Here is a 116,824-nt window from a genome sequence, read left to right as displayed (position 1 = left end):
AGCTGACGGCATAAATATAGGGTCTGACCCACTCTGCACCTCAGGGACAAAGGCAGGTAGCAGGACGTGGTGGCTCTGCACCCTTCTCGGGCGCCCGGCCCACAGTGCGGGGGCTCAGCCGCCTAGCGCTGTGAGACCACAGAAGGCTACCAACCGCAGCTGAGCCTTGCTTGCTACTTTTGTAAAAGTGAGCATCACTGCACTTCCCTCATAGAGTTGCTGTGAGGATAAAGCCAATCCATCTTTATAAAGTGCGTAGGACACAGCCCTTTGGTGTTTAATAAAGTACAGTCTAATAAAAATGCTGTCAGTTGGCACCATACTCCCAGCCAAGGGGGGGCGTCTCCCCCCACCCCCGTTCTAGTCCACGTGACCCCAGCTGAAGTCTGTTGTCGGTAACCAACATTTGAGAACTTACCACGTGCCCCGCATGCACTGCGCTAAGCACTTTATAGCCATTACTTCATGTCACCTTTAACGCTGGCTTCGACGATGAGGAAATTGAGGCTCTGAGAAGTAAAAGATCGTGCACAAAGTCACAGAGCTAGTCAGTGGATTGGAGGGGCTCAACCCAGGCAGTCCGAATCCAGCTTTCCTCGACTTGTTCCTAAAACAGATTTCCTCAGCTGTGCAGAATGTTACAAGTAATACAAAAGAGGGAAAAAATCAAAATGGAAGGTTCTCCTCCGGCGATTCTAAAACAAGATTTCCCAACTAAACCAAAAATGGGCAGGAGGAAAGGACTGCAGGGGGAGCGCGAGGAGGTAAGATGTTTAACAGCCCTTCCACCTGGACCTCACTGTGCACCACATGAATACAGCCTACTCCTACCTAATTACAACAGTACTTCTAAAAGCAATGACTCACGTTTTTAAAAAACTGAAGACCCAAGTCAAGCAAGGGTAGAATGTTCCATGTGACATTCTACACATGCTCTATTAATGCTACTTTGGCTTAAAACTTTCAGAACCAAGGCGTCTGCCTTTGGCTCAGGTCACGATCCCAGGGTCCTGGGATCGAGCCCCACGTTGGCCTCTCTGCTCAGCAGGGAGTCTGCTTCTCCCTCTCCCTCTGCCTGCCGCTCTGCCTACTTGTGCTGTCAAATGAATAAAAAATCTTTAAAAAAACACCTTTCTATTAATATAATTGGCACTTGGATAAAAGTTTTCAGAACCTATTTGGAGTGTCCTCAGAGTGGACTCTGAGAGAATTAAGTCTCCCTTTACAGTCACCTTATGTTAGATACAGACATGCACGTACATCCATTACCCACCATATGTACCTGCTTGGCTCCAGATGATGCCTTTGGCCGTTTCCAAAAAGTTTAATTCATCGAAGAACGAGCATTCACTCCCACACAGGACAATCTAAAGAATGTGCCAGAGGGATGTTGCCAAAACCAGCTTCACCTTAGCCTTCTGTTTTATTGTGGGAAAAGATACATTCTGCACAGATTCCCTCTCAGTTAAAACTGTGGGAGAAACACTCCAATCAGAGGCCTACTTTGCCAATAAAATATTGCAACCTTTATTTAAAATAAAACACAAGTTGGCAAGCCTTGTGAGACAACAGGCAGACAGCATTCCCCTTTCAAGGGCCTCATTTATTTACATCAAGTTTAACACTGTTAGCAGTTCACAGTCAGACAACAGGGTGAGAGAATTAAATTAGAAAAACAAAACACCTGAAAATATATTACAAGAACAAATACCTGACAACACTGGTAGTGTGACCCATGATTGATGTGTTTCCAGTGAAATCCCGTACTGTCTCCCTGTGTCCCCTCAGCGATGCACAGTGCCAGGCCCTCCAGGCCTCACCCCCGTGCATCCACCACGCATACACCTGCGGAGCGTGACCTTTGGTATAAACGTTAAACGAGTTTTAAAGACTGAATCATAGGCTGTAGGACAAAGTTCCGTCAACCACCATGAAATGTTCAAACTTCTTTTTGACAAACAAGCATAAAACTGGGTTTCTCCACTGATAGTCATTTCAGAATCAGATTGCAAGAAGTAAAAGTGTGGGGTCTACCCAGGAGATGGGGCGTTCTGAGGATGCATACACAGTTCAGTCAGCCTGCTCGTGGCCAACACACCAAACCAGGGCACAGCTTCTCTTCACCACAGGGAAAGATCTGAGTAACTCCTCTTTCACCGACTCCCCTCCTTTCTCAGCCCAATGGTGTAGGTACAGAATGTGGACAGAAGACAGACCCTCTATATAGATCTGAGAGCTGAGAGTTTTCAAACATATGCCCTAAAGAACTCTAAGAAGAGTACCTCATTGTCCTTTCTAGTTTCTGAATACTAATTTCTCTGAAGGATAATCACCCTAATCAAGGTGATTTCTCAAGATCTCAGAAAATTTCTCTCATAACGGAATCCCAAGAACAGTGGCCACAGTGAAAAACAGCTTGTCCATATGGAGGCAGGCTGGCTTACCTGGCCTTCACCTACAAGAAACATCTCGGTCTCTTGGCAGGCCTGCCAACTCTCAACACATGGTATGGTACTTCTGAATTGTGCAGAACAGTATTTGGGATTCACCAGTGAGGATACTAAAGCCCTACAGGATCCTGCAATATCTTCTGAATCAAGAATAAATTTATTAGGCATACCTGTGTTACTGTTGGGTTACAACCGATGAAAACTATCCTTACATGTGAAAATTTTATTAACTAGAAGTCCCATTCTCCAATTGAAGTTTACGGTGCTTAATTACATGATTTGAAACTTCTATCCTGAGGCTCAGAAGCAAACCTAATAAGCAAGCTTCAATGAGACGAACTATTTCCTTTCTTGAAGGCCACCAGCATTGGACCACTCACCTCCACCATGTCCTAAAGAATTGACTAGAATGCTCCCAGACCTCAAGCCCTGCATGTAGAGCTCAGCAGCTTGGAGTGACATGCAGGACCCAGAAACTTGCTCCTCTGAGTAAAATGATGAACAAAGGATTTCACAGAACAGACACAGAGGGCACGAATTGGGTGTGGTCTGAGGACAAAGTGGAGCCTAAGCTTTTGACTTAAAGGAGACACCCTTTCCTTCAGATGGTCTGCAGGTTAGATCTGTTCACACGCCATCTGTGACCCTGGGCTGTTACCAGGGCCTTGTTACTGTGCTCACTATGTATACTTAACAATGGGAAAGTTAAAGGATGTAATTTTTCTAAGAGACGTAAACAGTTTCAAATTCCTAACTGAAAACAAAAGCAAAGAAGTTCACCTGGAGGGAGGGAAGGGTCTAGTTAGAGCAGCCTTCCCCCAGCTCCCCAAGCGGGCTGGAGAAAAGTGCAGTCTGTCACATCAGCGCCCTGTATGGGGGGAACATCTCAAGCAGGGACTCTCACTGACTGGGGCATTGAGCCCCCGCCACCCACCTAACCAGTTCTAGCTCACGAAGTGTGCACCATCAACCCAGCTTCCAAGTCTCTCCTCCGCAAAACGCACAAAACCCATCTTTGAAGGCACAATCCTCAGAGTGACTTCTACCACTCCAAGTCATCCTGGAATCAAGACGACCTGCCTAGGCCTCCTCACCCAGGGAGCAGCATGCGCTCTTCCTACCCCATCCTGCTCTTGGGATCTAGGGTGCAGAGGCAGAAATGAAGGAAATAGCGCCTTACACATGTGTTATCTTCAAGATGAACCCTTTCAGCTCCGGTATGGCATGGGAAAGCAGCCCCAGAGCAGGAAAACCCCTCCTATGGGGACGCTGCAGTAAACGTCAAGCCAGACAGACTTGGAGGCTGTCTTAGTCACCTGTGTAGACACTCTGCACAGGTGGCGCGCTGCACAGCCCGGAAATCCAGCCACACTTCCCGGCGATACAGGAGGGCAGGGAATGGCCCTAAAGTTCTGGCAGTAACAGGGCAGGTAACAACAATCATCGTCACTCCAGGTGCTTGCCCAGAAAAGCAAGCCTTGCATTTGAATTTTCAAAATTCTGACAGTTGGAAAACTGGAATTCTATCCAAAAGAATTAACTATCCTGACTGTTATGAGTGGGACAAGCTTTAGAACCAGCCCCAGGCCTCTCCTCTCTGACTAGTGAGGCCAGCAGCAATTTCCTGGGTTGTTGCACGGATGGGACAGGCATCTGTGGGGCTGCCTTGCCCTGCCTCTGTCAGAAGGATAGAGGCTCCCTCCAGGCTGCCTTTCCCGCTCTCTTTCCCACTCCCACACATCCCAAACCAAAACAGACATTTACAGAAGAACTGAGCTACTGGCTTGACAGAGATACAGACAGCTGGGGGTCTATTAATTCATAAGAAACTTACATCCAGAGACCCATCTACATAAGAAAACTGGTCATAACAAATGCTTAGGGCACAGAGATGGACCCAAATCCAGATAAAACAAATTAATGCCAAGCAAGATGACAAAACCCAAAAATCGTGATGAACGAAAACGTTGACAACCCTGTCAGCCCAATGTGAACTCCTGTGGGAGCATAGCCTGACAGTACGATGACATCCATAACAAACATTGGAAGGCAGAGGTCAGAGTGCGATGATGCTCGAACTCAAAAGTGGCCACCAATGCGATTTACTCTGGGGCATTTTATAATCTAATAGGCAAATCGTGCTTAGCTACTCATTTTAGAAACACACACACACACACACACACACACACACAATGAATGTCAAGATCACTTCTAACTGGTAGGAAATCCTAGAAAATTCCCAAAGTGCACTGGTTCTACGGCCATCCAATCCCACACCTCCGCTCCCCTCCAAGAAACCCCAACAAAACCACGCTGGACATCCGTTAAAAAAGACACCACCAACATCAACAGGTACGAGTCTGCGCCCACCATGTCAGGATGCTAACTGGCTGAACACGTAACCTAAAAGGTTACGTAGGATAACGCAGGATAAAAGGGCCTCAATTCTTCCTGAGTCAAGGTCCCTGGAAGAGCCTCTTTATTCTGGTACACATTACTACTTTTTAATGATTATAATTAAACCAGAAAGTTGGTCCGTAGTTTTCTGAAGTTATTCGGCTGAGCTACAATTTTACCAAAACACTTACTATGCCTGCACATATTCATTTAGCGGTTTCATATTTACAAATGTGATAAGTCACAGGGGTGATTATTTATATATTTGCATTTTCTGGTCTCCCACAGGTAAAAGTGTATTAAGTCAATCAGCATCTAACCAACTGTTTGATCTTCTAAACAGACAGTAATAACACAACCTTATAGTTAAATTATATTTGATACTTTTCTCAAAGTGCTTTCATATACATTACCTCATAGTCATTAAAATGATACGATAAAATTGTTTTGTTTTGAAGAAAAAGGAATGTAGGACTAGGTTTTTTAAAACTCGAGTTAGTATTTCTTTATTACAAAGTGCACAGACTACTGCTGTGTTGCCGGGGTCTGTCCAAAAGAATGGCCCCCCCATTTTTCTAAATTACTGAGCTCTACTGCATGCCTGCTTCGCCAGTGTTGCCATTACTCAGTACGCAAGCCCCTTACAGTCAGAGCGTGCCAGAAGCGTGTGCTTTAGAAAGTGTGCAGCACTGTGCAGACTGATTGTCTATCTGAGCCACTTTTTTTTTTTTTTTGCAGTGTCTCACAAGGCAGCAGGAAGGGTGGAAAGACCCCACAACCAGAAAGTCATGAGACCTGAACCCTATAGCCTTGGCTCTGCCACTAATTAACTGAGATAATGGGCAAGTAACTTCACCATCCTCTCTTCCAACTTCTGAAGCTATGAAGGAAAGGGTTGGGGTCCTGATAGTGTTCAGACAGTGCTGGGTATCTAAAACACCTGGAGGGATTCTCGGCTGAGACCTCACCCCACTGGGAAGTCTAATCTGGGGTGAGCCAATGCATCAGACTGTTTTTTTTTTTAATTCCAGGGATTTTGTTGCCCATCCCTGGCGAAGACCCACTAGACTAAGTGGTAATAACAGCAGGAGCAGTGACCATTTATGGAGTGCTCATTATGCGCCAGGCACTCAAGCTAAGTATCTTACATACATTATCTCATTTAATCCTTACAACAACCCTGAGGTAGTTACTATTATTATCCCTGTTTTCCAACGTGGAAACTAAGGCTCAGGAAGGTTAAATGACTTGCCTTCTGGACTGGCTTCAGAGTCTCAACTCTTAATCACTATCTATACTGTATCCTTTAAAACTCAAAAGCTCCAGGACTTTAGTTAAATAAACACGGCCTGTACCTTAGCTAAGTCAGCATGTTTTATTAACTGGGTATGATTTTACTAGCCAATTTTCAATTGAATTGTAAGAAAATTCTAATTTAAACCCCAAAAATGCAACTGGCAAAGGATCTCTACTCTAATGATATCAGTGAATAGGGGTTCATTTGGAAAAACACTGAATGAATTTCTTAGGGCCAATCTTTTTTAAGGCTATATCTCTGAAAATCACAATGGAAGTCTGTAGGAAAATATACATACACACTTTAATTTTACACAAAGCCTTTTAAGAAAATACTTCATGTAGAACACAATCAAGATGTATTCCACACAAAACACTGCATTTTAAGGTAAGAAATATAAGCTGAAATTATATTGTCTGTACGTGAAAGGACTCAAGTGGTGCCAGCCCGAAGGTTATGTATACCAACCACTTTAGAGAGTTGTCAACACCTTGTAGAAGGCCTCTTGCTCCTGGCTTTGCTTTTAAACTAGAGAGACTATGTTTTTAGTTTCGAGAAGCAGTTTTCTCTGCTTTGAGTTCAAACTTTTGAATTTACATAAGGTTATTTTAAAAATCTGGTCCTTTTCAATTAGAAAAAGGAGCAGTCAAGTGATACTTTTCTAGTAAGTTGACAGTGCCTCTTTCACCTGACCCCTGGAGTCCCACACAGTTCAAGCATCATGTGGATGGGCTGTGCTACAATCGTTCATGCTGCTTGACAGTGTTGAGAAAAAGCAATTCATTTCATGAACTTCTTGAGCACCTACTGTAGGCAAGACAGAGCCAGGTGCTGCCCCTGAGTAAGACACAGTCCCCGCCCTCAAGACTGTTCTGCGGTGAGAAAACCAGGGAGCTTACACACACTCAGTAGTGTTCCTCCAAGGCTTATTTTCAGAGCTCTCAAGGAAAGATCCCTTGCTTAAAAAAAAAAAAAAAAAAAAAAAAATCCCCTAAAAAACACAATTATAATTAACCCCTCAACTTGCATCCCACAATGACAGATAAACTTAAAAAGCAGCATAATATTCTAAAGTTTTAGCTTTCCCTGTCCCACCCTTAAAAGGCTAATGGCTAAAACGATTTCAAGTTCATGGAAATGACTGCTGACGGGGAGCAGCAGAGAGGAAGGTGGGATGACCGTGGGCCTCCATCCATGTTGAAAGGAACTCTGCCTTCTCGTCCAACCACCACGGAAAGCCCGGCTGGATGGCTAGCCGCCTGTGCTGCACCTGACCGTGACCTACGGATGCAGCTCACCCATGCCCTGCCAGCGAGGCCCGGGACTTTCTCCCCCCGCTCCTGGCCTGGGCCTCCTTTGGTGCAGTCACAATAAGATTTTCTTTCTAATGAAAACTAAATTTCCTTCTTGGTCAAAGATGACAAACTGTCCAAAACATAGCTTTTCCTCCTTAGTATTCTAGCCCAGTTAGCATCATCTCAGCAGTTCAACATTTCCATTATCTGCTCCTGAGCGAAAAACAATGGAAATCTTTCAACGTAACAACGCTGCACTGAAGTGGCTCTCAAAGGGACAGCTATACACTCATTTGCAAAAGACCCCTGAGAAGATGTAGCATTACCTTCATTTAACAGATTAAGAGATGGGGCTGTGGCTTGACAGTGGATCGATGACAGAGCCAGGAAAAAAACTCACAGGTCATCAATGTTCACTTCCTATCTTCCTAAGTTAATGTTCCTTTGGGAGGAAAAAAATAGTGTATTTATTCTTTTGTATCAGGTTCTCCTTGGGCGGGTGGGGAGTGGTGGTCGTAAAGCTTTAAAAAGAGAATGAAGTGTTAATTAAAATTAGACCTGATATCAAGAATATGAGTAGTATCTAACCGATTAGGTTCAGTTCCATATGATCCTAATTAGTTTCCATAATAATAACTGAATAGGAAAGGAAAAGGCCCATTTTTCAACAGCAAAACATATTTGGGGGTTAAGTCATTAGGTCTCTAGGATTTAATCAGTGTTTCCTGGAAATGACCTGCCCCTTCAATTATGCATTCTTCTAAGAGAGGTGAAATGACAAAATAAATATCAAAGCGTATTCCCAATAGGATATTTACAGACAAGCACAGCAACGGGGGGGGGGGGGGGATATGTGAAAGGAGAAAAGCATATAAGAATAATTTGGGGTGATTCATTTGAAATCCACAGAGAGTGAGAGAATGTTTCTCCTTGCTCTCTACCTAGCCTGGGTCTAAGGTGATAAGGGAGGAGAAAGGTACAGAGAAATGGCCATTGGGACCGAGTCAGCTTCTCGAAAACTCTCAGTCACAGACCTCTGGACCTGGCCACTGGATTCCAAGAAGAGACCTCCCTCTCTGGTAGTTTAGCTGATAAAGAAATATAGAGCTGCTCAATTCCTTGGCCAGTATGTCAGTATGCAGGGGCACCGTATCAGAAAAGGATTCCTGAGAGAACCTGTACATGACCACTATTTTCAAAATCAACGTTGGTCAATGCCCTGAATACTGCCAGAGATAAAGGAGGACAGCCTGCCCAGCAAAGAGCAGAGAGGAACCACTAAGGAAACCCCTATGCCTATGATTTATAGACGGGCACCAGCAAGCAGAAAGCCAATCCTGGTCCACTAGGAGATAACCTATGAGACGGGGAGAAATGACTTTTGCTCATCAGTGGAGAAGATGTGAGGAGGAAGTTTCAATCTCCCTGACGACTTCCTGCACCAGCTAGCACCCCCATGGGCAAGAGGGCAGGAGCACACCCTAGCAATCTGATCCGCAGTTCTTACTGCAGCAGGGAGCCCTGTGGAAACAGCTGCATTCAACAGCCTCAAAGGAAAGGTCCCTCGGTACATTCCCAGCTTTCCCCTCCTCTGTCCCACCCGATTCATTCGGCGAGGTGGCGCGTCATCACCGATCGTAACCCCCTGGAGCCCCAAGCCAACACCCCAGTGTGTGGTGTGGAATGAGTGCCACCACCAGTCCCCGGGCAGGCACAGGCCTGCGGCCTTGCCGAGAGCAGCCCCGTGTCACCAGCGCATGGCATTCCGGGTAGGAGCAGGCTGGACTGGGTTCTTCGTGGCCTGACACACACACGTTCCCTGATGTTCCGGTGCACCTTCCAATCCTGTCTGCGACTGCTCCACCCCCATCTCATTTCCCTGTCCTATGTGTTTTGCTTTTTGTCGTTTTTGAGATGAACCTGTAAACGTGAGAACTCAGAGATCTGAGGTACTTCACATAAACACACTCAAGTATCAGTCTTTCATTTTTTGAAAACAAGAACACAGGAAAACAAGCCCCTCTCCCTCTCCCCTCAGAGCTGTGAGCGTCTTCCCACGAGGCTCACAGTGGCTACCTCTGTACCACGTCGCTGATCTCCTGTACACATGACAATAAGTTATTAAGGACAGGGTTGGCCCCGGGCACGCCGGCAGCCGCTGAAGACACCTGCAGCTCCTGCAGGCTGAGTTCCAGTTTGCTCACAGCCTCTCGGAAAGCAAATTTGTTGCGTGTTTGAGGGATGCAGTCCACATAGCCTGAGCAGTAGTCGAGGAGCTGGTGGCCAGTGTCCACGAGCTGGCTGTTCGGCACAGGCTCCGTGATGGCACTGGACAGTAGGTCAGCACATTCCAGCAGGGCCTCTTTGCTGATTTTGTCTGCTGAGATTTTCTCAGCCACCTGTTTGGTTTTTCTCAGAGCCACTTTAGTACCTGCTGTGCCATTAGCCATTTTGGCTGGCGAGATGGAAGATGTGGGCAGAGGCACTTGAGGGGGAGGCATCACTGGCCTCCCGGCTTTCCCACCGCCGGGCACTGCCCCCGGAGCGGCCTTTTTCCCTCCTTCCTGTGTTTCTGCCATGGGCTGTCCTGCAGTTGAGGCGGTCGGCTCTTCCATGGGGTCTGCGCACATGGACGGATGCTGCAGTAGTCTCATCACTGGGGGTGGGGGTGGGGCACACTTTGGTTTTACCCGTCGGGGTCGGTCCTTGTCTCCAGAGGATGTGACCTGATGCTCAGATAAGAGTTTGAATTTATTGCCCTGAGAGTCTGTGCCAATGAGCTGCACGTCAGCTGGAGTGTGCTTCAGAGTGGGTGAGATAAGGACTGGCACTTTGTGGTTGTGAGTGGTTGGGAGGGCTGCTGCAGCCTTGGCCGGAGAAGACCAGCCTGTCTGCTCGCCATCCTCTGGGACTCCAGCCATGCCAAGTCGCGCCCCACCATTCCTCTCCTTGCTCTTTGGGGCGGCTGCCACTCCAGCCACCCCCGCCCCTGGAGAGTCCTTCTCTGTAATGGCTGGATCCCCAGAGGGGGTTCTGAGAGGAAGAGCCGTGGCTCCTCTGGGCAAAAGTTTGGCTTTTGGTCTCTCCCTACTTGGAGCAGCACCTTCCTCTGATTTTTTTGGAAGCATGTCATTGGCCCTGTCCACATTCTCTTCTGGCTGAGAAGAGGTGGACACTGTCCTTTCCAGCTGGAGTTTGGACCTCTGGCAGTTCCTGGGAAGGGTCATTGCCATCCTATCCTGCTCTGGAAGCCCTGAGGACATGGAAGATGTAGAGTTTGACCTTGGAAAAGGCTTGGAAGTGTCATCACTGGCTGTGGGTTTCCCCGCTCGTAAGCCCAGTGTCTTTTTGATTAAGCGTGGTGTAAAGAAGCCTGTGATGCCAGACCACCCGCCCCCAGCAGTGCCACTGCCCCCGCCCCCACCACCATCGTCATTACAGAGGTTCCTCTGTGCAAAGCTCCCCCCAAAGCACTTGGGTGGCACCAGATTCGCCTCTTGCTGGGCAGGAGTGAAAGAGAACCCATCAGCATGCTGTAGAGAAGCAACAGATGAGAAGTTACCCGTGAGTTCATATTTCTTGTGGGGTTGATTCTCCATTTCTCGGAAGGAGCTGCTGCGTTTGGGGGGTGTGGGAGCATTTCTCTTTTTCATGAAGGAGCTGAAGAAGCCTCCCTTCCTATCCCTGGTGAAGCATGTCTCTTTGGCATCTTCCAAGAGGCTGCTGGGTGACTTGTCTCTTTGTTTTCGAGGCAATGCTGGGGACCCACTAGGGGCCTGTGCACCTCTAAGGAACCCTGATGAGAAATGGCCAATCAGTAATGTGAAAGACAAACAGTGACTCCATTACACTTGAGTAACTAAGGCTTCACTGTAAGTTTTGTCAGGATCTCTTAAATGTCAGGTATTAGCAGGACTCAGAGGAAACTAATAAATATGTTATTTCACACCGATGAGTTCCAAATACAACATGGGATATAAATGCGAAGAAACAACCTGCTGGTTTTCACCTCGACATCTGTCTTTTCTCTAAAAACCACAGCACACCCTGGCCTCATCTATCAGGCTCAAAGAAGCAGTTTTTGCCAGAACTGTAAAGACGCTAAGCGTCTGGGACTTGGGAGCTGAGGAAAGAGAGCGGGAGGCCGAGCTGTGGGGCGGACGGAGAGAGCGGGACTACCGCTGGCACTGCGGGGCCGGGCACAAGAGCGGGAGCTGTTTCAACGCCAGCCGGTCCCTCCTCAGGGAAGACGGACAGAAAGGGGAGATCGAGCATCATACCCCAAGGTTCTTGGAATGAGACGTTTCATTCTACTCGCCTAGTGACCCATACCTGGTGCTGAACTAGAAGCAGAATTTTCTGTGGCGTCCTGTGCCCCTTCGATATTCTCCTTGTTCTCCCCCTGCTTCTTGAGTGTCCGCATCTTGGAAGGAAGTACCGGCAGTCGGGGCAGGTATGGGACAACAGATGAGGCGGCGGCAGCTCGCCCAAGCTCCTCAGCTACCTCTGTGAGGAAGAAGGGACTGATCAGACCAGTGTCATGACACAGAAAAGGTTTTCTTTTCAGAAAAGATATACAACTGAGAAAAAAAACTGGAGAAAAGAGCACCAAAATATGTAATGGAATCACAGAGTATGGACTCTTTTATGTCTGGCTTCTTTGGCTCAACACCATGACTGCAGATCCCTCTGCGCTGTTGCACGTGGCAGGGGCTTTCATGCGTACTGTCCAAACGTGTGAATCTACCAAAATCAGGCCGTTCCTCTTTTGATGGATATTTACATTATTTCTGGTTTGGGGCTATTGTGAATATGCCGCTAGGAACACCCGGCTACGTGTCCTTTGCTTCAGAATCGTACGTACGTCGGCTGGGTACATACCCAGAAGCAGGACCGGTGGGTTACAGGGTGCACATAATTCAGCTTCGCTGGGTCCTGCCAAACTGTCTCCCAAAATGGCTGTATACTCCCACTAGCACTGTATAAAAGTTCTGGTTACTCTGCATGCTTGCCAGAGTTTGATATTATGAGGTTTTTGGGTTCGATTTTAATTTTAGCCATTCTGGTGCTAGGATACAGTGCTATCTCATTGTTCCATTTTGGACTTCTCTGATGAGGAGTAATGTTAAGAAGCATGGTTTCATAGGCTTTCATATCATTTGACTAGACTTGTTTACTGAGTGCTTGTTCAGAGGCTGAACAAAGCGGATAGATTTCTGGAGTTACTTTTATTTTGAGGTTGTACCTTACACCAAGAAGGAGGATGGATACATTTCATTTCATTTCATGCAAATGAAGCAAATGAGGCTCCTGAAAAAGTGTTCACCCTTTTGAACAGGGTTATGTGTTTTGTGGCTTCTACTAGGGCAAAGGCATGCTTTGCTATTCATTCCTGAACAAAAATGAAGCAAGTGAGATCAACTAAATTGTGATATATTGTGATTTTTCTTACATTTTTGGGCAACTATTTTAAAAATTGACTCCCCCACAAGAATGGGTACATGGCATATAACCCAAGCCAGGCCAGCGAGACTCCTTTCCTACGCTGCTATATACAGCATCTGGGAGACAGACGTAAGCATGAAGATATGACCTCAAGGATGCTAGCAACTGTGCCCCATGCCTCTTCGAAGATTCTGAGGATGAGATCAACGTAGAGGCAAAAGTAAAGTGATACTGGGTGGGAGTGGCTGGGGAAGGAGTAAGTCCCGAAGCTACTTGAGTCTGTGGCTTCTACTGACTCTGAACCACACAAGGGTCTGGTTATGAGCCAATAAATCCTCCTTCTATTGCTTTGGAAAGCTTGAGTTAGGTTTCTTCCACTCACAACTAACCAATAAATACATCTTTTTAAGGTAGGAACTATGTCTTATCTCTGTGTCTTCAGTAAAGTGCTTGCCACAGATTAAACGCTTAATAAAATACGGGTTAAATAATCTTAAATTTCTTGTTTAGCAATTTTGAATTGCAATTACCTTTGAAACTTGATAATGGTTGATTTTCTAAAAGGATAGAACATTTTCAAGAGAAACAGAAATATTTAACTAAGGATTCAACAGAAGTTAAAAGCTGACACAGAAGCACCAAAGAAATGGAGCCTATGATTCCTACCACTTGAACTCCACATGAGGCAAAGCACAGTGAGGAAAGAAGAGGGCCGTGAGGGGCAGCTGCTCAGTCTGGCCCAAAGGGTGATGTGCACAAGTTTCAGCTAGCAAAGGACTAAGAAGAAAATACTTTTCATTCAACTTCAATGTTGTACTTTTCCCTTTCTTATCAGAAATGATATTTCGCTAATGGAAGACAACAAAATTCAACTTGCCTGATTTCCTCTTCTTGTATTTTAAAACCTGAACTTAAGTCGTAAGCTCTATGTTCAATTATGAAGGAAAGAAAAAATTTGAAAAATATGTGCAAAACTCTGGAGCTGTACTGAAGAATCCAATCAGCACACATAACTAAGAATTCTGTTTTTAGCTCTCTAGGAACAGCCTGTCTACATAACAAGTGTACTGTCTGACTTCAGCATGTAATTGTAGAGTCGCCGTGTACTCATGTCAGAAGCTGCCTGCAGGCACCCATACACCGGTTTTTCAGATACGAAAAGGGCTCTCACTGTTCATAGCTTAATATGCTCATTTTTAAACTATTTTCCATGTCAACATATTTTAGAATATCATTTTAAATATTCAATTGTGTGAATGTAATAATTAGCATCCCACTGGATTTTTAAATTGCTCATTTTTCAATATTAAAAACTACACGCTGATGTAACATCCTTGTAGCTAAATCTTTATTCATACCCTTAATTATTTCCTTAAGATCTATTTCCAGAAATGAAATTTCTGGATATTGCTTTCATGATTTGAGTTTGCTACTGTCTTTGTAGATATGGTTCAGGGAGGTGGAATATTCTTCATACTCATTTTTTCTTCCCTTCCATATATGGTTAAGTGTTGGTGCTTTAAGAACTACCAAACTTCTTCTCTTTATGAAGAGACTGAATTCCTAATTAAAATACAATTTCAATGTTAGAAATAAGCTTGAGACAGAGACACATTTAAAAATAGCAAAAAAAAAAAAAAAGGACAAAACAAGAATAAAGGCCAAGAATTAATTCAGTCCCCTGAGATGGAGTCCCAAACTAGAGGAGCCTATCATTTTTGAAATGTTAATTATCACCCCTACCACCACCCAGACCTGGCCACCACCAGTAAACTGCCAGATTCCCACCTTCAGAAATGCTGGAGTCATGGAACATGGTTTCAAAAGCCTGATGTGTTTCAGCAAAAGAAGGCCTGTCGGCAGGGCTCCACTTCCAGCCTATGTAACAAAGAAGGAAATACTGAAAGCTCCTTTCAGAAATTAAATATCCAGTGGCACACCTGTGAGTGAGGCTACTGAAGCAGAGGTCCAGGATGTTCACAATGACAGTGAGGCGGCTGCTTCTCAGTTCCAGACTCAGGTGTAATAAACCATTTCCTAGGGCTGGTCCTTCTATTCTTTCTACTACAGGGATAAAGAGGGGTAGGGAAATGGTTTCTAAAATGGAAAGTTGTTTTCTACTGGAAAAATGAAAGAAGTGAGACCTATCTTCAAACTCATTCTAACCTTATAATCAGCTGTCCATGTTCAGAAATATAACGGGATATCAGAAAGGAGGAACTTAAGAGTTCACTTTGACAAAAACAGGACAATAGGGAAAATAACAAGACATATGCTTAAACACAATGCAATTTAATTCCCTACTCACCTTCCAGCTTTCTCATCTGTAAGAAGTCAGATGCTTATGTTTATTCATGAGAGGTTACTTTCAAGTATTCTACAGTCTTTGGTAATCATTTTTATCTGGTTGAAAGCAGCCTTCCCCTACCCAAACTCTAAACCCAACTTTTTTTTTTTTTTACAGATTTTATTTGACAGAGAGAGACAGCGAGAGAGGGAACACAAGCAGAGGGAGTAGGAGAGAGAGAAGCAGGCTTCCCACTGAGCAAGGAGCCTGATGTGGGGCTTGATCCCAGGACCCTGAGATCATGACCTGAGCCGAAGGCAGAGGCTTAACGACTGAGCCACCCAGGCGCCCCTAAACCCAATTTCTTATTATCCTTATTATGCAACTGGTTTGAGGAAATTTAGTCAATACATGGACCATGGACAACTGTTGTTAGGATTCCAATTAAACTTGATGGTTTATCATATATGCCAACTGGCTGATCAATGACCAACCTTTTTTTTTTTTTTTTAAAGATTTTATTTATTTATTTGAGAGAGAGAGAGCCGGGGGGGAGGAGGCAGAGGCAGAGGGAAAAGCAAACTCCCCGCTGAGCTCAGAGCCCAACGTGGGGCTCAATTCCAGGGCCCTGAGATCATGACCTGAGCTGAAGGCAGACGCTTAACTGACTGAGCCACCGAGGCGCCCCTGACCAACCCTTTATATGTCAGGAGGTTGGATTAAATCTAACACTGAGAGGAAAACAGTTTCTTATTTTGTTAATCATGCTGAATCACTGACTTAACCCTTCAAAATTAAAATATAAAAGAAAACACTCACATGCTCTCATAAGTTCATAAACCTTAGGGGGGCATCCTTCAGGTTGTTCCATTCGATATCCTTTTTCCAATAGATCATACACCTGAGACAGGTCAATACCTGGATACGGTGACATTCCATATGTAGCAATTTCCCACAACAGTACCCCGAAAGCTGCAAAAGGGATTTTAAAAAAAAAGCTGAATGTTTCTTCTCTGATTTGTTATCTATTTTATACTATTAGGTAACTTCTCTTCAAATTTTGGATAACATTCACACTGTTACAACATTAGTATACTCTTCTAATTCTTACAGCATTCTAGTTCTTACAGCTGAACTTGTCCTTCTAAGATACCTGCCACAAAATGCTTCAGATATAACCTCAAGGCTGTTTCTGTAAGTTTCCCAATTTTTTTTTTTTTACAGATTTTATTTATTTGACAGAGAGAGACACAGCGAGAGAGGGAACACAAGCAGGGGGAGTGGGAGAGGGAGAAGCAGGTTCCCCACTGAGCAGGGAGCCCGATGTGGGGCTCGATCCCAGGACCCTGGGATCATGACCTGAGCTGAAAGCAGACGCTTAATGACTGAGGCACCCAGCCACCCCCAATTTCCCAATTTTTTAAAAAAGAGTTTTTATTTAAGAGAAAGAGCATGCATGAGCACACATCGTGTGAGTGGGGATGGGAGGGGCAGGAGAGGGACAGAGAATCCCAAGCAGACTCCCCACTAAGTGCGAGCAGGGCTCGATCCCACGTCACCAAGACACCAAGATCACAACCCAAGCCAAAACCAAGAGTCCGATGCTCAACCAACTGAGCTACCCAGGTGCCCCATAAATTTTCCAATTTTTATTTAGATCCCTTTTACTGTAGTGAGGGAGAATAAATTATGACCATAAAAGTCTGGGACGGAACCAAACTACTCTTAGAACAGTCTATGATCTATTTAATGAGTTCCAGTTTTTAGATCAGCTAATATTAAAGGAGTAAAATAGAAATGAACTCCTTTAAAATCAGGGGGAAAAATCACACTAGCAAAGAAAATTTGGTTGATTTTGTCACACATTATTTCTTAGTTTGAGATTTCTGGTAAAAGTGATTTAACATCTTACAACTATTTCTGCTGGCCTACAACCCAAATTTCTATACCTGTTCAGTCCATGAGCCTCTGCTAAATGAGACTGCTTTCCAGGGCAACCAAAACAAGATGAGTTAGTTACAAGGATAAACTCTAGGTGCAATTCCATCATGCCTTCTTTGAAAAGAAGAGGCTACTCTGTGTCACAGTACTCAGAAAATGAGCTATGGAAAACAGGGAGCTTCACAGAGAGAGGATCAGTAAAATTCCAATGCAATCCTAGATCTAGACTATGAGCTTCCTGAAAGCAGGGACTTGTTTTTTTTTTTTCCCCACTTTCTTCTTTACATTTTTCTATGCTAAGTGCCTAACACAATGCCTGGCAGATAATAGGTATTCAATAAATTCTTGCTGAATGACTGATGAAGGATGGGGGTCAAGGCAGAGTTTACTGATTACATAAATGAGAAGCTCTAAATAATTAAGAACATTTGTTTAAAAACATAAAATGACAGACACAGAAGCCCCTTCCGACCTTACCCCAGACGTCAGATTTAATTGAGAAGGTATTGTAGGCAAGACTCTCTGGTGCTGTCCATTTAATAGGAAATTTGGCTCCCGCATGAGCAGTATAGGTGTCTCCAGTCATCAGTCTACTCAAACCAAAGTCAGCCACTTTTACCACATGGTTTTCTCCCACTAGGCAGTTACGGGCTGCAAGATCTCTGTGGAGAAGAGAACCCTGATGTGATTCCATTCAGATGGTGAGGAAAATGGTCATGAACACTCTCTTCTCGGTTCTCTGCGCTACAAGCAGAGTTGGTAAGTCCATGCTGACAGACACAGCAGCATCTGCTGACAGCTGCTAACATGGCAGAAAGTCACTAATTATCTGTCACTTGTAGAGTCATCATCAAGAGGCAGTTGTGATACTAGAATGAGGCAGACTTCAGAAAATGGCTTCCTATTTACGAGTACACTGAGAGAGGTTTCAGAGGTGAGCAAAAGATGCTTTTCTACAAGGCTTTACTTTAAGTTCTTTACCAAGATAGAAAACTATTTTTAAAATTAAGCCATTAGATAGAGCAAAAGGCTCTTCGAAATGGTCCTGGGCAAAATAAAGAGCATTCTGTTTTGAGAATTAGCAAAGGCCCATTAATACTTTAACCAAAATACAGTAGGTTTATAAGCTGGAAATCACATTATAGTAGGCAAGCCCTATGAAAGAGAAAATTGCTTTTCTGAATCATCTGGAAATTTCTGGGAAGGTTCTCACATTCTTTTATTTGCACCTCAAGCAAGGTAGCTTCATGGTTAGTCACAGGCAATAACCAGGCTTTACATACCTATGGATGAAATTCTTCTTCTCTAGATACTCCATTGCAGAAGAGATCTGAGTGGCCATGTACAGCAGGACAACTGCAGTCACCTCTTCTCGACTGCATTCTCGGAGATAATCAAGCAAGTTGCCATACGGCATGTACTCAGTCACAATGTAAAATGGTGGCTCCAAAGTACACACACCTGATAGTTGAAGAACAGAGCTTGTTTTATTAGTATATTTCCAAAAATTCCCAACCACTTCAGCAAGAATAACAGACACATTTTAAAGTCTAGCTCAGCAGTTATCTTTTCCCTTCTCACCATCACATTCTCCTAAAATAACACAGCAAAGTTAAGATGAAGGTGTTGTTGGCTTCCACGACATCATTCTCTGGAAATCCACATGCATCTGAGTATTTGCCTGTTTGGGCAAAAGCATTAATTCCATAAGGGGTCAAGAAGACCAAAATGTCTTGAGTTCTGTATATGCCTGTGATTCCCATCCTCACCTGCACACTAACAATATCTATCCAAAACTAACAGCAACTGTGTGTATGTTGAAGAGCATGTGAGCCCAGCTCGTATCATGCTTTGTAAAAAGACTGCTTCCATAGTCAAGGATTTCACTGATACACGGCAGATTCCTTGTAAAGAATCAACAAGAGACTATTTCCTTTGGGACAATTTGGCTCAAGGTGAACCCCCAAAGAAACTGGCCCTCCTCTCAAAAGGGCTGAGAGTTCAGTCACTAGTTTCTTTGTGACCTGAACAGGTGAGGAGCCATTCTACACAGGCTACCACCTGCTGCTTAGCAAGGTAAACCGATGGGTGTGGCCACAATTTGTAATCTGCTTTTCAAAAGTTCTTTATGTCTCTTTATTTTGTAAAAATATTTTGTGACAATGTTTGGTTTGGTATCATTTTGAGTGATTCTAACCTTGAATCTGGGGCAATTACCACAAGCTGGGCAGTTATATATATTGTAATCAATCCAGGCCATTTTTTCCTGGGCAATTTTTATTAAAATCTGTTGAATTAATTTATGTTTGTAATCTCTACACCAAACATGGGGCTTGAATTCATGACCCCAAGATCAAGAGTCAGATGTTCTACTGAGCCAGCCAGGACCCCGTTCCAGGGCAATTTTAAACAGAGAGCCTGCTGATTAAAATGACAACCATCTACTGAAGCAGATTTGCACCTGGAGCTTCCACCATGGTGATTCAAAAGCAGCATTTGCAAATTACGGGGATGGGAGACAAGGACCTTCAAGGAAACCTATGGTTCAGGCAAGCTTCCTCACCTAATAGTTGGACCAGATTAGGATGCTTGATTTCCTTCATCACTGCAGCTTCCTTCAGGAACTCTTCCACCTCCATGGTATCTTCCTGGAAAGGGGGAAAAATAAGAGAAAAACAAAAAACAAAACAGGAGAGGGACAAACCCCCATTTTAATCATTTGAGTCAACTCACAATCCTAAAACTACAGCTTTAAAAGGAGGTATCTTTTGAATATTTTAGCTAATATTACTTAAAGAAATTTTATCAGAACCAGTAATATGCTCCAGAGACATCCAATTAAGAAAGAAAAGTGTCCCCAAATTTATCCAATATTTGAAACTGGAGTGAAAATTACAAGGGCAAGCAAAATTCAGCCACCGCATCCTATCACAACTGAGACCTAGGAGACCTGGATGGATAACTCAGTGCTCTTGACAGTTTACTTCCCTAGATAGCTAAGCCTTCAAAAGAGCAGAGAGAAGAGTTAGCTGTTTACACATCTGTCTTCCTGACAAATTCCTTAAGGAGCAATACATGTTTGCAAAGCCATGCATATTGTCTCAGACTCAAAATATGCTTAATAAATGTTTGCTGACCAGAACTGATTACACTCATAGCCAAAGAGCAGCTCTTACACAGGATACGCCAGAGCTACGGAGGCATATGGGAGATCTTCAGAGAATGGAATGAGTGACAACACTGTAATTGGATACTAGGTTGCTTAAAGAAGACAACGGCATCAGGAAAAAGATTTCTGTGACTGTTAGGAACAAGAAAAAGTGATCTAAGAGAGATGGGGGAGCACAAGGCAGAGAGCTCAAGGACAGAAGAGAGAGCCCGTGATCCTTGAGCACTGCATGAACAATACTATCCAGCAGGGGTCATCCTCAGGAAGCAAAACAGCTTGTTTTGCTTTTATAACTTAAAATCTGCTCCTAACCTTCCACTAAGACCTACATCAACAGCCTCCAGAGACCAACCTTCCCCACATGTGGGTTTCACTGCGTTGCAGTGAATAATCTGCCCCTGCACTGTCAGCAATGGCACTAAGGTTAATCATCAATTTGTTGATGTGCTTGGCACCAGTGGGTGGAAAGCGTTCCAAAGTTAAAGAAGGGCACACTCATATTTCCAAGTGATTCAGCACAAATTAAAAAAAAAAAAGCCTGGAAACTGTAATTCTCAGCAACCCACCTTCAATGTTTTCACAGCAACCGTAAGGCTGTATTTCTTCCAGACGCCAACATAAACTTCTCCATACTGACCGCCCCCAAGTTTGTGCTTCATGGTAATATCTGTTCGTTCCATTTCCCATTTGTCATGGATGGGGGACACACCATAGACTGTGGGCTTATTACACTTGGGCGCTGGGTAGTGTAATGTTGTCACCAGCCCGTCGGCCACAGTGGAGTGATGGTGCACGAGTTCCGCCAGGGTGCTAAAGCGGCTCTCAGCAGTGACGTACACCTGGTGAGGCAGGCAGGAGAAAAGCTAAAGCAACTAGAAAAGAGGGCAGAAAACCTTTTTCAAAGCCCATTAATTTCACTGGTCTGAAGATACGAAGATAGGAGGTTATCTTACAGAGGTAAATGAAAGAATTAAATGATGATGAGAAGGGGAAACACAGAACTTAAGTTTAATCCTCTTTACACCACTCTTCCCGTGTTTCCTAAAGAAGCTTGGGGCGAGGCGGGGTGCGGGGGGCGGGTGGCGGGGGCAGCTTCCAAGCTATCAAGATCACTGGTCTTCAAATATTTTGAAGCACCAAGACTGTGAAACCCAAATCCGTAAGACAGAGGCAGAGATGCTGATTTAAGTAGGGAAGGGGGGAGACCTGCCCTCTTCTGAAAGGCCATGAAATACCAACTCAGAATCTTGTACAGAACATAACTTGAGAACCACTGGTTTCCATTTTTTTTTGGTAGGAAGAGAGTATTTAGGATCTTACGATTTTTACTTAATTAGGATGTGCTTTTGAGTAGCTAGGCCATTAAAAAAAGAGCCACAATTTTATATCAGGGTTGTTAACAAAACAGTTATTTGTGACAAGTAATTAAAGTACAAAAGATGAGCAGTCTTTGAACCCTATCTCCCAAGGGAGCTAGCTTATTTTTTAAAAAGAAACTTGTGTTGTATACAGAAGAATACATAGTACATGCAGAATTGATGATTTTTACAAGGTGAGCCACCCACATAAACCTCTCCCACACCAAGAATTATAACACTACCAGCACCCTCCCAGCTAAGCTATTCACTCCTTCAAAGATAACCACTCTCCTGACTTCTAACACCTTACATTAGCTTTGCCTGCTTCTGAACTTACACAAATGGAATCATACAATATGCACTGTTGTGCCTGCCTTTCTTTCATTCCACTTTTCTTTATTGTGATATAATTCACATACCATTATATCCACCATTTTCAAGTATACAATTCAGTGGCTTTAATACATTCACAAAGTTGTCCAACCATCACCACTATGTAACTCCAGAACACTTCCATCAGCCTACAAAGAAACCCCATACCATCAGCAGCCATTCACATTCCCTTCACGCCCAACCCCTGACAATCACTAACTCCTTTCACTCAGCTTTACATGTGTGAGACTCACCTACGACATGGGTCAACACACTTCTGCAGAGGGCCAGAGAGTAAATATTTTAGGCTTGTGGCCATGGTGCCTCTGTCATAACTACTCAAAGCTGCTGTAAGAATGAAGAAGCAGCCAGACAATACATAAACAAGTGGGTGTGGCTGTGTTCCAATAAAATTTTATTTACAGAAGCAGGCAACTGGGCGGGCCACAGATTTTCGTCAGACTGTATACAGTAGTACTACATTCATTTTTTGTTGTTGTATGAGATTCTATTTTATGAATACACAATTTATTAATTCATTCTGTTGTTAGACAATTTTGTGTTTCTAATTTGGGACTATGACAAATAATGCGACTACGAACATTATGTACGTGTCTTCTGTACATATATGCACTCACTTCTGTTCGGTATGTAACCAGAAGTAGAGCTGCTAGGTCCCTCTTACATTATCACTTATCTGATTCTATGTGGTTTCATCAGGAGACAATATGTCTGTAAGGTGATGCAAAAGAGAAACAGAATTAATAATTATTTCCTACTTTGTAGCAGCCATTATGTTTTAAGGAAATTACTTCATTTAATCCTCATGATGATCCAGTAAATTGGGATGAAAAATTGAGGCTTAGAGTAAGGTCACAAAGTTAACAAATATCAACGGTGGAGGTACCCAGCAAACTAGGTCCGCTTGCTCTTGGCAAACCCTGTGCTTTCCCCTACTATGCATATCACACAGATGGAAAGAACAGAACAAATGACTCAATGTAAATTTACTGTTCAACAGAATGGACATAAACCTATGTATGCTTCACAGTTTATAAAGTAAAACAGCTCCATTCTAACACAACCACTCTACAATGGTTGGTCTTTCCAACATGTACATTGCTAAATGGCTGATTAATCTATTTATAGTAACATACATTACGCATCAATCCCAGTCTCAGAAGCCCAAATTCTTACTCTGTGAACTTTCTGGTAGAGATTATTATAATTTTCAAAGATCCAAGGCTTAATTTGTCAATTCTCTACAACATATTGGAAGTACCTACATCTGTATATTGATGATGATTAGACTGCTAACTTATAACCGTTTCCTTCACTCACCTTCAAATCTATCTCATCATTAAACTATTAATGTAATACTGTTTTTAATTCCCATTACCATATTCTTTTGAAAAGAGTAAGCTCTCACATGCCAAATAGGCCAAATTCACATCAGTGATTATTTTATTTCATGTCTGACATAAAAACTATATTCTTTAGTCATTCTGAGTATTTTTTCTAAAGAACAGCCAGTCCACACCTACAGGCGGTGCTAGCCAGTCTTACCTTGCCATCCGTGGTGGTATTGATCCTGTAGTGATACACACGCCCCTCATACCTGAGCGAGATCGACAGCTGCCCGGGGCTGCTCTCGCTTTCTCGCACCAGGAAACTGCCATTGATTAGACTGCTGAGTAGATACTCTGCTGCACTGCGCGACACTGGTCCATGGTACCAGGAATGTTTCTCCAAGCTGTTCACTGGGGTGATGTAGTTGCTTGGTACCCAACCTTGTCCATTCTTGGAGCGAACTTCACTCCACTCACCATTCTGGTTATAACCAAGGACTCGCAGCTTTTCACCTAGCCAGGAAGTCATCAGAGAAGAGAAGATGTTAGCGCTTTACCTCAAGCAGCAGCAGTCTATTGTCAAACTCAGAACTCAGTGAAAAATCAATCATGAACTCTTATGCCAACATTTTTTTAAAAAACAATGAAAACAAACTTGGCTGTTCATCATATCCTGATTGATCTCTTTAGCCTGTAGCTTAAACAGAGCAGCCTAGTTAGATATAACCTTCTGGCATTTACTAATGGTTTTTACACCAACTAAAAAAATTTCTTTAGGAAACCTCATGTGTGGTATAGTATGGTGGCATACAAAGATAGAAAGGTTATGAACCCATAAATACAAAGACAACGATGGTTGCCAGAGGGGAGAGGGTGGGGCAATGGGCAAAATGGGTTAAGGGGAGTAGGAGATACAGGCTTAAATCCCTTTAGAGAATGAATAAATCACCAAGATAAAAGGTACAACAGCATAGGGAATATAGTTGATGGTATTGTAATAGTATTGTGTAGTGACAGATGGTAGCTACACTTGAAGTGAGCAAAGTATAACGTATAGAGTAAATCACTATGTTGTATATCTGGGAGTAATGTCATATTGTGTGTCGACTATACTTCAGTTAAAAAAAAGACAGAAAGGTTATTCTGGAAAATGACACAGTCTCACCCCTCAAAAAAAATTCATTTTTTCTCTTAACAGTTTGTCAAGGAATATATCTCATATATGGTTCAATGTTAATAACAATCAAGGTTTAGGGATAAGAAATATGAAATACAAAGTTACTTCTAAATTTCAGTTGGCACCGAGTCCACAAAACCATTTATGTAAAAAACAAAAAAATAAGAAAACAAAACAAAATAGAAGCACAGACCATAGAGCTACTGCTTGGAGGGTGGGCAAGTAGAACTCCCAAAGCACATTCCAGGACTCAAGTTTTAACAGTTATAGTTTCCCAACTTCCCTCCCATTCCCCATGAATATGAGTCAGTCCTATTCATTCCTCTAAAATTAGTATGTGGGAAGGGAAGCTGACACTGAAGCTGGAAGCCAAGACAAGTTACTCAGAATGTCTTTGCTTGCTATCAACGTCAATGTCCTTGATCTCTCTGTTAAAAGTTGTGAATACCAACTTTAAACTCCTTAATATACATTTTTCCCCTAAACTTGCAACTCAGACAAAACAGGAAAGGATGAGAGATATCATTAGTAACAACTAATAACCTAAAGAAATGCTATAAGGCCTTAGGCCCTTATCTCTGAGAGATGCACGCCTTCCTACAGAGTTCACACCTACTTCTCAGTGTCAGCAGAAGAAAACCAAACCAATTAAAAGCACATGGCCCACTAGTTATCAGACAAAGGCCACTGAGGAAAAGCTCAAAATCATTATTCTGGAAGTCATCAAACTTTTCCAGCAACCCAGAGAAATGTTTATCATAGGACAACTTTATCAGCTCCCACTATCTCACATTGACACCTGGATGTGAGACATTCAATGACAAAAACCTAGGAGTATGTACTCATAAAATACACGTATGTACAGATGGATAGATAGGTGTGTGTGTGGTGTGGTGTGGTTGCGGAAATGCACCAGTGCACAGATAAATACTCCCCAGCCATATCTGCAGGAAAACAAAAACAAAAAACTCAGTGCTACTACAAAAGCTAAGTAAAACTTGTTCCTCTGCAGCTTTTCTCTATTGTACCACAAGAACTAGAAAAAATAGACATCAAGTATATCATTGTTGCTTCCTGACAAATAACTGGTAATGGCAGGTCATCATAAGTAGGATACAGTCAAAAACCCTTGGTTTTTGTTTGTTTTCCTCCCTTTGGAAGTTAGGAGGAGAATTTCCTACTCTGGAAGTTGAGTACCATGGAAATTGACAGGGGTATGACTAATGGGATGTACTGACGGAGAAATGTTGGGAGAACTCTGTTTTGTAATTCAAGCAAAAAACAATCTCAAAGAAGGAAATAAAATAAGTATCATTATTTTTCAAATATATTTTCTTGTCCTTTAAAATAAAATAGCTTTAGGGCGCCTGGGTGGCTCAGTTGGTTAAGCGACTGCCTTCGGCTCAGGTCATGACCCCGGACTCGATCCCAGGATCAAGTCCCACATCGGGCTCCCTGCTCAGTAAGGGAGCCTGCTTCTCCCTCTGACCCTCCCCCCTCTCATGTACTCTCTCTCATTCTCTCTCTCTCAAATAAATAAATAAATCTTTAAAAAAATAAATAAATAAAATAGCTTTAGCATGACATTTTTTTTTAAGATTTTATTTATTTATGTGAGAGAGAGCATGAGTGGAGAGGGTCAGAGGGAGAAGCAGACTCCCCGCTGAGCAGGGAGCCTGATGCGGGACTCAATCCTGGGACTCCGGGATCATGACCTGAGCCGAAGGCAGTCGCTTAACCAACTGAGCCACCGAGGCACCCGCATGACATCATTTTATATCAATAAGAACCTGATAGAAAAATCTGACATTTCAGGGAGTTTAAGACAAATCACTGTTCGCCATGAAAGAACAAGAATCCCAGCACTTGAGCTGCACACTAGCAGTTGCCATAACCGGTAACTAAGGTATCAACAGACTGTCTTTATCGATGTTTCCTTGGTGACGGAGCTATCTTGGAAAATGGTGACATGAAAAGCATATCTAGGAAAGAATGTACTGAGTCACTGCTTCACAAACTTCTCCACTGAAGTACTGATAAAGGTAAAAGGGTGTGTTGTAGCCCAAAAAAACTACTGCACAGTATAAAATTCTTTGAAATCCTGTTTTATCCTAAAACTTTGTATAAAATTTTCCCTCAATGCATAAACCTCACACACATACAAATACTACCACCATCCCCCCCCCCCAAAACCATCCAAAGTCTTCAAGTAACTTGACACTAGGGGATCACACACATTACTTTTCCTACACCTTTGACACCTCCTGGCATAGGTATATGTATCTGCCTCACACCCACTCTGGAACACGTCTCTACCCCAGTTTGAGTTACAGGTTTCTGTTCTTGATTAATGTGGCTGGATTTAAAAAATGGATGCATATAAAAATTTTATAAAAGGGTAAAATTCCCTGAATGGAGGCCTATCTTAATTTGGTATATTCACTCCCATTTAATACCTCATTCTGAACCTTACAAAAAGAAAAGGCATATGTTTGACAAATTATCATTTAAATTACAATTTCACTTAAGTTAAAAATTATCCTGAAATAGGAGGAGGCATTCATAGGTTCAAAAGAACAAGCTTATGCAGATTAGCAATCCAATTCAAGGACACAATGAGAATGTCCCATGCTGCTTTCTTTCATTTTTTTTTTTAAAGTAATCTCTACACCCAATGAGGGGCTCAAACTCATAACCCCAAGATCAAGAGTCACACACTCTACCGACTGAGCCAGCCAGGCATCCTTTCTCATAAAAGTTCCACATTTTCTTTGTTCAAAAAAACTAATAATGGATGATTTTACTTGGTCATGTTCTTAGTCCTCCCTTTTACAAGAATTTCCTACTGAAATAAACTACTACTCTCTTGAGAGCATTACTACAATAGAAACCCTTCCTATGACTCCTTTCACTAACCCATTTAAACAGAGATGAGACATTTGTCTCGGCCAGTGCTACTCAAAGCAAGTCCACAATAAGACACATTGCGCCAGAATATGAAATCACTGGACTACTTTCTTCTTGTTCAAAATCTTGTTCCCCAAAAAAAAAAAAAATGTCAGCTGAACTAAACAGTAAGTAGTATGCTTAGTGATATAGTCAGTTTACATATTGGGAACAAGTACTTAATCTTAACAATGAGGACTGGTAACGAACTGTTCTCAGACAGGCAGTCAGCTCAGGGACAACACTAAGTAGCACCCGGCTATGGCAACATGACTCATCTCAGCCACAGCTCCATTAGAAGAGGTGTATAGTAAACCTTACCGTCACAAAAGATGAATGCTGGCATATTACAGAGAGTACTGAGTCCTGAGAATGAGAAAAGTTTATGTATATACCGTGAGGCGCTTTTTCTAAAGTACTTTATCTCCTCTTACCCTTAATAAGCCCTATAAAGGAGACAAATTAACACTATCCCATACACAGGTTTTTTTTAAAAAACAAAAACAAAACAAAACCAAGATAATGAACCCAAAGTATTTGGGCCCAAATCACCTAATTTTAGTCAGAGACAGAATCTAGAACAGACCCCTTTATTTCTTAAGCATTAATGAAAACTGAAAAGTGAAGCTCACCTTTAGTGATGCTGAGTGTGTTATCACCACTGGCTACAAAATCATAAAGTGCAACAAAGAGATTAGGGTCACTCTCAGTGGCTCCAAGTAAGTTCTCCTTGGAGCTCCACCTGATGGCTTCGTTCAGTGCCTGGGGTTCAACATCACAACCATAGGGGCGGTGCAAGGCTTCTGAAAGACATAAAAAGAGAAAGGAATTCACAGTAAGTTCAACAGTTAAAAATTCACTTGAATTCAGTACGTACATAGTATTTTAGCTGCTGGCATGTATACACTGATGGCTCCAGAGTGGAAAAGAACTGTATAATATGGAGCCATGAAGAATGAGCAAATGGCACTGTCTCCTAAGCTTGAGAGAAGTCTACTTGTTGAAAATGTAACGAGACAGAGAAGAGATCACAAAATGAGCATTTAGCTGTGATTTATATGTACTCACCAAAATCAGAAATAGAAAAAGCAGTTTTCTCAAAATGGAAAAAAAAAAATGGCAATTCGTTTTATAAAACATATAGGCTATTTTGTGGTGATGGCGGTTTTAAGTTCTGTTTTATAAGTCCTCCCAAACTACCCTTCTTCCCTGATTCTCTCCACATAAAACAAACTGTGGAAAAGATAACAGAGACTTTAAGAAATATGAATATATTGCATAAATCCAGATCCTCCACTTACACATAGAAAAATTATAGAAACAGTGCTTCCAAAAAAAAACAAAAATACTAAAATTATCTGTTAAACAACAGAAAAATCTTTTGGCTTTATACAAATATTCTTGGCACTCCAAAATACCTTTGTATTACTACGCACTGTCTAAAATATAACAGCTTCCAACGGTTGTTTTAAAAAGTTTTTACCTTATTTTCTTTTCCTAGGTGGTACATTTTTGTAAATATCTTGAGAACTTAATTGAAGGCTCTAGAAAATATCACCAATAGCCATCTGAGTATCTACCATGTGTAAGGGTTGAAGCCTTGTAAGACCTGGTTTTTTCCTCAAGGCTTTATGGGTTCCTAAATTTAGTCACACTACACAAAACAGGTGATCCCTATAAAGATCACCTGCTTCTTGCAATCCAGGTCACTTACACAAAAAATACACTGTCTTCAGTAGTGATTTGCTCGATCACAGGAACTGTTTATAGCGGCTGTCTGCCACTCTCCAATTACCTATTGTGATGTAACAACACTTTTCTAGCATCTCTCTCTCTCCTCCCTCCACTCATTCTTAATTTAAAATTGACTATTATATCTGAAGGAGAAAAACCCTTGAATCTGTGGCTTTATTTTTTTTCAACCCCACCCCCTCCTCTCCATCTCTACTGCCAATGCCTCAGATCAGATCCCCACCATCTCTCACCTGGACTACTGCCTCCAGTCTTGTCTCCCTCAAAGCCATCCTCCACACAGCTGGCAAAGTGATCTATTTAAAACAAAAATTTGACCAGGTCACTCTTCTTAAGATTCTTTAATAGTTCACCATCACGCTAAAATCTCTTTAATGGCCTTCAAGGTCTTTTATGATCAGGTCTCTCCTACCTACTTCTCCTGCTTACACTTCCCCCCTCCAAACTTCAAATTCTAAACTTTAACACACACCACGCTTGCTCCTTTTTTGTGCCTTTGTTCACATAGTCCTGGCTACATGGGATGTGATCTCATCCCACCCTTCTTTTGACTGGCTCACTTATTTTATAACACTCAGCTCCAACGTACCCTCCCCTAGGAAGCCTCACACGCTCCCTACTCCCTATATACACTTGCTGCATTTGGACCCTCTATCTTTATCTTTACAATATCCTCAACTGATGTTTACTTCCCAAACTTTACAATATACTCCTTAGCATGAAAACTGTATCTTTTTTCTAGCAAGTTACATACTATGTGTTCAATAACTGCTGACTGACCAAATTATACAAAAATATAAGTGATGGGAAATAGTGAGATGTATTTTAATCTTAAAACAGCATTAACCAATGTTTTAAAAATGGCTCCATAACGGTCTACAGAAATTTCTGTAGTAGGTTGGATTGTAATTTTCCTAATAGTTCCAGAGTTCACTTCATCACATTCCTTCCTCCTCTTAAAAGGAATGTATCTTTATAATTTCAGAGCTAATTTTGTTTCCCATTAAGAATATTAGGACAGGAGCAGCCTGGGTGACTCAGTCGATTAAGCGGCTGCCTTCAGCTCAGGTCATGATCCCGGAGGCCTGGGATCACGCCCCACGTCAGGTTCCTTCCTCAGTGGGGAGCCTGCTTCTCCCTCTCCCTCTGCTTGCCACTCCACCTGCTTGTGCTCTCTATCTCTATCAAATAAATAAATAAAATCTTAAAAAAAAGAATATTATGACAAATCTGAAGGTATGCCCAGATGCCCTGAAAAGTTAATATGAATCAGATGTATTGCTCCTTGTTTAAATGCAGTTACAAGGAATGAATGGAAACAGCTATATTATGTACTAAGATAACCAATTAGGATTACCAAACAAAACACCATATTCTATGATACATCCTTCAAACAAGTCACATGTACTATGTTTCTCTTTATGCTTGGGAAAGTATCCACTCAGAATTTCCATGGGGCTACAAAATGCCAATCCTTTATTAAAATGAAAAGAACTGCCAAAAGAGTATAGAGAATATTTTAATATTTATTAGATTCTATACTGAGTATCACATGATCCTCACTAATAGATGTTTCTTGCCAATGATGGTGTTAACATTATAATGTTTGATAACAGTTCAAGTACACGTTCTTCTTTTTGGACAGAAGTCCCCCTTGTTTGCGATTATAAGAGAAACAAAAATCAAGGGTAATAAGAATTTCTGTACTATCAATGATGAAGTTAGAAACAATAATTAAACAGATATTGAAACTAACTCTTAAATCCTAGCAGGCCCAAACCAGTAAATGCCATACAATTATACTTACTTTGTGAAACCCAACATATGAACACTTAAGGTTTACAAAACTAATAATTTTAGTGAACATCTACTATACGTCATTCTGAGCTTCAGAATATAAAGATTATAAATCACTAATAACACTATTTGGGCTTAGAGAAAAACACTCTCCGTTCTTTCCCCAAATCTGCTTCTCCCCCCAGAATTTCCCATCTCAGTTAGAGGCAATTTCTTCTTTTCAGCTGCTCAGGCCAAAAACCTTGAAGTTTGAATACAAACTTCTAGCTATAAGATGAGTAAATTCTGGGCAACTAACATATAGCACAGTGATTATAGTTAATACTGTATTATCTACTTGAAAGTTGCTAAGAGAATAGATACTAAATGTTCTCACCACAAAAAAATAATTTTGTGATGTGATGCAGGTATTAGCTAAGGCTGTGGTGGTAATCACTATGCAATATGCAACTATCAAATTGACAAACTGTACACCTTAAACTTACACAATTAATTTGTCAATTAGATCAATAAAACTGGGGGGGAGGACACAAAAGGAAAAACCTTGGAATCACTCAGGACTCCTTTTTTGCATCCAATCCATAAGGAAACCTTCTTTTGGCACTGCCTTCCAAAATATACCGAGAATCTATCCACTTCTCACTCTCTCCACTACTACCCTGTTACCACCATCATCTCTCTCCTGGGTTTTACCACACTCCTGATTTCCACACTTCGAGCCTTGTTCTCGGTCTATTCTCAACATTCCAGCCAGTTTTTAAAGCATAAGTCAGACTGTGTTCCTCCTCCACAGCAAACTCTTTGATGGTTCCCTACCTTAGAGTAAAAAGCAAAAGCCTTATGAGAGCCTGTGAGGCTCTTCACAACTTGTCTTGCCCATACTTGCCTACACTCCCTCCCCCAGTTTACCTCATTCTGGACACTGGCGTCCCTGCTATTACTTGAACAAGGTAGGCACCCTCCTGTCTCAGGATTTCTGTACTGGCTATTTCTTCTGTCTAAAAAATTCCTCCCCCAAGACATTCACTTCACTCAAATGTGACCCTCTTGGTACAGCATTCTCTGACTCTCCTATTTTAAAATGGGGCTATTCCTGACAACACTCCCACCTCCCCCCATGTCTCCTTCCCTATGTTTTCTCCATAGCTCTTATTACCACAAATGATATAATTTACCTATTATATTTATGTATATTATCTAACTCCCCCCAACCAGAATATCAATTTTATGAGGACAAGGATTTTTGCCTGCTTTGTTCACTGATAAATTCCAAGCACTCAGAATAGTGCATGTATATAAGAGTCTCTCAAAAAGCAAGGAATCATATGTACTGTTATACTCACATGCTGTACTGCTATGAGAGGACAGAACAGAAAACAAAACTCTGGATCAAAAAAGGTTTCAGAGAAGAGAAGGCATTTAAATTAGATGAGCAGGAATTGTGCACCGATGACAGAGTGACAGGCTGTCAACATGCAAGGACATGCGATTCATCTGTACTGGAGACAAGCTCCGTCAGCTCAAGGGAGGTTTGTTAAAGGCAAGTTCAGCTTCTTAAAAACCATGTTATTTGAAAAAAGGCAAAGAGCACAATTTGATGTAAATTTACAAAGATGTATATAGGCCAAACAACACTGTACATTTCTCAAATATACAAAACAACAAATACAGGATAAAAGCAATTTTTGAGGCCAAAGTACTAAAAGAACCATGACTTGGAAAACAATACTTTTTATTCCCCACTCCCTGTCTTCCCATCCCTGCTTCTATGATCTTTTTGGTCAAGTCAAAGATCTTATTTCCTTCCTTTCTTCTTTCTTCCCACTCATGCTTTTGTTCTCAGAGAACTAAGGGTCAATTTCCTGTACAATCCATCTGCACAGGATATCCACTTAAACACCATCCTATCTGCTAGCACCAAACAAAAGGGAAAATATTTCAGAGACAAAAAACAGCATAACATTTTCCTGAGGCCAAGAATGAACATGTATTAAATCATAAAGAGTTAAAGAACTAAATGCAGGAGAACAAGCCAAGGAATAAAGGCCAAAAAAAAAAAAAAAGCCTATAGGAAGGGCAAGTAAATGTCACAGTGTTATCCAGTGGGTCTAATCTATGCCATTTTCATTAGCTTAAAACAGACACAGCTGGATGCTTCAGATGTACTGTACCCGCACAAATGCAAGCGTGAAGGCTGGGAATGGGTTTTTATGAACAATGTGAAGTGACTACTATATATTAGGTGCCTTAGTGGGTTAATCTTTCATTAATCGCTGTTACTGAGGTAGATCACGGACTTAAGATGAGACAACAGAAGACTTGATTTTCACTTATGTAAATAGGACCCAAGTAAGAGAAATATGATTAAGTGAAGGCAATTTTATTACTTTTTTTCTGATAGACTTGCAGAAGACAATAAAAATAAGGCAAAACATAGAAATAGCAGTTTGTACAAAGTATATTACCAGGATTAAACAAGTTAAAATCCTGAATAAGACTCAGACTCAAATCCAGAGATAATTCCTAAATTTAATGTTTAATTTTATTAAAAAACACTGTCACCAATTAGTCATTCAATAACTTTCATCATTTTAATTAGAAATTTGTCAGGTAAGTAACTGGAGAAATAAATATAAAATTTTTTCAGTTGAGGCATTTATTTCCAAGCATTTTACAAATCCTTATCTTGCCAGAATTCTACTTTATCTGATTGCTTATTCTCTAAGAAACTACTACTTTTTAATACCTCTTTTAAAAACTATGTAAAGTGGTTGGATAAATCATTCAACAGTTCTCAATATAGCTTAAGTTCTTCATATCAAGCCATATATCTTAACACCACAAAATATTACCTATTATTCACTTGTTCGTTCTTTCAGTAAGTTCTTACTGAGATCCTACTATGAAATACCAGAAACAAAGCACATAATTATAACTTCACCGGCCAACAATGAGGACAGTAAAGAATTTTTTTGAAATCTCCGTTCACGCTTGACTGCTGTGATTATCTACCCCCCCCCCCAACCTATCACCTCTGAACCATACCTGTCAAGTTGGGTACAGCAGTGTCTGAGGCCTCACTACTACACAGGCAGCAAAGCGACAACGTGTCCTGATCTCTGCCATAACTATTGGGTGGAAGCAGGACTGTTCCAAGGACCATTCCTCTGCCCAGAAGCACAAAAGTTAAACTGTTCTGTGTAGAGAAGTCTTAGAATTCCACTCCCTGACAAGCAATACCACATGCATGTGGCGTTTACTCATGTACTCAGTGGCCAGAGGGAACCAATAGGAGGGTAAGCATTTACAAGTCCCCAAGTGGGTGGGGAGTAACCTAAAGGAAAATGTCTAGTAATCAGCAAAGACTGAGTCAGAACAGGGTTATTTAGAAGAACCTCTGGGAATGTTTTGAAAAAATAAGTAAAATAAAAAGGAAAACACATGAGTCACAAATAATAAAATATGTAGGGATCAGTCAGTACATATTGATGGGATTTTGTTCCTAAATGGATGATGAAGTAAGCCTGTAGAAAAAAGTTTCCTTGGAGAAAACCTGTTTACAATAAAACACCAAATACACTTTTAAAAGAGGAAACGCCCTAAGGAGACTCATCTTTTGCATCACTTAAATTAGCTCAAGTAACCACAAATCCAAAGTCAAAGAAATAGTTACAATCTGATTCATGAGCACAGAAACCAGGAAATAACTGCCTTCACTAACATTTGGCTGTACAGCTTAATACAGTTAAAAATATGGCATAAAAAAAATACGGCATGGTTGCGACAACATGGAGAGACCTAGAGGGCGTTATGCTAAGTGAAATTACTCAGAGAAAGACAAATACCATATGATTTCACTTAAATGTGAAATCTAAAAAACAAAACAAACGAATAAACAAACGAAAAGCAGAAACAGACCTATACAGAGATCTGATGGCTGTCGGGGGTGGGGGAGGGGTGGGGGGAGGGGGGATGGGTGGGTGACACAGGTTTCCAGTTATGCAATAAATAAGTCACGGGGATGAAAGGTACAGTGTAGGGAATACAGTCAATGTCACTGTGCTAGCACTGTGTGGCGACATATAACTACACTTGTGGGGGGCACAGCATAGCATATAAACTTGTTCAATCACTCTGTATACACCTGAAACTAATGCAACATTGTGTCAATTAGACTTCAATTTAAAAAACAGATAAAATTTTAGGGGCGTAGCTGGCTCAGCTGGAAGAGCACGTGACCTTTTTTTTTTTTTAAGATTTATTTATCCATTAGAGAGAGGGAGCATGAGCAGGAGGGGCAGAGGGAGAGGGAATCTCAAGCAGACTCCTTGCCAAGCGTGGAGCTGGACACGGCTTTATCTCACAATCCTGACATCAAGGCCCCAAGAAGACGACCTGAACTGAAAATAAGAGTCTGACGGTTAACCGACTGCACCACCCAGGTGCCCCAAAAGAGTGTGCAACTCTTGATTTCAGGTGGTGAGTTTGAGCCCACGTTGGGTGTAGAGATTACTTAAATAAACTTAAGATAAAAATAATTTTTTTTAAAATAAATAAAAACATGGTATGACAGTGTTGAAAACTTCTGAATGTTAAAACTTTTAAAAGCAAATCTTTACTAATATATAGGAACAAAGTTAAATAAAATGTAAAAATCTGAAGATGAGAGTACCTTGTTGAGAATTTAGTAAAATCTGCAAATAATACACTGAGTTATTTAGTGGTATTATCTACTGAAATAACACAAGAATGTTTCTAACTGGGCGCCTGGGTGGCTCAGTCAGTTAAGCATCTGCCTTCGGCTCAGGTCATGATCCCAGGGTTCTGGGATCAAGTGCCACATCAGGTGCCCTGCTCAGCCGGGAGTCTGCTTCTCCTTCTCCCTCTGCCTCTCACCCCTGCTCGTGTCCACTCTCTCTGTCTCTCTCAAATAAATAAAATCTTAAAAAAAAAATACTTCTAACTGTACAGCTAAGAAAACTCATTGATCAATATTTAATAAGCACCTACTATTACCAGCCACTGTGCTATGTTTCAGGTCCATAAAGGAAACAGGATAAAATTATAATATACCAGGACTGAAACAGCCTTCGCTAAAGTTGAAACAAAATTATAATGTAATCTTAGAGAAAGAATGCCTCTGAAGTAGCTAATTATTAATAGCTTAAAAAAAACAAAGCTTATACTTTCAATGAAATTAACCTTTTATAAAGCCAGTATTGTTAACATTATGGGAAAAGCAAGAGTTAAATGATTAATGGTTACCTCAATTAATGACTCAGTGTTTCAAATACCAGGTCGAATTTCTCCTTCCCTAGATAATCTTTAAAAATAAAATGGAAAGGAGCTCCATAATCCATATTCTATACATACCTATATTCCATACCATATAATTTACTAGTCAGTAAATCTGCTCTTCAAATTACCAATAATTAATAGTTACAAATCAGAAAACTAGAAAAATTGACACTACGAAAGTATAATATAAAGAAAATAAATACTTTTGTGATTCTATGCTGCTTATAACTATCTAAACCATCTAATAGCTTTTAAACAGTTTAAAGAATAAAATGAAAAAGAATGCACGTAGGGGGCACCTGGGTGGCTCAGTTGGTTAAGCAACTGCCTTCGGCTCAGGTCATGATCCTGGAGTCCTGGGATCGTGTCCCGCATCGGCTCCTTGCTCAGCAGAGTCCGCTTCTCCCTTGGACCCTCCCCCCTCTCATGCTCTCTGTCTCTCAAATAAAATAAAATCTTAAAAAAAAGAAAAGAAAAAAAAATGCACGTAAAACTGATCACCAAAAATTAATACGTTTGAAACCTAAGATTAAACCCCAAACTATTAGAAAGACATGTTATTTTTTAAATTGTTTTCAGTTTATAAAAGTGACACATGCTCATTATAGAAAATTTGGAAACTATAAATAAAAAGACAACACATCACCCACTTCTACAGCCCCAATTATTATTAAAATAACATTGATACCTTTGCATTTGGCCCTTTTAATCTGCATAATGTTTCATTCATTCAGCCAATATTTCTTGAGTAGCTACTATGTGCAAAAAGCACTTCACTAGGCAGGAAATATGAGGTGCTAGGCAAGAAATAAAGTCCATAAGAGATGAAGATAACGGGTTGGGGAGGAATTTCACTACTTTAAAGAAGGTGAGGGGTGCCTGGGTGGCTCAGTCAGTTAAGGGTCTGCCTTTAGCTAAGGTCATGATCCCCAGGGTCCTTGTCAGGCTCCCTGCTCTTGCTTCTCCTTCTCCCTCTGCCCCTCTCCTGCTCATTCTCTCTCTCTCTCTCAAATAAACAAAATCAAGAAGAAAGAAAGAAGGAAAAAGATGGTGACACTTAAGCAAATGCTGAAAGCCAAAGAATCTAAGCCGGGATAATGTAGCAAGTGCAAAAATCTGAAAGCAGGAATGAACTTACTTGCCATGCAGAGGAAATGCAAAGTGTGGCTGTAATTGAGAAAGTCAGAAGAGAAGCATGAAAAGAAGTTAGTAAGACCATCCGGACGGCCAGACCAAGCCCATAAAAATTTAGAATTCTTTTCCAAGTACAATGGAAACCCATGAACAGTTTTAAGGAGGGAGATCATATGTTCCAACTCCCATTTGGTAAAAGACCACTCTGGCTACAGGGTGGAAAAAAAATGGATTAGATAAGAAACAAAATTAGAAATAGGTAAATATGCAGTAGTTCAGGAATGGGTTCAGGTTGGCTTCGAAAAGAACGGGGTCATGAAGACAAAGAAAAGTCGAAGAACTTAAAAATCCGGTTTAGAGATGGAACTGACAGGGCTTGCAGATTACTTGGATATAAAATAAGAAGAGACAGGGTAAAAATAAAGAATGGCTGCCAAGCTGCAGGCTTGAGTGAATGGGCAGATGGCCATGTAATTCACTCAAAAGCAACAGCAGTATAAATCAAAAGTTCCACTGCAGACAAGTATATGTGAGGGATATAATTAAACACCTTGATATATAAATCTGTAGCTCAGAGAAGATCCTGGGCTGCAGACATCAGCATAAAGAGGGTATCTAAAACCATGCATCTGGATGAGATTACTTAGGGAGACTACAGTCAGATGAAAGTGCAGGATCATGCTTAACGGGGAATCATGACTGGAATTCTGCAGATTTCTCGTTTGAAACCATGGAGGCTAGAAAGAAGTGAGAAAACATTAAGTGCTTAGAGAAAAAACCGTCAACCCAAAATTCTATGTCCACAGAAAATATCCTTCAGAAATGAAGATGAAATAAAGACATCCTCAGTAAAGGGAAGAACTTGTTGCCAGTAGACCTGCTCTAAAAGAATTCAATTCAGACATAATGGAAATTTTACCAGTAGGAAATTTTGGAACATTAGGAATAAAAGAAATAATGATGGTAAACAACAGACTATTGAGTTCTTATACGATAGTTGAAAGCACACAGTGTAACATCATCGGTAGGGACTTCTCAATGCATGTAGATATAATATATGACAACTATATAACACAGGGAAAAGAAAAATCTGTATGAGGGCAAGGTTCCCGTATTTCAACTGAGGTGGCAAAATACTGAATCTAAGTAGTGTGAAAAGTTCACTATGTATATTGAAATCCCTACAGCAACCACGGGAAAACCTATACAAAGAAATACAGCCAGAAACAACAGATAAGTGAATATGAATATTAAAAAGACATGTTAATAATCCAAGACAAAGCAGGAAAGGGAAAGAGAAGAAATAACAGAAAAATAATATGGTAGACCTAAATCCAAGCATATGAATGGTTAACATTAAATGAAAATGACCTAAATATAATTATAAGCTAGTTTGTCATAGTAGATATGTATGATCCAACTATAGACTATCTAAAAGAAACTCACTTCAAATATAACCATAGAAGTCGGTTAAAAATAAAAGGATGAAAACTTATGTCCACAGAAAAACCTGTGTATGAACCTTCATAGCATTATTAATAATAGCCAAAAGTGGAAACAACCGAAATGTCCCATCAATTAATAAATGGATAAATAAAACAGCTCAGCAAAAGGAAGTACTAAAACATGTTATAACATAGATGAACCTTGAAAACATGCCAAATGAAAGAAGCCAGTCAAAATGAACACATGTTGGTGTGATTCCATTTAGATGAAAGGTCTAGAATTGGTAAATCCATAGAGACAGAAAGTAGATTAGTGGTAGCCTAGGGTCGGGATGTGAAAAGGAATATGGAATGATTGCTAATGGCTATGGGGTTTCTTTTTGGGGTGATGAAACATAAGAGTAGACTGTACTGATGGCTGAAGAACTTTACACTAAAACCACTGAATCATATACTTTAAATGGGTGAATTTTATATGTGGATTTAAACATTAGCATTAAAAACATTATGCTATGTGAAAAAGGCCAGATTTAAAGTCTACATATTGCATGATTCCATTCATATGAAATACCCAAAAGAACATGTATATAGGGACAGAAAGCAAATTAGTGGTTACCTGGGACTGGGGTACGATTGCCAACTGACTATAAAATAGTACAAGGAAGCTTTTGGGTGATGGAAATCCTCTAAAACTGGATTGTGGTAAGGGTTACACAACTATGTACATTTTTAAAAAATTATATATCTTTTAAAACTTAAGTTTTAGGAAATGGAAATCATAGCTCAATAAAGCTATTTTTCTCAAAGCACAAAAGGTACAAAACAAGCAAAATCAGACTTTTGTTCTCTGAAAGATATTGTTAAGAATCAACGATAAGCCACAGACAGGAGAAAATATCTGCAAGTTATATGTCTGACAAAGGATACAGATCCAGAATATATCAAGAACTCTCAAACTCAACAGTATGAAAACAAACCACTCAATTTAAAAATGGATAAAAATTCTCTTCAACAAAGATAATACAGGAATGACAAGATGCTCAACATCAGCAACCATTAAAGAAATGCAAATTAAAACCACAATGAGATACCACTACACATGTATTAGAGTGACTACCTTAAAAACAGTAAGAATACCAGGTGGTAACTACAGATGCAAGCCAACTGGAACTCTCATAAATTGCTGGGGTGAAATGCCAAATGGTACAGCCAATCTAGAAAGCAATCTGGCAATTTCTTGTAAAACATCACTTATATGACCCAGCAATACCACTCCTAAGTATCTGTCCCGGAGAAATGAAAACCTACATTCAAACAAAAACCTATATATAAATACTTATGGCGGCTCTATTCCTAACCACCCCAAACTGGAAATAATCTACATGTCCTTTAATGGATGAACAAACTGTAGTATGTCCATACAATGGAATACCACTCAGCAATAAAAAAGGAATGAACTACTGATACAACAACCAGAATGGATCTCAAAGGCATTATGCCGAGCTTCCCAAAGAAGCTGGTATTGAAAGCATACATTCTGGGGCACCTGGGTGGCTCAGTCATTACGCGTCTGCCTTCGGCTCAGGTCATGGTCCCAGGGTCCTGGGATCAAGCCCCGCATCTGGCTCCCTGTTCGGCAGGAAGCCTGTTTCTCCCTCTCCCACTCCCCCTGCTTGTGTTCTCTCTCTCACTGTGCCTCTCTCTGTCAAATAAATAAATAAATAAAACTTAAAAAAAAAAAGAAAGCAAAAATTCTCCAGAAGACAAAACCACTGTGGTTGCCAGGGGTCAGGAGTAGGGAAAGTGTAACTACAAAGTGAGCCAATGGACATCTGGGGAAAATGATATGGCTATTCTGTTTCCCGAGAGTGGTGGTGGTTACACATATCTATGCATGGGCTAAAACTCACATAACTGTACCTGCCCCAAAAGAGTTGATTTTACTACATGTTAGTTAAAAAAATTTTTTGAAGTTCAGGATCCAGTACTAAGCCCTAAAGAACAGCCACATTTAGAGAGCAAACAGAAAGAGGAGAAGTCAGCAAAGGAGACTAAGAACAGTCAGCAAGGAAGGAAAACACCAAAAGCTGAAAAGGGGGACTGTATGCGGAAGGAGGGAAGGATCGACAGGGTTAACTACTGCTGACATGTTAATAAATGCGTACATAAGAGTATTCATTGCTTTTATAAGCTATATATCAAAAATTTCCCCATATTCTTATAAATCTTCAAAATCTTCTTTTTAATGGTTATATATATTTCATCTTGCAGAGGTACCACCATTTCCAATAACACTTACATGTACCTAGTTACAAGTCACCTAATAATACCTATATGCACTTCATACCCCCAATTTTTCTCTGATTAACATGACCTCATTAGAACAAATTTTCTAGTCAAAGGAAATTTCAACACTCATGATACATATTTCCAAACCACTTTCCAAAAAGTTTTACCACTTTACACTCACAACGATGTATAAATCTTCATTTCACCAAGGTGTTTATATGTCTTTTTATTTTAAAGGCAAACAGTAACTTGTTAAATTCACAATTCACTTCCCATTTCTTTTGCTAACTACACAGCAACTTATTCCTTATTTCTCATTTCTTTTGCTGTTATGTTTCCTATTTTGCAAGCTATTAGAGGCACAGGCAGTAAATCAAAATAAACAAATGGGAAATATACAAAATATAACTTCTAGTAGCACTCTTACCTCTAGAGATGGCAGAGAAAAAATTCTGATTCTTCCCTATGTAGGCCCTCAATTTCAAACACCTCACAATTGGAGCTATCATTTTTATAACAGCATGTATTCTTCGAATGGACAGTCACACCAGATGAACTATCCCCCAACAGCCCACCTATCACTTTTCCTATCAGCATCAGACAGACAGCAGTACAGAATCCAGTGCACACACAGGTACTTCTAAGACAGGGGTCTTTCAAGTAATATTTTGGGATGGAATGGTAGACCTTAAAACATGTTCAATTCCATTATTATTGAGATGAAGAAAACAAAGCTAGTGTCAGAACCAGATGATCTCTAGGGTGGCAGTTGCCACAGTCCTGCCTGCTATTAACCCTCGCCCCTCTGCCTCCCAACACAGCAGCTGACTAGAATTCTAAGAAAGCACAGCACCAATTCCATGTCATGCTACTTCACTCTTAGTTTTCATCTCCTTACCTTTCCTTTTATGAACTCAAGGCTTTAGGAACAAAACTTGGCCTCTCATTACAAAACCAATCCCTAATGTTAAGTTTTTTGTATGTTTTTCTTAATCCAAGAGCTCAGGCCCTCTATTAAGTAGCCCTGGGCTCTGCCATTCAAAAAGTGAGGTGTCAACTTGGTTATTTACAATATCTGAGCATAAAATCTTCATTCGTAAAGCAGGAAGAAAATGGTTAAGTACTTTTATGGAGTCCTTAAATGAGATTAAACGCATGTAAAGTGCTTAGTGGAAAACCTGATACCATAACTTAAAACTTTAGTTCGTTCTGTAATCTAAAAGGGGTGCGTTCCTGCCTGGAAAAGACATCTATTAAAAGATAAGAATAAATGTTTTGGGTTTGAGTTAGACTGTATAGCTAATAAGAAGTCAAAGGTACAGAAAAAAAGCAACTCTAAACTTTTGCAAAAGTAACCCTCTTAAGGTCAGTTAGTAATAGTATAGATGATCTCCCCAGCTCCCATATACTCTCTATTTGAGTATATCACAAAAAGTCACAAAAATCAAAACGCTATTTTAGAGGTATAGGTCTGTGATTCATCAGTAGACCTGTACCTCTGAAACAAATAATACATTATATGTTAAAAAAAAAAAGAAGAAGAAGAAGAAGAAGATAGTAGGAAGGGAAAAATGAAGGGGGGAAATCGGAGGGGGAGACGAACCATGAAAGACTATGGACTCTGAGAAACAAACTGAGGGTTCTAGAGGGGAGGGGGGTGGGGGGATGGGTTAGCCTGGTGATGGGTATTAAAGAGGGCATGTATTGAATGGAGTACTAGGTGTTATATGCAAACAATGAATCATGGAACACTACATCAAAAACTAATGATGTAATGTATGGTGATTAAAATAATAAAATAAAATTTTTAAAAAATAAATAAAAAGAGCAAATAAAAGTAAAAAAAAAAAAAACCCACCAAAAAACGCTATTTTAATCAGGACCATGCTTACCCTCCTCCTGCGTCTATTCAAATTCTGTATTATCGGGACACCTGGGTGGCTCAGTCAGTTAAACATCTGCCTTCAGCTCAGGTCATGATCCCAGGGTCCTGGGATCCAGTCCCGCATCGGGCTCCCTGCTCAGCGGGGAGTCTGCTTCTCCTTCTCCCTCTGCCCCTCCACCCTGCTCACGCTTTCACTCACTCTGTCTCAAATAAATAAATAAAATCTTAAAAAAAAAAAAATTCTGCGGGGCGCCTGGGTGGCTTAGTCCGTTAGGCGTCTGCCTTTCGGCTCAGGTCATGATCCCAGGGTCCTGGGATTGAGCCCCGCATCAGGCTCCCTGCTCAGCCGGGAGCCTGCTTCTCCCTCTCCCTCTGCCCCCCGTCCCCGCTTGTGATCTCTCTGTCAAATAAATAAATAAAATCTTTTAAAAAAAATTCTGTATTATCTTTCAAAGTGTAGCTCAAGTTCCTAGATTCTCCCTGAACCTGACCTCTCTGACCATTTCTGATTAAGTAATCTCTGCCTTTGCCTAGAACAGCAACTGTCATACTATATTGGGACATCGTCTAGAGTGTATTTGCTATAATTTATTACTTCCTTTTTTGAGTGTCTTTTTTCCTCCAATAATATTAAGTTTCTACAGGTACAGAACCATTATGTTTCTCTGTCCAATGAAACCCAGCAAAGTGTTTTACTAATAAATAATGACTGGTAAAAAGGATTAACTCATTTAAAAAATTCAGTTCCAGAAATAAATAAATAAAACCTATTAACAGCATCTTTTCCCTTTCTCTACACCAGCGTTTCTCAAACTTTCATTTTCATTACCACTATGCTAAGGACTAAAATTACATTTAACTTAACTAAATAATGTAACTTAATTCAATTTCTTCCTAACAAGAGAAAATAAAAACTAAAAGGATAAGATTTGGTAGGGTAGCACTGAGCTTTGGAGGGTCAGAAACCACTGTATATACCTAAGTTATTATCACTCCTGTTGAGAATGCATGCTCTATATTTAACCAAATCCTCCAAACACTTGAAGGTCCAAATAGGACTCATTTGTTCCTATTAGAGTAGGAGCTTTCTCTAATTACAAAACCAAAGATGTGAACATACTTTGGACTCAAAGTTTTCTGTTACAGAGAGAGGAAGAGCACATTTTTCTAAGCAAGGGGTAAGACCATAAACACACACACACACACACACACACACGCACACACACACACACACACACACACACACACGCAGAGAAGAAAAAGCATTGAGTATTGTAAGTTTTACAAGACCAGACCAAGAATGTGGGAACCTGGGTAGGCTAATAATTAATACATCTTCAAAACAACACTCCTTAAATATGTATTCAACATTTACTCGGCAAGAAGCCTGAAGTTTGCGCTAAGGAAGAAGGGAAAACAGAAATGAAGACGTAGTCCTGAATAATTCATCTCTGGCCCTAAACTCAGGAGTTCTGACTCAGCAAAAGACCCTGCAGCTAACCAGAATTACCCACCTCAGCAGGCACTGTCCCCTGCCCTTTGGTGGTCTCAGGCTCTAGCCCAAACAGCTTATGAAATATTCCCCAACATCACAGATAATATCCTTTATGAGAGGATTTTTAGAAAACAACTTCCTCTCCCTGTTACACTTCCAGTGAACCTTTAGAAATCGACACTCTGGAGAGGAGCCCAGCTGGCCCATTCCTTAATCCAGCTCAGTGATTTTGCTGCATGAGAAACTTGGCCTGATTAGAAGAGAAGAGAAGCCTGGAAATGTATGTGTGTCTTAGCCAAATAATGTGAGATATTTGTGGGCCAAATGACAGACAACCTTAACATCCAGAAAAAAGAATTCACACTATATTGGGATATAACAGTTAATCACTGTAGATTTGTGAGAAGTAGTAACACATTGATTGTGCTATTTAGAGAAGACGGCTCTAGGACACCTGGGTGGTTCAGTCAGTTAAGGTTCTGATTCTTGATCTCAAGGTCCTGAGTTCAAGCCCTACATTGGACTCCATGCTGGGCATGGAGCCTACTCGGGGGTGGGGGGTGGTGGTGAAATTTGGGGCGCCTAGGTGGCTCAGTCAGTTAAATGTCTAACTCTTGGTTTCAGCTCAGGTCATGATCTCATGGGATTGAACCCGGTGTCAGGCTCCGGGCTCATTTGGAGTCTGTTTTAAGATTTTCTCTTTCTGCCCCTTCTCACACATGCGTGCTGTCTGTCTCTCTCTCCCTCTCTCTCTCTTAAATAAATAAATCTTTTTAAAAAAATAAAGAAGACTGGTCTATAATGCTCCTGATGGACCCCCTGCATTTACAGAAACTAAAAGTTTGCTGCAGAAAACTAAGCAAGGATAATAAGGGCCTGTTCATGGAATAGACAATGACAGATTCAAGAATTCTTTTGTAGAAGGGAATTGATAATTATCTAGTAATAGAGGATATAGGAAAGGACACTAATAAATCTAACTCTGGTTTGGAGCAAAATGAATATAAAGTAACATCGAGACTTCAAAGCCAGAGTTATAAGACTAGAGTATAACTGAGGTATATCCACTGAGGACATTATTTTAGGAGTTGTCAACATGGTTCAACATTTTATACAAAAGGCAAAGGAAAGTAGTAATATTCCATCAAGACATTTTTTATCAACTAAAAAAGTGGCAATAATCACAAGGTTTTGTATTCAGTTGCCAAAATACTCTTTAATCCAAAATCATTTATTTCTGGATGGTACCAGGTAACAAAAACTTGTATCATCATTTCTCTTTCCTTCTTCCATGCATCCTCCCTAGGTGAAATCATTCATAGCCATTACTATTAATCATAAACTCTAGGCTATTAGCTCCTGTATTAGTTTCCTGTGGCTGCTATTAACAAATCACCAAATTGTTTGACTTAAAACAACAGAAATGCATTCTCTCATAATTCTGGAGGCCAGAAGTCAGAAACTGGTATCATTGGGACAAAATGGTATCGACAAGGCCTCAGCCCCCTTTAGAGGCTCTAGCGGAGAATCCATCATTTGCCTCTTCTAGTTTCCAGTTGCTACCAGCATCCCTTGGTTTGTGGCCACATCACTCCAATCTTCAAGATCAGCATCTTCAGATCTCTCTGCTCCAGCTTCCTATCTTCTCCTCTGTATGTGAAGTCTCCCTCTGTCTCCCTCTTATAGGGATACTGATTGCATTTAGGGCTCGCTTAGATTAACGCAAGATAATCTCTCCATCTATAAGGACATCTCCCCTCCCCACTTTTTTTGCCATCTAACATTTACAGGTTCCAGGGATTAGGGCACGGATAGCTTTTAAGGGGGCACTTTTCAGCCTACCATAGCTCCCAAATCCCACCAACCCCAAATCACTCTCCTGGCCAGCTGACTCCTATAGCCTATGGGTAGGTATACTTAGACATCCTAAAAGAACCAAAAACCCATTTTGTTCCTACTTCTGTTGTCATTTCTTTTCCAGTTTAGCTGTGTGCATGCATGTGTGTTCTTACTGTTGTTAATGGCATACCCATTCACCCAGGTATCTAATCCAGAAACTTCATCATCATTCTAGAATTCTTTCTTCCCTAATTCCCTCTAACACTATTATCCTACAGATTCCAGCTCCTAAATCTCTCTCAAATCCCTTACCACTGTCCTCATTTATGCCCTCTTTATTTCCTTGCCTGAGCTGCTACAACATTCAACCACCTGATCTTCCTGACTTTAGTTTCATTCTGCTCCAATCTAATATCCACACTGCCTCTAAAATGGTGTTTTGAAAGGGCAAGACCATCTAGAGTTATGTTCCTACTTAAAACCTTTAAGGGTTTGGGGGGCTCCAGGGGGGGCGGGGGCACGCAGTTGGCTGAGCATCTGACTCTTGGTTTCAGCTCAGGTGGTGATCTCAGAGTCCTAGGATTGAGCCCCGTGTCAGGCTCCACGGCAGAGTCTACTCGGGTTTCTTTCTCTCTCTCTTCCTCTGCCCCTCTTCACCCACGCTCATGTGTGTGTGCTTTCTCTCCAATAAATAAATCTTAAAAAAAACACAAAAAACAAAAAACCACCTTTAAGGGTTTGGGCTCTCTACTGCAGAGTTAAATTCCAAATGTCTCAGCATGGTATGAGAAAGATCTGTCATGATCTGGCACTTAGCCTCTCCTGCCTCTCCTCATCAATCTTGTATCTTCTTTTCAACCACTTACAACTCTACCAACAGTTCTCTGAACATGTCAATTTGTTCAATCTTTGCTGTTGCTAATTCTCTCCTCCTACAATCTTCCTTTCCAGTTACCTAGTGAACTCATTTAACACAATTCATATTTCTTCTGTTAAATGTTCTCAAAAGTATTCTCCCTCTCCCCTAAAATTAAGTTTATAACTCTACACTGCATCACAATCACACCGATTTTTGTTATTAGTAGTTATTTGTGGGGAGGAAATATTGCACAATACAGAAAAATACAAAGTACTACTATTTGCAATGTATGACTCCAGCCTCCCCCCCCATGTAAGGGCAGGGATTATGTCTTATCCATATCTATTTTCCTAGAACATGTATTCAATAATTATTTGATGACACATCATTTTTTAATTATAGAAACAATACTTGCCCATATTTTAGAAACTAAAAGACACAGTAATGAAGACAATTAAAAGCAGTCATGATCCCATCACCCAGAAATAATTACTGATAATGTTCACACATTTTAATCCAGCCTTTTCCTTATCTTACTCCTAAAGATGTTCCCTAATATATAGTCTTACAGCAATTTTAGCCTTAAGGATAAAATTAAAACATAACCTACCAATTCCTATAACTTAAGATTTGGAAACTTGGAATAGAAGGAATTTAGTCCACAGATTTGTTTGGGAAAAGTGCAAATTTGATTTATTTCATTTAGATTTCTGTTCTAGATATTCAGATCCCTAAGATCAGGATCTGTAGAAGTGATACGGTTTTAAGGAATTTCACTGCAAACTTCATCACTAGGTAGTTTTTATACACTTATAAAACAAATAACTTTAATTTTCCAGGATGAACAAAATTTAAAATAAAACACAAGATGTGATCCATTCCTGAAGTAGTTTACCCATTTTGTGGCCAAAATACCAACTGCCCAAAAGTATAAACCGTCCTTACATGTTGTCAAAATCAAACTACAAAGTTTTCAAAGTGTTCAGAGATTTATTCTAAGGAGCTTATAATTTTATTTTTAAATGGCATGCTTAATTATGTACTGGTCTTTACGAAAGAGAAGTTGAAGGCTCCTCTCTCCCTTCCCAGATCTTCATTTCCTCACAAAGTTGAATCAGAAGCTTGGCTTTCAACTCAACCCTCAAGGTAATGGAGGACTTGTTGTAATTTATTACATTCGAGACACTGAGTAAGCCACATTTTCCCCATCTCTTGTGTTTTCCTCTTTTTCTTATTAGAAGGTATAGTCTTTTCATGCAGCTAGAGGGAAGATCTATAATTTGATCCTACCTAATTGTATTTCTTCATTGGGGTCCAAAGCCAAAACTCTTGCTAACAAAGTGTTATCCTGCCTTGCTTAGTTCCACATGCAGATGTCATTCTTGAAAGAGGATCCTGTATGAAGGGAGTAATATAATGTGGGACTTAGGAATTCCTGTGCTCTAAGAGCACCTCTTAGAACATCTACCTAACAGCACCCACTTCTCATTATTATCTTTTACCCTCTGTTTGAAGGTATAGTTGTCTTGAGATAATATTAGGATATGCATTCGGGAAAGAGTCACCCAGCCACAATCAGATCAGACTCTTTAAACATAAACGTTTGCATTTAACAATGATCACTAATTTTCCTCTGTATTAATCACTGTATCTTGTGCATAGAAGGCCCTCAAGGTTTTTTAAATTAATGTTTACAAATTTCTACCAGCATGAAGTTTTCATGCAAACTAAAAATGACTCAAAGCAATTCTAGCCCTCTACAGTAGGACTGTGACAGCTACCATTTATGGAGCACATATGTACAAGGCACTTTACACACTTTCATTGATGTATTGTAATTTATAATATTACATACAGCTCTGAAAGACAGGCATTATCACCACCAACACACAAATGCTCAGAAATGTTAGGTAACTTATTCAAGTTCTAAGAGTTGGTGAAGCCAGTTTACAAAACCCTCACTCTTGTCTAATTCCAAAGCCCATGCTCCTTTCACAATTTCAGGATGCCTATCTCATTCAATAGAGAGTGATACCAAAACCGGAAAAAGTCCTTTTGCCTTCTAGAGAAGAATTTCAGAACAGCCAAACTCCCCAAGTGAAATGACTGATTCCTCTGTCCATCTGTAAGAATGACATTTAAGAACCAAACCTGAGGGGTGCCTGGGTGGCTCAGTCATTAAGCGGCTGCCTTCGGCTCAGGTCATGATCTTGGGGTCCTGGGATTGAGCCCCACATCAAGCACCCTGCTCGGCTGGAGGCCTGCTTCTCCCTCTCCCACTCCCCCTGCTTGTGTTCCTGCTCTTGCTCTATGTCAAATAAATAAATAAAATCTTTAAAAAAAAAAAAAGAATCAAACCTGAGAGACTAATTAGAATGATAAACACATGCTTACCAACTAGTCCATTCCATCACAGAAAACTGAAAATCTCTGCCATTTATTTCCGGCAGAATAATCACAAATTTTTCCAGAATTAATGCACGATGACTCAGGGAAGAGTTCTAAATATTTGTATGGGTCATGCCAGAATCCAGAATGCATGCAAAAATATAACCTCTTCTCTAATTAACTGGACAACTTTCATCTCTTTTTTGGAACAATCTTATTTAGACCAAAATGGAACAGATGGTACCTTTTCTTTTGATTTGTCCTCGAAGAAAGGAAGAGCTGAACAAAAGTCTTCCCTTAATGTATGGCTCATCTCACAAACATCACAACCAAAAAGTAATGTATATGTGGGTATTCATTAGGAAATAATTCTTATTGTTCTTAAGGTCCTCTAACCTTATCTTTTAGGACACCTGTCACTGCCCTGCAGATAACTTAGTAACATAACAATCCTTTCAAGTAATGCTCAAAAAAAAAAAAAAATCAAAAAAGCTGGTTTTTCCTTTTCAGATCCATGAAGCTAGTTTTCTAATTATCTCTGAAGAGGCGGGTCTATGTGCATATACTACACTCCCTATACTTGGGTCCTGGCTGCAAGCTTTTTCCTGCTGAACTCAGATATTTCCCATGGCCTTAACTAAGAGAAACAAAGACCTTATTCATGACCCTTATTTCAGCAGCTACTAGCTGTCCAAAGCAATAGAATCCTCCCTGCAGCATGAGCATTAGAGGTAAGAAGAAAAAAAACCATAGTTCAAATTACAAAATTCTTTTGGGTTTAGTGCTCATATTAATATATACGTTTTGTTCAAATAATCATAAAAATCATGCTCAGGATCCAATCCCTATGATTTCACTGCAAAACTCTGTATCTCCAGCTTAAAACAAGGCTATCATTGAAATTACAAAATTATTGAAAAATTTTAATGATATACCTTTGTTAATAAAGCTCTCTATTAAAGTTATTTTTATTTGGACATCTGTCAGCATCAAACTGTGAGTCCCTAGTACGCTAAGTACTATGTGAATACTATGTATTCACATGTCTGTGTACTAGGGACTCACAGTAAAGTTGACTATTACCACTGGCTTAATTTATGATGCAAGGTAGAAAACCCCAGAGCAGCAGAGAAGTATGCATTAACACTACTACAACTACCAATAATGTCTTCCCAGACCACTAGTCCAAATATCACGTGAGAGCCATAGAGCATTCAAAAAGAAAATGAATACTTTAGATGTATCTAAAGATAAAAATACAGAATCCTTAAGAGCAGGAGCCAGCAAAGTTTCTTCACCAAGATAGATGGGCCCAGGTCAAGAAAGGAGTGGCTTCGTGTATTTCAACTATCCCAAAGGTACAACTAATTTCAATTTTCCTTTTCAGTTTTACTAGATTTCCACTGATTCTACCCTGATGACAGAAGGACAAAATATTGTGCTCAGTAACATCTGTAGGACAGACGAAGAAAGAACATAAATCAGACATCAAAATTCCTCCTAAATGGTGGGCAAGATTGTGAGGAAAAGGAATAAGGGACAGAAAATAGTAAGAGGCAGGGGGGAAAAAAAACAATGTTATCCTAACCCCATAGGAACAAAACTTGAAGTTTGGACTTTTTTTTAGGTTTTATTTATTTATTTGAGAGAGAGAGCGAGCGTGCAAGCCCAAGCAGGGGGAGCGGCAGGCAGAAGGAGAAGCAGGCTCCCCACTGAGCAGGGAGCCTGACATGGGGCTCCATCCCAGGACTCTGGGATCATGACCTGAGCCGAAGTCAGATGCTTAACCAACTGAGCCACCCAGGCACTCAAAGTCTGGACTTTTGAGCACCAGGTAATCTAGTAGAGAATAGAAGACAGAAAAAGAAAATTAAAATCTAACTGTTGCTGAGTACTTGCTTATATAAGCCAGGGAATTTACCTATATTATCACTAATTCTCATCTTAACACTGATATAGACTATTATCCCGTTTCTCAGATGAACAGCCATTCTCCCTATAACACTGGGAGACAATTTTGTGAAATTTTTAAAAGATTTATTTATTTATTTGAGTTTGTGCACAAGTGGGGGGACAGGCAAAGGGAGAGGGAGAGAGAGTCTCAAGCAGAGCCCGATCTCACAATCCTGAGATCATGATCTGAGCCAAAATCAAGAGTCGGGGGGGAAAAAAAAGGAGTCAGATGCTTAACCAACTGAGCCACCCAGATGCCCCTACAGAGACACAATTTCAGAGTAAGATTTGAAATTCTGCCTCTAGCACTTATGAGCCTTGAAACTATGGGTAATTAATAACTAAAAATAAAGCCATCCTATTATCAGCAAGGCACAACGGAACCATAATAGTCTTGCAAAAGCGTATGTGCCTTATTAAATATTCTCCTATGCCAAAGATCACTTGCCCTGGGCTGCCAAAGCCAGAATGTTTTAAAGGTCCCCATAACCGCCTGATTAATTTGGCTTTCTGTATTTATGTAGTGAAATTGACCTCTGACCTATGGCTAGAAATGGGTGAGTAAAATAAGGCCTCTTCCATGATGGGGGCAAAGAGGGTAGAGAAGGACTTCAAGAAAAGATAAAGCCAGACAAAGATATCACAAGAAAACAAAAAAGAACAGACCAATATCCCTTATAAACACAGATGCAAAAATCCTCAATAAATTACTAGCAAACCAAATCCAGGAGAATTATTAAAAGGACTATTCACCGTACCATGTAGGATATACCCCAGGAATGCAAGGTTGGTTAAACACACAAAAATCAACGTAATACACCAAGTTAATAAAATAAAGGGGAAAAAGCATATGATTATCTCAATATAACTCCTTGTTATGTGAAAAAATATTTAAAGCATGCATTCTTGATTTAGATATGTAATTTCTGGGTTTTTTTTTTAAGAGATGTTTAAAAGTTATGCTTTGCAGAACTCTTCCTAGTTGTGTTTAACAAAAATATATAATAATATCCTCTCTCAATTAATGAGTATCTAACACATGTGAAGTGTCAGGTACATGAAAGTTAATTACAACCATCCTGCAAGGCAGCTGTTATAGGAGTATGAACAGGCAGAACACAGATAAGAACATAAACTCTGGAGCCAGATTCCCTGGGTTTGAATCCCAGTTCTACCACTTACTAACTGTGTGACCTTCATTAAGTTGACGTATCTGTGCCTCAGTTTCTTCATCCAAAAAGAGTGTAATAGTAGTACTTCTCTAGAAATGAGTTAAGAATTAAATGTTGATTCTATGTAAAGACCATAAAACAGCGTCTGATATGAAGAGCTGTATAAAATGTTATTTAGCTGATGAAGACAAAAAGGCTAAACAGAAGGAATGTACATCAAGCCCTACCTTTAAACCTTAACAATGAAATTTCTGTCCTTTCTAACAAACTGCATGGGATGCCTGGATGAAAGCTGGTTTCAATTTAATGCAGATAATATGCATACTCTAAGTACAGACAGTCTTTAATCTGGAATCCTTAGAACTTGATGTCCGAGATCAATTAATTTTCTATTTCACAGAGTCCTTTTTCACAAGGTAATGCATGGTAAAACAGTCACAGAGTACATGAAGATTATCACATCTTGCTGGTGAAGGAGTGGTCAGTAGTCCTAGAAAAGACCGCGGCTCAAATATACTGACGTTTGTTTCATGAATTATCAGTAACAGATGTTTATAATGGAATTTCTGGCTCAGGTGATATCTTGATTTTTCTGACCATAAATTTGAGATTACTCTATTTTCGAAAGAACTAAAAAATACAGTGTGAACTGTGCCTATCCCTTCAAAATTTCCTGTTTCTTGTTGTTTTTGTAACGGATTATCATTACCTTGCAGCCTTCCTGAAAATCTGATTAAAAGCTATAAGAAGATACACTTTTTTATACTTGGCTAACATAGAATAATATAGAATTATATTAATCTCTCAAATAACCTGGATTGATGTAATGTGTTTAAATGCTGGCTTCTCTGAAGTTGCTTGTATTGATACAAAATCATTTCTTACACAAGTACTCTACCTTCTGCACTGCTCCTATATATCAAAACATTTCTTAAACCAAATGAGGCTTTGAAAAATGTATCAGTATATATCTAATTATCGTATTAGTATGTATCTAATTGGTACATATCTAATTATCAAATTCTCCTAATAATCCTATCAGGTAAAGAACTTAACCAAGATTATACAGATTTGCTCCAATTTCCTTCATCTTCCCTGTATGTTATATTTTATGATAAAAATTCATCTTTGAAAGATAATACTGAGACACAGGTCTTTTTAAAATAGTTAGATATGGGGCACTTTAGTGGCTCAGTCGGTTAAGTGTCCAACTCTTAATTTTGGCTCTGGTCATGATTTCAGGGCCACGTGGGGCTCCATGCCCACCTTAGAGCATGAATTCTCTCTCTCCCTCTCCCCACCTCCGCACTTCTTCTCTCTCAGAAAAATTAAAATTAAAAAATAAAGTACTTAAATATATTTTTTGTAAAGATGGTATTTATTTATTTGAGAGAGAGAGAGAGAGAGAGAGAGAGAAAGCTTGAGCCAGGGGGAGGGGCAGAGGGAGAGGGAGAAGCAGACTTACCACTGAGCAGGGAGCCCGAGGGAGGGCTAGATCCCAGGACCCTGGGATCACGACCTGAGCCAAACACAGATGCCCAACTGACTGAGCCACCCAGGCGCCCCTTAAATATATTCTTAATAAATACTATTATGTACCTTATATGACAAATTTACCATTTTTTTTCAATGTAATCATTTAATCCAAGGTTTCTCAACCATGACACCACTGACATTTGGGCCAGATAGTTCTTTGTTTCGTAAAATGTTTAGCTGCATCCCTGGCCTCTCCCACTAAACATCAGTAGCACGCTATCACCACTTGTGACAACCAAAAACGTCTCCAAAGGTTATCTAAAGTCTCTTGGAGGGCAAGTTAAGAACTACTGATTTTATCTTTACAACAATCCTGATATACAAAGCTTTGACAAAAGTAATAACTGAGTGGTATACAAACCCAAGTTTTCAGACTCTGAATCTAGGGCTCCCTCCTCTACAACACACCTTCTTCCCCTTATATGCCCCCAACTCATAAGCCACGGTAAAGAAAACGTGATAGTGTGACATTCCATACAAACATGTGCAAGTGAAATAAACTCATAAAAGTTTTTACTACAGGTGATGCACTCATGGTCTCTTTCCCTTCCCTCTCTACCTTCTCAACTGCTGGTGGCTTCCCACTGAATTGATTTCACAACCTGCAACTGGAAAACTACTATCCCAGGCAATAAAATGAGCCCATCTGTTGTATTAGTGTTTTGTTTCAACAAGTTTTTCAACATTAAGAGAGTACAATAAGGTGCTCTAGTTAATCCAAGTCACACCCAGATGATCTGAATATTCTCTTCTCAGATTTTGTTGCTCTGCCAACAAAACCCCAAACTGAATGATTCCCTAGAGTTCTGCAACTTAAGCATACACAAGAATCACCTGAAGGACCTGTTGGAAAACAGATTATAGGGCATCATTCTGAGTTTCTGACTTGGTTGGCCTAGGGTGGGACCTGAGAATATGCATTTCCAATCTCACCCAGAACTGATATTGAGGCTAATGGTCTACGAATCAAACTTTCAAACCATTGCCCAGAACTTTCTTAGAAATGGGGATAAGGAGATGGATGAAATAGATGAAAGGGATTAAGAGTACACTTATTGTGATGAGCACTAAGTAATGTACAGAACTGCTGAAATCACTATGTTGTACACCTGAAACTAAAATTATGCTGGAATTGAAAAAAAAAAGAAATGGGGATAAGGAGTCATAAACAGAGAATATTTTAAAAAGAGGAAGATTATGATAATCTACATAACCCATGCCAAATTAAGAGTTAATATATTTTTTAAAGATTTATTTATTCTAGAGAGAGCGAGCAGGGGGAGGGGAAAAAGGAGAGGGAGAGAGAGAATCTTAACAGGGTTCAATCTCAGGGACCAAAACCAAGAGTTGGATGCTTAACCAACTGAGCCACCCAGGTGTCCCATTTTTAAATGCTTATTTCAAGACTTAAAACTAAATGAATTGTGTGTGCGTGCGTGTGTGTGTGTGTGCGTGCGTGTGTGTGTGTGTGTGTGTGTGTGTGTGTGTGTGTGTGTGTGTAGTTGATAAATAATGAATAGTTATCATATGCCACACTATTTGGGATAACCTGCTAAGTCAGTATTTCCCAAAGTGTGTTCCATAAAAGTAGGTTAAGTAGATGTCATAGGCCAAGTATTCCCATAGTTAGTAAGATTGGAAAATGCTAAATAAAAGCAGTTCTACAACAAGTCTAACTTATTATAGCCAGCAATATATTCATGTTCATAGTAGCCCTCCAAAAAGCAGCTACATCATATAGCCTATCTCAGATTTCTTTTCACTGAGCATTTCAAAAAACCAGTATTCCAGGGAATGCACTCTAAGATATGAATTAAAGGGGGGAAAGAAAGGCTTAGATATAGCTATGTGTCAAGCACTTCATGTACATCAATTAAAATTTTCTAATTTTCATATAATCCTGTCAGGTAAATAATTTGTCCCATATCACAAGGTGATTTACGGAGTAACCCACATTTAAAACCCAGCTGCTGGTCTATCTCCGAATTCCTGTCACATTGTCTTTTAGTAAGAAAATAGGAAAAGTGATGGGAACAAGAAACACTACTTACTGAGGATATACAAAGGCCAAACAAAAATGGGTGAAGACACTAGGAAAACACACACACACACACACACAAAACAAAAACACCAGGCATAACTCTACCAAAGAGGTTATATGAATGGCAACTAGGCATATGAGACAGTGCTGGGAGGCAGCCATTAAGGAAATGCAACTTAAAACCACCAACTACCAGGGCGCCTGGGTGGCTCAGATGGTTAAGCATCTGCCTTCAGCTCAGGTCATGATCCCAGGGTCATGGGATCGAGCCCCACATTGGGCTCCTGGCTCGGCGGGAAGCCTGCTTCTCCCTCTGCCTCTCTCCCTGCTCATGCTGTCTCTCTCTGTATGTCTGTGTCTCAAATGAATAAATAAAATCTTAAAAAAAAAAAAACCCACCAACTACCACCACATGCCTGTTCGAATGGCTAATATAAAAAACACTGACAATATCAAGCGCTGACGAGGATGCTGACCAACTGGATCTCTCATATTTTGCTAGGGAGAACATAAAATTATATAGCCACTCTGGAAAAGTTTGGCAGTTTCTCATAAAGTAAAACATACACTTACCACATGAGCCGGCAATCCCACTGGTCAGTGGGGACTTCACCCCAGAGAAATGAAAACTTCTATTCACAAAAACCTGTACAGAAATGTTTATGGCAGAGCTATTTATAACTGCCCTAAACTGCAAACAACCTAAATGTCCTTCAATAGATGAGTGGTACATACACACAAGGGAACACAAGCAGCAGTAAAAAAGGAATGAACTACTGACATGCACGGCAACTTGGATGCGTCTCAGAGGTCCTGTGCTGAGTTTCCAATAGACACCAGTCTCAAGAAGTTACATGCTGCCTGGTTCTTTTTTAAGTGACATTCTGGAAAAGACAAAACTACAGTGATAGAGAACAGATCAGCAGTTGCCAGGAATGATGAGGTGGGAGAAGACAAGACTACAGAGGGAATGCACAACAAAGTTCTTAGGGCTGATGTAATTCCTCTGATTGTGGGGTTAAACAAATCTACAGGGGATAAAATTCATAGAACTGTACAAACAAAAAGTCAATTTTACTGTATGATAATTTTAAAAGTAGAGAAAAAAGGCAAAAATGTGAAGCACATTTCACACCAGTTACAAGAAAAAAATCAAAACCATGTCATAAATATCACATGCACAAAACACTAAAATTTAGCAATACCTACAGATGAGAATTTGTGGCTTAAGAATTTAAAATTTCCATACTTATTTTTAGATATAAATACCCTTCTGTTCAGAATTGTGACAGAAGTTTAGAGGAAAGATCCTTCCTAAACACATGAAATTTGTGGAATTTAACATTCCAACATCTTTGCATCTTAGCAGAGACACATCATTGCCTATGTTATTATGGCAAAAGATAATGAAATATCTAAGGGATGAAAGGAATGTGCCAATCCTCTTTCCCTCGTGGAATTCCCAAAGTCAATGTAGCTGGCACCTGGTATAATGACTTCAATGCTAGCTCAGAGCTGACATTCCTAGGAAGGGACTCACAAATAAACCTAGATCATGCCTAAAGATCTACAATACAATCCTCTGTAATCCAAGCAGTCAGCTGTTTGAGACTATGGAAGTATGTAACAACTGCTTTTACACACACACACACACACACACACACGCTTTTCTGTGCATGGAATGTTTATGAATGTGTCTGTATACCCAGAAAGAAACAAAATAACTCAACCCACAGAAATACTGAAATGCCTAACTCTGAATAATACATTGGTGATTACTGAAATATTTATTGAACATCCACTTTGAACCAAGCACTATTAACAAGCACCAGAAATATATCAGTAAAGTGGAAAGATGAAATCTGGCTCTCACATATCACCTCTAGTTTAAAGACAAGTCTTCTATATCAACCATCTGAAGCAGGTAAAGTGAATGAGGATGAAGACATTCCAAGTAAAGTGTGATTAATGATAATAAGCTGCATAGTATATTCTATAAACTGGGGAAAGAAAAAAAAAAAAAGAGCGCGGCCCAAGGTTTTTTTTGGTGGGTGGAGGGGGTGTGTGCATGAAATGAAGTGCCAAGAAAATTAAAGCAGGAGATGGGGTGCCTGGGGGGCTCGGTCGTTAAGCGTCTGTCTTTGGCTCAGGTCATGATCGAGCTCAGGTCCTGGGATCGAGCCCCGCTCAGGTTCCTTGCTCGGCAAGGAGCCTGCTTCTCCCTCTCCCATTCCCCCTACTTGTGTTCCCTCTCTAGCTGTCTCTCTCTGTGTCAAATAAATAAAATCAAAAAGAAAAAAGAAAAGAAAAGAAGAAAGAAAGAAAGAAAAAATTAAAGTAGGAGAGGTAAGCAAGGACCAGATCTTGGAGAATCTTGACTGCCACACCAAGAAGTTCAGATTTATTTTGTTGGCAATTAGAAGCCATTAAAGAACAGTAACAATTTCAAGAGTTTTTCTTTCAGACAAACAGGTGCTTTGAATTTTCTGGATTATGGAGGAAAGGAAAAACAGTTAAACCAAGGAAATAAAAAACACACAATACACACTAGGTCAGAGATAATAGTGTTTCTCTACTTCAATAAAATAATATATTCACTTATTAATTCTTTTCCCAAGGAATTCAACAAAGAACATCCTAAACATACATTGTTAACATTCACTGTTTCATAAAACTAAAGACTGATGAGATGTAGTGAAAAGAAGGGGCACATGCACCCCTATGTTCATAGCAGCAATGTCCACAATAGCCAAACTGTGGAAGGAGACGAGATGCCCTTCAGCAGATGAATGGATACAGAAGATGTGGTCCATATATACAATGGAATATTACTCAGCCATCAGAAAGGATGAATACCCACCATATGCATCGACATGGATGGAACTGGAGATTATGCTAAGTGAAATAAATCAAGTTGAGAAAGACAATTATCATATGGTTTCACTCATATATGGAACGTAAGGAATAGTGTGGAGGACCACAGGGAAGGGAGGGAGAACTGAATGGGAAGAAATGAGACAGGGAGACAAACCATGAGAAATTCTGGACTCCGGGAACCAAACTGAGGGTTACAGAAGGGAGGGGGGTGGGGGGATGGGGTAACTGGGGAATGGGTATTAAGGAGGACACATGTTGTGATGAGCACTGGTTGTTGTTCACAACTAATGAATCGTTGAACACTACATCAAAAACTAATGATGTATTATATGTTGGCTAACTGAACATAATAAAAAAAATTAAAGACTGATGACATATATTAATTGAAAAATTGCCCTTGTTCTAACATTCAAATCATATATAAGTGAGAAAATGTGACTAAAGTACTCCTTGGCTGAAAATAGTTCAAATTAATTCTCTGTGGCTTAACACCATCTCTTCCTAGCCCTAATTCCACTCCCTTAGTTTAGGCCATCTTCATTCCTCACCTAACTTCCTGCAATGGTCTAATAACTGGTCTCTCAGACTCTGGTCTTCTCTAACAACATTCTAATGTGCATAAACAGCCAAGATGATTTTTTTTTCCTTGAGCACAAGAAAGTCTGATCACATCACTACTCTGTTTAAAACATTTCAATGACTTCCCTACTGCATTCAAGTTAAAGTCTAATCTCACTCACCTGCCATAAAAGGCTCTTTTGCAGTGACCAAGGCCTTACCCTCCTGCCCATTTTCTTTTTGATAAACACCTGGCCTCTCACCCTATGCTTTGGACATACTCAACTCTCTAGTTTCCCAAACTTTCTTATTTTGGCAAACACCATTCCCTCAGCCAAATATTTCCTGCCCATTGTCCCCACTGCCACTTTGCTTAGCTAACTCCTACTGCTTCAGACCTCAAACGGGTGTCTCATTCTAGTAAACAGTATCCACAAACACAAGAAAAACATTTCTTTATTTTTTTTTAAAGATTTTATTCATCTATTTGAGAGAGAGAATGAGATAGAGAGAGCACGAGAGGGAAAAGGGTCAGAGGGAGAAGCAGACTCCCCGCTGGGCAGGGAGCCTGACGTGGGACTCGATCCCGGGACTCCAGGATCATGACCCGAGCCGAAGGCAGTCGCCCAACCGAGCCACCCAGGCGCCCCGAAAAAACATTTCTTTAAAAGATGCACAAAAGAAGTTTGATTATTGTTCCCAATTTTTCAGTCCCTCACTGTTATAGAATTATACATGCATATCTTTGGCCAAAAGACTTTGAAGTTCCTACCACTGGAATGGGCAAAGTGTATTTCCCTTCCCCAATGATGTTGGGCTTGGTCATGTGACCTTCTCTGCCCAACAGTGAGGGCAGTATGCCAATTTTGAACTGGGGCTTTAACAGGCCTCATCTGTGTTTGTTTCTCACCCTTCTTGTGCTCCCGCTATCTCCAGGAGATGAGTCTCTAGTGAGACACGCAGAGCAGATTTGGGCGTGGCGCCAAATCTAGCTGAACCTAGGCAAGCTCAGCTGGGATCAAGCAAATCCCAGCTGACCCGGAGACGCATGAGGAAAAAAAAGAAATGCTGTTTTAAGCTACTGAGATTCAGATTATTTATTACATAGCATTTTTGCAGCAATGGCTGATACAATGCATTTCCAATAAAATTTTACTTTTAATTATCAAAATATATTCTTACATTGTCTTGATTATGTACTAATAGGTTAAAATCCTAAATCAATCATAAAAATGCTAAGATATTGAAAAGAAAACTCTAACTTCAATTTATTTACCCATCTTAGGTGCAGAGAATTATGATACGATATTTGGGTAGTCAAAATACAATAGGATAAACTTCTATGAGGGAAGTGGAATAGAAATACAAATCCAAAGAAAAACAGGAATAACTTACAACTCTCAGCTATTAAAAAAGAGCCTGTTCGTGTACTTCGTAAAATGGATTATGGTAATGATGAGCCACTATAGTATTTAGATTCCTAGATACATTTTTTAAATGATGTCTTATTTTAGGGACGCCTGGGTGGCTCAGTCGTTAAGCGTCTGTCTTCGGCTCAGGTCATGATCCCAGAGTCCTGGGATCGAGCCCTGCATCAGGCTCCCTGCTCGGCGGGAAGCCTGCTTCTCCCTCTCCCACTCCCCCTGCTTGTGTTCCCTCTCTCACTGTGTCTCTCTCTGTCAAATAGTCAAATAAATAAAACCTTAAAAATAAATAAATAAAAATATCTTATTTTAAAATGTCATTATTTGTAACACACCAAAAATTACATAATTTGCATTTTTAAACATGATGAAAACTGTTTTTATTATCACCCAAAATATGTGCAAGAGAGCAGACAGCTACTTTTTCTCTTGGTGTACCGTTCTATGAATGTTATGTTAAGCAATACCTGACTGTATAAGATATAGAAGCAATACCTGACTGTATAAGATACAGAACAATCATCCCCTGATGCTGTCCCTTCACAGTCACATCCTCTTCTCACCTAGATCTTTTAGAAGTTCTTTTAGGAAATATGTGAACAAAGAAGTTTGAAGAACACTGCTATATGACACTAACTAGCATGATTTACTAGCCCAGTTATGAAGGCTTCAAATTTTTAGCCAAATTCATTTAGTAATACTAATAATGCCCAAAATATCCAATAAGCAATAGTAAAATCTACTCTATGGGCCAAATAATATATCCAAGTTAGCCAATCTTGACTTAGTTAATATACTTACTGACTCATAGTCCACTGCAATCAAGACTTAAAGTTTCTCCACAATACTCATAGAGGATGATACAGACTATTTTCATATGGAAACTAGTCTTTTAAATAGATCTGCTTGGTTATATTGGACAGTATTAAAAGACCTCCAAGTTAGAATTTTCTTACATTTCTGCTTGCCTTAATTTTACAGGAAGTTGAGTGGCGCCTGGGTGGCTCAGTCGGTTAAGCATTTGCCTTCGGCTCAGGTCATGATCTTGAGGTCCTGGGATCAAGCCCCGCATTGGGCTCCCTGCTCAGCAGAGAGCCTGCTTCTCTCCCTCCCTCTGCTGCTCCCCCTGCTTGTGCTCTCTTTGCGTCAAATAAATAAATCTTTAAAAAAATTTTACAGAAAGTTGAGACTTAGATAAATATCACTTCTAAAGAGAAATTCCAAATGAAAACCAAAGTAGTATAATATAAACAAGAATAAACCTTTTGCACACAAAAGGGTTTCAACCAGTCTTTCTCAAAACACCAAGCATACTACCACTAGGAGAGCTATCAAAATTCAAAGCCAAGCAGGAGCGCCTGCATGGCGCAGTCGGGTAAGCATCGGACTCTTGATTTCGGCTCAGATCAAGATCCCACAGTTGCATCGTGAGGCTGAGCCCTGAGCCTTGGGCTCCCCTCTCAGCGTAGTCTGCTTGAAATTCTGTCTCTCCCTGCCCCTCCCTCTAGGTGCGCGCATGCACGCACACACTCTCAAAATAAATAAAATCTTTTAAAAAAAAAGTTAAAATCAAAGGACTTCAAACAATTATAAAAACTATAAGCAGGTAAGGTCAAATATAGGACAAACCTAAAGTGGTTCTTGTTGAATTATTTCAGATTATTTTAATTCTAACTAACTCTCTCTCTCACACACACACACACACACACACACACACACACACACACACACACTCACACTGGTAATAAAGATGGATTTAGTCATTAAGACCAAACATTAAAGGGGCGCCTTGGTGGCTCAGTCGTTAAGCGTCTGCCTTCGGCTCAGGTCATGATCCCGGGGTCCTGGGATCAAACCCCGCATCGGGCTCCCTGCTCAGCGGGAAGCCTGCTTCTCCCTCTCCCACTGCCCCCGCTTGTGTTCCCTCTCTCAAATAAATAAATAAAATTTTTTTAAATAAAAATTAAAAAAAGACCAAACATTAAAAATTACCTTGTTCTAAAAAACAAAAAAACACAGTATAAACCCCAATATCGTTGTACTTGAGAATAACAAAGAATTAAATGGAAAGTAGGGACTTAATAATCCGTATTAACACAAACAGTAATGCTCATTCAGTCAAAAAATTCTGAACTTACTTTGCTCAAGAGACTATAGTTCTGATATACTATGGTGACTGGCTCTATGTCTACTGACCATATTGATAATTTTATTTTTTTTTAATTTTATTTATTTGAGAGAGAAAGAGAGAGCCCACACAAGCAGGGGGAGCGGCAGGCAGAGAGAGAGGGAGAAGCAGGCTCCCCGCTGAGCAGGGAGCCCAACATGGGGCTTAATCCCAGGACCCTGGGACCATGACCTGAGCCAAAGGCAAATGCTTAACGACTGAGCCGCCCAGGCGCCCCAATTTTACTAACTTAATTATATACCACATTTTGGGGTGCCTGGGCGGCGCAGTCGTTAAGCATCTGCCTTCGGCTCAGGTCATGATCCCAGGGTCCTGGGATCGAGTCCCACGTCGGGCTCCCTGCTCAGCAGGAAGCCTGCTTCTCCCTCTCCCACTCCCCCTGCTTGTGTTCCCTCTCTCACTGTCTCTCTGTCAAATAAATAAATAAAATCTTAAAAAAAAAAATTATATACCACATTTTGGACCCCACTTACAATAGGGTTCTACGGTTACTTAGATACTGTGGGAGATGAAAGATATGGACACTACACTCAAGAAGTTTCATGTCTGAGAGATTTGGTTAGAATAAATTCATTTTACACTTATGAAATAAAGTACAACATGTATTAAATTATGAAATAGAAATACAATTCAAGGAGCTCCATGAAACTTCAAAGAATGGGTGTTCATGTTTTTATACGCCCAGAAAAGTCCTGCATAATTTATGTTCTCATTTCTAAAAAAAGAATAAAATCATCAAATCTAAGTACCATTGATCACAAATGTCCCTTATTGCTTGCTATGTTATTTCCCCAAGAAAAAAAATCCCAGCAGAAACCACAAATACTTTTCTCCTCACTAAAACTGATCACAGAGTTAGAACTCAAAAGAATTCATGACAAAGTGAAAAAACAAATTAATGTACCTCAAAATAAATAACAGGTAATAATTTTCAAATGGCAGACTAGAATTAAAAGTTGGTGTATGCTACACTTCAAGATAAGGTTAACTCCTTAATTTATCCTAGAGAAGATGATAACGTAGGCCTTGACAGGTAGGTACCCTCCTTTCCTGACCTCTTTTCCTACCTTCCAAGGACTTTAACCCCTCGAGATACTCTTACTACACTGTATACACACATAGATGAATGCACATACAGACTGCCCCAAGAAGTTATTTTGTTTGTTTTTCCATTTATTTTAAGTAGGCTCCAATGCGGGCCTTGAACTCACGCCCTTGAGATCAAGACCTGAGCTGAGATCAAGATCAGATGCTCAACAGACTGAACCACTGAGGCGCTTCTATTTATCTTTGATTGAAGGCTAGTAATAGGAATAAGAGAGTGGATTCTACTACTTATTTTAATAAAGATCTAAAGGTATTTACTCCTCCAAGCAAGGTCTCCAGAACAATTGTGCTCTAGAGCCTTAGAATTCAAAGATAATCTATGAAATTTAAAGATAATTTGACAAGTAACATTTACATAGAATAATGGTACTGAATCTCTCCCACCCCACCCCCCCAACCCAACCTCCCCAGCCTCCTCACACTGCCAGCCACTATAGTAATATTTATATCTTAATAGGTTAGGCAGTTAGGGGCGCCTGGGTGGCTCAGTCGTTAAGCGTCTGTCTTTGGCTCAGGTCATGATCCCAGAGTGCTGGGATCGAGCCCCACATAGGGGCTCCCTGCTCCATGGGAAGCCTGCTTCTCCCTCTCCCACTCCCCCTGCTTGTGTTCCCTCTCTCGCTCTCTCTCAAATAAATATTTAAAAATCTTTAAAAAAAATAGGTTAGGCAGTCAAAAATAAAAGAAATGTCCCCAAAGAAAGAATTTTAATCATTAACAAGTAGGCAGAGAGACACTGCTGGTGTTCCTTAAATCATGCCATAAAGCTTATTCTAGCCCTACTAGGAATATATGGGCTAGTTGTTTTAACAAGCAAATCTCCACTAAAGATACTAAATTAACAGGGTCAGACAAAGGTCCTCCCAGAATATTATGAGAAAACTTGTAGTATAAAATATGGATATAACATGCCCCATCTGGACATAAGAAGAAAAGTTTCAGTTTAAGAAAAATTTCCATATGCATTCTTCCAAAACCATTAAAGAAATATTTTGGAAGCATGTTCTAGGAAATGGCTGATAGAATAATGAACAAATTTTAAAGCTACAAAAAGCTTTAATGGCTTTTTAAAGATTTTTTATTTATTTTTGCAAGAGAGCACAAGCAGGGGGAGGGGCAGAGAGAGAAGCAGGCTCCCTGCTAAAGCAAGGACCCTGATGTGGGCTCTGCAGTCTTGATCCCAGGGTCCTGGGATCATGACCTGAGCCGAAGGCAGACACTTAACCGACTGAGCCACCCAGGCACCCCGCAGAAGGCTTTAATGGTTTTTTAGATCTAATAACCCCTTCCTTTGTGCAAAAGGAAAAATGAAGGCAGAGAACCTACAGAGATTTGAGATACATATTGATTCTATTAGATATATTAAATAATTATATCAATTATTAAATATATCACTGTGACAAATAGGTCTTATCTGGATAGTAACTCAAATAAACTGAAAAAGAATGACATTTGAACACTGAATATGGGACTATATAAAAGCAAAACAAGTGTTTTTTTAAAAGTATAAATTACAATGACACCCTGTCAAAAAAACCCTGAAGCATGATATTGTTATTTGCAAGAAAAAAATTTTCAAATGTACTGGCAAACCAGCATTTTTTTTTACAGTTTCCCCTTATTACTGTGTTTGTGTTCATATCAAATTTTTTGTGAAGAAAAAAAATTCTCATTTTTTATATGCTGGACCTATGTAAAATGACCTAAAAGCATCTGCAGAGCCTCCCTCCTTCACCCCTATCAGGTTCTCTTCCTTTGTTTCCCTCTGACGTTCTGCCCCTCTCCCCTGCATGTTCTGGCAACATATGATGCCTCCTTCTCCTACGTCCTCACCTTAGATCAGGAATAAGAAGCTTAACCTAGGGCGCCTGGGTGGTTCAGTCGGGTAAGTGTCTGCCTTCGGCTCAGGTCATGATCCCAGGGTCCTGGGATCGAGTCCTACATCGGGCTCCCTGCTCAGCGGGGAGTCTGCTTCTCCCTCTGCCTCTGCCCTCCCCCCTGCTCATGCTCTCTCTCACGCTCTCTCAAATAAAAGCTTAAAAAAAAAAAAGAGGCTTACCCTACAGCTGTACTTACAGATGAAATGCAAAGCCTTTCTAGTTACTGTAGTTCCTCTTTGATATTGCCCACTGAAATTTCCACATCTATATGATGTACCCTTGAAAATTAGTCTGAAATACTTTCACATATATATATATACACACACATATATATAGAATATTACTTCATTCAGTCCACAGTGTAGTCTTTAAACCTACAATTTCACACCCCTCAACTTTTCTACTGATTCTAAGCAAAAAAAGAGAAAGAAGGCTTATATAAAAAGATAAAAGAGAGGGGCGCCTGGGTGGCTCAGTCGTTAAGCGTCTGCCTTCAGCTCAGGTCATGATCCCAGGGTCCTAGCATCGAGCCCCGCATCGGGCTCCCTGCTCTGGGGGAAGCCTGCTTCTCCCTCTCCCACTCCCCCTGCTTGTGTTCCCTCTCTTGCTGTGTCTCTCTCTGTCAGATAAATAAATAAAATCTTAAAAAATATATATATAAAAGAGAGACTATCCCCTGTCATCCTCTTAGTGTCTTTACCTTTTGTTACTCCCTGTGAAATTTCTTGAAGCACTTTTTATCTCAGGAAGAGGAGAAAAGATAGGAGATGGACTGTTTTGTTTTGTTTTTGTTTTTGGCACAGATTGGCAAAGTAGAAAACTCACATGGCCAGAGCAGCAAGAAAGCTAGGGATGCCAAAGCCAGAGACAGAAAATAAAGAAGGATGGGATGTTAGTCCAGGCTGAAAAATGTTCAGCTAACTCCTTTACCCTATTCCCTGGACCAGTGAATTGGGCTTCTGTCCCCTGTCCAACTCAGAAAAGAAAAGCCATCACCAGTCCCTTGGAACTGAGAGAGACCAGACTTCTCCTAAGACTGTTTCACAATAGTAGAAGCTTAATAAATATTTGGTGACATATTTAGAATATTAGAACAGACAAGTGTGAAGCTACCTAAAAGAAAGAAATTAGCTATTTGAAGAGTGGGGTAAGAAGGGGAGGAACTACTCTCCTTAAATGGATGTCCTTAAGGAATAAACATCTAGCTCTTAATTTTAGTCTCCTAGCAGACAGATATCCTAGGAAGTTTTACTACTGTCTGGCATGCCACTGTCTTGTAAGTCCAATAAATGGGAATGTGAGCTCATGCCCTAGGCAGTAACACATAAATGCTGATGAAAGGGAATGATGAAGCAAATTAATACAGATCACAGGCTAGACAAATTCCTATCACAGTCTCTACAATCAAAAGAAGTTATAACAAATTAATCAAAATCAATTATCACTCCTTTAAAATTATATGCATAAAAGAATTTTTAAAGTTCTAAGAGTATTCCACTTGGCAGATAAAGGAAAGTATCTGGGAGAGTCAAATGCTATTCAATAAAACAAAAGTAATAAGGCTGTTATTAACAGCAGCTGGTTTTAATTTTTTAGTGTTGTTACATTTTCTTCTCCTAAGAAAAATACAAGCAGGTGAGCATTTTTTTTTTTTTAGAATTAAAACGGATTTTGAGGATTCAAGCTTAGGAGTCAGTATGCCAACAGAAAAAAATAAGCTAATTTCATACCCTAGCCCAAGGGATAAGATGGACTAGTAAGGAGGCTTCTGTTCAAGAAGAAAAGGATTAAAAACAGGTAAGGAGTAAAAACTAATCAAACAAACAAAAACATTGTAAGGCGACTGAGCCCTGGTTGCAAGCTGGGCTGCTACACTAAGCATCTTGATTATTCCAAAGATGCCCTGAGATCCAACCCAACCCTTCTGGCTTCTGCCAGAGAAGCACAGTTAACAGCCAAGTCAAGTTCCAAGAATAGTCATGACATACCATCCCCTTCTAACTACAGTTATCCTCAGGGAGACTGTCGGTCTTGGGAAATAGACTGTCCTGGGACTAAAGGCACAATTCACTGAAACCCAAATAAACAGAATAAGAAACCTTAAATCTAATAGCAATTAATTCATTTAATAGCAATTACTTCATGTAATTTATTGGGGGTGGCGAGAATAAGCTAAAACTATTACCTCTTGGGGCGCCTGGGTGGCTCAGTCGTTAAGTGTCTGCCTCTGGCTCAGGTCATGATCCCAGGGTCCTGGGATCGAGCCGCGCATCGGGCTCCCTGTTTGGTGGGAAGCCTGCTTCTCCCTCTCCCACCTCCCCTGCTTGTGTTCCCTCTCTCGCTGTGTCTCTCTGTCAAAAAATAAATAAAATCTTAAAAAAAAAAAAAAAACTATTACCTCTTTCACAAACCTTATTTTCAGGGGTTATCTGGAAAACATAAGTACTAAAATCAACTTTTAAAATATTTAAGTATACAAGGTGGCCCTTTCGCTTAAATGTTGGGGTAGACTGTCATGTACTAACAGGTTACATAACCAGTTTAAAAGGGGCTTTTAGAGAAGGACTACTCATAGTGTTCTCCCAGTTCAGGCATCATAGCCAAGGGAAAATTTTCTACTGAAAGTTCTTTTCTGGGGCGCCTGGGTGGCTCAGTGGTTAAGCGTCTGCCTTCGGCTCAGGTCATGGTCCCAGGGTGCTGGGATGGAGCCGCGCATCGGGCTCCCTGTTTGGCGGGAAGCCTGCTTCTCCCTCTCCCACTCCCCCTGCTTGTGTTCCCTCTCTCGCTGTGTCGCTGTAAAATAAGTAAATCTTTAAAGAAAAAAAAAAAAGTTCTTTTCTGTAACCCATTAGGACCTACTGGGGCATCGTGGCCTTCTAATAGGATGCCTATAACACAAGATCCTAGACTTCTGGTCTCCCTGCTCATTGTACCTATAATATATTCTGGTATGTAATTCAGGTGCTATGAAAATATACTTACTTGTATGTCATCATCATATAATTACACAGAATGGAATACAGTTTTGGCAATGAAAGGTTCAAGTTCCAACATGCCAAAATTCTACTGAAAGCAACAACTGTATTATCAAGCTTATACTGACTTAAGTTCTTGCTCATATGTCAACTAAATATACTTCTATTTCAAAATTTCCATTTTTTATTATGAGAACTACTCTTCTTTCAGGTTTTAAATTTGCAGTTATCCCTGATTCCATTTTGCCTTTATTTCAAGTTTTCATTAAGCATCTAGAGATATCTTTATGCAAATGGTGCTACACTCTTAAAAATCTTATAGGGGCACCTGGGATGCTCACCTGGTTAAGTGACTGCCTTCAGCTCAGGTCATGATCCCAGGGTCCTGGGATCGAGCCCCGCGTTGGGCTCCCTGCTCAGCTGGAAGCCTGCTTCTCCCTCTCCCACTCCCCCTGCTTGTGTTCCCTCTCACGCTCTCTCTCTGTCAATTAAATAAACAAATAAAATCTTAAAAAAAAACTTATAATTAAATATTTTATACTATTCTAATTATGTAATATCTCTAATATATGTATTTACACATATAAATTATATAGCACAATTACATATAAATTATATATAAATACATGTTTATATATATCACTAATGTAGAATAGTGGATAGCAAAACTTTTTGTGACATAAATTGGGCAAGTAATAAATTTTCACCCTAGTTATGGTTTTTATATCCATAGAGTGCAAATTAATAAAAGTTTATGATATTTCAATGTAGATGTACCTAAAAAAGTCTTCAATAAACTAACATTTGTAAATTGGCTCGTACATACGAAATAAAAATTTAAAAGTAGGGGCACCTGGGTGCCTCAGTCGTTCAGCATCTGCCTTCGGCTCAGGTCATGATCCCAGGGTTCTGGGATCAAGCCCTGTATCGGGCTCCCTGCTCTGCCGGAAGCCTGCTTCTCCCTCTCCGACCCCATCCCCCCGCTTGTGTTCCCTCTTTCACTGCGTCTCTCTCTGTCAAATAAATAAATAAAATTTTTTAAAAAAATAAATAAAATTTAAAAGTATTTGGAGATTTGAATACACTCACCAGGTATTTAAAGGTTCTGCCTCCCACTATACAAATTGCTTGTTAAAAAAAGAGAAAAGGACTAAAGAACTGCAAATCATGGCAATTCTTTGTAGTATCACAGAATTGTAGAGATAGGAGACACTTTTTTGATTATCTAATTCAAGCTCCAATTTTAATAATGAGATAACAGAAATACAAAGATAGGTTAAGAGACACATCCAAGGTATACATAACTAGTTAAAGATGCTGTAGGTAGAATTCCCTCTTAAGAGTCCCAGGACAGGGTGCCTGGGTGGCTCAGATGGTTAAGCGTCTGCCTTCAGCTCAGGTCATGATCCCAGGGTCCTAGGATCGAGTCCCGCATTGGGCTCCCTGCTCAGCGGGGAACCTGCTTCTCCTTCTGCCTCTCTCTCTCTCTTATGAATAAATAAATAAAATCTTAAAAAAAAAAAAAGAGTCCCAAAACATTGCAGGTAGGTATGTAAAATGGTACAGTCCTTGTGGAAAACAGTTTGGTGGTTTCTCAAAAAACTAAACACAGAATTATCAAATGATCCAACAATTCCACTCCCAGGTATATACTTAAAAGAACCCAGAACAGGGATTTAAACAGAAGCTTACATGCTAATGTTCACTGCAGCACTATTCCCAACGGTCAAAAAGTGGAAACAACCAAAGTATCCACCAAGAAATGAATAAACAAACTTCTGTAGATACATAAAATAGAATATTATTCAGCCATAAAAAGGAATGAAGTTCTGGGGCACTGACTGGCTCAGTCAGAAGAGCCATGTGATGCTTGATCTCAGGGTTTTGAGCTGGAGCCCCACAACAGGTACAGAGAGTACTTAAAATAAAACTTTAGGGATGCCTGGGTGGCTCAGTTGGTTATGCATCTGTCTTTGGCTCAGGTCAAGATCCTGGGGTCCTGGGATTGAGCCCGGCGTCAGGCTCCCTGCTCAGCGGGGAGTCTGCTTGTCCCTACTCTCTTGCGCTCTCTCTCTCTGTCAAATAAATAAAACCTTAAAAAATAAAACTTTAAATAAAAAAAAAAAGAACAAAGTTCTGGTACACACTATAACAGTGAACCCTGAAAACTGTGCCAGTGAAATAAACTAAACACATTTATGTGAAATATCTAGAATAGGCAAATTCTTAGACACAGAAAGTAGACTGGAGGTTCCCAGGGACTACAAGGAGAGAGGAATGGGAGACATTTTGTTTGGGTTGTTTGAAAAGGTTTGCAAATAGATAGTGGCGATGGTTGCATTACATTGTGAATGTATTTAATGCCACTGAATTGCATACTTAAAAATGATTAAAATGATGAATTTTATGTTATATATATTTTTAAAACAATAAAAAATGTTTTAAAAGAGTATATCCCATAAAAGCTTACCTGCTGTAGGCAGGTAGCTCTGGCATAGAAAAGTGGGCCTACACCAGGGAAAAACGTTATTAGAAATGTCTTCAGGGGCGCCTGGGTGGCTCAATCGTTAAGCATCTGCCTTCGGCTCAGGTCATGATTCCAGGTCCTGGGATTGAGCCCCGCATCAGGCTCCCTGCTCGGCAGGAAGCTTGCTTCTCCCTCTCCCACTCCCACTGCTTGTATTCCCTCTCTCGCTGTGTCTCTCTCTGTCAAATAAATAAATAAAATCTTTAAAAAAAAAAAAATGTCTTCAATACCATATGCTAATTTTAATTTTAAAAAAATATTTAAATAAATTTGGGATTTCACACAATTGCTGTTTATATAATAAATCTCTATTGTACTTAGCTTCCTGCCAAAAAAATCCAAGACATATTCAGTATGCCTACAGTTTCCTTGACTATTATTTCACACTAAAATTAGGAACAGAGAGAGTAAAACTTATGGTAAAATGATTAAGATTCTGGACTCTAAAAAGGAAGAACATCTAAAAGAAAGCCTTCTCATATAAACAAATAATGAGTCACCTGCTAAGTCGTTAATTCTAAGGAATACACAAATGACACAACTTTTGATGTCAAGAGTAAGAAAGAAAAGGGGCATGTGGGTGGCTCAGTTGGTTAAGTGCCCAACTCTTGGTTTCAGTTCAGGTCATGATCTCAGGGTCATGAGATCGAGCCTTACCTCAGGCTCTATGCTCAGTGCAGAGTCTGCTTAAGATTCTCTCTCCCTCTCCCACTCCGCCCCCCCGACTTGCACGCTTTCTCTGTCTCTCTCTAAAATAATAAATCTTTAAAATAGAGTGTAAGAAAGAAAAGCAATAGTGGTAAAAGAGAGTGGAAATTAGGAAACAGAAATGCATTAACAGTACTTACATCTTAAGTAGGAACAATTTAACAAGTCACCAATTTAAAATGCGCAAACATGGGGCGCCTGGGTGGCTCAGTCATTAAGTGTCTGCCTTTGGCTCAGGTCATGATCCCAGGGTCCTGGGATCCAGCCCCGTGTCAGGCTCCCTGCTCAGCAGGAAGCCTGCTTCTCCCTCTCCCACTCCCCCTGCTTGTGTTCCCTCTCTCACTGTGTCTCTCTCTGTCAAAAAATAAATAAAATCTTTAAAAAAAATAAAATAAAATAAAAATAAAATGCGCAAACTCACTTCATCAAAATAAAAAGCTTTTGCAGGGCAAAGGAAACAGTCAACAAAACCAAAGACAACCAACAGAACGGGAGAAGATATTTGCAAATGACATATCAGATAAAGGGCTAGTAACTAAAATCTATAAAGAACTTATCAAACTCAACACCCAAAGAACAAATAATCCAATCCAGAAACGGGCAGAAGATGAGAACAGACATTTCTGCAAAGAAGACATCCAAATGGCCAACAGACACATGAAAAAGTGCTCAACGTCACTCGGCATCAGGGAAATCCAAATCAAAACCTCAACAAGATACCACCTCACACCAGCCAGAATGGCTAAAATTAACAAGTCAGGAAATGACAGATGTTGGCGAGGATGCGGAGAAAGGGGAACCCTCCTACACTGTTAGTGGGAATGCAAGCTGGTGCAGCCACTCTGGAAAACAGTATGGACGTTCCTCAAGATGTTTAAAATAGAGCTACCCTACGACTCAGCAATTGCACTACTGGGTATTTACCCCAAAGATACATATGTAGTGATCCGAAGGGGCACCTGCACCCCAATGTTTATAGCAGCAATGTCCACAATAGCCAAACTACGAAAAAAGCCCAGATGTCCATTGACAGATGAATGGATAAAGATGATGTGGTATGTATGTGTGTGTGTCTGTGTGTGTGTGTGTGTATACACACACACACAAATGGAGTATTATGCAGCCACCAAAAAAAAAAAAGAAATACTGCCATTTGCAACAACATGGATAGAATTAGAGGGTATTATGCTAAGCGAAATAAGTCAATCAGAGAAAGACAATTATCATATGATCTCACTGATATACAGAATTTAAGAAACAAGGCAGAGGAGCATAGGGGAAGAGAGGAAAAAATAAAACAAGACAAAACCAGGCAGGGAGACAAATCGTAAGAGACTCTTAATCTTAGGAAACAAACTGAGGGTTGCTGCAGGGGTGGCTGGGTGATGGACATTGGGAGGGTATGTGTTGTGGTGAGCGCTGTATGTTGTGTAAGACTGATGAATCACAGACCTGTACCCCTGAAACAAATAATACATGTTAACAAAAAAAGATGAAAAAATATATCAAAAAAGTAAAATATGCAAACCCAAATGTACTGATCTAGAAGGGTAAAGCTTATATAATCTTGTCCAGCTTCTTAAAGTGTTCAGATAATTCTTCTACAGGAAATGAAGTGTGAAATTCTAATTTTCCTACCCAACACCCCAATCCCACAATAAGCAAGACCGTACTAATTATGATGTATGATATATACTCACTAAAATATTTATTATTTCACAAGTTAAGTGTCCATGTAATTTTCACTTAGGAAAGCAAAGAAATGAAATAAAAAGGGCAGGAATACTGACTATATAACATTACATAATGTAAACATCAGGAAACAAGAGCAACAGCTAACTTAAAGGCTTTTAATAATAGAAGATGCCTATGAAGAAGAGGCCAAGAGCTATGGGGTACTAAGGTAAGTAACACATGGTCCCTGGCCCTCAAGCATCTCACATACTAATAAGAGAAACAAAGAAGTCAATCAGCAATCATATACAGAGATGTGGCCTGAATGTTCTGATATCGTAGAGCAAGAGTGCTTACTAGTATAGACAAAAGCAGAGAAGGCCTCTTGATACAGGATTCTTGGTGTAAGTCTTAAAGAGTTAGCCATGGAATAAAAGTTAGCATGTAAAAAAGTACAACTTCAAGATACAGAGACAGATAGACAGGGCTAAAGAGGGAGAGAGAGACAGATATTCATTCTCTCCAGAAATATTTCTGGACCATCTATGTGCCAGGCACAGACCATACTGAGGGAACTGCATGTATTATAGTATGGCTGGAACCTAGAGAGCATGTATGAGACGATGCAGGTACCAGATCATGAAAGCCTTGGATGATGCTCTGCTAAGTAGTTTAGACGTCATCCTTAGGATGGTAAGAAATGAAAGCTCTTAAGGAAGTAACAAGATCAGAGCTGTATCACTCAGACTCAGGTTTTCTTATACATTCTCTCCAAGGAGCTGGCACGAAGGCTCCAGAGCAAAGGAAGAAAGGAGCAGAAACAAGCCCCATTTCACAGATATTGTAGGAGGGAGCATCAGCTGCCAAGGTTTATCACTTCTCTACCCTCCTGTGCTGTCATGAGACTCCATTCTAGTGAGGTAAAAGGTTTTAGTACCAGTAGAAGGAAGGAGATAGAAGAGTGGTAACAGATAGGAAAGGGGAGTTCCTCTGGCCAAAGTGCATTTAAGGATCATCCACAGGAAACTACGCCTATTTTAAATAGAGTATTATAGGAACAAAATATATATAATCTAAAGTATACTAAAACATTATCTGAGAAGATGATGAGTTTGATGTTATGTGTATTTTACTATAATTAAAACAACTTTTAAAAAAAGAAAAAATCTGAAATTTAGGCATCCTATTTTTATACTCTGGCAAACATTAAAAATGGTAAATATAAGTTCATATTATATTTAATTACAATTCCTTCATTCTTCCTTCCCATTTAAAGAACTCTTCAAAGTCTACCCCCAAACACAAAGCTAAATGATTAAAGAACACAAAGAAAAAGCATAATTGGGCGCCTGGGTGGCTCAGATGGTTAAGCGTCTGCCTTTGGCTGTCATGATCCCCAGGTCCTGGGATCGAGTCCCGCATTGGGCTCCCTACTCAGCAGGGAGCCTGCTTCTCCCTCTGCCTCTCTCTCTCTCTCTCTTATGAATACATAAATCTTAAAAAAAGAAAAAAGAAAAAGCATAATTACAATCTTACTGGGGGAGAAAAGACAATCATATCCCAAATGGATGTTATCCAATAGCCAACTATCCTTTCCAAGAGACTGGCAATGATGCAAATTGCCACCATAAAGAATGCACATGGATTTGGGCAGACGCATTTGACAGCACAGCTGTCTGTCCAGGCATGCTGCTGAAAGAATAGTACATTCCTATTTGTCCTGTCCCCCACCCACCTTAAGTCTCCTTACAAAAAGGAGTTTAAACAAAACCGTCATATTTAAGCCTTCAATGTATGGGGGGTGTGTTTTCAGTAAGATCAGTTAGATAATAACAGAAGCAATGAACCAACATCACCCTTACCCCAAAGTTACTCTGAAGATTTCTGAACAAAATAATTCTGTTCATGTACATTTATTAAAAGTCCTGATTTGAGGTTGCCCTACAGTTTCAAAGGGAAGGTACTAAGTCACTAACTTTCAGAAAATTGATACAGTATGGTAGAGGAGTGCATACTGAGAATCAGAGTAATAGACTATGAGTCCTACCTAGGTTTGTGACCTTGGGGCAACTGTCCAACGTCTCTGAGCTTCAGTTTTTTCATCTATAAAACATGAATAATGATGCTTACGGTATTTACATCAGAGAGTTGCTTAAAGATCAAAGAACTAAATGTAACCCTACCTTAGCCACACACTACAATGCACCCTTCTCAACAATTTCAATTTCATGCAACCACTTTTGAATACATCTTCTATCCTACTAGCTCATTCCTTCTCGTACATGAATTCCTGCCATCATTTGATCCCAGCAGAACTTCAAATCTACTGACCCAACTATCTTTTCACTCTCCCTCCCCACCAGAAGTACTCTCTTCTCTCCTTACCCAAATTCCATGATGCATCATTATGATCATTCGCTCCTCTCTCACTTGGGACATACTCACTTTGCAAAACCACAATGCTGCTTAAATTCAATTCTCTGTTCTCCTACTACTAAAGGAGCAAAAAAGCACACAACCAAGCTGACTGGCCTCACTTAATTCATGACCTTTAACCTCAACTGAGCCCCGAGTTCTGCCTAATCATAATTTATTTCCCTAGCCCATTCACTCTCCCACTTTTCTAAACACTTACATGCTCTCTCCTCTCTTCTCAAACTTCTAATATCCTCTTCCATGCCCTTTCTCACTCTCAGCTGATGACTTGCTTAGAAAATTAAAGCAGTCAGAAGAGGATTTCCAGGAATTATCATTGTGTCCACCCACAGTATCAGCATCTATCTGCATCCATATGCTCTACCTTCCTTCTTGTTATGATAAATGAACTACTATCTATTCTTTTCTCTATCTAACCCCCCCTCCTGTACCAGCTCCAATCCCTACCACAAGCTCAGCAATTCTCCTCTTATCATCAGCTTCTTTCCTTCCCTTCTCCCACTCTCTACATCACTTCCATGAGCAGACGAAATATGTATGAAAATGCTCTAACTCCTATCACAAAAACTGTATGAACAGTGGAACTAAAAAGAGACAATGCAAAATGAAAACAGGCCTCTGGATCCCCACATCTCTGAGCAGGAAACAGGCTAAAAAAAAAATAACTCCATTGCAAACACAGGCTTCCTTTATGGAAGACTCAAGAGGACTGAACAAAGGTAGCTAGGAAGGGCTACATAACTTTTACAAGGTCATACAACTAAATAAGCGGTAGAATTGGGATATGAACTCAGAAAGCCTACATTTCCCTCCCCCCAGGCTTTAACTCACTTTATTTTTCTTATATAAAACTATGTGGTGGCCACAACTGGAGACTCTGGTGTGGGTCTTTACAAGATAGTCAATAAATCACTGATAAGGAAACTTGGTGAACACAGTCTCTTTCCAGAGGTCAGGGGAAGGGGGGGTTGAGACAGCTATAGGTCTTGAAAATGGCATCCAAAGTGGCCTTGGCAAAGTTGCCCAGGGTGACAGTGTAGCCCCTGGCCAAGGTGTAGCAGTTTCCACACCGGCCATCATCAGGAACTTCTTGCGCACAGGAGGTAGAGATGAGACGCACCAGCACAGAGCCACAGAGGCTGGTCACCTTATGAGGGACAGTGTGGGCCTTGCTGATCTTGTTCCCCTAGTAGTTTCACAGCACAGGGACAATGGAGAGCTTGGCCAGGATGATGGCTCCATGGATGGCAGTGGCTACCTCCTTGGAGCACTTAACACCCAGACTGGCGTGTCCACTGTACTCTCCGATGGCAACAAATGCCTAGAACCTGGTCCACAGGGCAGCATGGGTCTGCTTTCGCACAGGCATCATCCTCAAAATCTCATCCTTGAAGGACGCGCCCAGGGAAGATTCCCGATGGGCTGGAAGAAGAGATCTCCAGGGACTTGATTTTCATGTCCTTGACCAGGTGGCCCAGATTGGTGACCAGGATCCACTCCTTGACCTCAGCTTGGCCTCGGCTCCCCCCACCACCCACAGCCAAGACTCCACCCTGGATGCCACTACCTCGGCTTCCCACTGCAGCCCCCCACACCCACCCCGGGTCTCTGGGCCCCCCCACAGCACCAGCATCATCTGCAGTTTGCTGCTTTCTAGGAGAAGAAAAAGTCTACATTCTTAACACACATTATCTCATTAAACCTTTACAATGCTGTGACATAAGTGATAGTATTATTCCCATTTTACAAATGGGGGAACTGACTCAGGTAGATTCAAGGATTTAATACACATCCACAAAAAAAAAAAATGTATTTGTTTAACAACTACACTATATTCAGAATTGAGGTAAAACTTAAAAAACAAAAAGATACACAGGATATATATTACATTTACAGTCCTCTTAAGTATGCTTTTACAAGAAAATTTACTGCATCAAAACTTATTGATTCTCAACAGCTTCATTACCTCAAAGCTCTGGAAACTAAATATTTTATTGGGAATTAATAAAATTTGTTTCTACAAATCTGTAAAACTCTGGCTTGCTAAATAATCATGTCAACAAGATTTTAAGGATAAAGTTACTTAAAATTTAAAAGTTAGTTGTAAAGACACTTTCTCCATTTAAACTATTAAGCAAATTAAAATGGTACCAAAAACATCCTTAGCTGTATGTTAAAATCAAGTATCCCAAAGATTTTTACCAGCAAAACCAAAATGATCTACTTACAGTTATTTGTACCTCAAAAAAAAAAAAAAAAAAAAGCAATGATTACCTGAAAATATTCCATAAATCAGATATCCTATAAAGCCAAACTGGTCCTTTTTACTAAAATTAGTAAAGTCCAGGGACGCCTGGGTGGCTCAGTTGGTTAAGCTTCTGCCTTCTGCTCAGGTCCTGATCCCAGGGTCCTGGGATTGAGCCACGCATCATGCAACATCATGCATCATCAGGCTCCTTGCTCAGCGGGGAGCCTGCTTCTCCCTCTGCCCTTCCCCCTACCCATGTGCACTCATGCTCTTTCTTTCTCAAAGAAATAAAATCTTTAAAAAATAAAAATCAGTAAGGTTCTAGAAGCTTTTAACAGAGAAATTTCCACTTATACTTTGCACACTTAGCTCTTCTAAATAAATTTAACTATGCAAAATACTAATTCAGATCAAAATATATAAGGAAGCAATAAACAATCCTAAAGCTGGCAATTAAGACTGAAAGTTTAGATAATGTATTCTACAAATCACAGGTCAACTTTCGCTTGGAGGAGGATAATCACGAGACTGTTACCTTCTTAGCAATTTAACAACAACAAAATTCCTTTGTTAATATACAACTGAAATAGAAAACTGTAACTCAATACAAACATAAGGCAAAACATTGTGGAAGAGCACTGAACTGGAAGTCAGAAGACCTAAATTCTAATCTTTCCTCCATCATAACTGGATATGAAAATTTACCACTGTGTGTCTACTTCTCCAACCCGTAAAACTAAGGGGCAGGGGAAGAGATCACTCTAAGGTTATTTTCAGCTCAAAAATCTTATGATTCCATGAACCAAACTGAGGTATATATTTTGTTTTCATATTTTAGAAACTCTAGACAAGCAGAGCAAATTAAAAGAAGTCAAGAGTAATATTATCAATGCCCTTCCAGGATATAACTACAATTATGTAGTTATGCATAAGATGTACAAGATAACTTTAGTATCATTCTCAGAGTTCTTTTCATATGTTAAGTCATTTTAACACACTCTCTAAACTTGAATGGATCCAGCAATTCCTTATTTAAAAGTTTCCCTAAACTCTCAATATGCTAGGCTTTCCCTTTAACTTTCATTTTCTATTCCTCTTCTCCTTCCAACACTATTATATTTAAATATGCTTCACAGTGACCATTTTACTTATCTACTTCCTATACCTTTACCATGCCTGGTTTTTATGCCTCCCTTATCCATGATTTCTTTTTTCTTTTTAAGACAGAGTGCACATGTACACCTGCAAGGGGATGAAGGAGGGGCAAGGGAGAGGGTGAGAGCAAATCCCAAGCAGGCTCCACACCAAGGAGGTAGGGCTCAATGTCAGGACCCTGAGATCATGACCAGAGCCGAGATCATGACCTGAGCCATGACACGAACCAAGATCCGAGATAAGAGTCAACTGAGCCACCCAGACGCCCCCATTTCTTATTCAAAGTGCCTCTATTAAAAAAAAAAAAAAGTGCCTCTGTTGACCCAGTTAGCTATTAAAGAGTTCTGAGATCCTCAAATTTCAGATTTATATCCTATGATGCAACTCCTTTCCACACTATCAGACATAGCACGTTTGCTAGCAAATTCAGACATATTATTCAGTCATTCAAAAGTTTAAATTTTACATGTTGACATTTTTATATTCCATTTGTTTTCATCACTAGCAACCTGCTTGCTTAAAGTCTAAGAATTCTGACTTTTAAATATTTTTTAGCATATTGATACATGCTGGATAAACCAAAGCAGTTTCAAATTTGAAATGTCACCTAGTAAAAGTAGGGGAAAAAATAGCACCCAATATTTAATTTGTCAAAACTCTGCCACTCAGCCTTTTTTGGAAGGCCTAAGGAAAAAAAAAATTATTGCATGCTATAACTATAAAAGGTATTGAAGATTCTTTTGGGAATCTTACCACATTTCTTCAAGATCCAAGTGATATGTAGGGGATCTATACAAATTTAAATGACTACAGAGTTTAATTATAATTCCTAAAGTTACCATTTAAAAATGTAAATACTTATTACGAATTCACTTTTACTTCATACCCCTTTCTTCAATGGTAGAAGTCAAATCCCAGAGAGAAATGACACCTAACTAGATTTAATAAAACCCACTGTATCTGGTACAGTGCTACATATTCTATGGCTATTTTAGACTCATAATGTGTCTCTCTGCTTTCATCCTTGTCCCCAAGAGTTTATTCTCCATAAAGCAGTCAGACTGAATCTTTTAAATATAATCCCATGGCCCAGGATTTCCATCCTAATCAGAATAAAGTTCTAATTCCTTATGATGGTATGCAAGCCTTCTATAAACTGGCCCTCAGCAGTCTCCCTCATCCCACATGAAACTTTTACCTTTTTTCTCCTTCTACAGATTATCTCCCAGCATTCTCCCACCAGGTCAGTCCTCTCTAGCCAGTCCTCCTCTACGACTCCAGGATACCTCTGCCTTGAAAATGTTCTCCAAAACTTTGTCCTTGATGGTCCTCTCCCTGGAATACTTTTCTCCTGAAAGCCCCTAAGTCCATTCCTTCAGATCATTCAATTCTCTGCTGAAATGTCACCCTACCAGCCAGAGGCTTTCTCTAAATCCTATCATAAACAGCACCTGCCCTATGGGTCTGTTCTTTTACCCAGCTTTATTTTTCTCCTAGAACTCATCACCACATGAAGTAGTAAATAAATAAATGTTCAGTGCCTGTCTCTACCCACTACAATGTAATCTCCACAAAGGCAGGGAGTTTCATTTGTTCACTAACATATTCCCAGTGCAAAGAAAGTTCCTGGTAGATGCTCAATAACTGTTAAATAAATGAAAATCTGAAATGCCTGACTCTAGAAGCCATGCTGTCAACTTTAATTATCCATGCACACTAAAGAAGTCCTTTAAATAATAATATTAAAAGTGTTATTTAAACTGGGAATGTTGCTTGCCTCTAAGGAAGAGAACCAGGTAGCTGAAGGTAGAGAGATGTAGGGTAATTAAATGTATACCTCTTAAATCTTGAACTGTATTAATGTGTTAACACTATATTAAGGTGCTAACTTCATTAACTGTATCAATGTGTTAACTTAAACCTTGTACTGTACTAATGTGGTCTTTTTCTTAATATTAATAAAATTTTAAAATTTAATAGTAATATTGTTGTCTGACTTACGTAAATGCTCCAGTTCAATCCTACATTTTCAAAATATGGAACACTACTGGCAAAAATACGACATGGCAAAAATACTACATTCTTTATGTTGTTCTAGAATGTTTTAATATGATTCTTTGGGAATTTCCCAGAGCACAATAAGTTATACATTCCTTCTTTAATGCTCCCTTAGGCTTATTTTTTTTTTAAGATTTTATTTATTTATTTGACAGAGAGAGATACAGAGAGAGAGAGGGGACACAAGCACGGGGAGGAGCAGAGGGAGAAGCAGGCTTCCCGCTAAGCAGGGAGCCCGATGTGGGGCTCATCCCAGGACCCTGGGATCATGACCCGAGCCGAAGGCAGACGCTTAACGACTGAGCCACCCAGGCGCCCCCTCCCTTAGTCTTATATTAACTAGCAATCACCTTGCCACTGGGAAATTGTTAGCTACATTCACTAGTTCACTAGTAAAACAGGCAAACAGTTAAGTATGATAATGCCTTTACTAATTATAGGGTTGTGTGCCAGATATTGTTATCAGAAACTTTATCACTAAAGGCAGCAATAACAAAGACTATTTATTCCAGGACAGGCTCTGGTATATCAGGAACGTAAAGTCCTAGCTCTGGTAATGGGACTGGGTGGGAAGAGTGATGGAAAAGGAGACATGGAAGCAGCTATTGTCACTTCCCATTATCCCTTATCATCACAGCTAATCCACCAGTTAGCCAGAAAGTCCCTCCCAGTTCTCCTGAAAACAGTGCTCCTCTCAACAGGACATGAAGGACACACAAAGAAGGTTACTTTCAAAAGAGGAAACCCAGCATGATAGTAATAAACTCCTTCAAGGACCAACACTAGACCTAACAGTCTTCCAAGTACTTTCTACTTGTATTAGATCACAAAGGATGAGAATTATAAAACCAACTTGGAAAGAATAAGCACTGATTTCTTTTTTTTTTTTTTTTGCTTTTTTTTAAAGATTTTATTCATTCATTCATGAGAAGCAGAGACCGAGAGAGAGAGGCAGAGGGAGAAGCAGGCTTCCAGCGGAGCAGGGAGCCCGATGGGGGCTCGATCCCAGCACCCTGGGATCATGACCTGAGCCGAAGGCAGACGCTTAACGACTGAGCCACCCAGGCACCCTTTATTTTCATTTTCAAATTCAGATAGTACTGCATACTTTTCCAACTCTTGTATATTAAGATATTAGGTATTACATGGTAGTATGACAAGCATAATCTTTCTGTATTTAATCACTTTATATATACCTATCCCCCATCATTTAAATAATCTCTATTATTAAAAAAAAAGACTTCTCCCCCTGAAATTATTAAGAAACAGTCTACGTAGTATTATATGAAAGATGGAACCATTAATTACTCCCTAAATTGAAATTAGAAAAAGGTTTGGCAATGGATTGGAATCTGTCATATAAAAACTAAGTTTAGGGGTGCCTGGGTGGCTCAGTTATTAAGCGTCTGCCTTCGGCTCAGGTCATGATCTCAGGGTCCTGGGATCGAGCCCCGCATCGGGCTCCCTGCTTCTCCCTCTCCCACTCCCCCTGCTTGTGTTCTCTCTCTCGCTGTGTCTCTCTCTGTCAAATAAATAAATAAAATCTTAAAAAAAAAAAAAACTAAGTTCAACTGTACTTTAAATAAATAAATAAAATTAAGTTTGGACCTAAACAAAAGCACCATAAATGGTCTTTTGTTTCCTTCAAGAGAAAAAAAAAAACACATTTTATTGCAAACAAAAAAATATAAAAACAAAAGAGCAACTGTAATACTCAGGACATTCTGCCTTTCCTCTATAGCCAAAATATGTAACAAAACATGAACCAGTCACAGTTCAATGTATTGATTAGTCACTGTATACAACAGGGAGCTTACTAACCAGACTCAATAGTTCTAGAAACAGTTACAAGAAATGGCTCATGGGACTATTCTGGCTCTCACTGTACCACAGGTATGTACAGCTGGCATCAAGGTGCTGCCACCTGATCCAGAAGCACAACCAAAAAGCCTCATTATCCCAACATTCTCTAGCTCTTTCCCCATTTTGTTAGGGAAACAGATAAAACAAAAAAATATGGTATCAGAAAGTCAAATATAATGCTTCCACCCAACATTGTTATAATACCCTGTAAAGTTATCACCCAAACTCTAATTAAAACTGAATAATTCCTTCACTGCCTTTATTTTCAATGGACAATAAATATACTTGTTCTTATCCCAGCCTGCCTTTCCATTTTCTAAATCATGCTGTCATGATGGCACATCATTTCACCCATTTGTCGTATTTATAAATAGTAGAAATCAGGTAAATTAAGGTGTTAAATCAGACAAGTCACTTAACCTAAACATAATTTGTGTGCAGACACAGAGAAATCATGCACATGCTATGTAGAAAACTCGTACAATCATGTAATAGACAAAATTTTTTAAATGAATGTAGAAAAAATAGAGAATAAATTTTTTGGTTAAATGAAGTACTTTCTGAAACATTTAGTATGATAAACTTTTCCTAATTCAAGAGACTAAATTTTTTTGAGACTGAATTTCTTGAAACTTTGCTATTTTAAAAATAGAACTCAATATTTTATACACTTTTCTTGAGAGCATTAAGTAATTGCATTGTGCCTACTTAAATTACCAGAAAGAAATCAAGATAATATTAAACTCTTTTGAATACCTTTAATAGCAGCACGAATGATCCCGTGTTATGTGTACCCAAGGCCGTATTTCATATTTCTAAGTTAAATGTTTAAAAGAACATACATGATACAATGGAGAAATTTTAACAAATAAACCAAATATCAGCTTTTCTGCCTTTCCAAGAAAAAGCACAACATAGAAAATAAATGAGAACCCTTACTTTCCTGTACTAAGAAATAAAAATAAGTTTTTCTAAAGCGCTCAAAGAAATATGTTTAAGGCACTACCATCAGAAAAACTGGCCAACGAATCACACTGAATTTCCACACTTTAAAAATGCAGCAAGTCCCATGATCTCATGTATATGTGGAGTCTAAAAATAGTCAAACTCAGAAACAAGAGTAGAATGATGGTTGTGCTGGGGAGAGGAAGGGAATGAGGAGATGCTGGTCAAAGGGTACAAAGTTTCAGTTATGCCAAAAAAATAAATTCTAGAGAACTATTGTCCAGCATGGTGACTACAGTTAATAATAATGTGTTGTATACTTGAAATTTGCTGAGAGTAGATCTTAAGTTCTCACCATACCAAAGAATAAAAAGAAATGATTAGCTTGTGTTCACTTCACAATATACACGTATATCAAAACATCATGTTGTATTGTCAGCATACATCAAAATATAAACCTACAACTTGATATTTTTATTTTACTTATTTGAGAGAGGAGAGAGAGAGCACAAGTGGGGGGGGGCAGAGTAAGAGGGACAAGCAGACTCCCTGCTGAGCAGGGGGCCTGAGGGCTCCATCCTAGGACCCTGGGATCATGACCTGAGCTGAAGGCAGACACTGAACTGACTGAGCCACTCAGACGCCCACAACTTGATGTTCTAATCAAATGTATACAATTCCCATTTGTCAATTATATCTTTAAAAAGCTGGAAAAATGCTGCAAATTCTTCCACAAGTGACTATTATTGTCAAATTAATAGCCCAAACAAGACCTAAAAGTCTTTTTTTTTTTTCCATGTAAGCAAATAGGAAAGTAATAATTTTATTATGCAGGAGATAAAAAACTATGTATAGTGGCAACTGCATTTTCTTTCTAAGTCCTGGAGTATCCCCTAGTGGACTGGTAAGGAACAGGTTTTTTTTTGCTAAGTTGAACTTTTGTTAAGTCTCTGATCATAACAAATTCACTAACAAAACTAACCCCAAAAGTATGTATTTTTCCAATTTTCTATAATAATTTCCTAATAAAATAATTTAAAACAAAGAAAATTATTTTAGAAATTTCATACCACCTCACTGATCTAAATGTCAACAATGAAATTATGAATATTAAGTAGAGTGCCTCCTAAAAAGCCAGAGATCACCAGAAATGAATTTAGGAAACTATGAAAGGAGTTTGAAAATGATTCTTTTACATACTATAATTTCTGAAAACGTGGAATTTGAGGAACGACTAAAATATAATTTTTATGGCATCAACAACCTATACACAAATAAAAACAAAACAATGACTATGTCATGTTTTTGCAAGCAATCAAGCAAAATCTACTGAAGAATACAAAGTATACAAACCCTTTCAATCATACTTGCACACACTGAAAGCAGTGCTACCCTGCTGCTTCCATCCGCACGGCCTTTACACGTTCCGTCCCCTAAGACACTCTTCCCCACTCTGATCCATAGACCTAATTAATAGCTACCCACCCTTCAAATTTCAACTAGACCAACACTAACTTCCCTGACTAGATACATTCTACTATTATTGCTTCTCACAGCATTACGTACCTCGATTTTTACTGATTTAAGTAATGTCTGCTTGTTTTGTTACAGGATTATTTAGAGAGTTCTATTATCGTACAAGGCTGCTGTGACAATTAAGTGATACCTCTGTAAACCACCTTTTAACAATGCCAGCCATCATGTAAACACTATTAGTACTGGCCCCATTAAACCTGTCAAAGATAAAATGTGCTTCTGTCATCTAAGATTATTCCTTAGAGTTTTATTCTGTTGTTAAAAACAACTTTATTGGGGCGCCTGGGTGGCTCAGTCATTAAGCATCTGCCTTCAGCTCGGGTCATGATCCCGGGGTCCTGGGATCGAGCTCCACACATCAGGTTCCCGCTTCACGGGAAGCCTGCTTCTCCCTCTCCCACTCCCCCTGCTTGTGTTCCCTCTCTCGCTGTGTCTCTTTCTGTCAAATAAATAAAATCTTAAAAAAAAAAAAACAAAAAACTTTATTGGGGCCCCTGGGTGACTCAGTCGGTTAAGCGTCTGCCTTCGGCTCAGGTCATGATCCCAGGGTCCTGGGATCAAATCCTGCATCAGGTTCCCTGCTCAGCAGAGAGACTGCTTCTCCCTCTGCCTGCTGTTCCCCTTGCTTGTGCTCTCTCTCTCTTTGGCAAATAAATAAATAAAATCTTAAAAAAAAAAAAACCACTTTATTATCAGCATTGACACAGTACTGGAGTTGTTCTAGTTCATTCCTTGCCAAATTCTTTGATATCCCTCCCTTCAAGAGGCAGAGCTTGATTTCCCACCCTATGAGTAGAATTAAGGACTAGCTTCTAACAAAAAGAATAAGATGGAAGTAAATTTGTGTGACTTAGGGACTAGGTCATAAAATGTACTGTGGCATTCTGTTCACTCTCTCTAGGATTACTTGCTTGGCAGAAGCCAGTTGTCATATTGTGAGGCCACTCAAGGTGTTGAGTTGTTGGTCTTTTTTCAGTAGAGTCTATTATTCTTTGCAGAGGGATCCATGTGGCAAAACCTGAGGCCTCCCACTGGCAGCCATGTGAGTGAGCCATCCTGCAAACAGATCTTACATCTCTAGACAAGCCGTCAGATGCCCACAGCTCCAGCTGGCAGATTCACTGGAACCTCACAAGACACCCGTAGCCACAACCACTGAGATAAGAAACCTCCAGATTTCAGACACTGAGAAATCATGTGAGATCACAAATACTTGGGGGTAACTGGTCACTCAGCAACAAGTGCATTGTGTTTAATAGGTTTAAAGAAAAAAGAATAATAGACTCTACTGAAAAAAGACCAACAACTCAACAACAAAAAAATAAATCCAATTCAAAAATGGGCAAAGGACTTGAATATCCATTGCTCCAAAGAAGATGTACAAATGGCCAACAAGCACATACAGAGATGCTCAATATCACTAGTCATCAGGGAAATGCAAATCAAAGCTACAATGAAATTCCACCTCTCACGCACCAGAAGGGCTACTATCAAAAAAAAAAAAATGGAAAATAAGTGATAATGAGGATGTGGTAAAACTGGAACCCTTGTGCACTATTAGTAGGAATGTAAAATGGTGCAGCCACTTTAGAAAACAGTATGGCAAGGACACCTGGGTGGCTGAGTCAGTTAAGTGTCTGCCTTCAGCTCAGGTCATGATCCCAGAATCCTGGGATCATGTTCTGCCTCTCCCTCTGCCTGCCGCTCCCCTTGCTTGTGCACTCACTCTCTCTGGCAAATAAATAAATAAAATCTTAAAAAAAAAAAGAAAAGAAAACAGTATGGCAGTTCCTCAAAAATTAAAATAGATTTACCATACGATCCAACAATTCCCCTCTGGATATATACCCCAAAGAAATTAAAGCAGAACTCAAAGAGACATTTGTATACCTTATGTTCAAAGCAGCACTATTCACAATAGTCAAAACGTGGAAGTAACCCAAATGGTCCATTGACAGATGAATAAAATGTAATACACGCCTACAATGAAATATCATTCAGTCTTAAAAAGGAAATTTTGACACACGTTACAACATGGAGGAATCTTGAGGACATCATGTTAAATGAAATAAGCCAATCACAAAGGGACTAATATTGTATAATTCTACTTTATGGCCACTACCTTTCTAAACACTGATTCTAAAAATTCTAATAAGGTAATATGCCCATAAATTAATCCAAATTGTCCATTACCTAGAAGTAGTCATGGTAAGAGAACAGAAGTCAGATGTGTTTAGTCAGTTATTAAAATGTGCTAACACACAGCTGTCAACTAATTCATGACAACCTCACCATAAAGTTATGGAAAACAAAGTTTCTGTGCCTCCCACCCCCTTCTTTATTTTGTACTTATGATATTCTTAGTTTTTTTTCCAAGTTTTTAATTCCAGTTAGTTAACATACAGTGTTATATTAGTTTCAGGTGTACAATACAGTAATTTAACAGTTCCATACATCACCCTGTGCTCATCACCCAAAATTCTTAGTTCTTAAAATATTCATAGCTCTTAAACCAGGAATAGTTCCACTGGGCAATTTTAGAGATAAATTTAAAATTCCATTTTCTAAAACGTAATGTTCTAAACCTTAAACTTCTAAAAGGTCTAAAATATCCTCTTCTTTACTCACTAACCTTGCTACACAACCTCACACCAAACCACAAAAAAAAGAGAAACCCAAACTTTGCCTTCTCTTTTTCCTGTTTAAACTTCTCCAATCTCTCCACATCTTGGAAGAGCAGAAAAAGAATAACAATGTTTCAGTCATTTTGTGCAAGACATAATGGCAGAAGCTTTATATACATTATCTTATTTCTCAGATCGCCCTATACAGCAGGTATTATCCTCATTTTATAACGAGGAAATAAAATAAGTTCAAACACAGTTAAACCAAATTCTAACCCAAATCTGCCTAGTTCCAAAAACCTTGTACTTCTACATCATAGTGCTTTCTTGAGTCACATGTGTCATTTTCAGTTCTCCTTACAGAATAACATAGTTCTATAAATTACAGAAACTTAGCAGAGAACCTGACACCAAGATCCAATTTCACAAAAACAGAACCGTAGAAGTTTCTCAGTCACAAATTAAGAACTTTTTTCCCTCTTCTACGGACCCCAAACTTATTTTTAGTATCATTTGTTCTATTACCCTATTTAAACACATCTTAAACCAAAAAATGTCATCTACCTATTGGAGACTTCTGTGTCTAGAGGCTTTATCTGAGCATAGTGACTCCAGTTATAAATTTACCTGATCTACTGTTGTGTTGAGGAGGGAGGGTCCCATTCCACCTCCAGCTTTTGATGATTCACTAGGCAGACTCAGAGGACTCACCACATTTTCAAACCAAAAGGAAACAAAGCAAAAGCAGTAATAAGAAAAGGCAGATGAGGCCAAGTATAGAAGAAACCAAACACAAGTTTCCAAGAGTCTTTTCCCAGGGAAGTCATACCAGATACACTTAACTCCTCCAGAAATGAAGTTTAACATGTGTAAAATATTGTCTACAGGGTAAGCTCGTTAGCGATTCAGCAAGGTTTTTCCTCGGGGCTGGTCAGGTAGGCACTCTCTGCCTACCATGTACCAAAATTCTAGACTCCTAGAGGGAAAGCAGGTGTTTCACATAAACCACATTTTTTGTACAGAGTTTAGGCACAGTGAGTCACTCTTCGCAGTTCCGGGAATGGTGGGAACCCTCTTAAAATCCAAGTTCCCAAACATCAGCCAAGAGCCAACCTTATGGGGTGCCTGGGTAGCTTGGTTAGTTTAGCATCTGCCTTCAGTTCAAGTCATGATCTCAGGATCCTGGGACTGAGCCCCGCATCAGGCTCCTTGCTCAGCAGGGAGTCTGCTTCTCTCTCTACCCCCCCCGCGCCCGCTTGTGGTCTCTCTCAAATAAAATCTTAAAAAAAAAAAAAGCCAACTTTATTGTAAGCAGGCTATTCTAAAGAAATCAGTCTCAAGTCGCTATGTTAACTCTTTTCTGCAGAACTGAGATGTTCCTTTTAGAAATAACATTTTGTGGAATGCCTGGGTGGCTCAGTCAGTTAAGCATCTGCCTTTGGCTCAGGTCATGATCCCAGGGTCCTGGGATTGAACGGCGCATCGGGCTCCCTGCTCAGCCGGGAGCCTGCTTCTCCCTCTGCCTGCTCTGCCTGCCGCTCTCCCTGCTTGTGCTGGCGCTCTCTCTCCGACAAATAAAAATTTTTTAAAAGGGCACCTGGGTGGCTCAGATGGTTAAGCGTCTACCTTCGACTCAGGTCATGATCCCAGGGTCCTGGGATCGAGTCCCACATCAGGCTCCCTGCTCCTTGGGAGCCTGCTTCTCCCTCTGATTCTCTCTCTCTCTCTCTCCGTCTCTCATGAATAAATAAATAAAATCTTTAAAAAAAATTTTTTTTAAAAGAACATTTTGGGGCGCCTGGGTGGCTCAGTTGGTTAAGTGACTGCCTTCAGCTCAGGTCATGATCGCAGGGTCCTGGGATTGAGCCCCGCATCGGGCTCTCTGCTCAGCAGGAAGCCTGCTTCTCCCTCTCCCACTCCCCCTGCTTGTGTTCCCTCTCTCACTGTCTCTATCTGTCAATTAAATAAATAAAATCTTTAAATAAATTAAAAAAGGAACATTTTGTTTTGTTTTTGGCGATCTGTTTTTTTCTATATAAAATGGGTCCCCATTTCCTGTCATTTTAACTAAGATGTCCTTTTCTGAGATTTATGTTTTTTCTAACTTATCAGCTACTTATGTCCAAGTTCTAAAACTCTTTTACAAAACCACATAACACGGTATGATTAAATTCTGTATCTATCCTTAAGAAGAATACCTGTGAAGAAAAAAAATCCTTTTAAGATTTAAAGACACTAAAAAATTAATCTTAGCACACTGAATATATACATCATTTGATGCAACTTAATACATATTACTGATCAGGGCGCCTGGGTGGCTCAGTTGTTAAGTGTCTGCCTTTGGCTCAGGTCATGATCCCAGAGTCCTGGGATCAAGCCCCACATCGGGCTCCCTGCTCCACAGGAAGCCGCTTCTCCCTCTCCCACTACCCCCGTTTGTGTTCCCTCTCTCACTGTGTCTCTATCTGTAAAATAAATAAACAAAATGTTAAAAAAAAATACATCCTACTGATCATCTATACTGTAACAGAATCAGTAACTGTTAATGTTCTTAAAAAAATTTCTTAAGTAGGCCGCAGTCCCAGGAGATTTCTACATATTACCAGTTAATATGTACATTTACAAATTAGCTGTTAACACTGTGGGAGTGATATTCTTTTATAAATCGCCACCTAAAAACTAGACAGTAAACCCACGCTTCCTTCTTCTTAAAAGAAATTAAACAACTCATGACATTTAAAAGGAATAGAATATAACCCTGCTGTCCTCCTCCACATTTTATTTTCAACAGAGTTAATGCCTCAGACTAAGTATGTTCTGTTCAAAGGAATATATAAAAAATTATAGGAATATTTTACTCCAGTTTAAAAAAAGGAACGGATTTTAAATATACGTATACAAGTTTGTACTTAGTTTTTGGTTATATCAGCAAATTGAACAATGCTGGACTGTAAGTGATTTAGTGATTGATCTATACCCTGCGATAATTGATGAAATGTCTTCTACTTGTTTCCCTATAATCTCTTCCATTAACGTACATCCTGTCCTTAAATAAACTTAATATGAGCTCAGCAGAATGAAGAATACAGAAGCCTCCAAAGAACTTAATGAGGAAACAGGAATAACAATAAAAATTGTAGGGGCGCCTGGGCGGCTCAGTTGTTAAGCGTCTGCCTTCGGCTCACGTCATGGTCTTGGGGTCCTCAAGCCCCGCATTGGGCTCCCTGCTCTGCGGGAAGCCTGCTTCTCCCTCTCCCACTCCCCCTGCTTGTGTTCCCTCTCTCGCTGTGTCTCTCTCTGTCAAATAAGTAAATCTTTAAAAAAAAACACACACAATAAAAATTGTAAGGCAAAAGTATGGATATTAAATAGTGTGAGAAGTAAATACAGAAGTCCTAAGAAGAGGCCCCAAAAAACCCTTTCTCCTTTAAGATTTATAAGGTTCAAAAATACAGCTGACCCATGAACGACATGGAATTGAACTGCATGGGTGCACTTATACAGGGATTCTTTTCAATAAATACAGTACAGTACTATAAATGAATTTTCGTTAGGACTTTAATTTTGTTAATATAGTTGACACACAATGTTACATTTGTTTCAGGTGTACAACAGTGATTTAACAACTCTATACATTATGCTGGGCTCACCACAAATATAGCTACCACCTGTCACCATGCACTGACTATATTCTCTACTTTGTGCCTTTTACTCCAGTGACTTATTCCATAACTGGGAGCCTGCACCTCCCACTCCCGTTCACCCATTTTGCCCATCCTCCCATTTCCCCTACACTCTGGCAACCATCAGTTTATTCTCTGTATTTATAGATCTGATTCTGCTTTTTGTTTATTCATTTCTTTTGGTTTTTAGATTCTACAATGAGTGAAATCATATTTATCTTTCTCAGTCTGACTTATTCCACTTAGCATAATACTGTCAAGGTCCATCCATGTTATCACAAATGGCAAGATATCATCCTTTTTAATGGCTGCATAATATTCCATTATTACATATACCACATCTTCCTTACCCATTCATCTATTATGGGCACTTAGATTGTTTCCATATCTTGGCTATTATAAATAGTATGGTTTTCTTAATTTTTTTTCTCTATTTTATTGTAAGTATATAGTATATAATATGTGTAACATACAAAATACGTATTAATTGACTGTTTATGTTATCAGTAAAGCTTCTAGTCAACAGTAAGCTATCAGTAGTTAAGTTTTTGGGAAGTCAAAGTTATACATGGATTTTTAACTGCAGAGGAATTGGTACCCTTAACCCCCATATTGTTCAAGGATCAAGTGTAAAGTGAAAAAAGTAACAAAAAATTGCATGTATGTTTTGTACACATTTTGGTTAACAATACAAATTACATGCATAAAGAGGGTTTCAGAGGATACATATCAAAACTTTAATGACTGTTGTCTCTAAATAAGGTGGGTTTGGGGGTTTGTTTTTACTTTATGTTCTTTTATTCCTGTAATGAAATATATGCTTTTGTAGTAAGAAAAGGTTATTTTCCTTTCCCTTTAAAGAAATAAAGGAAAGAGTAGTAAGTTAGCTTTTTTCCCTTTTTTCTAATTTAAAATATGAAGCAAGGGATTTATAGTTTTTTTTAAAGAGTTTATTTGAGAAAGAGAGAAAGAGAGCACTTGTGCAAGTGGTGGGGAGGAGAAGGGGAGGGAAAGGGAAAGGGAAAGAATCCCAAGCAGACTCTGAGCTGAGCGCAGAGCCCAACGTGGGGTTTGATCCCACGAGACCATGACCTGAGCCAAAACCAAGAGCTGAACGCTTAACCAACCGAGCCACCCAGGCGACCCACAAGGATTTATATTTAATAAACATGTTATACTTGGATAAATAATAAAACACAAACATATTACACCTGGTCATTCTGCTGGCTTTGTAAGCTGTCCCTTAAAACTCAGTCAAATCTAAAACTAAATGCTCCAGGAAAGATCTTCAAGTGAGAAAACAGTTAATATGCACCATCACCCTCCCTGTTAGTACAGACTGCCCTCTCACTGAGGTCCTCAAGGTAACTTTCTTAAATCATTCTTCACTTCACTTCTATTATTTTCCCAAAGACCATCTTGAAAGTAAACAGTTTTCTGTTTGTTGCAAGTAACAAAAAAATCTATATTATTTTTAGAAAGTTATACACAAAAACCCATGCATTAAAAGCAGCATCTTGGTATAGTAGAAAGCACTGTGGGTTAGAGTCTTACATTACATTCCAGCTCAGGTTGTGCCACTTATTATACATTATTTAATTTAGTATGAATAGGAAATAAGAGGATTGTTTTGTGGTAGGTTGTGTTAACATTTCTCTTTAAACAATATACTCACTGTGAAAAAGAAATTCAAATAATATAGACATATGTCGAGTTAAAAGTGGAAGTTCCCTTTACATCTCCACTCCCACCACCCACCAAGGAGCCTAAGAAAATACTAGTAAAGTGTTCTAACAGACCAGCCAATTGACCTGTTTCATTCACAGCTGTTTGGACCAAGAGGAACTTCCTCTGAATCTAAAAGAGTCTGAACATCACTCAGAGATTCTAGAGTTTGAACTTAACATAGTTACTAGATAGAAATTAGGGTTTTTTAAGGGCAGGGGTTAATGTGTTGCATATAACACAAACAGTTAATATTTAGCAAACAGTAAAATTAGGGTAGTTATTACTGCTCTCCAACAAATATTCTAGCTGCCTTCCCAGGCACATCACAAAACTGTACCTTCCCCATCCCCTTAACATGATTTAAGGCCATGCAACTTGCTTTGGCCAATGAAACAGAAGAAGTGATGGGAGCACCTGGGTGGCTCAGTGGATTAAGTGTTTGCTCTTGATCTCAGCTCAGGTCTTGATCTCAGGGTCATGAGTTCAAACTCTGCATTGGGCTCTGCATTGGGTGAGGAGCCTACGTTTAAAAAAAAAAGTGATATATGCCTCTTCCAACTTTTAAAGTTTCCACTAGTACTTGATTCCTCACTCTTTTTCCCCAAGCAATGGCATCGGCCAGCTTTCCAGAATGATAGGTGAAGACTATCAGTCACGGGTGTCTGGTTACAAAAGATGGGCATAGCCCCTCTCCCACCTCCCACCAAGCCCCTCCACCAACACACATGCAATGATCCACACTGAACATGTAGTGTGAGTGACAAACTTTTAATGTGTTATTCCACTAAGATGGGGGGGCTATTGTTACCAACCCATAACCTAGTCTACCCTAACCAGACAGACCAACTGATCCTAAAGTTAATGTAAAAAACTAGGCAAGCAAGAATAGCTAGGAATATTCTGAAAATAAAGAGCAGTGAAGAACCAGCCCTACTGGTTAGCAGCAACAATAAACTAATACAACTATAATACGATGCTGAACACTATTCTAAGCACTTTACATAAATCAACTCATTTACTCATGACAACCTACTCAAATAGATATTATCATCATCTCCAATTTACAAATAAGGACATGAAATTACAGGGATGTTAGGTAACTTGCAAAGGACACACAGCTGAGGAAGTGGTAAAGAAAAGATTTTAAAGCAAGGCAGTTACTTTAGCAAGTGTCCATATTCTTAAGCATCATGCTATCCTGGCACATTATAAAAAGTACCAAAATTAGGCGGCACCTGGGTGGCTCAGTCAGTTGAACATCCAACCCCTGGTTTCGGCTCAGGTCATGATCTCAGGGTCATGAGATCGAGCCCCACATGGGGCTCCGTGTCTGCTTCAGATTCTTTGTCCCCCTCCCTCCATCTGACTCCTCCCTGCTCACACATGCACTCTCTCGCAAATAAATAAAATCTTAAAAAAAAAAAAAAAGGTACCAAAATTAAAGCAGTGTGATACTGGCACATAATTAGGCAAATCATCACAGAACATAAAATTCAAAAGTAGAATTAAATGTGCGCAGGATTTTAGTATACAAAAATGTGAATAAAAGTTTATTCAGGGCGCCTGGGTGGCTCAGTCACTTAAGCATCTGCCTTCGGCTCAGGTCATGATCTCAGGGTCCTGGGATCGAGTCCTGCATCGGGCTCCTTGCTCAGCAGGGAGTCTGCTTCTCCCTCTGCATGCCACTCCCCCTGCTTGTGCTGTCAAATAAATAAAATCTAAAAAAAAAAAAAAAAAAAGATGGGTGCCTGGGTGGCTCAGTTGGTTAAGTGACTGCCTTCAGCTCAGGTCATGATCCCGGGGTCCTGGGATTGAGGCCCACATCGGGCTCCCCCTGCTCTGCGGGGAGCCTGCTTCTCCCTCTCCCTCTGCCTGCCACTCCCCCTGCTTGTGCTATCATATAAATAAAAACAATCTTAAAAAAAAATAGTTTACTCAATAAGTAGTTATTATGAAATACCCATATCCTTTTTTTTTTTAAACCCATATCCTTTCTTGTCAGCAAGTCCAATTCAAGGCATTTATCCTATAGCTACACTAACATGTTTGAAATAAAACATAAGGTTTTTCACTGCAGCACTGTTTTAAAACAACCTAAATATATAATTCATCCCTATAATGAAATGTTATCCACTCATTTAAAATTTTTTTAAAAAGCAAGTTTTTTTTTTTTTAAAGATTTATTTATTTGAGAGAGCGAGAATGAGAGAGAGAGAGAGAGCACATGAGAGGGGGGAGGGTCAGAGGGAGAAGCAGACTCCCCGCTGAGCAGGGAGCCCGATGCCGAACTCGATCCTGGGACTCCAGGATCATGACCTGAGCCGAAGGCAGTCGCTTAACCAACTGAGCCACCCAGGCACCCAAAAGCAAGTTCTTTATTTACTAACATGGAAGAATCTCCAAGACAAATTAAGTGAAAAAAAGCAAGGTGCAAAACAGGGCATATAATGTTTTCCACTGGTCTTAAAAAAAAGGACTGGGGAGATACACAGGCATACACATACATATATATCTCTGGAGGTATACACAAGACACTGGTGAACGGACTGCCAAAATGTGAGTGGCCAGAGGAAAGGAAGTGGCAGAAACACTTCTGTACCATATGAATTTTAAACCATGTAAAGTTCTGACCATTCAATAGACAAATGATTTAAATTTTAAAAGAGAAAGACTGAGCCATTTAGCAGCAAGGATTAATGCCAAAAGAATATATTGGGAGTTTTCATGATAAAGAGAAGCTCAGGGGCGCCTGGGTGGCTCAGTTGGTTGGACAACTGCCTTCGGCTCAGGTCATGATCCTGGAGTCCCGGGATCAATCCCCACATCGGGCTCCCTGCTCGGCAGACAGTCTTCTTCTCCTTCTGACCCTCCTCCCTCTCAGGCTCTCTCTCATTCTCTCTCACAAATAAATAAAATCTTTAAAAAAAAAAAAAAAGGGCGCCTGAGTGGCTCAGTCGTTAAGGATCTGCCTTCAGCTCAGGTCATGATCCCAGGGTCCTGGGATCGAGTCCCGCATCGGGCTCCCTGTTCAGCGGGGAGTCTGCTTCTCCCTCTGCCCTTCCTCCTGCTTGTGTTTTCTCTCTCTCTCTCATAAATAAAAATAAAATCTTTAAAAAAAAAAAAAAAAGAGAGAAGTTCAACAGCCATTACACTCCATATACAAGCTAAAACCAAGAAAGCCAGCTGGAAGAAAAGGAAAACTGAACAGATGTACACAGCAAAAAAGATGCCAAAACGTTGCAGCCTCTGAAAGAGAAAGATGGAGTATGCAATCTTAATTTCTAATTGCTTACCAGCTCCAGTTTCCGTGAGGCCCAGCTGCACAATGATCCCTATCTATGGCGTGTCATGATCTCCAGTGTACCCACATACAACACTCTCTTCTAACTACCTTCTGGAGTTAGCGCCACTGGTTGACCATTCCTTTTCTCCTTACGGCCCCTAACTAGCTTTTCTACCTATATGACTGAGAAAATACTTTAGGATGATTTCCAAGTGCCCTTTGTAGAGAGGAAAGATTATGGTTTACCTAAGTGCTAGAAACAACTAATCACAATGCTGATAACTGTATCAAAACAGAATAAAACTACACATTATGCTCACCTATATATCCAGAAGCACTGAAATCTGGTAACCAAACATAGGCACAGAACAAGCCTAAGTGCAATATACTGCCTTGTATTAAGGTTTCAACATTATCATAATTGTTATTTAAATGCATTTAGAACTTCTAAAACTTAAGTATATTAACCAATAAAAATATTAGCCATTTTTTTTAAGTTGCTTTTCTATCACTTTTTTCTATCGCTTTTTAGTTTTATCATTTGTTGAGCACTTTTATCATCCACCATGTACTCTCTAGGAATTTTAGTAATACTAATTTTCACAACTCTGTAAAGTAGGTACTATTAGCATGACTATCTTACAGATTAAAAAACACATAGAAAGTAACTTGTCCAGAAATTCAATTCCCAAGGTCTCTCAGGTTTCTAAATTTGTCATACCTATGTCAAGATACCAGAGTCACAAACGTAATCTAGGCTTTAAACCACATAGTCTAATACCAGAATCCTTGCTGTTAACAGCATGCTTAAAAATGGTTGCAGCTCTGACTGATGTTTACAATCGAAAGCACTCAAGTAGGGAACCCAAATGCTTCAAGAATTCTAAGTGTAAAAAAATCTGTTTACATCAAGATCAGAGAACACACACAAAGTCATTCTTGGTAGATCAGTAATCTCTTAAATATATTTTTTTAAAGAAATATTTTCCTGCTAATAGTAATTAGCTTTCTTTTATTAATTTCTTTCAAATTCAATTCTAACATATTTTTTAAGATTTTATTTATTTATTTGACAGAGAGAGAGGGAGACAGCGAGAGAGGGAACACAAGCAGGACGAGTGGGAGAGGGAGAGAAGCAGGCTTCCTGCCGAGCAGGGAACCCGATGCGGGGCTCGATCCCAGGACCCTGGGATCATGACCTGAGCTGAAGGCAGGCGCTTAACGACTGAGCCACCCAGGTGCCCCTCAAATTCAATTCTAAAATATACCTGAGGAAGGCATAAAAATAATACATGAAACTTAGTCTCAAAATGAACAGAACAGTAATATTTACTAATCCTTATTAAAGTGAATTATACAAGTTATATTCTCTTTTTCCTTTTATTATCATGAAAGCTTTAAGAAGACAGTGGAGCATCACTACAGGATATCTTCCTGTAAGGGCAAGAGAGAATTGGGAAACCCACAAAACTTAAGCCAACTTCTGCTTCCTACTAGCTCTGTGTTCTTAAAGCAGACTTAATCTAACTCAGCTAAACATCTTCATTTTCACCCTAGCTAAAACTACAAAGTATGTATAGGTCTCAGGCTTTTTTTTTTCATGCACTGTATTGTTTTTTACTAAGTTTTTTACTAAGTTTACTAAGTTTTTTAATTTTAATTCCAGTATAGCTAACATACAGTGTTATATTAGTTTCAGGGGTACAATACAGTGATTCTACAATTCTATACATTACTCAGTGCCCATGATGGTTGACTCTTTAATTCTCATTACCTATTTCACCCATCCCTACCTACCTCCCCTCTGGTAACCATCAGTTTGTTCTCTATAGTTAAGAGTCAGCTTCTTGGTTTGTCCTTTTTTTTCCCCCCTTTGTTCATTTGTTTTCTTAAATTCCACATATGTGTGAGTGAGATGGTATTTGTCTTTCTCTGACTGACTTACTTCGCTTAACATAATGCTCTCTGGCTCTATCCATGTTGTTGCAAATGGCAAGATTTCATTCCTTTTTATGGCTGAATAATATTCCATAGTGTGTGTGTGTGTGTGTGTGTGTGTGTGTGTGTGTGTGTGTGAGAGACACACACATCTTCTTTATCCATTCATCAGTCAGTGGACACTTGGGCTGCTTCGTTTGGCTATTGTAGATAATGCTGCAGTAAACATATGGGTGCATTACAGGTACATGTATCCCTCTGAAATAGTGTTTTTGTATTCTTTGGGTAAATAGTGCAATTACTAGATTGTAGGGTAATTCTATTTTTAACTTTTTGAGGAAGCTCCATACTGTGTCCCACAGTGGCTGCACCAGTTTACATTCTCACCAACTGTACATGAAGGTTTTTCTCCACATCCTTGCCAATACTTGTTGTTTCTTGTGTTTTTTATTTTAGCCATTCTGACGGGTGTGAGGTGGCATCTCACTGTAGTTTTGAATTTTGAATTGCATTTCCCTGATGATTAGTTGAGCATCTTTTCATGTGTCTGCTGGTATTATGTCTTCTTTAGAGAAATGTCTGTTCATGTCTTCTGCCCATTTTTAATTAGTTATTTCTCAGGGTTGTTTTGAGGATTAAATGAGATTGTAGAATAAAGTGGCACACAAGCACCCAATTCTCTCCCAGTGCTACTATGCTAGTATGAAAGCATAATGGTTAAAAGCATAGCTTTTCAAGTTACGTCCTGCCTTATTTTGAGACCCATTTTCATTATTTATTGGATTAAGATTAAATGAGATTCAGGGTGCTTGGGTGGCTCAGTAGTTAAGCATCTGCCTTCGGCTCAGGTCCTGATCCCGGGGTCCTGGGATCGAGCCCCGCATCGGGCTCCCTGCTCTGCGGGAAGCCTGCTTCTCCCTCTCCCACTCCCCCTGCTTGTGTTCCCTCTCTTGCTGTGTCTCTCTCTGTCAAATAAATACATAAAATCTTTAAAAAAAAAAAAGATTAAATGAGATTCTCGCAGCAGTTTGGCACATAAAATGCTAAATATTATATAAATAATACTACCAAAAGCAAAAAATAGGTTTCAACAAAAGGTAACTAGAAACTAAACCTAGAAAAATAAGACTCCAAATCTTTCTGTGCTTTACTGCTAAGCTATGTGTCCACGATCAACTTGTTTCACGTCTTGAAGCATTAGTTTACCCATCTGTAAATCAAGTGTATTAGAATACAGGATTTCTAAGGTCACTCCCAGTTCTAAATTTTCATACCTATGTCTGTTTGGCTACCAAAACCATACATTTTATATTAAAACAATCAATGCCCTGGGGCACCTGGGTGGCTCAGCTGGTTAAGCATTGGATTCTTGACTCTGGCTCAAGGCATGATCTCAGGGTCGTGAGATCAAGCCCCACGTTGGTTCCACTCTCAGCAGGGAGTCAGCTTGAGATTCTCTCTCTCCCTCTCCCTCTGCCCTTCCCCGCCATGTATGCACTCACACACGCTCTCTCTCAAATTAAAAAAAAAGCCAACATCCTCACACATACACACACACTCTGAGGGAAAAGAAAAACACATCAGCAGGAGATTGAGAAATTAAGAGATTGAGAGAAACGGTCAATAATGGCAAACTCTACAACTCCAGCTGAAGTTTTATTTTAAAGATTTATTTATTAATCTGGGGGGGCATGCAAGCACTCATGTGGTGGGGAGGGGACGGGAGAGAAGGAGAAAGAATCTCAAGCAGACTTCCCGCTGAGCAAGGAGCTGATGCAGGGCTCAATCTCCTGACCCTGAGATCAGGACCTGAGCTGAAATCAAGAGCTGGGACACTTAACTGACTGAGCCACCCAGGTGCCCCTCCAGTTGAAGATTTTAAGTTTATTTATTTAGAATCTCTACATCCTGGGGTGCCTGCATGGCTCAGATGGTTAAGCATCTGCCTTCGGATAAGGTCATGATCCCAGAGTCCTGGGAACAAGCCCTACAACAGGCTCCCTGCTCTGCAGGGAATCTGCTTCTCCCTCTCCTTCTGCCTCTCCCCCTGCTTGTGCTCTGTCTCAGATGAATAAAATCTTTTTTTAAAAAAAGGGAACACAAGCAGGGGGAGCAGGAGAGGGAGAAGCAGGCTTCCCACTGAGCAAGGAGTCCAACTCGGGGCTCAATCCCAGGACCCCAGGACCATGACCCGAGCCAAAAGCAGACGCCCAACAACTGAGCCACCCAGGCGCCCCAATAAATAAAATCTTTAAAGAAAAATCTCTACACCCAAGGCGGGGCTCGAACTTATGACCCTGAGATCAAGAGTCACATGCTCTACTGACTGAGCCAGCCAAGTTGCCTCCTGGGGAAAAAAAAAATTTTTTTTAAATAGGCTCCACGCCCAGCTTGGAGCCCAAAGCATGCCTTGAATTCACAACCCTGAGAGCAAGACCTGAGCTGAAATGAAGAGTTGGACACTTAATTGACTGAGCCACCCAGGTGCCCCTTAAAAGTGATACCTAAAAATAATGAAAAAGTGCTAAATTTGTAGTTGCTACAAAAAACCTGAAAATATAGGGTGCCTGGGTGGCTCAGTTGGTTAAGCGACTGCCTTCAGCTCAGGTCGTGATCCTGGAGTCCTGGGATCGAGTCTCTCATTGGGCTCCCTGCTCAGCGGGGAGTCTGCTTCTCCCTCTGACCCTCTTCCCTCTCGTGCTATCTCTCATTCTCTCTCTCTCAAATAAATAAAATCTTAAAAAAATAAAAAAAATAAAAAAACCCTGAAAATATTTATCAGATGTTTTGAGTACCTACCTAGCTCACAATGACTCTCCTGAAAAGTCCTTCTCACACATGGTATGCCCACAGCAGCCAAACACATTCTAGGTCAGTAGTTTTCCACCAGGGGTAATTTTACCTCCAGGAGGATACTGGCAATATCTACAGACATTTTTTTGGTCATCTTAATTAGAAGGTGAGTGCTACTGACATTTAGTTATTAGGGGCCAGAGATGATGCTAAACATTCTACAATGCACAGGCCAGTCACATTCTACATTGCACAGGACAGTCCCCACCACCACCACAAAAAAGTCCAGCCCAAAATGTCAATATTATGGAGACTGAAAAACCCTATTATAGGTGATCTGACCACCAATCACAATGACTGTCCTGGGAGTTTGGAAATGAGACTAAGAAATGAAAGTTTACTATAAACCATCCTCTTGATCAAAGAGATTTTTAAAAATTGTAAAGTGTGATATAAATTGAATGTCTAAGAGGGAAGAATAAAGTGAGTAAATAACCAAAACGAAAGAAAATAAATATTGCCTGAGTTTCTAGCAGTCTTTCACTTCCTGTTTCTGGACCAGCCTAGCTGCATTCCTGTCTTGAGCCTCCACTGTCCCCATATAAATTTTCCATAGATTACATAATCTGGAGTTGGTCTCTATTACTTTTAACCAAGAGTCCTACTCTCACACATGTCACCCACAGAAAACTGCTAAGGTAGAAGACTTGACTACAGTAGAGTATATAATAGTTCAACACTATTAAATCAAAAAATTAATAAATAAATCAAATAAATTTGGTGAAATTTTATAATAATGAAAACCAGTGGTGAGATAAAAAAGACCAATGAATATTAATCTATAAATATATGGATATCAGAGGAAATAGATTAGACAAATAATGTGATAACCAGGAAAATAGTCAAAACTTTCTAAACTAGCAAGACAACCAAAATCCAAAGATATAGGTGGTATATTATGTAAAGATTCAGAAATAATCCTTTAAGACAGACTTCTCAAAGATCTACCTATCAAGTTCTTAAGCTTTAAGAATTTTATACCAACTCAATAGCACAAAAATTCTATTAAAAAATGAGCAGAGGAGGGGCACCTGGGTGGCTCAGTTGTTGGGCGTCTGCCTTCAGCTCGGGTCATGATCCCAGGGTCCTGGGATCGAGCCCCGCATCGGGCTCCCTGCTCAGCGGGAAACCTGCTTCTCCCTCCCTCACTCCCCCTGCTTGTGTTTCCTCTCTGTGTTTCTCTGTCAAATAAATAAATAAAATCTTAAAAAAAAAAATAAAAATAAAGGCGCCTGGATGGCTCAGTCGTTGAGTGTCTGCCTTCGGCTCAGGTCATGATCCCAGAGTCCTGGGATGGAGCCCCGCATCAGGTTCCCTGCTCAGCGGGAAGCCTGCTTCTCCCTCTCCCACTCCCCCTGCTTGTGTTCCCTCTCTCGCTGTGTCTCTCTCTGTCAAATAAATAAAATCTTTTAAATAAATAAAAATAAAAATGGACAGAGGAGATGAACATTTTTCCAAAGACACACAAAGAGCCAACAATACGAAAAGGTGCTGAAAAATCACTAATCAAGAAAATGCAAATCAAAACCACAGTTATCACCTCACTATAGAACAGCTATAACCAAAAAGGGAAGATAACCAGTGTTACCAACCTTGTGCACTGTTGGTGGGAATGTAAACTGGTACAGTCACTATGGAAAATAGTATAGGGGTTCCTCAAAAAAATTAAAAAATAGAACTACCATATGATCCAGCAATCCCACTTCTACGTTTGTATCCAAAAAAATTACACTTGCAATTACAACAAAAATTATAATGCCCACAAATAAGCCTAACAAGAAATACCTAAAAACAGTAACTGAAAACTCTTTTTTACTTAAAGACATTTTTTACTTAAAGGCAAAGTGATACCATTCTTGGAACTAAGTACACAATGATGCAACAATGTCAATTTGCCTGCAAATTAACCAATAATTCAATAAAATTACTATCAAAATCCCATTGAGATTTCTAAATCTTAATCTAATCCTAGTGATCTTTGAAGGACATAACAACATCCAAATAAATTCTGAAAAAGAACACAATAATGGGGAGCTACCCAGATAAACATATATGCTTTAAGCTTATAATCAATTATAATTAAAGTAATATGTAAAACAATGCATAGGAAGAGAAAGATGAATGGAATCACGGAGATAATTTTTCAAAGAACTGTGTACATTTGAGAATTTGATATATGAGAAATATGGCTCTTCAAAGCAGTGGGAATTGATGAACTATTCACTTGTTAGTATTAGTACAATGCAAAAATATTAAGTTGGTTCCAACCAACCAACCATCAATGAATGAATGAATGAATGAATGAATGGATGAATATTTCACAGAGGTTCAAGTTGGTAATGCAAGGGGAAAAAATACCAGAGGAGAAAAACAGGAGATCTTTGATAATCTTGTAAACAAATATTCAGCAACTTAAAAAAACTGTTAATATCTAAACAAAATGGTTATATATGTATCTAAAGCATGCAACATTATAAAGCTGTTGAAAAGAATGAGAGATAGACACATACTGGCACAGAAAGATCTTCCTGATACATTAAATACAAAAAACAGATCTGGGAGAAAAAAGTTCATATAGTACAATGCTATTTATGAATAAGCAAGAGAACTACTAATATGTACACTTATATACATGTAAATATATACTAAGTTCTGGGAAAACACACATCAAACCATGAACAGCAGTTACCATTAACAAGGGAATATGGGAGAATGGGTGGGGATATCAAAGAGGATTTTCATGTCTTGGTTATATGCTTCTGTATTGATTTGGTCTTTTTATATTGAGATACCTCTTCACAGGTTTATATACAATTTAAAAATACAATTTCGGGGGACTCCTGGGTGGCTCAGTCGGTTAAGCGGCTGCCTTCGGCTCAGGTCATGATCCTGGAGTCCCAGGATCGAGTCCCACATCGGGCTCCCTGCTCAGCAGGGAGTCTGCTTCTCCCTCTGACCCTCTTCCCTCTCGTGCTTTCTATCTCTCATTCTCTCTGTCTCTGAAATAAATAAATAAAATCTTAAAAAAAAAAAGAAAGAAAGAAAGAAACAGATGGGTGATACCAATTGTGCCTGTTAGTATTGCTAGTTTTAGGAAAATGTTTTCTTAGTAATTATCTAGAACCACAAAATGCTAAGTGGCAATCTTTAGTCCTAACTCAATATTGTTATTTTAATTTGCTGGAATTAGCATAGAGAGAGAAGAATATACTAACAGACTGTATGCATACATACTGTATAATATGAAGCCACAGATCATTTTCTTTGACCTTCACCACATCAAGTGAAAGGTTTCTAAAACCTCCCGCTCCTTGGAAAGCAAACCAGGGAATATAAATTGCCTGGGCCTGCAGATCTTTGTGTTCTGCTGGATCAAAAACCCATCCTGGCAGAGTTTACCATGGAGAAGCCAGCAGCAGTACCACCGCCACAGGCTCAGCACATTTACAGCATGAAGCAAAGGGGCAGGGGGAGAGCTTAACAGATTCTTATCTTTTTAGCAACCAAAATGAAATGTGGCATAGTATTAGATTTAATGTGTATCAATCTATGTATTTGAGTCAAAGTTTAAGCAAAAACAATACTGACAAATTTTTCTAACTAGTGTAATAATCACAAATTTACATACTGGAATTATGCACTCAACCCAAAACGGCAAGATCAGTAACCAAGGGTTATTGTATACAATATCACACTTCCACACATGCAGACACACAAAACAGTTTTGTAATTGTTTCATTAGGATGTTCACCAACATCTATTTAAGCAGCATCATTCCTCTTGGACAGCAGTTCTAAATTACACCTGAAAAATTCTCTCAGAGGCATTCAATAGGCAATTACTGGGGATGCGTGGGTGGCTCAGTCAGTTAAGCATCTGCCATCGGCTCAGGTCATGATCTTGGGGTCCTGGGATCAAGTCCCACGTCAGGCTCCCTGCTTCTCCCTCTGCCGCCCCACTCGTTTTCTCTAAGTAAAATCTTAAAAAAAAAAAAAAATTCTAAAAAGCCGAGAAGAGAGTTGTAATCTATAAGGAGAAAGTATAAAATTATATAAATATATGACATATATTTATATATTAATATAAATATATGACATATATTTATATATTAATATAAATCTTATGTTAAATTATATAAAATATAAAATTTTAAGGGGCACCTGTGTGGCTCAGTAGGTTTAGTGGCTCCCTTTAGCTCAGGTCACGATCCCAGTGTCCTGGGATCAAGCCCCATATTGGGCTCTCTGCTCCTCCAGGAGCCTGCTTCTCCCTCTCCCTCTGCCACTCCCCCTGCTTGTGCTCTCTCTCTCCCTCTGTCAAATAAATAAAATCTTAAATACATATACGTATGTATATATACATGTATATACATATATATAAGATTTTAAGTATGAAATATTAGTAACACTAAGCCTAGAAGTTAGGGCCACAGTTCACCACTACTGTGAGATTCCAAACAGCACCATGAGTACCTACTGCTCCCTTCGTTACACCATAATATCGGAGTCTCAATCCATAGCCATAGAGTACACATATCCAACTCTGGTCTACCATTCTGAAAACCTCATCACTGGTCTCTAGAGAGAGACTTTAAAAACCTAAAACTCAGGGGTGCCTGGGTGGCTCAGTCATTAAGCATCTGCCTTCGACTCAGGTCATGATCCCAGAGTCCTGGGATCAAGCCCTGCATCGGGCTCCCTGCTTGGCGGAAAGCCTGCTCCTCCCTCTCCCACTCCCCCTGCTTGTGTTCCCTCTCTTCGCTGTGCTTGTGTTCCCTCTCTTCGCTGTGTCTGTCTCTGACAAATAAATAAAATCTTAGGGGCGCCTGGGTGGCTCAGGCGGTTAAGCATCTGCCTTCGGCTCGGGTCGTGATCCCGGGGTCCTGGGATCGAGCCCCACGTCGGGCTTCCTGTTCGGCGGGAGGCCTGCTTCTCCCTCTCCCACTCCTCCTGCTTGTGTTCCCTCTCTTTCTGTCAAATAAATAAAATCTTTAATAAATAAATAAATAAAATCTTAAAAAAAAGAAACTAAAACTCATAGATATATATGTACATGGACACATCCTCCAAAAGACCCAATATATACCAAAAATATAGCATTACAAATAGGTATCCTAAATTCTTTGGTCTCTAATTTCTTTCAGTTGGCAAGTAGGGGTTTATGGGTTTAAATGAAAAACCAGATAGTACATACTGAGAGCACGCCTGGCACACAGCACTCAATAGATGGCAATTCTTTCTTCACCACTTCTTCTAAGAACTGAGGCCCACCCTAAATCTGTCAGCAGAACCCTGTGTCCTACCTCCCTTTTCCCTGATACTCTAGATTCTTTCAAAAGTGTGTCTCTCAACAGACCTCCAAACATATGAACTTTCAGAGATTAAAAAAGTTGAGGCCAAAGCAAAAAGACATCTCTTCCCGCCACCAAAAGATGGTGTAAGACAGTGGACGCTTGCATGTGGACACACTCGACTTGGAACAAATGGACTTTTGAACCAGTTTTAAGTAGAACAGAGTCAATACATTACATTTTCTGACACAAATGACAATCTTTGAATAACCTTGATCCATTACTCTTCTTAATTTCACATTACTCAGTGTTCTCACAGGTCCCAAAGTGTGGCCCCCAACAAGCAGCATCAGCAATACCTGGAAATTTGTCAGAAATGCAAATTCTTAAATCCCACCTCACACCTGAATCAGAACTGCTGGGGATGGGACCCAGCAATTTGTGTTTTAACAAACTCCCCACACTGAAGTTTGAGAACTATTCTATATAATCTGGTGAAGAATCTACAGTGAAACTCCAAATTTACCTATCCCAAAAGAAATCTGTTAACATTATCAAGTATTCTGAAATCTCCTATGTGTAGTATATGACAAAAAGCCTATTTGACTCACAAAAATCAATACAAAAGTCCTACTAAAACATGCTTTTAAAAAGAAATTTTAAAATGACAGGTAAAAATACAGGGAGGCACAAAAAGGTCTCAAAGGATATCTAGACAAAGGAAGTTATATTATGAAGTCATTAAATATTGGGGCGTCTGGGTGGCTCAGTCGTAAGCATCTGCCTTCGGCTCAGGTCATGATCCCAGGGTCCTGGGATCGAGTCCCACATTGGGCTCCCTCCTCCGCGGGAAGCCTGCTTCTCCCTCTCCCACTCCCCCTGCTTGTGTTCCTGCTCTCGCTGTCTCTCTCAGGAGGGGAGAAGGTCAGAGGGAGAAGCAGGCTTCCCGCGGAGCAGGGAGCCCGATGTGGGACTCGATCCCAGGACCCTGGGATCACGACCTGAGCCGAAGGCAGACGTTTAACAACTGAGCCACCCAGGCGCCCATAAATAAAATCTTTTTTAAAAAAAAAATGAAGTCATTAAATATTAACCAGAAAACAAATGTGCCAGCTTAGAATGAGGTCTCTACCTAAACGTTACATTTGCACTGGCCTGTGCTTCTGGTTCACCTTCTCTGAAGAAAAAACATTCCTATGAAAAGAGTGAGTGAAAAAGAACCATGAACTATGTGTCCTCTGACTGACACCCAGCCCCTAGGACAAATCATTCTAAGAGGATAACATTTAAAACACTAATTCAAAAATATATGTGCAACCCTATGTTTACTGCAGCATTATTTACAATAGCCAAGATATGGAAGTAGCCCGTGTCCAACCATAGATGAATAAATATGTGGTGCACACACACACACACACACAATAGAATATCAGCCACAAAAAAAGATGAGATCTTGCCATTTGCAACAACATGGATGGACCTGGAGGGTATTATGCTAGGTGAAATTAAGTTAGAGGAAAACAAATACCAAAAGATTTCACTTACATGTGGAATCTAAAAAACAAACGAATGAACAAAAAGCAGAATCAGACCTATAAACAGAGAACTGATGGTTGCCAGAGCAGAGGGAAGAGGGGGTAGGGATGAGCAAAATGGGTGAAGGGGTGTGGGAGATACAGGCTTCCAGTTATGGAGTAAGTCACAGGAATAAAAAGCACAGTATGGGGAGTATATTCACTGGTCCTGTCACAGCACTGTATGGTGACAGATGGTAGTTACACTTCCAGTGAGCATAGCATAATGTATAAAATTGTTGAATCTCTATGTTATACACCTGAAACTAATGTAACATCGTGTATCAAATATAATTCAAATTGGAAGAAAAGGAAAAAAGAGGGTAACATTTACTTTCAGGGAAAGTAAGGTCTAATGTGATTTCAGGTCCCCCAAATCCCTACCTTTTTGATGCTTTCTGAAAGTTCTTTAATAATCAAGAGTCACCTGAGAGGAAAAAAGACTTAGAGAAAATAGAGACTTAAAACGTAAGTGATAAGACAATTCTACGCTTTAGCATGCCCTCAAGATGACAAGAGCAGTGTTTTAGTTTACAAAACATGTTCACATACAACTGACATAATCTCTACAACCATCTCAAGATAAATAACAACACTGCTACTTACTGAGTACTTGGTACATAATTTTATGAGGCTGGGAGCTGTAAACTCTTTACTAATGCCTGACAGAAGATTTGGGGGTGCCTGGGTGGCTCAGTTGGTTAAGCGACTGCCTTTGGCTCAGGTCATGATCCTGGAGTCCCGGGATCGAGTCCCGCATCGGGCTCCCTGCTCAGCGGGGAGTCTGCTTCTCCCTCTGACCCTCTTCCCTCTCGTGCTATCTCTCATTCTCTCCCTCTCAAATAAATAAAATCTTTAAAAAAAAAAAAAGACAAGATTTGAATCCAATTCTACTTCTAAAAGCCATGTTCTCTAAATCTCTACACTAGAGCAAAATTTGGAGGCAAAGGCATGAGTTTCAGGTCCATAATTTAACAGCTATGTGACCTTAGGAAGTCATTTAATTCCTTTAACTCATCATCTATAAAACACGAAGATCAATACCTACCTATTTCAGAGTAGTTTTAAAGATCAAATGAGATAAAGGACATAAAATGTCTTCACAAACTCTAAAAATACATACACAAATATAATTATTATCATCATTCCCAATTTTGATAAAGAATGAACAGGAGAAAAAAAACAGTGAAAGAGGGTTGCAGGGGGAAAGATGCTTTTGTTTGGCTTTGCTTTCTTTTTAAGTATGCTAATGACCTTTAAGAAGGATCTTCAGACTTCATTATTTACCTGGGACCTTACTGTCAATTGGGCTGTGAGAAAAGAATCTGTATCATTTTGTCACTTTGCTGTAAGTTTAGACACAGTTATGTATCTGTAACTTCTGCAGATTTGGAGGTTAATAAAAATGTAACAGCTTATTTCTTTTTAAAAGTTTAGCTTCTCATAAGAATCAGTGACCATGGAGCACCTGGGTGGCTCAGTCTATTAAGCATCTGCCTTCGGCTTGGGTCATGATCCCACAGTCCTGGGATCGAGCCCTGCATCAGGCTCCCTGCTCAGTGGGGAGTCTGCTTCTCCCTCTGACTCTCACCCCCACTTGTGCTTTCTCACTTAAGTAAATAAATAAATAAATAAATATCTTAAAAAAAAAAAAAAAGAATCCGTGACCACATTGGGGTGCCTGGCTGGCTCAGTCAGAAGAGCAGGCAAGTCTTGATCTTAGGGTCCTGACTTCAAGCCCCACGTTGGGCGTAGAGATTACTTAAATTAAAAAAAGAAAAAAGAAAAAGAAAAGAATTAGTGACCACTGTACTAGGCCACCATAACCATAATTAAAATTGTCTTGCAACAGTCTTCTTATTCTTTTCTACAGTATCATTTTCAACCTGGGGTGCCTACATCTTTCATTCCGCAAAGATTAAAACATGAAGTAAATCAGTCCACTTAAAATGATGAGTTTAAGGGAAATTATTCAAAATTTCACCATTTAAGGTTAATTTTTATAGTATTTTCAGCAAATGAGAGAAGTTGAAGTGAAATCACTCAACTGTTGCAAGGTCTGTTAGATATTAAAAAACAATTAAGTATCCAACCCTAGATTAATAGTCACAAAACATCAATTCACCAAAAGGTTCAATAGTTGAGTTCAGAAGTCATACAACCCTCACCCCTTTCGTACCAAAGCCAGCCCTATTATTTTTATTCCTTCTAAATTATTTCCATAAAAATCACTTTTGACAAGGCAAATTATTACAATGTACCCATATATTAACAATAAAAAAATCTCCCTCTGCCTCTCTCTGTCTCTCATGAATAAATAAAAGTTTAAAAAAAATAAATACCATTTCTTTCTACAGAAGAAAAATCATGGGCTCTGATAAGCCATTTCTAAAACGTCTGTACATTTTTACTGATTACAACAAACAATATTTGATCTACATTTAAAGCTACATGTAAGCTCAAAAGCCTGCCAGACCTAATAATTTCATATATGAAATTATGTGCTAATACCTCAATACTGAAACTCAAGACAGCTATTTGTACACTACTTCCAGGATTCAGATTTTTTATGTAAATGTCAAATGATAGGTTCAGGAGCTTTTGAATCTGATTCATTTATTCATTCAATTCAGAATCTGCCATGGTTTTTTTTTTTTTTTTTTAAAGATTTTTATTTATTTGAGGGAGTGTGAGCAAGAGAGAAATCACAGGAGCAGGGGCAGAGGGCAGAGCAAGGAGCCAAACTCCCAGCACCCTGGGATCATGACTTGAGCCGAAGGCAGACACTTACCCGACTGAGCCACCCAGGCACCCCCTACCACGTTTTTCTAAGCAGTTCTCAACTAGGCGCAATTTGCTAAATGTCCCCTGGGGTGGAGGCAATGTCTGGAAACATTTCTGGTTGTCACAACTGGAGGCGAGGGTTACCAGAAAGGGGTGCTACTGGCATCTAGTGAGTAGATGCCAGGATGCTGCTAAACATCCTACAAAGCACAGGATAGTCCCCCCGCCAACAAGGAACCATCCACCCCAAAATGTCAATACTGCCAAGGCTGAGAAACTCTATCTATAGAAAAGTTGATAAACACTGCAGGGCACCTGGGCAGCTCAGCCAGTTAAGCATCTGCCTTCGGCTCAGGTCATGATCCTGGAGTCCCAGGATAGAGCCCCACAACGGGTTCTCTGCTCAGCTGGGAGTCCGCTTCTCCCTTTGCCCCTCATCCTGCTTGTGCTCCTGCAAGCGCTCTTTCTCGCTCTCTCAAATAAAATCTTAAAAAAAAAAAAAAATTAAGTCACAAAAATTTTTAAAAAAAGAAAAAGCTTATAAGCATTCATCTGTCTAGCAAGAGTACTCACTTCACCTTTGTTTCCTCTATTATTTGCTAATGACAGTCTTTTCATACTTGTTTGTTACATACTCAACAAACTTACCCTAGTCCCATCCTCTCAATCAGCTTCTAACTTCCAAACTTGTTGACAGAATAATCATTATCTCAGCCAATTTCAAAACCTCATAGTCTTTGACTCACCCCTATTTTTACGAGTAGTGGTAGTAAGAGCAGCAGCTAACACATATTAGCTCTTACTATGTGTCAGGCAGTAAGTGCCTTATGTATATTAACTAATTTAATCTAGGTATTATTATTATTGGTGCTCTTATCCCTATTTTACCAATGGAGTCCAAGGCATAAAAAGGTTAAATAACTTGCCCAGGGTCACACAAATAAGTAGCTGAGCCAGGTTTCAAATCCAGGCAGAACGGCCCCAGAGTTCATGCCCTTAATAAATATTCCAAAGTGATCTCTCTTCTTTCATCCTCTATACTGAATCATGAAGCCCTTTAAGTTCTACAAGGACAGGGACTCTTGTTATGTTCACAGCAACATTCCCGGAACCCAGTTACATAATAGGTACTCAAAAATCTTGTTTATTGAATCAACTATCCCTCAAACTTACCCCTACTATTTCCTTTGCCTCCACTTAAGGCCAGTCTTGGAAAATTCACACCTGGGTTTGTTGATATATCCTATGAATCAGCCAATCATGTAAACTGATATAAGCTCCTCTGCCACATTTTCCATCACCCAGGCCCAATCAAACATACCCAAAGCTTTCTTGTGGCCACTTCAATCAGAATCATAAAATCCTAGAGTCAGAGGCTACCTTAGGGATCCTCCAGTCCAATATTTTGCAGATAAAGAAACCCAAAGATGGCAAGTAACTAAATTACGCAGCCAGGTGGAGCCAGGACCAGAACTTGATTCTTGCAATTTTTGCTCTAGGATTTACTCCTGGAGGACTTGCTTCACTCCTGCCAGATGTCTCCTCACTATCCCACCAACAAATCATGTTAATTCCCACTGTTTATGCTCAAGTTGTCTCTCCTGCCCAGCCTGCCCTCTTTTCCTTGTTGCATAGATCCAAATCCTATCCACCCTTCAAAATTTCTTCCTATTCCATTCTTCATGACATTCCTCCTTCTCTGAAAAGTTTATATCTTCAGTAAGATGCTGGAGGAAGAGAATCACTGTCACCTATTGGGCCAAGTTTAATGCATACTAACACTTCCCACAAAGCTAGGCTACTTGATGATCTTCCTTGAAAGCGTGTCATCCATTCTTTCCTCCACTGTTTTAGAAAGTGATTTTAATAAAGACTAACTCATACACAGTGCCTTCATAAAATGTTCATATATCTGGAAGAGAACCTCACTCACATCTTTTAACAGTAGACATGTAACACCTGAATGGCCCCAAATCACTTATATCTTCTCCATTTAGAAACGACTCAGCATATTCACAAAGCCCAAACCCAGAGCTCTGATACAACTTAGCTAGCAGCCAGTTCCTTGAGTTCACCTTTCTTTGCATACTACCATCTATCATTACTTCCTCCAAAACTCCCATTTCTAACAAATAGTTCACACTTCTTTTTCTTCCTCCTCTTCCCTACATTGTGCAATATAAACACCCTCTTTTATCCTTTATTATTAGTGAAACTCCAGTTTGCTACCGCTCATCCAACCTCAACTATCCAGCCTCTATATAAGTCATAACTATCTCTTCAGCCTAAGGTCTTATGGTATCCCAACCCCATGAAGGTCAATTTTGTTTTTCCCCCTTCTCTCCTCTTCCTTCCTCTAGAAAAGTGGTCTCAAAAGTGGTGTGGGTACAGCTCAGAGGAAGCGGAAAGGATCCCCTGGGCTGCAGGAAAAAAAGTATATATTAGAACTCTCATTATACTTATTTTTTCATCTCATCCCTTTTAAATTCTATTTCTGTGTGCATTTATAAGTTACATAACATATTGGTACAGCAGAACAAGTACATATATAATTAACAGATAATGAATTCTTGGGGTATGTGCTCTTTTACTGATAAGATATGATCAAAGAACTCGGAGACAACCATTCTAAAAATACCTTGATAATGAGGCCAAAGTAATAGGTTCCAAACTAAACAGAAGATTTATGTACATATGCACACTGTAGGAAGAAAACTCTTGTTCATGTCCAAAGTCCTAACCATGCCCACCAACCTCTAACCCCTGCCAGCTTCTCAGAACTGCGTCCTACTCAAAAGAGAACACAGGAGTCTGGCAATACCTTTCATTTCCAGTTTTGGGGCGGGGGGGGGGGGAGAGTCTCAAAAGCGCTGAGATACTACCCTTATCTTTGCCGTATTAGAGTATTTCAAGTCACTGCTCACTATTCTGACACTGCTCATAGTCTGAGTTATACGTGTATATGCTTTATATGCCACTAACTCCTGAGATTCAGTTCCTATTTCCAAATCCCTCGAGGCACAACTCGTTCCCTTCGCTAACGACCGATACACTAACACCTACTGGATTGACCTCACACCTCCCAGCATCCTTGCCACCCCTGGGGATACTACCTACCATCTTCCCCAAGCCACACAGTCTGTCCCAGGGTAGAGGACAGTCCATCCACCGTCCCTAAGACCACGTCTCTTTCCTTCTCCGCCCCCGGGAGCTGCCAGCCAGGCTGGAGACGGGAGGGGGGAGGGGTGTGACTCGCCTCCCGTGACTGGCCCAGATGGCAGCGGATTCCGCCCCCACTCTCAGGCACCCCGCCACCCCTAGACCCCCTAGAGCTGCCTGTCTCCTTCCCACCCCGCCCCAATCCCACCCCCGGCCTCCCCCACGCCCTCACGCCAGCTCCCAGACACACTCACCATGCTGGGTGAAGACATTGAAGCCGGCCTCTGTGGTGCGCCCCGCCAGGTCCCGCCTGCGGCCGGAGGGCCTGGCTGCACTGCTCACCCGGATCCCGCGAGGTTGCGGCTGCTGAAGCCCCGGAGCCTCCCCGACGCGGCCCACCTGCTGCCCCATCCCTGCGCTCTCGTACTCCCGCGCCCCCACCGACCCCAGGTCACATTCCTCCTTGGCTCCGGCCTCAGGTTCCCGGCGCTGCTCCGGCCTCTCCTTCCCAGTCCAGGCCCTGGCCCCGAGCGGTCGGGCCGCCGGCGGCTCCGCGGACTCCTCAAAGCAGCCGCCGCGCTGCCTCTCAGCGACTCACAGATTCTCGTTCTCCCTCCTCCTCCCGCGGCTCCGCGCCCCCAACGCCGCAGCCGCCGCCGCCGCCATCTTTAAACCACCGAGCGCTGGGAGAGCGTGGGACAGAGCGTCTCCCGCCCCCCACCCGACCAGTCACCTCCGCTACTCGGAGGGAGGGCTTCCCCGCGGCCCCGCCCCGGCCCGGCCCCACCCCGCCTGCGCCGCCCCCGCCTCCTCCCCGGGTGGGTCCCCCCAGTGCCCACCTCCTTGGCACGTCCACCGCTCCTTCAGGTCTTTCGGTCCCTGTGTGTCTTCGCGCCACCTGGGCCTCCCAGGTCTGACTTCGTCTTAGCCGACCCCTCCCAGCTTCGGCGCTACAAGCTACCGCCTTTTGGAGTTGGACGGTCTAAAGCCCTGTCCCACCTCCACCTGTCAAATCAGTCAGTTGCGCTGAGCGCCCCAGGTGCCCGGTTGAGACAGGAAAGCACAAGTCATTTGCTACTTGCCATCCAAGTGAGGATCCCTGAAACGCCCAGGAGAATCCCTTCTAATACCATTGTCAGCAGCAGGCCTAGAGTCTAAGATTATACAAAATTTACATGAAGGTAGTAAAAAGGTACATTATTATTATATTGTAATTTTTTGAAATTATTTCATTATGTTAAACTGCACTCGCCTCCGTTGTCTGTATTCTGCGGTCTCATTGGAGAAGCAGTTATGGCCCCATTCCTCATATTATATTACCATGAATTCCTCTTGAACTCTTTTACCGTCTAACCACGTGTTTCTGTTACCATTACAATGCTT

At 40.1% G+C, this 116,824-nt stretch overlaps 1 protein-coding gene across 4 annotated transcripts; it reads right to left on the bottom strand.

The window, feature by feature from the left end:
- Positions 1-9,412: 9,412 nt before the first annotated feature.
- On the bottom strand, positions 9,413-116,105 carry ABL2 (ABL proto-oncogene 2, non-receptor tyrosine kinase). 4 transcript variants are annotated; one of them, XM_028121565.2, is made up of 13 exons: positions 115,696-116,105; positions 29,469-29,531; positions 28,116-28,286; positions 23,578-23,873; positions 20,848-21,120; positions 19,676-19,760; positions 18,396-18,573; positions 17,590-17,774; positions 15,991-16,143; positions 14,673-14,762; positions 11,772-11,945; positions 11,002-11,235; positions 9,413-10,692 (listed from the first exon to the last, which is right to left on the bottom strand). In XM_028121565.2, the coding sequence occupies exons 1-13, from the start codon at positions 115,850-115,852 to the stop codon at positions 9,512-9,514; spliced, it is 3,240 nt and encodes a 1,079-aa protein (XP_027977366.1). In that variant the 5' UTR covers positions 115,853-116,105; the 3' UTR covers positions 9,413-9,511. The 4 variants fall into 4 exon arrangements, with proteins under 4 accessions (XP_027977366.1, XP_027977364.1, XP_027977367.1 ...); XM_028121563.2 differs by having other exon boundaries at positions 9,413-11,235; XM_028121566.2 differs by lacking the exon at positions 29,469-29,531.
- Between the last annotated feature and the right edge of the window lie 719 nt (positions 116,106-116,824).

This window comes from Eumetopias jubatus, unplaced genomic scaffold, assembly GCF_037043125.1.
Source record: "Eumetopias jubatus isolate StellerSeaLion01/CBP00866 unplaced genomic scaffold, mEumJub1_p1.0 scaffold_12, whole genome shotgun sequence".
Lineage (NCBI taxonomy): Eukaryota > Metazoa > Chordata > Mammalia > Carnivora > Otariidae > Eumetopias > Eumetopias jubatus.
Note: the sequence above shows the minus strand (reverse complement) of the source record. Positions and strands in the feature narration are given on the sequence as shown.

What these genes read in the sequence shown, in the direction of transcription:
- ABL2 (XM_028121563.2), bottom strand. Translation starts at nt 115,852, where the DNA reads ATGGGGCAGCAGGTGGGCCGCGTCGGGGAGGCTCCGGGGCTTCAGCAG. An exon ending in TAATCTGGTCCAACTATTAG is followed by an intron (nt 18,574 to 19,675) that starts GTGAGGAAGCTT and finishes TTCAACTATCAG; the next exon opens with GTGTGTGTACTTTGGAGCCA. An exon ending in TGACTCCAGCATTTCTGAAG is followed by an intron (nt 11,946 to 14,672) that starts GTGGGAATCTGG and finishes TCTTCCTCACAG; the next exon opens with AGGTAGCTGAGGAGCTTGGG.